The sequence below is a fragment of the Equus asinus genome, chromosome 8, assembly GCF_041296235.1.
Source record: "Equus asinus isolate D_3611 breed Donkey chromosome 8, EquAss-T2T_v2, whole genome shotgun sequence".
Lineage (NCBI taxonomy): Eukaryota > Metazoa > Chordata > Mammalia > Perissodactyla > Equidae > Equus > Equus asinus.
In genome coordinates, this window is record NC_091797.1 from 47,483,154 (window position 1) to 47,627,332 (window position 144,179).

At 36.5% G+C, this 144,179-nt stretch overlaps 1 long non-coding RNA gene and 1 pseudogene across 1 annotated transcript; one reads left to right on the forward strand and one right to left on the reverse strand.

Annotated features, from left to right (window-relative positions):
* Positions 1–1,588: 1,588 nt before the first annotated feature.
* On the reverse strand, positions 1,589–65,839 carry LOC139046086 (uncharacterized). Its single transcript, XR_011505638.1, has 4 exons — positions 65,670–65,839; positions 43,486–43,568; positions 4,083–4,152; positions 1,589–1,684 (listed from the first exon to the last, which is right to left on the reverse strand). It is a non-coding gene; the product is annotated as an uncharacterized lncRNA (long non-coding RNA).
* Positions 65,840–105,614: 39,775 nt separating this feature from the next.
* LOC106846669 (ATP synthase-coupling factor 6, mitochondrial pseudogene) lies at positions 105,615–105,941 on the forward strand (annotated as a pseudogene).
* The last annotated feature ends 38,238 nt before the right edge of the window (positions 105,942–144,179 follow it).

Consider the following 144,179-nt stretch of genomic DNA (forward strand, 5'->3'; position numbering starts at 1 on the left):
TTACAAAAATGAGACTCTGTACATATTATATGGTAACTTCCATTCCTTCCTCCCTCCAGCTTCTGGCAACCACCATTCAATTTTCTGTTTGCGTGAGTCTGACTACTCTGCATACTTCATATAAATGGATTCATACAGTATCTCTTCTTTTGTGACTGGCATATTTCACTTAGCATAATGTCCTTAAGGTTCATCCATGTTTTAGTATATGTCAGAATTTCCTTCCTTTTTAAAACTGAATAATATTCTATTGTATTTATATACCACATTTTCTTTATCCATTCATCTATCCATGGATATTTGTGTTGCCTCTATTTTTTGGCAATTGTGAATAACGCTGCCATGAACATAGGTGCACAAATATCTCTTCAATGCACTGCTTTCTATTCTTTTGGGAATATACCCAGAAGTACAACCACTGGATCATATGGCGGTTTTATTTTTAATTTTTGTGGAATTTGCATACTGTTTTCCATAGCAGCTGCACCATTTTACAAATCCAGCAGTGCACAAGGATTTCAATTTTTCTACAATCTTGCCAACACTTGTTATTTTCTGGTTTTTGTTTTTATTTTTGCTGTTTAAAAAGTAGTAGCCATCCAAAGGCGTGTGTGGTAGTTAATAGCCTATTTCTTTTTTCTGGACTTTATTTTCTTCCTATTTGTCACTGTAATATGTTTCATAATATGCTTCTTATTTGTCAGTTATGGAATTTGTGCTGTTGAATCAATTTGTGGCGTATTACAGGCTTCAAGATTTAGAAATGCGGTGCTATGTAATATCACCAACTGGTAGTAAGTTTAGTCAAAAGCAATGCAAGACCTGGTTTATAGAATATTTAAGAATATATGTACTTTCATTTCATTCAAGAACATCAAGTCTACCATAAAATCCTCAACAGAAAGAGAGACAATTAATTTTAAGAACTATTATTAATTTTGCAAACATATAGTTATCCTTTATTTATAATTAATATATTGGTCAATTGAATGCAAATGTTATTGGATTCAAAATTTTCTCTTTAAATATAATTTTGCCTAGAAAGATTACATGAATTTATAAAAGAAAATTCAGAAAGTTCCAAACAGAAATGCAAATGAAGTAATTCCACCACTAAGATATAACCATTTTCATTTTTGTCTGTTTTGGACACTTTTCTTCTTGCATAAGCATACTCATATTTATGACATATATATATTTTTATATGCTAGTTTGTTCACATAATCTTCTATCAAGAATTTTCTCCTGTCTTATGCAATGTACTAAATATTCATTGAAAATATATTTTTCAGAATAGCTGTGTGCTCTTCAATCAATGCAGAAATACATAACCATCCCCTTATGGTTTCACAATTATTTTTTAAATCTTTTATTGTTATTAATAATAGTGTGATGATTTTTCCAATATTTATGTCTCTGTCTCCACAAATAATTACATACTAGCAGTCAAATTAGTTGGGTAATGGGTACAAATATTCCAAAACTATTAATTTATATTGCTTTGTACTGACCTATCATAGAAACCCAATTTCTTTTATTGGTCTCACTGACTGTAAGATTTAGGTTAAACATTTTTCAAGAACGTTCCATTCTCATATATCTCTTACCTCTCATCAAGAGGCTTCATAAATTTATTTATTATGTGACCCTAACTACTGGGTCAAAGATGTCTCAGGTTGCTCATCTGTAAGAAAAAAGACAAGGAGAGGGGAGGTTGTTATATTTTACATGTTTGCAAAGATCTCAACTACATTGATATCTTTTACTTAACAAATTATGGAATTAATAGATAAATATGGTATTATTTGCTGACTTTGATTTGCTTTTACCAAAATCTAGGGACTTTTTTTTTCTTTTTTTACCAATTTTGCAGCCTGAAAGTCTTTGCATAGCTGTATCTTTGAGCATTTAATTTTCTTACTCTCAAGAAGTCTGTTAAAGTTAAAAACAATTTTAATTGGTCACTTTTTTTTTAGTGAAATGGATGTATTTTAAAATAGCATTTTAGTTACCATAATAAGACCACTTTACTCCAGAATCAATATAGTGATAGATAAGGAAAAATCTTTAAATAAAAATTAGAAATATTTTTTCTCCATTTGGATTTATAATATAAATGCTGAACTCTGATTCTCTTATTTTGAATACTTCCTGGAATTAAGAATCTAGTAAATTTGATTTACCACCATGTTTTCTGTGTAATATTAAGAAATCCTTAATATTAAAGCTATTCAACTTTATTTTATCATATGTCAATTTACATGTCTTGATTTTGTCTTATATATACATCTTTAAAAGCACATTGTTCCCGCAATTTCTTTAGGCATATCCAGCATGAGAGGATAACAAATTACCTAATGAGAGAAGAAGAGAGGCAGCATTTGGAATACTTGGCAAAGGAATTTATTACTGGCAAGAATATTTGAATTGTTTACTAAGTAATATAGCTCAAGATGAAAAATAGTTACACTCCAAAGAAGTACATACCTTTTAACTGATGCCTATAGTTTAAAATACATTATTGAAAGTATTTAATAAATAAATAAACACATTATTGTGGAATTTGCTTCAAACCAGATTGCTTTTTATATGGAGGATTTTTCCTCAGTTTTTTATAAAAGGGATTCTTAAATCATAGAAATTATGTTCTGAGAGAATTTTAGAGTTGATTATAACACCCTGTTCCCCAATTCTTATTTGTCTTATCTACATACACTGTTTTCTCAGCATTTTTCTCACTGTCCATGCATCCTCTAAGAGGGAGATCTTTGGGCACTGTTGGTTTAGTGTAAAATGTCCTACACATTAATAAGCAGAGCTTTGTTTGCTCTGCAGAAGTTATACGTTGACCCACAGCTGCCTAATAGAACCACAATGAGATGTCACCTCACCCTTGGCAGATGGGCTATTATAAAAAAGACTAAAGATAACAAGTGTTGGCAAAGATGTGGAGAAGAAGGAATTCTAGCACATTGTTGGTGGGAATGTAAATTGGTGTGGCCACTATGGAAAACAGTATGGGGGTTTTTCAAAAAATTAAAAATAGAACTAGCATGCAATCCAACAATTCCATGTCTGAGTATTTATCCAAAGAAAACAAAAACACTAATTTGAAGAGATATAAGCACCCTCATGTTCTTTGGAGCATTATTTACAATAGCACAGATATGGAAGCAACCTAAGTGTCCATCCATAGATGAATGGAGAAGATGTGATATATATATATTCATTGGAATATTACTCAGCCACAGAAAAGAATGAAATCTTGTCATTTGCGACAACATGGATGGACTTAGAGAGTATTAGGTAAAGTTAAACAAGTCAGACAGAGAAAGACAAATATTGTATGATTTCATTTATATGTGGAATCTAGAAAACAAAACAAATGAGCAAACAAAACAGAATAGAAACAGACTCAAAGATACAGGAAGTAAACTGGTCGTTATCAGATGGGGAAGGGGTTGAGGGCAGGAGAAACACGTGAAGGGAATTAAGAGGTACAAATTTCCAGTTGTAAAATAAATGTCACGGGAAGGTAATGTACAACATAGGGAATATAGTCAATAATATTGTTTAACTTTGTATGGGACTGATGTTTTCTAGACTTATCGTAGTGATCATTTCATAATGTATATAAATATCGAAACACTATGATGTTCACCTGAAATTAGTAGGATATTGTGCACCAATTAAACTTCAATTAAAAAAAAAAAGAAACACTGAGGGCATATCAGTCAAGTTCACCTTCCTAACTCCTATGAGAAATCAAGTGTTGGTAAGTTGGGCTTTTCATCACTTTCCCTCTAAACTCCAATTAAAATAACTATAGTAGCCGGCCCAGTGGCTGAGTATTTGAGTTCACACGCTCTGCTTTGGCAGTGGAGGGTTTCGCTGGTTTGGATCCTGTGTGTGGACGTAGCACCACTTATCAAGCCATGCTGATGTGGAGTCCCACATCGCATAACCAGAAGGACCTACAACTAGAATATACAACTATGTACTGGGGTGCTTTGAGGAGAAGAAGGAAAAAAAGATTGGCAACAGATGTTAAAAAAATAAAATAGATAACTACAAACACATACCAAGATAAAGATGTCTATTTCTTGTAACTTGCCCATGAATAATAGTCTTGTACACACTGCGATCACTCTTCTGGAAAATACAAATGATGACATATAAATATTCTGTGCTATTCACCAAAAGTTACATATTTAAACTTACTGAGGCCAAAGGTATATATTATGATCATAATAAATCTCACGGTTTGTATAGCTTATTTATTTCACATCTCTTCACACATTGCTTAAAATAAGATATAGACTTCGATGTAATAAAATAAAAATTTTAAAATAAAAAAAGGAAAAGAAAGAAAAAACCATATGAGGTTGAAAAATATTTGAACTTGACTGCTAGCTGTAGACTTACCAGGAAAAATTGCTTCTCTATTGGGAATAAAATTGCTCTATAACTTTTATTTTTACAAGGCACAATCAGAGGAGTATTCTGAAATTTTTCAAATTCAATTCAGTTTAGTTCAGGAAAGAGACCATGGATAGGAGTCGGTAAGCTATAGATGTGCAAAATAGTCCTGCCCTTAAGAAGATTCAGGTAGGGGGTTGGGGGCGGAAAGCAGTGAGCATGTTTACCATTTATTAGGAGAAGTGCAATGAAAGCCACAAAGCAATGAAATAGTACAGAGGAAACGAGTGGGTTAAGGAAGTTTCTCAGAGGAAACTGACGCCTTAGTCAGTTTTGAAGGACATTTAAATAAAAGAACTTGCTAACCTGATGGGCAGGAGTAGGGGACATTTTAAACAAGGGGGGCAGAATGCATAGCAGTAGAGAGGTGTAAAATAACGTAGTCTTTTTTTGAAGGAACCACAAATATTTTACTACTGAGCATAAAGTGCAAAAGGAAAGGTGGTTGAAAGTAAGACTGGAAAAAATAATTACATATGTTACCACGTAAAGCTATAGGTGTTATGCTAAGCAGCTTGGAATTGTCCTGGAGACAATGAGGTGCCACTAAAAATAGTAAGGACATAGTGAATTTCATATCATGTGGAACCAGGAGGAGAGAGACCTTTGACAAGGTTAGGCAATAATAGTTAGACTGATAAATTGGAGGATCATGAATTGGAAGCAATGTACAGAATCAAAAATATTTAAGATATAAAGACAAAAGAGGCTGATGATTGCTCATCCGTGTGAGGAAGATTGAAAGGGCAAAGCTGTCTTTCATATTTATGATTTGGGTGATTGGATGCATAATGATGGCAACAACCAAAGTAGGAAATAGAGGACAAAGCTCAGGTTTGCAAGGCGTGGATAGGAACTTCAATTTTGAATTCTTGGCATCAAAGTATTCATTTACATTCATAAGGAAATATCTAATAGGCAGATATATAGATCTATATATACTCATATATATAGATATTTGAAGCTTGCAGAATCTAATGAGGTCTAGATTTAAGAGAAGCATATAAGTGCAGCCAAAAAATCAAAAACTTGAAGTAGACAGGCTAGCAGTGTTCCATCTGTATTTTCTTAGATTCCGTATTTGTCTATTTGGCCTCCATTACTTAATTACAAGGCCAAACTAAAGGCCAAAGTTGTTTGCATCTCCTGCAATTAAGAGTCCATTCTCTGAGCCTCATCCTTGTCTAACCCACACACCAAGCCACTATTTTCCCTGCCCTACATCAACCCCAGGCCCGGTACTGGACAACTAGGGCCAGCCCCTTTGCTCAAAGCCCACTAGAATTATTCAAACATGCCAATCCTAAACTGTTCAGCCCACGGACAACCCCAATAAAAAGTCTAATCTTGGCTTTTCCCTCACTCCTCCCTCATGACAAAGTCTGGTGCTTCCCCATGGGACCCTGTGTGGCACAGCATGCCCATTTCTCTTGGGAAATGTAAGTAGTAAATTCTTATTTCAAAGGCAGTTTTCTCCATGTTTGTCACCTTACTGATTAAAACAAATCCAATCTTGAAACCAGCAGTCAATGAGAAAATGAGAAGAAAGAGTGGGTCAAGGATGGGCAACCGGAAGGCATCAGAGCATGAGGGACTGGAATTAGCAATAAGAGAAGGACCAGGAGAGCCAAGTCTTATTAGCATTATTATTTTCAAATAAAGATTCTTGTTAACCACGTTAGTAAAATAAAGACTGAAAAAGTGTCCACTGATTTACAAAATAAAGTTATTATTAGTGACTTTAACAAGTGTTTCATGGGTATGCTACAATCTAAAGCTAGATTAGAAATTATTTATGGATATTAGTCTTCCTTACTAATCTTTTCTTTCCTCAGATAAAACTCATCAAAAGCTATGATTCCTGATCTTTAAGAATATAACTCTAAACATATAATCTGTACTTCAGAATAGTTAGGTAAGTACACTACATATAGTATGTGCCCTCTCCATATATATATTGAGAAACAGAATTCCTCTGCTACAGTGTGATGATTAGAGAAAGAGAAAGAAATTTGTGAACTGAATCAGGCATAAAAAAGGCTTTTTTGAAAGACTCCAGTACATGAGTAAATTATCACTAAACTTGACGTCAAATTCAACAGACTTATTGAAATAGAACAAATTTATAGATCTGGACAAGATTTAGCAATATAAATATACTTCCTAATTTTAGAGGGGGAAAATGAAATTCGAAAAAGTTAACTTATCTGAGGACCCACTACCCTAAGTGTTCTGGTTATTTGCACAATGCTTTCCCTCTACTGCATGGCACATGGCCTTCGAATCATTTTCCATTAGTCCTTTATCTAGTTTGCTCCCTCCATGAAAAATGCCTGACATTACCCTGTAATTATATGATATGATAGATTAGTTCTTACTTAATATTCCATTTGGCAATAGATTGTTCTTTTCTTCAGGACCAAAAACAGTCCCCTGTTGTTTTTTTTAATGACCGTGGCATCGTCCTGTTTATCTAATTGTAGTTAGAACTGTGTAGGCAATGAGGTAATGACACGTGTAGAATTTTTTCGGATGGTGGTGGTGATGGTAAAATGGTTGGAAATTTTTACAAAGAGTATGAATAGACAGATAATTGAACTCAGTGTTTCCCACAGAACACAAATGCACCCACACACGAAAAGGAATAATGGATTTGTCCTAAATTTTATAAGTTAAATAAGGCAAAATTTGTCAGTGATATTTATTTCAGAGATTGCACATTTTTAAGACCCCTCTCAGAAAAACCCCAATCTATCATAAATATTGCAAATTGCCCATTTTGTGATACGCCAACATTGGAACAAAAACACTTTCTGAAGAGAAATTTTATTGGCTTTGTCTCTTTCCTTCCTTTCTTAAAAACCTGTCACCATTCCAACATTCTCTCCATTTTTATGTTCTTTCCTGTTTTCCTCTGCTTAGTGGAAGTAAATAGCTCTTGATTATGGTTGCCCCAAGCAGTATGAGCAGTGGAACTAAATCTGGCTTAGAGAAAAGTGATTGTTTGTCAAATGGAAACAAATTATTTCCAGGTTTGATTTTAAGCAGAGAATCGTCTCTTGAATCCTTCTAATGAGGCCTTTGAAAGTGTTCTGAAACCACAAGTCTGAACAAACATCCTGCCAAGGGATGTGTTTCCTCATCAAGCATAAAAGGAGAAATGGAAGACAGGAGGGAAGGGAGGGAGGGAGAGAGAGAGAGAGAGAGAGGAAGAGAGAGGGAGAGAGAGAAAGAGAGAAGGAAAGAGAGAGAGAAGGAAAGAAAGAAAAAAAGAAAGGAGGTAGACAGAGAAAGAGAGGGACAAAGGAAGAGTTTACCGAGAAGACCTTCACCCTCTAGCATTATTGATTTAATTTTGTGAATGTTTTTAAGTCAATTGTTCAGTAAATTGTGTCATTTTCATCTATTGTCTGTTTTGCCATTTTTTAAACTTTTAATTTTGCACTAAATTGAGACAGAGAAAATTTGAAAAAATGGTACAATTTCCCTCAGCTTCCATTAAGGCTAACATCTTACATAACCATAGTACACTTATCAGAACCAGGAAATGAACATTGGTACAATACTAGTAACTAAACTAACTACTCTGTTTGAATCTCACCAATTTTTCTTCTGAAGTTCTTTCCTCTGTTCCAGGATCCTATCTAGGATTTTATCTTTGATTGTTATTTCTCCTCAGTCTCCTGCAGTCTGTAAGAGTTCCTCAGTTTTCCCTTCTCTTTCATCACCTTCACACTTGTAGATTATTGAGCAGTTATTTTTCCAATGTTCCTTAATTGAGATTAAACTAATTTAAACAAGTTTTCTAATACATGACTGAATATGTATAAAAATACAATATCATTTTTTCTTTTTTCCTAATTTAGATTTGTTCACTGTTTTCTAATCACTGTGCTGAGGTGATGTATCTTTGGCAAGAGTAACGCAGAAACGATCTTGTGTCCTTCCCAGTGCATCTTATCACAGGGCACTCGATGTTCGAATGTCTTACTACTGGTGATGTTGACTTTGATTTCTTGGTTAAGGGGTTTCTTCTGACTTTCCCATTGGAAAGTTACTGTCCTACCCTTTGTAGTTAATTAATAACTTGGGGAAGATACTCTGTGACTATCTGGACTCCATTTCTCCTCAAACTTTTGCCCACCGAATTTAGCACTCATTAGTCGATCATGTCTGCAACAATTACTATTGCAGTGCTCATCTAATGGTTTTATGTTTCCTTTTTGTTTCTATATTTATTAATTGGAATTTTGCTCTGAAGATGAACTGTCCTTCTCTCCTACTTATTTTTTATATACTTTAAATTTAGTCTATGGATTAAAATCTAACACTGCTATTGCTTATTGTTTTCCTCAAATTATTCCAGCTTTGTCTATTGGGCGCTCCTTCAGGTCGGCTCCTCTTTCTTTGACAAGCCCTCATCTTGTTTGAGTGCATCTCTTACTTCCTGATACTATCAGATGCCCCAGACTCATCTTGTGTTTTCCCTACCTTAGCCCTGGAGTCAATCATTTCTCCAAGGAATGCTAGTTCTTCTTTTGAAGAATGGTACTTAGAAATCTAGAACTCAGTGCCACGGCAGTGTCAATATTTCTAGGCACTCACAGCAGGCAGAGCTGGGACATATATGTCTGTATACTAACTGTATTAGTTTCTGGGGGCTGCTACAGCAAATTACCCCAGATATGGTGGCTTAAAATAGAAATTTATTCTTTCATAGTTCTGGAAACTAGAAGTCTGAAATACTGAACCAACTTTGTATTCTTGGCATAAATGACATTTAGTCATGGTTTACCATTATTATTAATGTGGTATTGATTGTATTTGCTAATATTTTCTTCGGAATTCCTGAATTAATATTTGATTCTGTTTGCTAACATTTCCTTTAGAATTTCTGAATTAATATTAAGGAGTAATATTGGTCTCCAATTTTGTCCTATCTTTATCTGGTTTAGGTATCAGTGTTCTTCTTGCTTCAGAGAAAGGAATTAGGTAGTTTTCCTTTCTTTTCAACACTCTGGAATAATTTATAGAGCATTGGGAATATGTGTTCTTTGAAGAATTTGGTGGAATTCTCCTGTGAAACCATTTGGTATTTTTTTATAGGGTGGCTCTTTAACAGGTCTTTATCTTTTTACCTATTTTCTGTCACTTGCAGTGGTGTGTTCTAATCTCCTAGTAGGACTGAGACAAAGGTCAGGTGACTGAGGTACTTACCCTAGGCACTAAGTTTAATGAGACACCAAAACACTTAGTAATCAAGATAAATGTTTAATGCAATACTTTAAAAGATCAAACCAGCAAACTAAAGCCTATAGAGCATCTTCCTGTTGTTATAAATAAAGTTTTATTGGAATCTGGGCCATAATTACGGTGATGTGAGTGAGGCAGGGCTGTGTAAGTGAAGGATCAGATCTTGTCTTTACTTAACAGTTTATATTAGGTCATCATGGGTTTTTAAAATTCATTTTGATTGCATTAGTGTAGATCTTATCAACATTTATTGAGCTGTGCTACACTCTCACTTGCCTCACCCTAGCCTAGGTAGGAGTCTTAATTTCTTTCTATCTCTTGTAATTTTCGCTTCATAAAGGTAGTAGCTGTGTCATTTGATTTTTCGTACATTCCCCTTTGAACACTTCTGCTTGGAAATCTTCTCTGTGCAGCTCTAGCTCTGCGTTCCTGCTGGTGTCCTGCTCTGATCTCCTTGTTGTTCTTTTTTTTTCTCCATCTGCTGGCTTTTTCCTCAATCAGTGTGCTGCTGGCCATACAGAGGGCACAGATGGGGCAGGAGCATAAGACTGTGTCCCTTGTCTTCCTTTCATTCTCTTTCATATGCAATTATTTTGCTGTTTCTACTTTCTATGTCTTTAAGTAATTTTGAGAGTGTGGTTTTGCTTTGAATGTTCATAGATATGAAATTATTTCCCATTGTTGGGGGGGAGATATTGGGAAGTTGTTTATTAATACCTACTGTTGCCTGCAGCTACCTGGAAGTCTTCTGGTCATCATTAGTAACATTATAATTGTAATCTTTTATATTTTTAATCCTTTATAATGATGTTATATGTTCCCAAACTATATACAAACTGATAAACAACTTCAGAAAATATCAAGAGCTGTTAACCTGAAACAGCTAAAGCTAACTGAAAAGTGTAGCTGAGATCCTGGTGTCTGAAAGTGGGCAGAGCAGGGACAGTTGTCCCTACAACAGAATAATGACAAGACATGCAGACCTATGTTTGATTTCCTGCTTAGGGCATATATTTTGAAGTTGAACATATCTCTGTTTCAATTGACAGAGGCAAAATCATGAGCACTTTTCCTAACTTTCCAAAGTTTCATTTTCTTCCTCTCTAAAAATCTCCATGTCCTTGGGAGAATTACTAATCTGATCATGTGTTGAAAGTACCTAGTAAGAGTGCCTGGCATAGCGTGTGCTCAAAAGTGTTTTTAACTTACCATTTTCTTTTTCCTTATCCAAAATTTTTGTTGCTATCATACCTAGTCTAGGGTATTCCTTTGGTTCTCACATTCCTGTGTTGGAAATAGGGTCTTTTCCTCATTTTGACACAAATTTCTCATCACCCTCTCACTCTGCCAAATATCAAAGCACCAATCTTACCACATTGTGAGATGCATAATTCTCAATGCAGAGAATCAGTTTTAGTTCTCACTGTGAGGTTTTCATTGCATAAAAATTACAGACAAATATCCAATCATCACCTCAAACTATTAATTCTGAATCCTGTTAGGCATAAGATGGGATTTGTGATATTTAAAATTTCTTTTCTATGGCTGAACCAGTGGGGTAGTATTTAAGTTTGTGCATTCCATTTTGGTGGCCCGGGGTTTGTGGGTTCAGATCCCAGGCACAGACCTACACACCACTCATCAAGCCATGCTGTGGTGGTGCCCCACACACAAAAAAGTAGAGGAAGACTGGCACGATGTTAGCTCAGGGACAATCTTCCTCAGGCAAAAAGAGAAAGATTGGCAACAGACATTAGCTTGGGGCCAATCTTCCTCACCAAACAAACAAACAAACAAACAAAACTTTCCATTTTCTCTTGTCATCTAAGTATTTCATTATTGGACTGTTCAAGAAAGCCAGAAGCTTACCTCACTGCATTTCAGAACTAGTTTTGCTCTATCTGAGTTTACATCCTTTCTTAGGCAAATCGTTGTTTTTTCTAGTTCTTCTTTAGATTCTGTTCCATTCAGGCAACTCAGTTCTACTCAGTGCAACTCAAGTCAATTCAAATCAGTTCAGTTAAGTTTGAGATATTTCAGTTTCCACTTACAGAGCAAATGCTATAGACTGGGCACTGTGCTTATCTGTCACTGAGGAAATAAAGCTGCTAAAGGAGCTTAAAGTCACTTAGACAACCTAGGAACACAAAGTAATATTGTCACACTAGTGAGTCAGACCTGGTGCAATGGGATCACCGAGAAAGAGTGGTGAATTCCATCTTGGTTTTGGAGCAGGAACAGAGAAAGAGTGATTTTAGAGATGATCTTTTAAAATGAGTAGGATTTTACCAAAAATAAAATGACTGGTGATGGTAGTAGGCATTCTGATAATGGCATTATTTACAGAAACAACCTCAGGTTATGTATCAGTCCGTGATTTTTAAGCAGAGTCCTTGAAGGCCTAGATTTTCCCTGAAGACTTCAGAGGTTAGCAAAAGGACATTGCCTAAAGGGAGAGGTAAAATGAGAGTTTGAAGAGTGAACATAGCTGATATAGGAGCACTACTCTAAATTAAAAAGAAATTTACTGAAATTTAAGTTTCAAAGATCTAGCTGATCTTTACCCTAATGAAAGAGTCCTTTTTCTATAAAATCTTAATACTTAATATATTCATACTTAATATATTCATGCTTTATTTTCTTCTTTATCACTTTTATTATTTGTCTTCATATCTGAGACCTGGTCCAATTTGTCTTTCCTTTATTGCTTAGCTTGTGTTATGCCCTTCATTCTAATAACTCTGGCTTGCCCACTGTCCATCAGCTATCTGCTTACCTCATATAGATGAGCACTTTCAATTATGTAGACAAATTGGATCGAGAAAGCATTGTTGGTATTAAAGAAGGATACGAATGAGTTGGGTTATTATGGAAATTTTGGCCTAGAGCAGCTTATAAGGCTCGACATCCTCCATTGTTTATAATCAACCTTCCTCATGCCTTTTTTTTTTTCTTTTCCTTAGTCTCTTCAAAAGCAATCATGACTCTGTGGAGACTTTAGAGGAAGAAAAACTTGGGTTTCCTCCTGTTATTTTCCAGGTGGATGTGAAGGCAAAGTGTGATCTTAGAAGCTTCTGGCAGTAGATGAAGGTCCTGTCAGCCTGCTTTCCTGAATGATTGGGTAGATCTTCCCTATTTCAACTAACTGAACTTTAAGTGACTGAGTAATAAACTTGTATTGTGTTAAGGCAAGAAGATTTAAGGGTTTATTTATTACAGCAGCCAGTATTATAAACGACCAGCTACAAGTGACATACACTTCTGTGCCTTTTTACCTATTGTCTTTTTTTTTAAGATCCATAAAAAAAGTCTTGAAACATTTCTTGGAAAACTATATTGTTTAAGAGGCTTAACCAAATAAACATATAATCTATAGCTCTGAATAGAGATGCTAATTGTTGTTTTTTTTATTAACAGTTACCCCCCAGCGAACATCAAAATGACTGGGGTCTAGGAATGGAATTTTTACAAAAAAAGATGAAAACAGATATTTAAAGTGCAAACAGACAAGTATAAGGGCCATCCTGGAAAATACTTTATTCACAATATGAGTAAACCATGACAAGTACACATTTTTAAAGTTAAGAGGAAAACAATAACACCTTATATTTATCCATATATTTATCAATTCCAGCACATTTCATTCTTTCCTGCAGATCTGTTATTATTTTTCTTCAGCCTGAATAACTTCCTTGGTCACATCTTGCAGTGCAGATTTATTGGCAACAAATTCTCTTAATTTTAATATCTGCAAATGGCTTGATTTTATCTCAACGTTTGAAGGATTTTTTTCTGGGTGTGGAATTCTGGATTGTCAGAGTTGGTTTTTTTCTGTCTTTCAGCTCTTCAAAGATAGATGTCCCATCTCCAGGGTTTCAGTTAAGAAGTCTGTGATTATTTATGTCATTGGTCACCTGTTTATTACGTGTTTCTGCAACTTTAATATCTTTTTATTTTGGTTGCAACTGTTTGAAGGTAATATACAGGTGTGGTTTTCATTTTATTTATTCTATTTTGAATTTGGTGGATGCCTTAAATCTATGTCTTTCCCCAAATTTGGAAGTTTTTGGCCATTATTACTGTAAATATTTTCCTGTCCCAATGTTTCTCATCTCTCTTCTTGGGATTCTATTCACTCAAACTTTACATGATTTACTATTGTTCTACAGGACCCTAAGATTACATTCATTTTTTTTCAATTTTTTCCAACTTCCTTTTCAATATAGATGCCTTTTGTTTCTTTTTATGACTTTATTGAACTGGCAAGAACCTTTGGTACAAGTTGAATAGAAATGATGAGAATGGATATTCTTGTCTTTTTCCTAATGACAGGTGGGAAATTAGGTCTTTAGTCATTAAAAATGATGTTATGTATACATCTTTCATAGATGTCCTTTATCAGATTGAGGATACTCCTTTCTATTCCTACTTTGCAGGAAGTTTCTTTTTTTTTAAGCAGAATTGATGTTGGATTTTGTCAAATGATTTTTTACATCTATTTCAGTGATGACATTTTTTCTTCTTTAGTTTGTTAATATGTGAATTACAGAAATTGACTTCCTAATAGAAAATGATTCACATATCTCATATAAACCCCACTTAATAATGGCATATTAATACTTTTATATATTTTTAATTTGATTTGCTAAAATTTGTTTAGAATTTTCACATCTATAATTTATGAGGGATATTAGTCTGTAGTTTACTTTTCTTATAAGATTTTTGTCTTTTTTTATCTCACGGTATTGCAAGCATCATAGAATGAATTGAGAAGAACAATTTCTTTGGTTTTTTTGACTTTGTGGATAATGGTCATATTTCTTCCTTCAATGTTTGGTTACTTTGAAAATCATCTTGGCTTGAGGGTTTCTTTGTGGAAAGAATTTGAAATACAAATTAAATTTCTTTAAAAGATATAAGGCTATTCATGTATCTAGTTCTTGAGTGAGCTCTGGTGGTTTATTTCTTTTAAGGAATTTGTCCCTTTCCCTTAAGATGTTAAATTTACAGCCATAAAGTTGCTATTTATATTCCTTTATTATCCTTTTAAATCCATAGAATCTGTCATGATGGCCCCTCTCTCTTTCCTGATATTTGTAATTTGTCTATTCTCTCTTTTTTCTTCATCTATCTTGCTGGAGGTTTATTGATTTTCTCAAAAGAACAGCATTTTGACTTTCATTTAATTTCTTTATTGTTTTTCTCTTTTCTATTACATTGATTTCTGCTCTGATGTTTATTATGTCATTTCTTCTACTTATTTTGGGTTGAATTTGCTCTAATTTTTCTAGTTTCTTAAGGTGAAAGCTAAAGTTGCTGATTTGAGACCTTTAACTTTTTTCATGGTACTTCATCCTTGATGAGGGAAACAGACAATTAACAATAAACATAATACATGATAAACTATGTAATATGTCAGAAGGTTAGAAGTACTATGAATAGAAAACAATGTGGAGGACGATTACAACTGACTGGGAGTGGGATCCTTGAGATGGGGTTGCAATTTTCCATTGCGTGCTCAGTTTGGGCATCATTGAAAGATGATCTTCAGGGAGACTTGAAGTTGGTGACAGAGTTAGAGAGTTAGGCCTACACATTTCTGGGGAAAGAAATTTCCAGAAGAGGAAAGAAGTAATGCAAAGGCTCTAACATGACACACAATGGGAGTATCTGAATCACAGCAAGGAGGCCAATATGTCTGGAGAGCCAGGGAGGAACTAGACTAGTAGGAGATGAAGTTGTTGAGTTGAGAGGAGAGTCCTCTTACAGTGTAGAACACGTATTTTCTCCATGAATTGTATTCTAACAGGTTCTATTATGGTCATTTTTAGGATACATCCTTCGAGGATATAACCATCTTTTTTAGGGCTGTCCTTACAATCCAAACTTAAAAGGGGAGAAAAATGGATTTACATTGTGCAAAATTGGAAAATTGAAAGAAAAATGCCAAATATCTCTGTTGACATTAACTACAATATGTTTATAATTTTACTACTCACTCTAACTCCTTTCATTTTTCCTTTCCGTTCTGACTGAACCATAACCCTCATGTGGTATTTTTAAGTCTTGGCTTTCCAGGATAAATAATCAATTTCCTCATTTGAAAGAAAAAAGAAATCGAATTTGCCCAGATTCTACTGAAATATACATGGATTGTTTTCGTGAATGAAATGGCAAAGTTGGTAGTCCTTGGATGAATGCATTAATAATTTCTTTTCAAGGATCATATGAACATTTTTGAAACAATAAATCGTGTTGTCTGAAGGAATGTAAATATTTTTGTCACTGACCTTATAAAAGTGGATGACACATTTAAGAATAATTTCATGGTACACCTGAGCATTGTCTTTCTAGTATTCTCTCTTTGCATATAGACCATTTTCAAAGTTTTGATCATTGCCAAATAAGTTGCTAAATAGAATAGGTTTTGTGATGCTTTAATTATGACCAGATGAAAAAGAATTTTGTTTAACTTCTTGCTTCTGAAAACTGCATGTCCTTTTTAGTTTATATTCATCAATTTACCTCTTGTTCTTGAAGTGTCTTATATGCCATTTGTAATGGCAGAGTAGAAACAACCATGACAACAAAAGCAAAGACAAACAAATGAAAAAGCAAGCCAACTTGTTTTGATCTTTTAAAGATTCCATGCTTAAGGCAGGGTCTTCCACAGGTGGTCTTCCAAACCAACAGCTGAAGCAGATGCATAAAAACAAGATGCTTCTGGGACACATCAAGGAGAACATTTGGATTGCATGCTGTGTGTCTTATTTTGCTTGCTTCTCCAATAGCATTAGCTTGCTCACTTTGTGCTATGTACAAGAAAATACTGCCTTTGGACTGAGTTTAACAAAATTGATTGGATTAACATAAGAAATGCTATATCCACAGTCATTAGTGTTTGTCGTCACTCCCTCATAGCCTGACCTTCTTTCCCCAAAACACTAGAAATCATAACAGGTAGAGATGTGAAGGAAACTGAGTAGGTGAAAATAGCGCTCATTCACCTGAATTCAGAACTATAAGGATAGTGATGGTGGTAATCATAATTTAAAAAGCTCAGTTATCTTCAGTGTGGTTGAATTTTGTGAGAAATTGACATATCATTATAACAATGTTAATAATTAATTACTACTAATTAAGTCTTCCAGAAAATTTTGGAAATTGTACAAATCTCTTGAAGTTAAAAATTCAGTAAGCATCAAGATATTCTAAATCCTTGGATCAAGTGAAGTTTAAACTGTGTTTTATACGATTGCCATGTCAGGTCGGCATATTCATAGGCAACCCAAAATAGAAACCACCTTTGTCAGTATTATACTTTGTGAGATATGAAGGATGTGAGGTCCTTGAGAGTGTGTATATTGCATATAATGCTATATCCTTGTTATACTATCTCACTTATGCTTGAAACAATGCTAAGAAGTCAGTGCCACTCTTGTTTTGGTCTTGTAGACAAGGACTCTGAAATTCAGAGTGAATAAATGACTTGTAAATAATCCTTCAGCCATCATGCGTTGACATCAGGACTTGAACCAAGATGTTTTGACTAAATCCTGTGCCCTTTCTATTGCATCCTGAAAACTTAAAAAATTGAAAACCTTTTACACCCACCTCAAGACGGGAAACGACTATTGTCTCCTCTTTTTTTGTCTGACTTTCATGACCCAAATGTTCACAATTGAGTTCCAGTCATGTGTTCATTGTAGATTTCAAATGTCCAAAGAGGGAAGTTGGCTATAAACACTGGGCATATCTGATTATCTACAGTGGTACACTGCTCTTTGAAGAACTTGTTTTAGAATTTCAACATCTTTTAACATCAGAACAAAATACTTTGGGGCGCATCTGGTATCTTGTCACTGTGCCTTCTTCCATAGGCTATGCTGTAGCAAAGAATAGGTGGCACCAATGTTAGGTGCTAATTTCCATCAGGAAATGGACAGGTGGAGGCGAGTTGCTAGGGTGAAACTTGGAGCTGTTTTTCAAATATGTTCCTGCTGGTCTCCAGATCTTCAAAGCAATTCCTCACCTCACCAAACCCCACCCTCCAGATGCTCCATTCCACCATAATCCAATGAATTTCTTATCATCCATTCTATGTGGCAATCTTCCAGTAAGATTTATTTTTAATAAGGTCTCTAGCCAGAGACACAAGTTTGTAAACCATGAAAGGGGACTGGGGAGGGGACCAAGCGATCATTAAAAAATTCCTAATGTCTTCCTGACTGGGCTTTGATTTTTCCACTTGATTGATCCACGCTCTAACACTAGATTCCTTCTCACCTCCTCACTTCTACCTCTAATTTCTAGGGAGATGAGAAAATATGGAAATAATTTGCCAAAATGAGGGCTTTTAATCAAAGGCATATAAATACTTTTCAAAGGGTGGTCATCAAGCATTGAAAACAATTTTATACTGAGGATTTTATAAGTATCTGGCTTAGATAATGAGACTTCCCTTTTCAAGAACACTATCACTTTGAAAAAATTATAAACAACTTTAAAAGCATGATTTTCCAGCATTCAAGTATATGACGAAGAGAAACATAATTTGTCAATGCTCTACAGGGCTATCACTGCCCAACATGGTAATGGAGCTAATGACTGCACTGTTGTTGTGTGAGACCTCTAGTCTATTAACATCCAACGTTAGTCACCATGAGTAAAGACAGAATCTGGCCATTTGTATTCTTTTTTTTTTTTTTTTTCCAAATAACGCTAAGGGTCAGAGGGTAAGGTGTAAAATTTTTATGGTAGCTCTGGGGCTTTGTGAGTGTGGGAGGGCATGGTTTCTACTCTTCATTACCCAGCATACCAGCTTTATGAGCATCATCTTCAAGTTTATTTTATTGAAGTGATGTAAGCCATTCTGCTTTAACCTTACTGGAATAGTCTTCTCCGCCCCCTTCCCCCTTCATCCCCAATTCTTTTTATTTCCTGGTTGTAAGCTTGACATGCTTCATTTGATATTGATGATACCAATTTGTTGTGTTTTTCTACCCTCTTCTCAAAGCTAGCTCAATGGCAAATGTAGGTTAGGAAGAAATATGAATCCTTGTTAATAGTTAATTCTTGTTTTTTTTTAATTTAATGGCAGTACTTTCATAGATGCACACTGGCAAGAATATTTAGAATTTTATGCTTTCCTTTTTATAAAACTACATACTGCCTTTCTTAACTCATTTTCCCTGTGAATATATACATGGTGCCAGAAATTATATTTAAACTACTTGCTTATTGAAGCAGTTACTGCAATTTTCCTGCTTTCAATGTGAAGACATCTTAGATGTGGTGTATGTAAGGGTTTAAATGCAGCAGCAACACGCTCTCCACATCTCCACTCCCAGTTGCTGTCTCAAAATTTGAAAAACACCTTCATTCTTATGTAGAAGGACAAAGGGCAGGGTCACCTGCCGGTGCCTTGTGCTTAAATTGAGGTGGGATAATTCATGTCTTTTCCTTTTTTTTTTTTTCTTGAAGATAACTGCTATTTTCACCACAGAGAGGAAAAAAGGTTTTACTGTACATTTTTATAATGGAGCTAAAAGAGTTCAGTAGACTGTCTGAACTGAAAGGTCTAATTAGATTCTACTTTAATGTAAGATCTTGGCTTCAAGGTACTTAACCACTAAAAGAGAGAGGCCTTTAAAAGAGGAAGCTATAAAATGTTTAAATATAAGCATCTTAAGCATATAACTAGGAAAGGAAAATACAATGCACCAGGTAAACTGGGAATTTTCTAATCCATTCTAAAAAACTGCGCTTTGTGCAGGTTTCCATTCAGTAGATTTCTTGTCCTCATAAAGGGAATGGTGATAAAACGAGGTGAGCTGTGAGAGAAAAGATCTCAGCGAGGTCTCCAAGTTTAAAATAGAAGCAAGCTGTTTTAATACCATTAGTGATACAGAGATTCACAACTTCTTACTGCCGCCCCTTCCACAGGGCTATATTTCCACATTGTACTGTGGATGAAAGATATGGAAGGTCATTTTCTTTTTTATTTCTAATATTTTCCAGACTGGCAAAATTGAAACTCAATGAATTTACTATTGTTAAGCAATACTTAGCAGTGTATTATTACACTGCAGTCCGTATGAGATTTTGGGGCAAATGTTCCTGAAATGTATCTGCATATTGAGTTTCACCACTTGAATTATTCAGATTCTGGGATTGCACGCCCTGAAATCCTAATTCTTTTGGACCCCTTGTGATTTGGGACTTTGTTGAGATGGCTGAAACCTATACCTTCCTCTATTTACCTCAGCCACTTGAACCCACAGCTGCCTGTTGATGACATAATTAAGCTCCAGAGGAAAAGAAGTTGCTCAGACATAAGATTCAGAATCTGGAATTCTCTTCTGCTCCAGGATTAATTTTGTAATTGAAAGCCCTTCATGAATCCTTCAACTCAATAATTTTGTAAACTTACTCGCATTGTTCTTTTGCTTCCTCCCATTTTAAAAATCTCATGCCTTTTGTTGTGAAACTGATAGGACCAAAAAGAAGTTTTGTGAACGAACCTGGTTTCTGGCCTCTACGCTATTGTCCTTTAATAGAGATTAATTTTGTTCTTTCTCTGCTTTCAAATAAGCAGAATCTTAAAGGACGGCTTTAAATGAACACAGTGATGAAGAGGGTCCATTTTGTTGAGACTGGTAGTTGTTTTCGCTTAAAATAATATTTTTGGCTAGGAACTGAAGGGAGGATACCCTGCTAGCATTCAGGAAATATTTGAAGGACTAGGATGTACCCAGCACTAAGGAAAGAATAAAATGAAATACCAAACCAATATGGATTGCTACATTGACACATTAAAAAGAAAATACCTGGATGAGTTGAGGCAGGCTAATATAGAATCTTCCAAAAAGCAAGTTAACTGAATTAGGAGATGGGCCATACATTTTTGTTTAGTAAAATTGCAAAAATGTTAACAGAATTTCTGTACACCCAGCTGCCAGTTCTCTCTGTTGTTAATATTACCATGGTACATTTGCTGTAACTAATGGATCCATGTTGATATATTATTATAACTGAAGTCCATACTCTATTGGAAATCACTGTTTTTTCTCAAATATCCTTTTTCTCTTCCAGCATCCCATGCAGGATATTACATACATTTAGTCTTCGTGTTTCTTCCGCTCCCCTAGACTGTGAAAATTTATTGGGCTTGCCTTGTTTTTGAAGACCTTGACAGTTTCAGGGATGACTCAAAGGGTCAGGTATTTTGTGGAATGTCCCTCAATTTGTTACTTTTTCTGATGTGTTTCTCATGGTTAAAGAGGAATTGTGGGTTTTGGGGAGGAAGATCACAGAGGAAAGCTCTCCTTTAAGCATACCACTGGTACTTGGTATCAACATGACTTATCACAATTGATATTAATCTCGATCACTTGTCTAACATAGTGTTTGTCAGATTCATCCACTGTAAAGTCCCTTCTCTCCCCCTTCGTGTAATGTATTTTTTGGAAGGAAGTCATTAAGTGCAGTACACGTTAAAGGGTGGAGTATTACACACCAACACTTTGAGGGGTGAACATTCCAAAATTAATTGAGATTTTTCTTTATGGGAAATTTGTTTATACTCCTCCATTTATTTTATTCTACCATTGATTTATATCATTATGGACTCATGGCTATTTACCGTATATTGTGGATCACAGTCCAATACTATATTAATTTGTTGCTCAAATTGTTCCAACTTTAGTCATTGAGAGATCTTTCAGTTGGCTCCTATGTTCCTTGGTCATACACCCATCTTTGTGTTTTTCTAGCACTTCTTTAATTTCTGGCACTACACGAAGCTTCAGGCTCATCTTGTGTTTTCTCTGCCCCGGCCCTAGAATCATCCATTACTCCAAGGAGCCCTCATTCCTTTTATTGATTCACTCTTTGTACTGAAATGTTCTACAAGTTTCAACAAACACATAATGTTGTATGTTCACCATGACGGTATCATACAGAATGGCTTCACTGCCCTAAAAATGCTTTGTGCCTTACCTATTCAACCACACCCCTCTCAAAACCTTGGCAACCACTGATCTGCTTCCATCTCTGTAGTTCTGCCTTGAAATCCTACAGTGCATAGCATTTTCAGATTGGCTTCATTCACTTAACAATACTTATTTAAGAGTCACTCATGTCTTTACATGGTTTGATAGCTCATACCTCTTTATTGTTGAGTAGTATTCCACCATTTGGACATACCACACTTTGTTTATCCATTCACCTCTTGAAAGGCATCTTGATTACTTCCAGCATTTGCCAATTACAAATAAAGCTACAAGAAACATTCATATCCAGGTTTTCTCCATGGACATAAATTTTCAAATCATTTGAATAAATATTTAGAAAAGAGATTGCTGGATTGTATCGTAAGGCTATGTTTAGCTTTGTAAGAAAGTGAAATTGTTTTCCAAAGTAGGCGTACCATTTTGAATTTCCAAGAGCAATGAATGAGAATCTCTGGTGTTCCTTTTTCATCAGCGATTGGGATTGTCAGGGTTACTTGTCTGCTTTTAGCCATTCTACTAGGTGTGGAGTAATACCTCATTGCTGTTTTAGTTTGCATTTCCCTAATTACAAATAGTGTTACGCGTCTTTTCATATGTTTACTTGCCATCTGTACATATTCTGTTGCGAGCTGTCTGTTCCCATCATTCGCCTATCTTTCAGTTGGATTGTTTGTTTCCTTATTGTTGAATTTTAAGTCCTGTGTATATTCCAGATACAAGTGCTTTATCCAATCAGTGATTTACAAATATATTCTCTCAATCTGTGACTTGTCTTATTCTTTTGGCAATAACTTTCAGACAACAAAAGTTTTAATTTTAACCAAGTCCATCTTATCAATCTTTTTCATGCATCATGCTTTGGTGTTGTATCTAAAAACTCATCACCAAACCCAAGGTTACACAGTTTTTCTCCTGTTTCCTTCTAGAGTTTTTGTATTTTGCATTTTATATTTATATCTTTGATGTGTTTTCAGTTGATTTTTGTGTACTTGTGAGTGAGGCCTGTGTTTATGTTCATTTTTTTCCATAGGGACAGGCAAATATTCTAGTCCCATGTGTCAAAAAGCCTCCTTTCTTCATTGTGTTGCCTTTGTGCCTTTGTCCAAAATCAGTTGACCATATTTCATGGGTCTGTTTCTGGGCTCTATATCCTGTTCCATTTATCAATGTCTTTTCTTTTGCCAGTGCCACACTATCTTGATTCTGATAGCTTTATAATAAGTCATGAACTTGGGTAATGTGAGTCCTCCAACTTTGTTCTCTTTTGAAAGACAAAGAACCTAGGAAAAACTATTGTAGGCACCTGAAGCTTTTTGTTAAAGGTTAAAAGACAAAGATAGTAAAAATAACTTTAACTGCAATAATTTGTTAGCACAAGGTAAAATGATGTAAATTATGACATCAAAAACATAAAATGTGGAGGTGGGGAGTAAAAATATAGAGCTTTGTATGCATTTGAATTTATCGGGAATTTCTGAAAAATAGAGTCTTTGGGGTTAGTATGTAGACAATCATGTCATCTGAAGAGCAGACGATTTTATTTCTTTTTTTTTTTTTTTTTTTTTGCCTTTTGCTGTAGCTATGACTTCTAGTACAAAGTTGAAAAGCAGTGCTAAGAGAGAGCATTCTTTCCTTCTTCCTGATCTTGGTAGGAAAGTGTTCAGTTTCATAATTAAGTATTCTTTTTGCTGTAGGTTTTTTTATATATAACCTTTGGTAGGTTATGGATATTCCCTTCTATTCCTAGTTTTTTTTAAAGAGTTTTATCACAAATTGGTGTTTGATTTTGTCAAATAATCTTTCTGAATATATTGATATGATCATATTGTTTTTTTATTTAGTCTCTTGGTATGATGAATGATGTTGATTAATTTTTGAATGTTGAACCAGCCTTGCACTCTTGGAATGAACTCAATTTGGTCACAGTGCCTTATATCGTTATGCTGGATTAGATTAGTGCATTTTTCTTTTTTTTTTAAGACTTTTGTCTCTATCTTCATTAGAAAATTGTCTCTGGTTTGCAAATGTCATCTCCCGATTGTTAGGTTGTCTTTCCAATTGTTGATGGTTTCCTTTGCTGTGCAGAAGCTTTTTAGTTTGGTGTAGTCGCATTTGTTTATTTTTTTTCTATTGTTTCCCTTGCCCAGTCAGCTGTGGTACTTACCTTGAGTGTATTACGCTAAGCGTAATAAGTCAGAGGGAGAAAGTCAAATACCATATGATCTCACCCAGAAATAGAAGATAAAAACAACAGCAAACAAACACATAAAGAAAGAGATTGGATTGCTGGTTATTAGAGAGGAAATAGAGAGGGAAGGAGGTGAAAGGGGTGATTAGGCACTTGTGTGGTGATGGATTGTAATCAGTCTTTGGGTGGTGAACATGATGTAATCTACACAGAAAGCAATATATAATGATATACACCAAAATTTATATAATGTTATAAACCAATGTTACTGCAATTAAAAAAAATTAAAGAGTTTTTTTAAAAAACAAAGAAAAGAAATTGGTCTGTGATTTTATTTTCATGTAATAGCTTTATTTGATTTTGGTGTTAGGGCAACACTGTCCTCATAAAATGAGTTGGGAGGTGCTCCCTCTTCTATTTCTTGGGAAAGGTTGTATAGAATTAGTTTATTTCTTATGTAAATCATTGCTAAAATTCACCAATGAAACCATCTGGGCCAACTGTTTTCTCTTTTGGTAGATTTTTAACTGCTACTTTGATTTCTTCAATCAGGTTCTCTATTTCTGCTGGAATAATTTTTTGGTAGTTTGTGTCATCACATAATCAGTCCATTTCATCTAAGTTTTCAAATTTGTGTTTATAACATTGTTTTCAGTGTTCTTTTATCCCTTTACTGGCCATAGAATCAATAGATTGTCCCCTTGTCCGTTCCTGATACGATAAAGTCTTCTTTTCTCTCTTTTTCTTGGTTAGCTTGGCTAGAGGCTTATCATTTTTATTCATCTTTTCAAAGAACTGGCATTTGGATTCATTGATTTTCCCTATTTCTTTTCCAATTTCAATTTCATTATTTTCTGCTCTAAATTCTTTTTCTTTCTTCTGCTTTCTTCAGGTTTGATTTACTCTTCATTCTCTAGTTTCCTAAAGTAGAAGCTGAGATTATTGATTGTAGATGCATCTTCTGTTTTAATATATATTATTATTAAATATTATTGGCTGCATTCCAAAAATTTTGAGTATAGTTTCATTTGCATTTGGTTCAAAATACTTTTTACATTACTTTGAGACTTTTCCCTGTGCCCTATGTGTTATTTAGAAGTGTGTTTCTTAATTTCTAAATATAGGGGAATATTCCAGCTATTTTTCTGCCCTTGATTTCTAATTTAATTCTGTTGTGGTCTGAGAACACATCCTGTATGATTCCTACTGTTTGAAATTTATTAAGGTGCATTTTATGGACCAGAACATGGTCTATCTTGGTGAATGTTCCAGGTGAGCTTGAGAAGAATATATATTCTGCTGTTACTGAATAGAGTATTTTATAAATGTCAATTAGATCGAGTTGATTGATAGTGTTATTCAGGTTATCCATAATCTTACTGATTTTCTGCCTGCTTGATCTTTCAATTACTGACAGAGGGACATTGAAGCCTCCAACTATAACTATGTGTCATTCAGCTGTAATCCACTGTTATTATAGTGGAGGCTTGTTGATATTGTAGGATGTGAAGGGGGGATGGACATTCTATAATCTGCTCATTAAGCCTCAATCTTTTAAACGGCCTATGTCTCAGAGGTGAAGGCTTCATAAGTGTTTCTGTTCCTCCCCCAGGAGTGTAGTTTTCTATCCTCCATTCTCCTACTCCCTTCTCTGACTATGGCGTTCCTAATCTATTTACTTGAAGTCTAGTATCTTTTCGAGCATTTTTTTGTTCCCTAAGTGAGACAGGAAGGTGGCATTTGGGGGAGGATTTTCTTTCCTAAACTGGGGTAGGGTTTCAAGTTTGCCCTCTGGTGACTCCTTTTCCTCTGGAGACTAGGCTTTTGTGAGGGTGTAGAATCTATGTGGATTTTAAGATTACTGCTCTTCCCTTCCCCCAGCATGGGCCATGAGGGGATCACTCTCAGATCCTCCATCATGAGATCTTGGTGGGGTTTCTGGAATGAAAGCTCACGTTAAATGTAGGACTTTCTTAAGCATGCTACCTCCAAGAATTTCTCACTCTCACACTAGTCTGAACTCACTCTATATTAATTTATACAAATAGGCATTCAAGTGTTCCTACCAGCTATGGATTCCAGTGGCTTCTTCTTCAGATAGGCAAACCTCAGAAGCTGTATCTCTCTAGGTGCTTCTGTCTCTTTAGGTTTGAGCATAGTGGTTTATCTGGGGATGACAGTTCTCAACTTTGTTCAAGAAAAGTCATTGACTTTCATTTAATTCAGTTTTTTTCTTGTTGTAAGGTTGGGAGTGACAATTTATAAACTCTTTATATGCTGAAACTTAAATTGAAAGCTTTGGTTCATGTTTTTAATTAGCCATACTGTCCTGGACTTATTATTCAGCCTCTGAGCATCAATCTCATCATCTCTTTGAAAATAATAAGAGTGGATTATGCACTCTAAATTCCCTTCAGACAAACATAGTAGGACTCCAAGGGATTAATTGACATGGAAACCTAGAGACGGGCCTCAGAAACACCAGTATTTTAGAGCCCCTGACAGGATATAGAAATTTAAGTTAACTTGAGTAAGCTATTGTCAGTATTAAAATGCTACTAATTCCTGAGCATTCTCTTTTTCATACATTACCTGCTGAAGGTCTGAAATCTACAGATCAAACCATTAGAATTCAAAACAGAGGTTAAAAGCTCACTCCAATAACTAAAATTTACCAATCACCCATGAATTCCCTCTTTTTTCCTTACCTTCTCAATTTCAACCAATATGGTACATTCAATGAATTAGATAAGATGTTACGCTACCCTCGTAATAAAAGTAACCAATGTTACTGAAGAAAAAACAAAAAAAGCAAATGAGTTTTTCCTTACTTATTTGTATAACAGAAGGGTTCATTTACTTGGCATGATTACTTAATATCATCCCTCATCCTTGCACGTGTCTAAGACTGGAGATTAATGTCTCTAGGAGAACGAAAAAGAAACCAAACCAAACAACATCGTAAACAAAATAAAATGTGCTAGCTTACGTGATTGTTTATTTAATAGTATATCATCAAGTCTTTAGGCATGGGGGCTTAGAAAGGTTTGAGTTAGTTACGGACAAGTAACAATTATATTTTTTCATTGGCCATGACCACCTAATAATGACTCCCCCCCTTCATCAGATGGAAATAGAATTTGGGATGTCCTGTGTTTAGTCTTTGGCACCAAATCATTTAATACTTCTTAGTGGTCTCTTTAAACTAAACAGGGCTCAGAGGAAATTTATTTTTTGTCCTACTCTGGTCCTTTCTCGCCTCTCAATTCTGAAGACAATTCCTTTATTGTGCGCACCTGTAAACCTTAGAATTATCTTTGACTTTGTGTTCTTCTCCGCCTCTTATATTATTCTATCGGAAAGTCTTGTCATAACTTCTGTCCAAATGTCTCTGATTCCCCCTTGCTTCTCTGCTCAGACCTGTTCCCACCTTAGACGCCAAGTACAATGAAAACTTACATTAGTCTTCTTCTTTCCGAAATGAAATAAATAACATTAAACTATTAAGCACAAAATTTCCGGAGCAACATAAAAGTAGCTTTATTTTAGAATGCAAATACCTTGATAAGTTAATCAAGGCTAAAATTTACCTCCTGTATTTTGAAAATTGTTTTGTTAACCCCTGCATTGCTGATGCTCCAAACATATGTTTTGCTTCCATGAGTACATAATAAAAGTTTATTAGGAGCTCAGAGTTAACAGATGGCAAGATAGCAAGATAGTTGGGGACATGGCAGGAAGATGGCGATCCTTGCTGTGTAATCACCTCAACACAGAGGAGATGTGACACTTTTCATTCTCCCTTCTTCAAAGTCCGAGGCTCTGAGCAGCTTCTTTTGTTATTGAAAGAACTATTTTATAAGAATATGCAAAGAGGTTTTCCGAGGCCAAATGAATTCACAAGTTAGTGTTGTTTCTATGTTTTAGATGTTATTTCCCTATCTTTCTTCCCTGACTACTTTCAGCACAATGGCACAGCAGAGCCAAAATGACCTACTTTTTTAGGAGGACTCATTAGCATGTTACAAAGTCTCATTTTTAAACTTTCTATGGCATTTTCTACATTAACCTTATTTGCCATAATAGATTTGCATTTTATTAAATTGTGAAAATAGCGCTTTCTATAATAAGAGATTGGTTAATTTGCCTTTTTACTGAAATGGCTAATTGGGAAGATTTTCATATTGAATTACCATTAGCACCCCATAGATTTTAAAACACATAACTGACTCTCCATAATGCTGCTGTGATTGGGTGTTTTTCCTCTAACTGTTTCTACGGCAAAGTAGACCATCTGTCTCAAGGTCTGACGATTCTGTAGAGATGTTGATGTTCTGTCTTTATCACTTTGCCCTTTGGTTTCAAGAACAAATTTAGATATTTCTATTCTTGCCAATTGCTTCTGATGTTTGGGACATTTAAGTCCTTCTTGTTTGTTGAATTCTGTGAAACATTTGTTATTCTTCCAATTTAAGGAGATATTTAAAACCAGCTGCTTAAATTGTTACTTTAAGTGAGCTTTTTTGAAGATTGAAAATAAAATCATCCAGAAACTAGTAAAAGGAAACATTAATACTGCTTTATACTTAAAAATACATATATACACTGCAATATATATGTATATATGTATGATATATACTAATCTAAATGATACATCCTTAATATATGGCATAATTTTGCTCTTTCAAGAAAAAGAGTAAATTGAGGCTGGCCTGGTGCTGCAGCAGTTAAGTTTACATACTCTGCTTCAGCGGCCCGGGGTCTGCCAGGTTGGAACCCAGGCACGGACCTACTTACCACTTATCAAGCCATGTTGTGGCAGGCATCCCACATATAAAGCAGAGGAAGATGGACACGAATGTTAGGTCAGGGCCAGTCTTCCTCAGCAAAACGAGGAGGATTGGTGGTGGATGTTAGCTCAGGGCTAATCTTCCTCAAAAGAAAGGAAAACAAATAAGTATATAAAGTAATAGACACTAAATAAGGAAAACTGGCAACATTGAAAAGAAGAAAGAAGAAAATTGAAATTATACAGTATAGCCAACTCAGCGCAACAGCTGAGACAGTTCTCGTGTATTTTTGAGTACTTTCCATGCCTAGAATGTTAGTATATATAGTTCTAAGAATAATTCATGCAAATTGTACCCACCCTTCTTTCCCTTAATAGCAAATCAAAGGCATCTTCCCACATTATTGTTTTCCCTTAAGTCTCTCTAGATTCTCTGCATTCAAGGTCACTCCAGCTTAATAACAAGGGAACTTAAGAAGTGATTACATACCAACAAATGTGGTCAACGCTTGAGAAGTAACAGTTGAGCATGTTCTAATTAAATGCTTGAAAGTGTTCTCTTGTACATTTAAAATAACACATTTATGTAAGTAAGAGGGGAGAGTAAATGAAAGATTAATAGCCCGAGGTCAGAATCAAGTAACGGCCAAAGCAAATAATTGCTGCTATTGTAGTATTTTCTGGATATAGAAAATGTCTTTGGATTATTGACCTGTACCTTTAATAGCAAATGATTATAATTATGTTTTTGGTCTTAACTAAATTATAAATTTCATACACATGGTTATTACTGCTTTCTATAATATGTTAGTAAGGATAATACGTTTTCTTAATGATGATGATGCTAGGGTGAGTTAAATAGAATATATCAGTATAATCTCAGGTTTCACAGAACTGTATTTTATGAATTCAAATGAACTTCAACCGAAACCCCATCATATATACTTATTGTAGTGGATGCTGTGAGATCAAACATTTGTCAGTTTCAAACAGTTATAATGAATTGTTGTTGCTTCTACTTAAACTTCTGTATTGTATATGAAGAACAATTTATTTTTTATTTATTTATTTTGCTGAGGAAGATTTGTCCTGAGCAAACGTCTGTGCCAATTCTCCTGTATTTTTTCGTATGTTGGACACCTTCACAGCGTGGCTGGTGAGCAGAGTATGTCTGCGCCTTGGATCCGAACCGGTGAACCTGGGCCACTGAAGCAGAGTGCATGGAACTTTAACCACTTGGCCATGGGCTGGGCCCCACAATGATTTATTTTTACTATGAATAAATAAGTTTATACTCAAATTCATATGTTGCTAGAAAGAAGTATTGACTCAATTACAATACTGCTTTGTCTCTCAATTGTTTGCTCTGCTCTTTTTCAGATTTCACTAATCAGAATCACTTCAAGAAAAGTACAGTAGAAATTTAGGGAATCGTCAAGAGATATGAAACTAAAGAAGCAGGTAGAAGAAGAATAACATTATTTTCAATAATATGTCATTACTCATAAATCAAAAATAAGTATTTGATACTCCTAACCTAACATCTGTTCTGAGTTCCTGGAGCATCATCATTTCTTCAGTGTAGGTGGCATCTTTCTCATTTGGATAGAAAGTTTTTATTAATGACTTGTAAAACTTTGTCTCTGGAAACAGAAGGCCACTGAGCTATTCAGATGGCCTGAAGTGAAATGCACTTTTTTTCTGATTAATTTTTAAGTATTATTGCTGAGCTAGATTTATGTAATGTTAGCATATATTGTTTGGACATTTAAACTTTTTTTTTTAAGTATGCCTTTTGGTGAGGAAGATTGGCCCTGAGCTAACATCTGTTGCCAATGTTCTTCTGTTTTTTTTTTTCTCCCCAAAGCCCCAGTGCATAGTTGCGTATCCTAGCTGTAAGTCCTTCTAGTTCTTCTATGTGGGATGCTGCCACAGCATGGCTTGATGAACGCTGTGGAGGTCCACTTCCGGGATCTGAACTGGTGAACCCTGGGCTGTGGCAGTGGAGCACGAGAACTTAACCACTACGCTACCAGGCCAGCCCCCAGGAGAGTTAAATACTGACTCACTAGACACATACCTGAGGTATCACGATAATTCTGAGGCATTTTGTTGGAATTTTGTTTTTAAGGCTTAGTTTAGGTGTTCTGGGTACTGTGTTTGGGTATTTAATAAGTGCTCAATAACTATAAGTTGAGTTTGATCAACTTTGTGATATTTCTCTAGCAAATATCTTATATAGGTCTGGTACAGTGCCTTGAATCTTACAGCTGCATCTTTGGAGACAGAGCTCTCATAGACTGTCTTCACAAACGTTTTGAAGGCAGAGTCGTGTATATTATGTGATGGATTACATCTTGTCTGGATCACAGGGAGTAAAATGTTATTACAATAAGATAGCACTTCTTGTTTAATTCTCAAGATCAGTCTCCTTTTGTTCAGAAACCCGCAGAACGATGCCTGACTTGGGGAGCACCATGAATCTTTTCCACAGTAATTTTGTATGTATATATCTATAACTATCTCTCTCTGTATATATACAAAATATATATTACATATATAATCTATCATATATTTACAAAATTAAAATGATATCCATTTTATATATATTTATAAAATATTATATATTTTTTCCAAGATCTTTCCTCCCCCTTACACAAGGTCAGTATGATTTGTTTTTGCTGGCAAAACTTATCTCTGGAAAGAGTTCAAAGATGGAAAGCTCCGGAAGGAGCTCAGTTGCCTGTTGTCTAGCATTGATGACAACTCACCAGTGTATGGCTCTAGAATATGTAATAATTGCAAATGTACTGCATCAAATGTTGGCTTATATTGATCTTAGTAACCAACTGTCTGGGTCCACTGGCTGCTCAGAACAGAAATATCAAATACCACACACATATTTCCTTTGAGGTTTGTGAATATCACATTGAAAAATATTGACCTCAATGTCAAAGAAAAAAATTTTTATATGAAAAACTTATCTGTGGCTAATATTTATATTATTACAAAATGTTCTGTAATATCTATTTCTTTAAGCTTATAGTGTAAGCTTCAGAATACCTTGCAATTACACTTTTTGCACCTTAGAACAAACACACTTGTGATTTTTCCATGAAGAAAGTATTATAGGAAATCAAGTTACATTTTTTTTTAAATTAGCTTCCTACAAGGCCAATATTTGGGAGGAGAATGGATGCATATTATTTGTTAGACTATGTTATTTTCAATCTAGGTAAATTTGATAAAATTGTGGCCATATTCTTTTTATAAGAAAAGAAAGAAAAAGATCTGGAAGCTCCAATCCCATTTGAAGATCTAGCTGCTAGCTGATTTGTCTGTCTTGTAAAAAAGGAAAGATTGGCTTTTTGTTTAAGTTCAATATCCCCGTGGTGCCTAACAGTCTCGATACCAGTATTCAGCCTGTCATTATCCATTTCTGTATCAACCAATCTCATTTTGCTCTAAGAGATTCATTAAATTGCCTATGTCATAATTTCATTTGAGTTTAATAGTTTAAGCTATCTTGTCACAAGTGTCATTGTCATCCAAATAATTTCCCAACTATCAAACTGTATATGGTTTCATTTTGGGGGGTCTAAAATTAAGTAAAGTGGTATGTTCTCTGCCCTTTAGCAGTTTATCATCTCAGAAAAAATTGGTTAAGGCAAACTTGCAGAACTCCATCTGTGATTTATTTCTGTGACTTTGCCTGTGATTCTTTCTTGAGCCCTTTTCCAAGTCTCTGTCTCCAGATATTTGCCTTTAGTTGGAAGAGCAGAAGGTTGGTAGCAGTGTGTGTGTGTGTGTGTGTGTGTGCGCGTGTGCGCGCGCTCGCGAGAGTGCACATCAAGTCATGGGTCTGTATCTTAATCAGGTGGAAACATTTTATTAGGCCATAGACCTGGCATGATTGGTTGACTTAAGAAAAAAGAAAGTAGAAACAGTTTCACAATTCTCCAACTCAAGCTTAACTCTAAACTCAATGCTTTGCCCAACACACCACTCCTGAGCAGAGAGAAGCTGAGAACACAGAAAGATGCCTTTTCCTAACATCACCCTTTTGCTTCTGGACCAGCCTGATGTAAACTTAATCCAGTCGCTTCTATGGAGGAAGCGGCCATTCTTTTCCTTCCACAGCAGAAGTGTAGATCACAAGACACTAGGGATTTCTGTAATGCTGGCTCAAACAGAGAAAACCTGAGAGTGGTCTAAGAGGACACAGGAGGATTTCTGCTCCTTATCTCTGTGTCTTCCCAAACACAGCCACCTCCAGACTGTGCACATTATTAATGGCTGTCATTTTTCTTTTTGAACAAATCACCTCCATGCAGTTTGCACTCGAGGGTACTGGAGAGTGTCCTGCCTATCTCTGTACATTAAATAACCTTATTGTGGTGCTGAGCCTGGCCATGTCTCTCCCTTTCTCTGTGGCAGGTGTATTTATCATTTTCCCCACTCTGACATTCCTAGCTCCAGCTGCCAGACCAGGCCTGGCGCCTTTCTCTCCGTAGATTAGTTTGCATTCTACAGGATTAAAAAGGTTTAGAGAGCAACTGGGAGTTGGCAGGAAGAGTCTGAGTTGTTTAGAAATGTCAGAAAAGCGTCAAGACTGCCAGTTTTCTGGGGGCGAGAATGGGGGGAGGAACAGAAGCACTTTTCAGTCAGATTCTAGCAGACAAAACACCGCAAGACAGAGGCAGCGAGGATCCCTAAGATAATAAGAAATTGTTGTATTATGAGTAGAGTTGGACGAGAAAAGAGAAGGAGGATGGTGAAAGGGGCAAACAACTCTGCTTTTCCATCAGGCAACTGAAAGTTGGAAATCAGACAGCCCAGTACATCACGCTCCAGTGTCACTCATCAAGGTTAGTCAACCTTGTGGAAAGCAGCCACGGGAGAAAAGACAAAACAAGAGGTGGGGTGCTCTGAAAACACACATATGACTAATGCATTGAGCAGCATCTCACTTTCTCATTTCATTTTCTGCTTGTATTCAGATTTCTTTGACTATTTGTGGAAGAGGGAGCCTTTATCTTTGATGTGTTTCTTTGGAGAGAGGGAGTACTTCCCCGGGCTCAGAAAGAAACCTTGATCTCCCAAATATTCTGTGCAGGTGACAAAGAAAATGTGTGACTTATCATTTTTAATGCTGTATCTATCATATGCACAGCCACCACTGCTAAGAACAAAGAGGAATTGTGTGTGAAAACCTAAAGCTGGATTAAGCAAGAAAAATGAATCAGAGAGTGTTATTACCACACTGTATATATGGATAGATTGGCTACACCATCCTGCCAATGTTTTGTGCCTTCACTGGGGCATATATTCTGAGCAGCCTTGGAAAGTGTATGACTCAGTGCACCAAGAAAAAGGACTGAGACCTGAGAAACTTGGCAAAGAATTTCCTTGGATTTGGCTGAATTTGAAGTGAAGCACTGAAGTCATTTGGCAGACCTCACAGAAGTGATTTCCACCATGCCATGTGCCAGTTTACGTCACACTTTGGGACTTTCTTAGGTAGGGAAGGAAGAAGAGTAGATAAGAGCAATTTTTTTGACTTTTTCCTCATGGCATGAAGTGTGGGAACACTCTTAAATTGGGACTCAGAAAGAAGAGGTTTAGTCAACATCTTGGGCTTTTTTCTTTACTTTTAACATCGATAGTGTCTAGCCCAGATGACTTTTAAGGTTTCTTCTAAAATAAAATCATGTAATTCACTTATTAAACTCATACTCCTGGCCCTAACAGCTGGACTAGGCTAGTGAATTCTGCCCTGGCCCAGCTGTTCTGTGTGCATGTGTCCTGTTTAAAGGTGTTATTAAGGAAAAGGTCAAATCTTCTTCCTTGTGATGATAAGTTCTTAACCAGACATTGAGTTCAGGGGCCAATGTCAGGGGCATCTAAACAAATAGGGCCAATCAATAGGAAACTTCCTTTTGGCCAAAGTGGTGTTTTCAAAATTAGTTAATCACTTCTCCTCATGGAGGCCAGGCTCCCAAGGGGATGCAGGCATGTCTTCCATCTCAGAGAAAGAAGTGGATCTTGTCCTCTCAGGATAAATATCTACTCTTATTAAGTTCTTTACCACCTTACATATATGAAGCCTCATTCCACCAATGTGTCTCCATTCTCTTCTTCTCCGCAGGATTCCTCTCCTAGGTCTGTGTGTCTACCTGAGTCTCCCTTGGCTACACCTTCAACCAGATAGCTCTACTCAGATCTCTCCATCTTATGTTGTTCTTTTCCTTTATGCATAAACATGTTTGGAGCAAGACATAGGACAGGACAGCAAAGGTCCTTGTTCTCATGCAATTTAATTTCTAGTGCGCTGTGGGAGTGGGGAGGAGATTTCAGGGAGAGAATGATAATGATAAACATATACATAAACAAAATACTTTAACATAGTGATGAGTACTTTAAAGACAGTAAAGTTAGGTGACAGAAAAGAGAGTGAATGGGAGGTGGGCCAGGGGGCTACTTGAGATTCTGAAGTGAAGAAGACCTTTCTGAGAAGATGGCATTTTAAATGAAACTAGAAGTTACAGGAAATATCCAGTCTCGTAAAGATCCATGACAAAGCATTCAAGGCAAGGGGAGTAGTCAGTGCCAGACCCACAAGGCCAGCAGGAGCTAGGCACCGAGAAGAGAATAAAGGCCAGTGTGGTTCTGCCACACGGAGCAACAGGGAGTGTGGTAGGAAACAGAAACAAGATAGACAGGACTGTATCATGAAGGCCTGAGGGCCTGAAGCTGTGCTTAAGATTTGGAGGCTGCCTTTGGAGGATTTTCAGCAGGAGGTAACATAATATAATTTGTATTTTAAAAATCATCCTCGCTGTTGTGTAATGAACTGACTGTGGAGAAGCAAGAGTTGAGGTGAGAAGGCCAATAGGGAGGCTACTACAGTAGTCCAGGTGAGACATCATGGTGACCTGAACCTGGACCACAATGGTGGCATGGAGATGGACAGGAGACATATTCAAGACCTAATTCTGAGATTAAAGCAACCATTTTGTGGGGTAGATTGAATCTGTCAAGTAAAGGAGGAAACAGGGCTGAGAATGACTTCCAAATCTCTAGTTTGAGTAGTTGAGTCCGTAGGGGTGACAATGATTGGGATGGGGAAAGCTGAGAGAGGAACAGATTTGAATGTTAATGAAGGATTTGTCTTTGGCCATCTTTTTTACACTGTATCCATTTCAAATAGATTTCTATTGGGGGCAGGAGGAAACACCTCACTTTTCATGTTTCCATGTGGTGGGACTTCTGATTAAATGGATACTATTCACTTCTCCCTGCCCCTCGCTCATACATCCCCTGGCAGGAGAACTCAATTATTTGATGAGTACATTTATGGGCAAAAATGAGGAATGCTTGGTTCTGCCCTTTCCACTTTCTTTTCTCCTTGAGATTTGCCTTCACTTGGGTTCATACTCTGGAATTTCTGTGACCATTAACTTCCATAGTCACATTCATTCAATCGATGAGCCACGTTGATTCTGTTACAGCTCTCTTGTGTCTCTTTTTTCTGTCATTCTCTAGGTACCAATCCTCATTACTTATCATTTGAAACCTTGACTGCCAACCTACAGCCTCTCCCCATCTACATAATGTTAAATGAACATTTTGTATCAATAACTTTCAGGGGTTTGGGCTGAAAAAATGATGTAAAACTCCCTTAGACCATTTACAATTTGGCTCCAGTTAATTCTTTCCCAATTCATGATCTAATAAAAAAAAAAAAATCTCCATTTCTCACTACTGCTTTACACTATCTGAGTCTCCATGGATCATCTGTGCTATTCTGTTAGCCTAAAACCTTCTGACATTTCTGCAAGGCCTAATTCTTTCCATCCTGTAAGATCCAGCCTCAATGACACGAGTGAAATGAAATATTTTCCTATCGATATCTCCAGATGGAGATAATTTCTGTCTTTAAGTATCATATTAGAATATGACCCATATCCCAACAAGGACACTGAGAATTTTTCATAGAAAGTTTTGTGTGTATGTGCATCCTCCACTGACCTCCAACTCTACATTTTAAATTGTTCTTAAGAGTAGATTCTCAAATAGCAATTGCCAGATTAAAAAGAGTAGTCAAGGGAATTTATGATGTTCTGAATCCTGATGAACATCATGAAGGCACCACTCACCTAAAGGAGAATGTTAGTGAATTAGCAAGACAGAAGTGGAGAATGAGACAGGGGCCAAGATAAACATTACTCTGTAGTCTGTTTCTTTCCTTCCCTTGAGCTTCTAGCAAAGTCTCAAGGGATCCCCACAAGCACATTTTAAGTTACCTTTTGTGGATTAAAGTCATAGATTCTAGACTTCTCCAAACTTCAATTGCTAATTACCTGGCCCTTAACTGAGTGATATCAGGGGCCTGGTATTCTTAAATATGTAAAATCCTGGTGGGGTTTGCTGTTATTTGTATAAATATGGAGCTTTCTGGTTCTTACCCAAAGCTACTGATCCACTGCTGAATAGCACTGAGCATCTATGTATCAAGATAACGCTTTTGATTTTACATTGTGACATTTCTGGAGGAACACAGAGCTCAGCACAAACAATGGTTCTGATACCATCAACAAAAAAGATACTGGAACGCACTGCTCCTTGAAAACTGAAACCGGCAGCATTTTTTTAATATGCTTCTAAAGGATAGAGAACCAGTGACCTGCTATCAATATCCTTTTATTGCCATTATGAAATACTTTCAATTACACAATATCACCTGGATCTCACACTACCTTTTTAAGATAAGCAGGACGAGTATTTTAAGTCCACACTCGTACAGACGAAGTAACTGAAGTGCAGAAGAAGGAACTGGCCCCAAATCACAATGTTAGTGAATGGTATAGCGAGAACTTGAATCTCTGCGTGTGGGGCTGACACAAGTGCTCTCTCACGGCATTATGCAGCAGATTGACAAACTAGCATTTGGGGTTATCAAAGACTAAATTAATTGGACGAGGGGTAATTAGTGCAGGTTTACACACATACACACACACACAAAGACACAAGCACATGCACAGACACGAACAATTTGTGGGACCAAAAGAGTGCAATATTTTTCTTCTGGTCTTTCAATTTTGCTGCATTTAATAATTACATTAATTATTTTTCTCTATGAAATGCAAAGACTGAGGCAGCAGAGAAATGAAATCAGATATTGCCTATCTTACAGAATTTTCCGTTTTTTATCAAGAAGCTTGGCTTTAACTGGATCTAACAAAATGCCATACGCCATGGGGAGAAAAACTTTTCGGAAATACCTTATCTCACTCATTTCTCTTTTCATCTTTGTTTTCATCTGTGTCCAAAACTCTTTTAAATGCCACGTTTGTGTGTGTATGGGGATTTCCAGTCGAAAACCATTTGGGATTGAAGGTTTTCTGTCGTGTGTAGAATCCGGATTGAAGCCCCAGGAATGGCACGTTTGGGGACACAGGAATGACATAGGCAGCACCTCTGGCCATCTTGAGTCAGTACTCAGCATCCACCATGATGTCTCCCCCAACCTACTGCCCTTGCTCATCATGCCCCAGCCTCCTGGAATGTCTTTCCCCTGGACACTGCTAATAATCCTAGCCTGTATTTTATGTATTGCATACAGATCCAGCCAATCATACAAATGCAAAATCTGTATTAGTTCTCTAGGGCTGCCATAACAAAGTTCTACAAATGCAGGGTTTAAGCAACATGAGTTTATTCTCTCACAGTTCTGGAGGCTAGAAGTCCAAGATCAAGATATTGGCAGTGTTGGTTCCTTCTGAGAATGGTGAGCGAAGAAACCGTTCTGGCTTGTATTCCGTGTATTCTTTATCGCTGCAACTACTATGAGAGCTGGGACATAGTTTATTTTCTTCACTCCTCCGTGACCCAATCTAGAAGAGTGCCATCCGTGGAGAAGGGTTCAAAGAATGGATTAATGTATATCCTCAACAAAACCCTTAGGCAGGAGTTTTTGAAAGCAGAAATGGAATCCCTTTGGTGACATTGCATTTCCTAAATTTTGAATTGGGCATCCTAATTTGAAAGCCGTTTGAAAAAGCCTCTTATCAGTTAAGAGCTCATCAGTATCATTTGCTTAAATATATATACACAGACTCAAGGGTAAACCTCTCAAGAAAATATGCGATTGTAGCAAGGTTTGGGACTCTAGTCTGGTCTCTTTTAATTCATACCCTTGTCTTTAATTCTGATTTACTTTCAGTCAGAGCATTGATTTACCTTTTTTCAGTCTTTTCTCACTTTGTTTTTCATAAGCCCTTTGTTGGTTTGCTAAAAATTATTGCCTCTGAATTAGAGTTTAATGGAGTTAATATATCAGTATGTTATTTAGGGTTTTAGTCTGTGATTAATCCAAGAAAATCTGGTTGAGTGCCTTACCGGAGGGCTGTGTTTCCTCCAGGTTGTAGCATTAGTCACGTCAGATGGGAGTGGACAAATACAGAGTGGCAGAAAAAATGAGGTAGAAACCAGGGGAATCTGGGCTTTGGCACTAGAAAAGAAGGGTACATTTTTTGCAGCGAGCTCAGTTTTCAATTTGAGGGTCTCTGCTGAAGCAGGTTGACTGTAATGCTAGTGGTAACCGGGATTAAGGTGTTATTTAATTTAGACCTATGTTTATGATGAACTAACCAATTTGCCTTTGTATTCAACTATGTCATATTTTGAATCTAAGCAAAGGGCAGACTGTTAGGTTATGTGGATCTAAGACATGCAGTTCTATTTGTGACTCTCTCTCCTTGTCAGACGAAAAGGAGCTTAATCTTTATACCAGTCCTGTAAATAACACTCAGAACCAGTTAAATCCGATTCTCAATTTTTGTGCATGTCATCAAATATGCATTAACCTCACGCCCCAATATCTCTGTGTCTCCTTTCACTAGGGACCTCCCCCACCCTCTATTGCTTTCCTGATTGGCAGGCCAAGAGAATACCAGCAGAAAATTTACCTGAATTCCTCTCTCAAACACAATGGCTACAAAAAGCTGAGAAGGGTTATGGAGACAAGCCCGTACATTTTTCCATCTGAAAGAGGGCCTGGGAAATTAGATTCTGCCAGTCCGGCTGAGATGTCAGCACATCCTTCTAGATACATTTTCTCTACCAAGAGCATGGCTGGCAAATATTTCCTCCTGCACTGTGTGTGGGCCCAGTGTGAAATAGCCGTGCTTGTTTCATTCAAGATACCTGGAGCTACAGGTTACTTTTGAAACCAGCGAAAATCCCCTGCAGTTCCAGGTTACTTTGACATAGGTAATGACTGAAAATTCCTCTGAGCTTAGATTTTACACTTGTGATTCTCCAAATTAGCTTTTGCTATCCCTGCAGGTTTCTGCCTTTCGAGCTTTTAGCGTTGTAAGTTTCTAATATAACCAGGCACCAAAGTCCTTAGCTTATCAAGTCACAAACTACCGCAGGATGGTTGGGGGGATGTGAGTGCTTGTTCGCGGGGGCAGCAGAGTTACAGTTAGCGGAATGAAGAATTGAAGAAGTGTCCTATGATGAGGAGAAGAAATGGTGCTGGATATCAACTACAGAGGCACCAGCTAATACCCAGTTAAATCTGTACCAGAAACGGACAAAACTTTGAAAAGGGAGGAGAATTATGGAAGGTCATGGAAGGACGATGTTTCTCTCATCTTCCTGACATTTTATGTATACTCTTGTGCCATGTGAAGCAAGAATAAATAAAAATATTTGGCCAGGATTTCACGTATCATGTCCCACATTTTGTGGTTAGGTTTAACTTTTAGAACCCTAATTCATTGAGTCTTCACAAATGTCAAATATCTGTCAGCAACAAATATATTATGATCTGCTTATGAGCATGAATAACAAATATTATTTTTATTTCGTATAATCAGAGGGCTTGAAAGGAAACTAAGATGCCATCAAAGCTGTCTGTCTAGCCATGTGCAAACGTGACCATTCTTACAGAAAACTGTGGACATATGAGTATCTGGACTATTTTCAAAGGATCTGGACATTTCTCCCTTGAATAAATCATTCTTGCTGTTTAACAATCTTTACAGTTGGGACGTGCCTTCCCATAAAGAACTTGCTTTTAGAATTGACTCGAAGTTTTCCATTTTGCTGGAAGAAACAGACTACTTTGTATTGTTTGACCACATACTAATGCTTTTGTAGCCAAGGAATTCATTACATGGTGAATGCATAGTGTGGGGGATATTTCTTCCAAGCAACCCTCTCTTCCCTCCCTCTAACCTCTGCAATTTCAAGTAGGATTGTCTCACAGATACTCTTTTTCTTCCCCTCTGGGTTACAGTACATCACACTAGATGGCAGTAATACCCCAGTTTGCGAGTCCATTTTACATCGCCCCTACCCCCACACGCAACCTTTGCTTGTCCAAAATAATATGGAATAAAACATGCAAATAAAATCCGTTCATTTTGTGCAAGGTTCATTCAGAAAAGCTGATATACAATTAAAGCTGGTAAGGAAAAAAATATGTTAAACGATATTGAAAACTCAGGCATTGTGGGGTTTTGGGGGGAGGGTGTCCTCAGGTTTGTTTCTTTGTTTGTTACTGTCTTTCACATATAGTTTAATTACAAAAAAGAAATTTGTGGGGCCAAACATCTAAGCTTAAATGTGAAGGTAAAAGTGTACATCTGAGAAAAGAAGGGAAGACGGTCATGCTAGTTGCATATATTTTTTCAAATGCTATGCTTCTTCCAGCAGATTGACGATGCTTTTATGCAACATTAACCTGCATTTTCTAGACAGAGATGGCCAGTTGCAAGCTCAGAGCCCTATGGGTATTGCCCATTAACAGAGAGTAGGATGATTGGAAGGAAAACAAAACCAACCCGAAAGCTCTTGATACAATGAGAACCCCTTTTCATTGTGTTTGTATAAATCTGGAGATCTGCTGAGGATTTGGAGGGAGACAAGTTCAGTTTCTGTAAAATATTCTAGGTCAGCTAATCCAAAGCTCCAGAATGCCCTAGTCAGTGGGAACAGTTACAGAAAAATACGCAAAAAAATGGCTCTACTCTGATTGGCACTAATTTACTTTGTATATAAAGTAGTAAAAAGGTAGAATGTTTTCATCCAAACAAACTTGTCCAACGTTTACCTTGATGGTTACAGCAATGTTATTTTTTTCCTCTCACCATTCACAGCCCTGAGCTTTATGTTGGAATTCACAGGCTCTATGCTCTCATTTTAAAGGAAAGCATATAATCACCTTTTAAAGGTTTTTACACAGAGGTACACACTTTAAAGGTTACTACACAGAAAACTGAAGCAGCCTCATAAGGAGTAGGATGAATTCATGAGCAAATATGAAGAATGTTCCTTAGCATGCATGTGCAAATGCTTAATGCATTATTTATAGATACTGTTTTACCGCAAAGATCAAGGTCATGCATTGGACTCCTGGGCAATGGGTCAAGTCTTGAGAGGCCATCCTGATAATCCCAGCTGACAGTTTCTTGGATAGAGTTGGTATACTTTATGTGGATGTATTTTCCAACTTGGAGGGAACAGTGAAAACTTTTTGTTTTTAATTAGCTAGCTACTCATTTATCCAACTTGATCACAACTCATTAATTTTGATCAGAAACAGTGCGTGGGGTTCAGAGGTGTTGCTATGCTCACATTCTCTCTCTCTAGATTCTATGAATCATTCTACTAAGAGAAGTATGCAATTAACCTTTCCTTCTAGTAACCGCTTCTTGTCTTCTACCCTTTGCCAATGATGTTTCCACAGTGTCCAGAGAAAAGCAGACATGATAATAGTTTGACTTATAAGAAAATACTGGAATCCTAAGACATTTACTTTAGAATTTCCAAAGGAAAATTATTTCTAAACGCTTTTCAAAATCAATATATATTCAATGTTACAGCATTCCATATCTTTAAGTTGTTACCCACACTGGGACCCTTTGTTGTATGTGTCCCCCTTGGGGTCTCCTGTATTATACAGAAGATGTAGACCCACTTGTTCAAGTAATCTTGGGACATGATATTGAGGTCCCGACCTCTTCTAGCATTAAACAAGCAGTGGCATATGGTGGGGGGCTCAGGAGGGAGTGGGCCACCCTTGTGCATGCTGTAAGGGGGGTCATTGTCTTTGGAGAATTTAAAAACAATGCTAAACCTTACTAAAAATAAGTCTGGTTTTTATTGTCTTCATGCACCAGCAATTCTAAACAATGTCAGTAAGAAAACAGTCCTCCATGCCAAGCAGATCCCTCTTACTCCCTGAAGGGTTGTGGAAAAAGGGAAGGTTCTGGATGCCATCATACTAGCTCAAAGGGGCTCTGTTTTCCACTTAGGCTTCAATGTAAAAAAAAATAATAATAATAAAACAAACAAAAGCACAAAGTTCTCTCATCCTGCCTTTGAAAGTCTTTCCCAGTTCTAGTCTCCTATATTTCCTTCAATTTTGACTTGAAGTTTTCACATATTATTCCTGTGAGCAAGGAGGATTTTGTGGAAATTAGCACTTTGCATGAATGCTAAGCATTTCTAGGTTGATCTGGGCTTTCCTTGAGATCTTGAAGCCACCTTTATGCCTTTCTGTCTTTCCCTACATCCAGGATCAGTAGATCAGAAATCAATCAAAATAGCAGTGATATTTCATACTAACAAAATACTATAAAATAAAAACATTCAGAAAAAAAGCATCCCTGTTTAATAGGCAATGGAATTCAGGGTAAGAAAAGGTGGCAAAAGGACCTCCTGGGAGAGGATAACTGGCAAGAACTTACCACCAAAGCGAATCAAGGTAGCTCCTAAGCAGTCATCTCAGGACATCTTTGTTTTGATTAAACACCTCTGCATCAAGATGTTTCTAGGTCAATCAAAAAGATCAATGAGTGAATTTATAGTCAAACCAGGGTACGAATGGAAAGCAGTGTTGGTATCATTTGTACATCCTGGAGAGATGTATAAATAAGACCCATGATTAGAAGCCTAGATTTTAAAGTCAGGAAACTCAGAGTTTTAGTCCTATCCCCAACACTTACTAAATGGATGACATTGCTTAAGTTTCCCTTAAAGATTTGGTTTTCTCATCGGTTAAATTGGTATAAAATTAGCATAATAATAGCATATTATGGGATTGCCATTAGGTTTAAATGATATGACGTAGATAGAATGCTTACCTCAGTTCTTGGCACATAGAAGACTTTCAATGTTTCCTAGCTATTTTTTCCATATAGAGTTCTGTATGCATAGTGGGTGATATAATAATTCATAATAATTCTCTTTGGCCTAGACTAGCTACCAATTAAGACAGTGGTGGGTTCATCAGGCCTTAAGCAAATGATCACTCTAGTTCCTCGTTTTATCTCTCTGTATTGACTCACTTACGCACACATCAGTCCCAATTATTTAGTCCAGCTCTGGTTATTTAGAAACTATCCCATGCCCTCTCACCAGTGTGTAAATAATGACAATATTATACTCCTAAGATGGATGGTGAATTTATAACAGAGAAAGAAGAAAAGGCAAAATCAGTATGGACTGAAGTAAGAGAAGTTTTTATGGAAGAGGAGCAACTTGAGGTCAGTCTCCCAAGACAGTGTGAGTTTGAAGAGCGGGGAGCACGAGGATGGTTCCACTCAGAGTTGGGGGAAGAGCCTGAGCAAAGGAGTGAAGACAGGGAGACAAAATGTGCGCAAAATAAGGGGGGAAGCAGCATCACTGGTGTGGGAAGACATGTCATGAGTAAATCAGGTTGGATAGGTAGGCAAGGCTTACCATATGGACCTTTCAACACTGCGCCGAACTCTGAAGCAGGAAGCCACTTGGGATCGGAGATTTAGGGTTGGGGCTGAGATGCAGGGTGAGAGCTGGGTTTAAGATTGGAGTTGGGAGTTGTTGTTAGGGTTTGAAACTGCAGCTGTGGCTGGGGTTAGGTTTGGGGGTCACTTATGTATAAAAGCGAAAATGTATACATGTATGGATGCATAAATTTCAGAAGGTTCAAGCTCCTTGAAGCTAATCAATGCATTTCTGTTTAAGAGCCTCTGTCTCTCGCTGTGTATATATCTCTCTCTCTATATATATGTAGATATATAGATACATATATAAATCTACATATATGTATCTATATAGATATATAGATATATAGATGCATATACAAATCTACATATATATACACACACACACATATGAGTACAATATATGTTCACATACACATATATAGTCAAAGCAGTGACTGCTTCTACTATGGGAAATGTTATCTGATACATTTGCTAAACCAAATAATAAAAATAAGAACTAACATTTATTCAGCCCAGGCACTGTGCTTAACACTTCATCTGTGTTCTCTAATACAATTTAAATCTAATGGAAATGGAAGAGAGAGATTATAGTTGGGGTGGAAAGGGGACTGAGATCAAGGAAAGCAGCTAGCAATCTGTTGCCAAAATCCAAATTTGAACTGATGAGGCTCTGGAGTATGGTACACAGAACTGGGAATGGAAGGGAAGGAGGAAAGTGTGAAAAATCTTAGAAAGGGAGAAAGGATTTTCCTTTGGAAGAGATCAGGTAGAGAGTTTTTAGAGAGGAAACTTTGAAAGATGTTTGTAAATTTAATAACTTGGGAGGCTACAGGAATGAGAGAGGCACTGACATGTTTGTAAACTGCAGTGTGCTTATAAATGCACAATATCATTATATTATTTTACTTATCTATGCAATCCTTCAAAAGAATACTTGGCTTCCTGTTGTATATTATCCTCTGCTCTGTGGTCTACTTTAAATAATATCCTTCCAGCCCTTCTCTGACTTTGTCTTCTTCTTGTTTCCAAGCAAAGAGGAGAGAAAACACAGCTACAGACCGGCTTGCTTCAGTGATATCAAACCCCATGACCATCACTTTTCCAATCAGGACATGGTTACCCTAGCAACCAGCTTCTCTGTTTTCTCATTTTCTCTCCCAAGAAGTCCAAGTTACTTTACGTAGACTAACTGAAGAAAACCTATTCACTATATTCTGCATTTTACAATTTGGCTCTCCTAAAGATATCTCACTGTTTCTTTTTCTTAAATGGGTTGGGATCTTATATGTTTTTCTGAGTATTTTAAGACCCAATTTAAACAAAATAGACTAGGTGATGTCCTCAGGAAAGCAAAACATTTCACTCTATCATTTTTTGAGGCTGACATTGTAATAGGTGGTTTGGGGAAATCAGGAAATATTAACAATGCCCTCCTGAACTTTAAGTCCAGACTGAGACAATGAAATTATGATTTATTTTTCTCGAATCTTCTATTCTCCCTTCCTGTCATTCCTCAACTGGCTTTCTCAGATAGAAATATCATGGTCATTTCTGCACTTCACAGAATAAGACTGACATTTAGTTAAAGGAGATAGTACATGTTCAGAATTCAGAGATGAGGTAGGGGTTGGAGTGATGCTTTTCCTAATGTGATGATTTTTGTGGAGGAAATCTAATTGTTACGGCAAGCCAACTATGTGTCAGGCATCGCATGAAAGAGTAGTCCTTTGGTACAAAAAAGATTTTCCTGACTCATTTTGCCTTTTTTGTCCTAAGTTTTTCTTTCAGCAGTAGTCCAATTCATCTTTTATAGCTAGATTAGAAGAGTTTTAGAAGAGAGGACTAGAAAAAATTCAAGACCACTACTTGATAGTTTTCTCAGTAGTATCAACTCATATTTGAGCAATTTCATACCACTTGAAGAATTTAGGTTTCCAGCAAAAGGGAATTTTAAACAATTTGAAATAGCTAGATTTACACTGGCAGATGATAAAATATAGGCATCCATGTACAAAGCATTTTTATTATAATTTGCTGAAGGGTTTATGAAAGCTTAAATTTCTATGGATTTGGGGGTTCTCAAAGTTTTAGACTTTAGAGTTTCTTAAATCTAATGAAGATACATGATCAAGGTGGACCACACGAAGAAATGAAGAAGGTGATTTGAGAAAAGAATTGAAGGAAATGAGGGACAAGTCATGAGAATATTTGAGGGAAGAAAATTCCAGCCAGAGGAAATCTCCAGAGAAACATCTCAAGAAAGAAATGTGTCTGAATGTTTGAAGAAGAGCAAGGAGGTTGACATGGAGTGAATGATGTGAGAGTAATAAGTAATGAGATCAGAGAGATGTTAGGGCAAAGCTGGGAGTGAGATAGTGGGTTGGTGTAGGTCATTATGAGAAATTATGAGGATGTTCGCTTTTATTCGGAGAAAAAATTTCTGCTAAAAGCCACTGCATATAAGTTACCAACATTATTCACCTCCTTAGACTTCTACAGCAGCTCTTTCTCATAAACATCTGGATAATAAATATTTTAGGCTCAGAGACCATACAGTATCTGTTGCAACTACTCAACTCTGCTATTATAGTTCAGAAGTAGCCATAGGGAATGTATATAAAATGAGGGTACTTGTGTCTCAATAAAACTTTATTTACAAACACATGCAGGCAGCCCACAGGCTATAGTTTGCTCACTTGTCATCTAGAGAGTTAGTCTGATTGATTTATATTTCTTCCAGGAAAATGGAGGAGAAAATAACACTGATTGACTATTATTTGCCAGCATGTGTTCTGGGCATTATATACACACACAGTTATCTATTTCCATCCCGATTATCAGCTACTTGTCCAAGATAGATAGGTTTATCTCTCTCAGGAAAATAAATTCAATAGCCTCTTCCCTGATTCTGTTTTGCTTTTATACCTCCTCAACTCACTCTGCCAAAGTGATCTTTTAAAACATAATCATTCTAAATATTTAAAGAAAGAATAGTACCAATATATCTCTATATAATCTCTTCCAGAACACAGAAGAAATGGGATCAGTTCCCAATTATAAGGTCAGCATTATCCTGTTAGCAAAACCAGACAAAGGCAATAAACATACTATGAAACAATAGCCCTTGTGAGCATAATGTAGTCAGGAATTGGAATACTCAACATAATAAAGATAGTAGTGCTCCCCAAATAGGTTTAATGCAATTGCTATCACAATCACAACAGGATGTTTTGAAGATAGAGACAAGCTCATTCTAAAATGAAAATGGAAAGACAAACAAAAAAATAGGATAGTTCAAACAAGAGGTCAGTAAGATTGGAGAAATCACAATACCCCATGTGAAGACATTTTATGGCTACAATAATCAAAACAGTGTGGTATTGACAGAGGGATAGACATGGAAATCAATGGAACAGAACAAATGAGTACAGATACACAGAATTGATTTTCTTTTTTTATTTTGCTGTGGTCACATTGGTTATAACATTATGTAAATTTCAAGTTTACATTCTTTTATTTTGCTTTCTTTATAGACTGCATTGTGTTCACCACCAAAAATCTAGTTTCCATCTGTCACCATACATATGTTCCCCTTTGCTTCTTTCGCCCTCCTCCCACCCCCCGTCCACTCAGGGAAGCACAAATCTGTTTTCTTTATCTATATGTTTGTTTATCTTCCACATATGAGTGACATCATACAGGATTTGTCTTTGTCATCTCACTTAGCTTAATACCCTCAAGGTCCATCCATGTCGTGTGTCACAAATGGTACAATTTCATCTTTTTTATGGCTAATAGTATTCCATTGTGTATGTGTGTGTGTGTGTGTGTGTGTGTGTGTGTAACACATCTTCTTTATTCATCTGTTGATGGGCACTAAGGTTGCTTCGAAGTCTTGGCTGTTGTGACTAATGCTGCAATGAACATAAGGGTGCATATATCTTTTTGAATTATTGTTTGCATGTTCTTTGGATAAATACCCAGAAGTAGAATAGCTGGATCATATGGTATTTCTATTTTTATTTTTGAGAAATCTCCACATTTTTTCCCATTGTGGTTGCATCAGTTTGCATTTCCACCAGCCATGTATGAGGATTCCCTTTTCTCTGCATCCTCTCCAACCTTTGTTATTTCTTGTCTTTTTGATAATAGCCATTCTGACAGCTGTCAGGTGATAGCTCATTATAGTTTTGATTTGCAATTCCCTAATAATTAGTGATGTTGAACATCTTTTCATGTGCCTGTTGGTCATCTGTATATCTTTTTCGGAAAAATGTCTGTTCATATCTTTTGCCCATTTTTTGATTGAGTTGTTCATTTTTGTTGTTGTTGACTTGTATGGATTTTTTTATATATTTTGGAAATTAACCCCTTATCAGATATATGTTTTGCAAATTTTTTCACCTAGTTGGGAAGTTGTCTTTGTGTTTTCTTGATGGTTTCTTCTGCTGTGCAGAGGCTTTTTACTTTGATGTAGTCCCATTTGCTTATTTTTTGTTTCCCAACTGATTTTCAACAAAAGAAGGAATGATCTTCACGTTGTCTTCCCTGTAGCAATTAATTGCATCTTCCTCCTTTTTGTTAGGTATAGTCTAATGCCTGATATTAAGCTTTTGATTGTAGTGTGAGTGCCTGACATTAAGCTTTTGATTCCTGAGGCTTCCATTTCAAAAGACATCCATCTTGAATAAACATCCTGCCAGCTGTATGACACAGACTAATAAAACAACCAAATATGCTGCCCCACCCATGAAGTTCCTCTTTTAGAAAACCCTGGGTGACCTAAATAACTGACTGCTTGAATGACCCTGACTCCACTCTCCCATGCTTAATTCTAGCTCTGATGCTTCAAATTAGCCAATAATGAGTGACCCTGGAAACCCCAGACTTCCCACCCTTGCACCCTAATAAATGCAGAGCCCCAGGTCCTCCCTCTCTCTCTCCCAATGAGATTGCTGTGTGGCCTTCAGGAATGCAGTGTACCCTCCAGAACTTGTGAGTAATAAATCTTGTTCCTCAATGGTCGTTGATGGTTTCTTGCTGAAGTGCATCATGTGATCATAATAAGAATCACAAGGTCTAGCCCTGATGGGTGAAATGTCTACAGGGGCTCAAGAGTAATATAAGCTGGGAAAGTCCATCAGGCATTCCTAGATGAGAGTATTACCATCAATAGGCTGGGACTGATGCAACACTGGTCAAGCTCAAAACTAGAGTCATCCTTGATTCTGCTCTTTCTCTCACACCTTTGTTTAGTCTATTAGAAAATCCTGTCAGATCTTCCTTCAGAGCATATCCAGAACCTGACTACTTCTTAGCTCCTCTGCTGTTATCGCCACAGTCTGGACCACCACCACTTCTTATCTAAACTGTGGCAACAGACATTTAACTGGTCTCAATATTTCTACACTTTCCTGCTCTATAGTCTACTATTCATACAGTTGCCAAAGGAGTTGTTTCAAAAGTTAGGTCAGGTCACATCAGTCCTTGACTCAATGTCTTCAAATGGCTTCTCATCTCACTGAGAGTATAAACCAAAGTCATGACCATGAGGTTAAAAGATCCTGCTTGGTCTGATCTGCCCTCCACCATCACTCTGCTCTCAAATCCTTTCTGTCTCCCTCTTTCTCTCTCTCATTCACTCTTCTGCAGTCACACTGGCTTCCTTGATGTTTCTGGAACATACCAAATATACCCTACTCTTAACGGTGTTTGCACTTGGTGTTTCTTGTGTTAGGAATTTTCTTTTCCTAGAGCTCAAAAAGACTCACTCTCTTGCTTCCTTCAGGTCTCTGCTGATATGGCATCCTGTTAGAGAGACCCTTCCTGAGCACCCTATATAAACACAACCTGCTCTCCCTGACATTCCCAACTCCTCCTACCTGCTTTATATTTTTCTTTCTTTTTGGTACATACAACCTACTAATGGATTATATATTTTTTCTTTATTAAGTTATTCCATAAGTATTTAATTTTCATGAGGGCAGAGATTTTGTCTGTTTTGTTTTTTGCCATATCTCCAAAATCTAGAACAGTTCCTGCCATATCATAGGTACTCAATATATGAATATTTAGTGAATAAATTTAATAAAAGTATAGTTGTGATGCCCAATTCAGAATCTATGAATATACTTGATAAATTAACAATGCTCTGTCTTTTATGAGTATAAATGTTGAAAGTACTTTTAATAAACAACTTAGGTTATATGAACTATTCCTATTATTATTATTTTCATATCTTTAACATAAACCAATATTTTTTTCCATTCCTCCACAATTCTTTCTAGGGCAAATTCTTTATGAAACTCCATAATGCATTATTCATCATTTTATTTTCTACAACTTATCATTATTACATTAAGAGTTTAGACTTAATGCTCAATAGGCTGCCTATTTCATCTTTAGTCCTTTGCCAAAAATTAATAAATGCTACTTTTAGGTGTGTGATGGTTTTGCCATATGTTCCAAATAGCCAGTTTTAGTACAAGTGTACTTAATTCAAAGAAAAATCAATTTTGGGTTTTTTTTCCCCACTCAAATGTCTTTGTTATAGCTTACATTGATAAGATCATTCATTTCCATTTTGAAAAGAAGTTTGCAAATATTTACTAATAAATACCTGTTTCCTTTTTAATAAATTCAAAGACAAATACAAAACTTAAAGTCATAATTGACAATTGTTACATTATATGGAACTTGTGTCAAGAGGCTTCTAAACAGAATGGAAGGTTTTGACATTTATATGATAGACCAAAATAAAAAAGAGATTGGAGCACCTGAATAAGATTATATGACATAAAAGCCACAAGATCATTCTTCTCTACTCAACGATAATGAGACTGCAACTGTAAATAAAATAAGACAAAACAAAAAACAAATGGGAAAGCATCCATGATATACCTAATTCTATTGGAAATTACTATCAGCTAAAATGCTTCTTAAGCAAAGAAACACAATGTTTACCCTTAAATTGAGTACAATCTAGGTCATAGGAGAAGCCAAACCCACATCTCCTACCACATGACAACAGATGAAAGAGAGACAAATTATTACTGAGTTTTGGGTTCCAAAGCCTTTCAGGGACATTGGGAACTTGCAGGCAATCCAGAGAAGAGCCACAGAAATGATTAAAGAGTGTAAAATGGGACCTTTGAGGATAGGTTAAAAGAATTGGGATTATTTAGCTTGGAAGCAAAGTGATTAAAAAGTGGTTTCATAACAGCTTTAAGAAAACACACAGTGTTAGCTAATTGATGGTGGTGACTAGCTATTCTCCAGAATGAGAAGAAATGGACAAAATATACTACCTGAGAGATTTGGGTTAAATATGCAGTAATGGGGAGCTTTCAGAGATTGAAGATAGAATGGGTGGTCATAGCATGATATTATATTCTCTTTTTTGGTTTATTTAATCTTTAAAAACAGAGAAGAGATTTATAGGGCTGGCACGCAAAGGCAGAGAGTAAAAGTTAGTCATTTTTAAAAGCTAGATGACTTCTCAAAATATCTTCTAGGTATGTGACCCTTGGACCTAACGCAACATTTGGCAAGTTTTACAATAGGCTTAGTGTCAATTTAGAATAGGAAATCCTGCACCTTTTCTTCTCATCCTCTCATCTTTAATTTTTATATAACACTAATTATCTCTGCAGATTGAAATTTAAATGCTTGGCATTTTGTATCCACTTATAATCAGGCACACCAAAATATCACAAAGGAATGCATTGTTTGTTTTCTTTAGGAAGTATTTCATAGTTCATTGGTAGGTGATGTGTAGTCTTCTGGCTTATGAAGCTAGGTTGGCAATACAAATTAATTCCTCAGAGATTACTATTTATCCTACACTTAGCATCTCCAAATAGTTTTTATAGAAAAAAAATCTGGAATAATCAGGCTGAGTTTCATTTGTTCACTTATTAAAGACCAGCTAAAATAAAAGGAATGGTTAATGTGATGATTATGAAAATAAATTTTTCCAGTCCAAAGGCAATAATTCAGTTGAAAAGCTCATAAAAATGGGTACTCTGACACAATTCATCTCTCTCAAAGCTTGAATGTTTGATTTCTTTCAAACCAAATTTTAAACAGCCTAAGCAAATCCAAATTTATTTGAAAACCCAACTCTCATTGTTTACTTTTCAGCGGTTTTCTTCTTGGCAACAAAGAGCCTGAAGTCTTAATAAAGATGAGAACTTACTTAAATGTGGTGATGAAGAAATTGGGCCAATGCTTAAGGAAACTGCTTGCCAAGAAATTTTAGAACAATTGCATTTTAAGTATTGTTCTATTTAAGAGGAGGAATTAAACTTCTAGGGAGAAAAACTGCCATATATGACTTATCATTGGAGTATGCTTTGCACAATCTTAAATGGACTTAGGTTTCTCAATAATGAAGCAAATAAATCTGAATTTATTTCCTGAAAAGACAAGATACGGATTCCAGTAATAGTGTTTTAAAATACACTCTTGTGTACTTACCTATATTACAGTATTTCAAAGTAATAGAAATCTTGGCCATCGAAAGTATCTTCATTAATTTCACACTGTGCACATATAAATAAATAGCTAAGCTCAGCGCAGATTTTCTAAGTCGTTCAACTCCACCCATTTATCTATTCTTTTAGTTTCATTTACTGTGATGGTAGACCCAGTTATTGGACCCCTTTTCGGTGCGTGAATCAATGCATGCTGGAGATAAAATTGTTTCTTATTGCACCAAGTTGCTCATATTTAAGCTAGAAAAGAATTTTTAAAAAGAAGGAAGGAGAGAAAAGGAAGCACCATTGCTCTACCTTTGCCTATCTCATATTCAGATATCTTGCTTTTGGCTTTAAAGAATAAGAAAAAGGCCACCCAGTATGAGGGGAAAGAGATGGTCACAGTGGTGATGGAATAGATGGCACTCTGAAGAGGAAAGTTTAACTGACCTCTTTACTTCGGATTACAGCCTCTTTTTCTTATTATCCTGTTGCCAAATTGCAAAAAGAATATTTCTAAGAAAATTGGGAATTTTGCTCAACAATACGGAACAATCCCGGAGAAGCGTTATGCTTCCTGAATGGAACACCTGCAATGAGAATAACCCATTTAAAGACATTTTACTCTACATTAGTTGGGATACAAAAAAAAAAAAAAAAAGTCCATCTGGGTAAAATTATGATCACCAGCTTTTTACCTCTGAAGTTTTCAGAGATACGCTTTCCCACTAAGGCTCCATTTAGGCAGAAATTAAATTTCCACCCTTATCAGCTGTGCAGGCTTCTGTGGAGTCATGCCGCAGAGCTTAATCCAGACAGCGCTGTTTTGTCATCCACAAATCTCTTCTATTCTAATCTTTGGGTGTGTTTAGAAAAATGAATGTGGTATTTTCAGAGGCCAGGCTGAAAATTGGAGGCATACCATGAGGCAGAAAATATGAGTTCATAGCGGGGGAAAAGAGCTTAGGTATTTTACTCTAAATTGACAAATAGAATGTTTCTGATCTCAAAGGAATTCCTTGGTCTGCTACTCAATTGCTATTAAAAAAATGTATTACTGAGAAAACAGACCCAAAATGAGATCCTTTAGAGAACAGAATTTCAGTATATTTTCTATTATTCACAGTAAGAATTAGCATTGCTGAATTAAATGCAATGCAAAATGAATTCAATTAAAAAGCCACTATCCTTGGGAAACTTATGATGAAGGACATTGATGCAGAAAGAAACACGAAGGATAGAATGTCATTTGTTATGTAGGCAACTAAGAGAGAGAGAAAGTTGTAATAATGTGTTTAGATTGAAGAGTTCCTGAGAAATTGTCAAATATCCTCTTGATAAGGTTTGATTTGGAAATAATTCAGGTGATCCCTAGATGTACAAGATAGGAATTTAATACACACAGGAGAATGGGGCATTGAAGGATTATGGTGGAAACAGAAGGGGAGCTCGGAAGATGTAGTATTGCAATGACAGGAAAATGAGTGAAAGGGGAGAGAATGGATGTGTGCATAAAAGACGCAGGTATCCAGTCTTCTCTACTGTCTCTCTTAAAATAACGCTCTAAGGAGAAGTGCAAGGTAGTCATAGATAGCTGCTAAAAAGTGTTGGAGCAGGTCCTGATGGGAAGGTTAAAGCTAAAACTTTCATGCTGTCATTAAAGTCTCTTGGGGGAGAAGTAGCATTTAACCATCATTATCTCCGGCTGCCTTTAATTTCTCAATATACTTGACATTATTAGCAAATTACAATATCATGAATCTTTTCAGAAAAGCAGCGTTTGTAAGCATCCAAGGAAGTATGTGTGAGATACACACACACACATACACACACACAATCTATAATCTAAGAGTCCCTTTTAAGTTTATGCCACTTTCAAGCTCTATTTTTTATTTTCTTTGAAGTAGCTGTACTTATTTTACTGTTATATATAAATTTAGTTATGAAGATGCAATATTATATTTATAAAGATGGTGTGAGTAGAGTACAGATGTATATAAAAATCTTGGAAATAATTTCTTTGGGCACATGGCAGTTATAACAAACCCTTTCAAATGCATTTACTTTATTCTTAAAGATTGTTCATTATATTATGTTAAATTCATTAGGTAAGTTTATAAAACTATTTATAGTGAAATGACTAACCCTTAAAATAAAATAAATGCATTTTAGCATTGTTGACGGGTTGCAATGATTTAATAAGCTATGTCTATTTAATATTTTCTGTATCTATTTAATATCCTTTATAAATATTCATTCTAGGAATTTAGAAAAAGAAATGAACCATTAGGGCAACTTGTCCTTTCTGCTTTCTCTATACTCAATAAATGTGCCTTGTCCATCCTTGGTTTCAGTAACTCTGGTGTTGGTTCATCTCTCATATCCTTTGGGAACATAATCCAGACACTGATAGTTCTCAATGTTTAGATATTTTCTTTTCTAAAACAGTAGAAATTAGTCCTTAATGTATATAACAAAATATGTTGCTTGGAATTGGTACAGGATATTTTCTAGGGGAATAAGCGCATAGCACATTTTCAGATTTATAAGATTCTTCTAAACGCCTGCAAAATCCATAGCAATATGCTTTAAATCGTTTCATTAACATGTCATCTCATTGAGAATTAGATCCTTAAAACTCAATTTTATTGTTATATGTATTTTTTTACTCGGAGTATCATATCTCCTATGAGTCACCTGGTGGGGTATAAATAGAAAAGTCCTTCAGGGACCCTCCATCATTCTGCCTTCTTGTATCTCTGATTACACATGGAGCACTTTTAGATAGAGATATTGGTTTATTATTTCTTTCACATGAGGTTGTATGTGTTTATTTGTATTTGTCTTGTCTCTGAGATCAAACATTAATCACAACAAGGGTCACCCTCTCAAGTCCAATAGCGTAATTAGAGAAAATTTTCTTTTTCATACAAATATAACTCACCTTAATAAAATCTAAGTGGAAACAGGTACACTGAACCAAAAATGAATTCGGGACATTCAAGATGATTTATTGCCTTCCATGCTGTTTTGCATTCTTTTTTGGAAAGCAGCTGTACTGTAGGGTTAAAAGTTTGGTCTCTGCAGCTAGAGTCTCTGGGTTCAAATTCATGGGTCCTTTGAAAGTCTGTGTTATATGTCTAAGTTTTTTTATCTGTAAAATGGAGCTAAAAAATTTGGTAGATCCTAGAGTTTTTACGAGTATTAAATGAGATAATGCATTTAGAACACTTATTAGAGTGTCTAGCTCATAGTTGGCATTCAATAAATATTAGTTATTATTTTTATTTGAAAAATCAAGAAGGAATAATAAAATAATAAATTACTAGTAATGGATGTGAAGATGTGCCATGCAGATGCCCTTCAAGTAAGGACTCGTGGTCCCCACTGCTGTAACTGTGGTCAGAAAACTGCAGTTGGCTGATAGGGCCTCATGGAAGTCTTCAGGTGCAGAGACTTACCTCCCTCAAGAGTACGTCCTTGGGGGGAAGCCATGTGCATTGATGATCAAAGCATGGATAACAAGATTCCTTTTTAGGAATGAAAGTTTAAAGAGATGAGTTTCTTAAATAGTTTCATACCATGAAGTTGTGTTCTTCATCAAAAGACCTGATATCCCAAATTCTATAGAAATTACTATAAACAATGCATGCATTGTGTTATAATTGTTATAATTGTTTAATGGAATATGACATTTTCCAAAGTGTTCATTAACGACTTGTTTTGTAGCAAAAAATTTATTTAATTAAATTTATAGAAAAGATCATTCAAGGAGGTGCTTGGCAATTATGTGCCTCCAGGAATCCAAAGAATCCTGGGAGAAAGTAGGGTGAGATCTCCTGAATATGTAAGGGCTTGAATGGAGGAGCAGGCTAATTTACAATATCATTCATTTATTTATTTATTTGTCAAATAAATATTTATCGAGCATGTATTAGATAACAGACACTGTGCTAATACCAGTGGTGAGAAAAAACAGATGTGTTCCCTCTCTTTATTCAGCTGCTTTATGGTGTGAGACATATAATCGCATAAATACCTACAAAATCCCAGCTGTGATAAATGCTAGAGGGAAAAAAGGGTATTTGGTTCTTTGAGAGATTTCTATAATAGGGATTTACCTAGACAGGATGGGTCACAGACGTGACTGTTGAGCAAAGGCCTGAGAGATGAGTAGAAGTGACAGGATGAAGAACTTTTAATGTAAATGCAGTAACATTTGCAAAGGCCCTGAGGAGGAGACAGTTTATGAAGTTTATATATATGTATAAATATATATATGAATATATGTATTACAAAAGCATATAAAATTTGATATATGAAAGAATGAAAGAAGGTCAGTTTGCGAACCTCAGAAGACAAAGGAGAACAGGTGAGGCTGAGGAAAGATTTTTTTTTTTGAAAAACATTATCCTGAGTTGGTCAAACTGGAACACTGAATATTGCAAAGGAGGTGATAAAAAGAAATATGTATATATATATGTGTATAGATTTTTTGGGAATATGATTGGCTAATGAAAAACTAGTCTTATTATGTTGGTGGACATATAAAATAGTTCTAGTCAGAGTGGCTGCAAAGATGGCGGCGTAGGAGGCTCCTGAGCTCCCCTCCTTCTATGGACTCAACGAATGTACAGCTACACATGAGCAATTCCTTCTGAAAGAAATCTAGAAACCAGCTGTGGTTTGTACACGTCAGGGGAACAAGAAAATACCCACACTGAAATGGGGAGGAAAGATGGAGAGAGAGTCTGGCCGTGATTCCCACCCGGCCACACCACCGTGCAATCCGGAGGGAATACCCAACTCCCAACTTCTCCCTGAGGAGGAAAGGCCTTGGATCCCACATCTAGTGCCCCCAATTTTAAGACTCTTACTTGAGGGACATGCCCCCAAAATACCTAACTCTGCAAGCCAACAGAGTTTGCATCCACTAAACCAACAAGACTGTAGCAAACAAAGCAGCAATTCTATACAGGCATAGAAGCACTCACCTCCTCACCTCGACTGTCCTCCCAGGCCTCGGCACAGAGGGAGCAGGCAAAAACCGCCAAGGTCTCAGCTTTTCCCTGAAGGGGGTACTTCTGCATGTTTTAACAGCTGCTGCCTAAGGGCCAGGCTTCTAATTTAGCGTGCACCTGGAGGTTGACTGTGATCTTCCTCAAGGACTAGGAAGCCAGCAGATGCCTCCCCTGCCCTCACCCTCCTACCTACCCCAGGTTGCCAGTATCTCCTTGAAAGGAGCTTGTCCACACATCTACCCCCTGTCTTTTCTGGGAGCTGCTCAAGGGATGGGTCCGCAGATCACCTGGCTCTGATAGGCAACACGGCTTCCATTCAGGAGTTCCTCAAGACTGAAGCAAGCAAAGCAGCAGTTATTAACCAGCCATCAGAAAGAGAAATTAAGAAAACAATCCCATTTACAATACTATCAAAAACAATGAAATATTCAGGAATAAATTTAACAAAGGAGGTAAAAGATCTGTACACTGAAAATTATAAGATGTTGCAGAAAGAAATGGAAGAGAACACAAATAAATGGAAAGATATCCCATGCTTACGGACTGAAAAATTACTATTGTTAAAATGTCTATACAATCCAAAGTGATCTATAGATTCAGTGCGATCCCTATCAAAACTCTAATGGCATGTTTCACAGAAATAGATCAAACAATCCTAAATTTGTTTGGAACCAGAAAAGACCCCTAATAGATAAGACAATCTTGAAAAAGAAGAAGAATACAGAAAGCATCATACTTTCTCATTTCAAACTGTTTTATAGACTTCAACATCACTGATGGGGGAAATGCAAATCGAAACCACGATGAAATATCACCTCCCACCTGGGAGAACGGCTATCATGAAAAAGACAAGAAATAACCTGTATTGGCCAAAAGGGAACTCTGGTGCCCTGTTGGTGGCAATGTAAATTGGCGGAGCTGTGACAGAAAGTAGTATGGAGGTTTCTCAAAAAATTAACACTAGAACTACCATATGATCCAGCCATCCCACCTCTGAGTATTTATGCTAAGAAAACAAAATCACTATCTTGCAAAGATGTGTGCGCCTCCATGTTCACTGCTGTGTTATTTACAGTAGTCAAGACATGGAAACAACCTAAGTGTCCAGTGACAGATAAATGGATAAAGAAAATGTGCTAAGAATATTATTCAACCATTGGAAAGAAGGAAATCCTGCCATTTGCAACAACATGGATGGACCTTGAGGGAATTATGTTAAGTGAAATAAATCAGACAGAGAAACACTAATGCTGTATGATGCCACTTTTATGTGCAATCTGAAAAAGCTGAACTCATAGAAACAGAGACTAGTATGTTGGTTACCAGGGACTGAGGGGTGGGAAAATTGTTGCGATGATGGTTGAAGGGCATAAACTTCCAGTTATAAGACAAATAAGTTTTGGGGATCTAATGTACAGCTGGAGATTATAGTTAATGATACAGTATTACATACTTGAAGGTTGCTAAGAGAGATCTTAAATGTTCTTACCACAAAAAGAAATGGTATTTATGTGGCAAGATGGCGGTATGAGGTAATGTATGGTGATAATCATTTTGCAATATATAAGTGTATCAAATCAAAATGTTGTACAGCAGGCTTATACAATGTTGTATTTCAATTTCATCTCAATAAAGCTGAAAAAAAAAGAAAAAATTTCTCATCAAAGCTATTTTCAGGAAGAAAATTATTCCTAAAAACTTTTAGAATTTGTGTATATTTAAAAGATAATTTTAAAATAAAAACATTTAGTATTATTAGTGAAACAAAGTGACATACGCATAATAATTATTGATGGTGCACGTTCAAATTCTTTAATCCATTTCTTAGACTATCAGTCTCCAGTATTGTGTCAAGAGTATGTTTTAATGTTTTTTAAAATATGGTGTTATTTTAATATTTTTCAAAAAACCCTCTGCAAACTCTTTGAAAGTTGTATTTTATAGTTAATAATATTGAAATCGTTGATATTTTATTTGACTGTTTTTTGTAGACCATAATATTTTACTTGTGTTCCACAAGTTTTATTTCATATCTTCATTATCATTCAATTCAGTATGTTTTAAATTTCCCTTGTGATTTCTTTTTGATTTGGCTCACAGTTATTTAGAAGTATATTGCTTACTTCTCAATCACTCCCAACATTGAGACATTGGTGTCCAAAAGTTGGGAGGTAGGGGCAGGGCTTAGAGGTGACAGGTGGAAGGGGTGACCAGAGTGGTTAGGTTATTGGTTATAGGGAGCAAATATGCTAATAATTGAGCAAGTAAATAAGTATATTAAGAATAATAGGGGGGCTTGCCCAGTGGCCTGGTGGTTAAGTTCGTGCACTCTACTTCAGAGGCATGGCATTTCAGGGTTTGGATTCCTGGCATGGACCTACACATTGGTCATCAAAGCCATGCTGTGGTGGCATCCTACATACAAAATGGAGGAAGATTGGCACAGTGCTTAGCTCAGGAACAATCTTCCTCAAACAAAAAGGGAGGATTGGCAACAGATGTTAGCTCACAGCCAATCTTTCTCACCAAAAAAAAAAAAAAGGAAGTCATTATTCTGTCTGAGAAAGTACTTATAAACATAGTAATTGGGAAGGCTACAAATAATCCATATATAATGGATAGGAATTGACAATATTTTGAACTCAATTTTAAAAAATATAAATATACAGATAGACATAGAAATGTTTGTGTGCGCGCGCGTGTGTGTGTGCATATTCTCAGTTTTTCATTTCTATTCACTGAGAGGCCTAGAAGCAATGATACTCAAGTAGCCATAAACACACCAAGCGCTCAGAATTCTAATTCTAAATACCATTCTCCACTAAAAGGGAACAAGGACCCCTTCAAGAAATAGTTAATTTCAGTACTGGGAAAGGGAAAGGAGATGAGCTGGGAGTCTCTTTTTTTTCTCAAAAGAATGCAATTATTCAAATAGCAATGGAAATATATAAAAAGAACACAGGAATCAACTTGAAGGGCCAAATCTATGAAATCTGAGACTCAAAATAAATAATGAGTTTATCTGATCCATTTTATTGAATGAAACATGAATTATATTAATATTATACTTATTTTACAAACATTTGTAATTTCCTATTTTTTTGTTGACTATGCCAACTGGAATCCTGGAAGTTTCACATATACTATAGGCCTTCATGAACTGTCTCTAGCTGCTTGAGTCTCAGTGAATATTTTCAAATAGGAAGAGCCCCATATGTTATCGTTGAAAGAGAGGTGTTATATTGAGTCAGAGGAAGAGAGATGGGTTTTTGCTGGTTGCATTACATATTTAATTAGACTTTAAAGTGAGAACTTTATCTACTTCCTATATATTCACACATGACTAGATGGACATTGGCAGAAATTGAAAGTACAAAACATAGGTTTACCAAACACATCCTCATTTTTTTCCCTAGCTTTTTAAAAATGCAGCTGTTAATAATGCTACTTTATTAAGGATGCAGAAATCATGAAAAATTCTAAAACAGATGCCATGCTGGGACAACAAGCATATACCACTACTATACTAGGCAAGCAAGACATGATCATCTACAAGAGCAAAATAAACAGTCTATCATTTTAACTGCATTGCATCTTGAAAGGATTGCCCTCTTGCATTGTGGGGAAGGAACTGGATGGCATGAAAGAAGATAGTGAGAAGCCACACAAGAAATTATGATAATATGCCAGGTGACAGATGAACTACGTTGGTGGTAACAAGGATGGTGAAAAGTGGATGAGTTTCTGCAGATACTTAGGAAATAAAATCAAAAGGATTTCATTCTATTTGGTTCATGGAATATGAGAGAAAGTTTCAATAATGATATCCATGCATATGGTTTTCATGATTGGGTGGGTGGTTGTTTTATTCTCTGTCAGAGAGGGACCACTAGAAAAGGTCCAGGATTGTAAGAGGACTAACTTGGAGATGAGGTGACTTTTACTCATTCAAGAGAAGATGTCAATAGCTGACTATATGAGTCTGGAATGAAGGAGGATAGAATACTCTTAGACTGGATTTGCTAAGAACTTAAAGTTCCATCTGATGAGCTGAATTTTCTCAGCCAAGCAGGAGACAGAAATTTTAGTGATAATAAGTGGAGGCGGGAGTAGAGAGAGAGAAAGAAACAGATAGAGACAGAAAGACATAGACAGAGAGAGGTTAGGAGACTGAAATTAATCATCGTTATTGCCTTGAGCAGATGCATGAGTTGACCAAGGACATGGACAGGGTTACACAGTGCCATTAAGGCACAGGAATTTTCTACACTGTGGTATAGTCAGACTGAGCCAAGTACTATGCACATGGTTTGCTGTATAATTCAATCCCTGTACGTTTAATTATGAAAAGGGGCGGGGGACTGTATTATTCATTGTCTTTGTTGAGCATATCTTAAATTTATCATGTGTTTTGTGAATCAAAGTCACTTTTTGTTGATTAATGTTTGAAAACTATTTTATATACTTTGATGAACTGAGATGAAAACAATTTCTAATTTCCTGCCACTGATCTGCATTGGCATTTTCTGGTTGTTTTTCGGAGCAGACTTTTTAAATTGCTATCAGATTGAATGAAAGGATTCAAGAATAGGCTAAGAATCAGGGAACAAAATATTTGTGGTTCACACTCAGTCATATAACCAGTTTGTGTCTCCTTTTTCCTAGCCCTAGCATTCTAGAAGAGAGTGGGTAACGAGATCGTTTTTAAATCCCTAGACCCATTTGTAACATGAGTGAAGAAAAATTATTGTTAGCTACGAGCCTTTATTCATGCATTTAAATATACTGTGCACTTTATTATAAGTGAATTTGGGGTCCATATCTATCAAAGTGATGTTCATAGAAAATTGAGTTCTATTAAATGTAGAGTTTATGAATATGATTTCAACAGAACTAACACCTATAGATTGTGTTCATTTTTCAGAGGTCATCCTCACTTTTTAACACGTCTGACATTTAAAGTGAGAGCTAAGGATCAGAGTTCATCAGTTCCCATGGATGAAATTCATAAGTCTGAAAAAGAATGAGCTTATTGGTAATTTAAGAGACAAAACTGACCCAACTTTTAATCTCTTAAGTCATTTCTTAGACGCTAAGCCATATTTGAGAAACGCTTGGTCTAAACATCTTCCAGGTTCAAATGGAAGCTGTATGGGCAGAGAGGCTTCCTGTCCATGAAATGTCATTTAATTCACAGTTCTTAACAACTTTGCCCCTACCTTTGTTAAAACTGTCTACTAGTCTGACGGGGAACCGCAGGATGCATTTGTGTGTGTGTTGTGCCCCCACCATCTGCTTCATCCCAAACCAGTGTGGTCAAGTAAACAGCAGGGGGCTGGGGGAATGCTATTCTGTCACTAAGCTCTGCCCAGACCACTAGCAATGGAGAAACAAAAATTTTTTTGGAGAAGGTTGGGGTATTAATTTCGTGAGTTATCACTGTCATATTCATTGGATTATTCAATGTACATTTCTTTCCCACTCTTTCTTTTTCATTCTTTCTTTCTCTTACTCTTTCTTTCTGTGTTTCCTTCTTTCCTTTTCTCTGATTATTGAAATAGTTAGTTTTTTTATTTCTAAATTTTAAGTATCACTCCTCTGGATGGTAACTGAAACTTTGGCATGTTAGAAATACAGTACATTCATATGCCAAACCCACTGGTATCACTTTAAAATTCTAGAACTAGGAAATAATTGGTAGGACTTCTATTTCATGTGAAATCATTCTTTGAGATAGATCCCTTTCTTGGTGACAGACTGGTACCGTAAATTAAGAATATTCACAAATGATCAAGGATTTGTAAAAGTTTACCTCAAAAAATTTTTAAAGTTACAAACTACAAATAGATTAAAAAACTGCTAATTTTCAAGCTATTTACATTTTTTGTGTGTGCATGTGTTGGGGGTGGGGTGGCACTGGCTGTGCTGGTGCATCTGATGGTTTGGGAGGGTGGGAAAAGAAAGATGAGTCAGTTACTCAAGCTGAACAACAAATAAACATGCCCCTCCCTTTTGTGTGGAGGGTTGTTTGGGAACAATGAAAATCTGTCACAACCAGGAAAACTAAGTAATTGCTTTAACCTGCTACAGAGCCCTTCTTACTCCTTAATCTATTTAGAACGTGAAGTTTCATTTCCACCCACTGCAGCATACTCACAGATGCAAATGACAACAAACACCACTTTGCTTGAAGGTCCTGGCAGTGTTCATTAGGAAGTCGGAAAAACATGATGCTGAAATGCATTTGCAAATCCAGATATATCCTTCAATATCTGTTATAATTTATTTTTCTAAGGAAAGCGATAACTCATATAATTCATTCGTGAAATACAGCATTGATTTTGGCCCTGACAAAATAAAGATACTCCATATGTAACCCACATGCTTTGTGAACTTATTTCAGTAGATACTAAGACCTTTATCATATTGCATGATGATAATTTCCCCCTTTCGTTTTTTTATTGTTAGTTTTCTTGGAAAATAACAGAATTCCGGCTCTTTTTCTATATTTAAGTGGACACAGCCTTCACAAATAGATCTCGAGCATAGGGGAGGGAATAGAATGCCAACTGATGAAGTTTCTGTGAAACTTGGATATTGAATATAATCTTTATTAATACTTTCATAAATGTATGTATGATTGTAGTCACAATTGCATAGCAAGAGTCATAAACTTTAGTTAGCATTACAATTACCCAGAAAACATGTAAATTTTTTAGACATATTCTCTTCACTATTTTCTAAGGATCTTAGATATCCCCAATTAAAAAAAAAGAAGCTTTGTGTTTCAAAGTAGAAGCCCTGTGGACAATTACTGTATTTCACAAGTATGGGGACTTTCCAGAGGAAATACCATCTCTGGTGTCTGTAGGCTCACCTAAATACACTCATTTATCATTTGAAAAACATTCATTGACTGCACGGTGTGCTGCACAGGACACAAAATTGTTTTTAAAAAATCAGTCCTTTCTTTAACAAGTAAACAAACTAGAAGGAGAGAAAAATAATTCGAAGAAAACATTATAGACCTATGCAACAAAGATTGTTATCAGAGTGCTGCTGAAAAGAATATAGATTAGACAGGGACCCATTCATCTCTCCCCTGAACCCTAGACTTTTATATCCAACTGCTAATGTGACGTCTCCATTTGGTGTCTAACAGACATCTCACACTTAACATGTAGAAAACTGAGCCCCTAATAGTCTCCAAACCTGCTCCTCTTCTAGTCTTCCTCAATTCAGTAAATATCAACTTCACCCAGGACAAAATATATGAAGTCACCTGAAGCCTCTATCTTTCTCTCATATGTTGCATCAATTCTTCAGCAAGTCCTGTGGGCTTGACCTTATCCATTGCTGTGACTTTTTTCCAGCTTTGAACATCTTTCACTTGAATAATTCCAATAATCTCCTAACTAGTGTCCACTTCCACCATTGATCCATCCTATTTATGTATTTTCAGTACAGTAACCAGAGTGAAATGGTTATAACTAGAGCCTTTTCGTGTCACTGCGAAACTCAAAACTCTCCAGTGGCTTCCCATTTTTCTCTGAGTAAAAACCAAACAAAGATTCAAGAGAACCTACAAAAGCTAGTTGCTTCTTTCTTATATGACCTCAATTCCTAAAATTCTCCCTCTTGATTGTTCTGATACAGACATACTTACCTCCTATCTGTTCCTCAAACACTGGAGATGTGCTCCTCACTCAGGGCCTCTGCCTGGAATGTTCTTCTCCCAAATATCTGCCCGGCTTTCACTCCTTCAGATCTGTTTGTCACCTTTTGAGAAGCCCTGTCTAGCTGTCTTTCCTGCATTAGTTAGGGTTAGCTAGCTGCTATAATACACAGACCTAAACATCTATCCTGGCTCAGATACAGTAGATATTTATGTCTTAGTCTCATAATAGTCCAAGGCAGGTGATCCTGGTGGAAAGAATTCTTGGTTGGTGGAGTACTTTTCTCCATGTGGTAATTCAATTTCCATTCTATCTTATGGGTCAACCATCCACTAGGGCAGGCACCTGTCTGCTAACCAAATCTGACCTACAAATGTGTTTTTATTATTGCATGGCCCCATAGTGAATTTTTTTTTTACATTTTTAAGGAGTTGTGGAGAAAATCCAGAAGAATATGCAAATGTGTATGGCTCATAAAACCTAAAATATTTAATATTTAGCCCCCTACAGAAAAAAAATAAATTACTAATCCCTGGTCAAGACTGTAGGCAATAAATTGGAGCCAGATTAAATATAGTCATCTAAAAATCTTAAGCTTGCATATATATATATATGTATATATATATATATATGCATGTGTTGCATATATATAAACTTGCATATATATATATGTTTTTCTACTAAACCCTTTAAAAACTAACAGATAAAGAAATCTTAGTTTGTGAGACATACAAAAGGAGGTGGAGAGCTGGATTTGACTGGAAGCCATCGTTGGCTGACCCCTGCTTCTGGCCATTCACTCGCTTTGGAAACAAATCCTTTTCTAGGGTTCAACCCCGACAGACATAATAGAATATTTTTTGGGAGCAAGTCTGAAAATTGCTAGCTTAATACCCTCTCCTTGTGTTAAAAGAGTGGGGTTTTTCAGTTAAAGGGAAGAGGAGAAAAGGCATTTCTTTGCTCTTCAATATCTTTCTGTTGCTCTGACTGCTATGCTCTGCAGCCATAGACCAGTGGCCAGTGGGAACGAAAGATTGCAGGCCTTGGTGATCATTTTTACTTGAACTGAAGTTTTACTTCAGTGGCCTCCGGGGGTAGCTATAGGGAAAATAATTACTGCACAAGACAGGACAATGAACTTGGTAAAAAGGGGAATTTCCCCTGTATATCCTGATGAAGCTTAAGCCATAAAACACCTGCTACTTTAAATACATATCTGCTGTGGTCTCTGTTTTCACGCCAGCAACATTCACTGTGAACTGTAACATTTCCTTACATGTATGATTAAGATGGTAAAAATAACAACCTCATGCTAACAGCATTTATTTACTTTGTGTTGAATTTCAAGCAAGCTAGCACACAGTGAAAATATAAAATCATAACAAGCCAAGTCAGTGACTGCCATTGTTTTGAAAACAGGAGAAATAAAATTTTCCTGAGTGTTGGGGAAATAAATGTTTGGGTGGAATAAAAAGGACATGGAAATTGCACTTGCCAAAGTCAAAGTCATGAGGTGAAAGTTCCCTTTGTTCTCATGTGAATTGAGTTAATAGGAGGTGTTGTTTAACTTAACCATGAGGACATTGGAAAAGAACTGGCCGTGTAGTATAATGTCACTTCACTCAGCCCTCATTTCCATTTCACTGTATTATACAAGATGGAGACTGTTGGAATATCTGCCAATATAATGTAGTTAAATCAGTGCAGGTAGCATATTTTTAGTTCAAGTCAACACGTATTTGTTGAGAGTCTGCTATGTACCAGGCACATTGCTAGTGGATATGGATATAATAATGTGTTACGATCCCTGAAATTAAGAACCTATAGTCTATTGGAGATGACAGCACCCAGGAAGCCTGTAGTGATACAATGTGGTCATCACTGCAGATAAAGCCATCATCACAGAAGATGATGAAATCTTAGGTGATTTTAGCCTGGGAATCAGCTGATGTGGGTCGAGCTCCCAGCCTGCTATGATGGCCTTGGGCAAAGTACGATGGACTCTCTATTACGCCTTCATCTGTAACATTGGGGCAATAGTACCTATCTCACAGATATGAGGCGATAGATTGACAATAGATACATATACAGATGAATGAATAGATCACCAGATAGATGATGATGGATAGATATTGATAGATAGATAGACAGACAGATAAATAGGTCTTCTATGTGAAAGCATTTGGCATAAAGTACACACTAAGGAAGTGTTTTTTCTTTACTTCATCTAATCCTAGAGTTGGATTAACCTGAAATATCTCAACATATTAAAAAAAAAGATGGAAAGTGCTCAATAATATTTTTCCATAGATAATATAAATGTTTGTTTTTATCATCACTCCATATTTTTATAGCTACTTCAGAAATTTCATAACTACCTCCCTTTTGGCACTGAATTTATTTATCAACCTTCCTTTCTTGACAGCATTTCAATAACCACAAAGGTCGCCACATTTGTGAATTAAGGGCAGTTGGCTACACTAAATTCCAATAATATCAGTCATAGTCTCATTAAATGCAATAAAAAACACATTTTATTCTAGTGTTTCATTGGAAATATATTTCCTTCTTTAATTTATTCGAGTAATTGGAATGCGATTTTTTTCCTATCTTTGCCTTTGTCTCCTGGGTTTTAGAATTCTTTGAATAATTGTGTATTTGCACAGACTTAATATCTGCAAAACATCTTTTAATCAATTATTGGCTATTCATACTGTAGTAATTAGCATATGTGTGAAAATATATGATTTGAACATCCACTTGTTAAAATTGTGACAAACATGTATCTTTTGTTTATTTGAAATGTCAAGGGGTCTTTGCAATGTATATCTTATTATAAATGTTTTTAATTTATATTAAGTGTGTATTTGTTACACAATATTAGAATACTTGCAAATGAGTTCTTTATACAATCCTACATGGCTTTGAATTAGCAGAATCCTTCTAAAAGGGTGTATAAATATTTTCTCCCAGCTGTGTGGCAGGATTGGATCTAAGAACATTTCTCAAAATTATCAGCGAATTCAAAAGGGAAATATGTGTCACGTTAGGGTACCAAAATAAATATAAAAGAAATTTAAAAAAAAACTTGCTTGATCCCATGCTCTAGACAGGTATACGCTAAACCATCCAAAGAGATGATTTTCTTTTCTCTATTGTGATTTTATTTTCATGTGCACAGGCTTCAGTAAGTCTTCAGCAGAGTTTTCTGGTTTGTCAAATACCTGACCATCAGAGAGGTTTTGTTACACAAAGAGGTTTCGTGTGTATCTGTGTGTGTGTGTGTGTGTGTTTCTGTCTAATTACCTTCGTGGGTAGAGTGAGACTACTGGAAGTTTTGCAGGATTTGAGTTTTAAAGGATGAGAAGAAACAAAAGAATGCGACCATCTGGAAGTGGAGGAAGGTTCCCTCTTGCTTGTGTATCCAGAAAAGAAGGCAGTTTAATGTAGCAGGAGACGTGGGTAGCATGGCCTTAAGTGATGCAGCCCCAGAACGCCATGCATACGTTTAATCGTAAGGATAATTAGTTGACATAGGAGCTTCTCCACAAAGGTTGAAAGGGCAGAGGGCTCTGCAGCATCTTCACTATCTTCTATGCCTATGGGCCTAACAGTGAAAAGAGAATTGAGTAAGGGAAATTGAAGAAAAATGTGAAGATTCTGTTTTGGTATAAAAAGGTTTGGATAATAGCAAGACTAAGCATTTGTGAGTACGCTGTGGAGAATGGGAAATGGTGTGCCCAATAGAGGAGAAAATTGGGGAAAACAGGTGGACCAGGCTGAAGGCTTTCTACTGAAATGTTATCAGTGTTGTCAGTGGTCATATTACGTAGATTCTAGAAACCATTTTTGTATGGGAATATAGTTCCCCAATTTTTACAAATGAAGCCATCATATTAGTTGTGAGTCTGATTAGCGCTGCTGGAAAAGGTAAGCTCTGGATGTGTTAACACACAGAAAGGCATCATAGCAGGCTAGAGCTGTCAAAGAAGGTTCCCAGGAAGAGGCAAAGCCAGAACTGAGTAAGGAACAAGAAACAGGAGGGAGCCAGGGGAAGTGGGCGAGGGCCAAGAGGGGTATGAGCATGCAGGGGACACTAGGATGTGTCAAAGAGAGGGCATTGCAGCACGTCTATTTCACTTAGATTTGTCCCAAATCCTTTCACAATAGAGGAACAGAGGCAGAAAGTGTGAAGAGGATTGGGGTGGGGGAGGCGGGGAGAAAAAAGTTACATCAAAGTAACAAGCAAATGCTTAGCAGAATATATTAGTTCTTTTCCACAGAATGAATGGTGTATTGAATATTTTAAAACTCAAAAAATTATCATGCCTTTCAGGACAGCTTTGCTTTAAAATTGTTCTTAGAATATCAGAATATTCGGCATTTCTCAATCATCAATCTAACATATATTGACCGCCTGTGATGATCTTTGAGTGCCTGACACTGGATTTACCAACCAGGAGATACCAATAACAGAAATATTCTCACGGCTTCAGGGAGCCTACAGTCTAGTTTTATGAGGAATCACCACTTTAACTGGCTATTTTAAAAAATGCACCTCCTCTTTTTAAAATCCTGGCTAACATAATCCTCATTTCCAGTGCCCTACCTCACTAGCAACTTCTTAAGGGATGATGCAGCAGAATTCAGAAGCAATGAACTAGAATATTTTCAAAACACCTGTGAGTGTTCTAGACTTTCGTCGGCCGCAGCAGATGGCAACCTAAAGAGTTTGAGAAACCTAAGATTTTGAAAATGTGCTTTTTAGATCACGGTGCTTAAAATGGCTATGGATAGTTTACAGCAATCCCCTTAGAATTTCTGTGGCAATCAGAGTCTCTAGTCTAATTTGTTTGGGTCAGCAAAAACATCAAAATGACCCTATGATGAAGCTCTGCAGATGGAACTTGTCTATGCATCTTCCTCACACAGCAGACAGAGGTGGCTTTTCTCCAACACACCAGAGTATAAATACTTTCAGCTTCAAAGATAGGGTTTTTGAATTGTAATGGTGACAGAAGACCAAACATTTTCTTTTTAACTGAAAGGGACATTATAGATTATCTAATACAAACTCCTAACTTTGTAAGAAAAAAATAGAGATCAAAAGTTTAAATGATACACTTAATATCACACAGTTAATGGCAGAGTTTAGATTGCAGTCTACATCTTGTGACTCTTGAAACAGTGTTCTTTTTCACCATGCTACACTATCTCAAGTTATTTAGTGAAGATCTGAAAAAAAAAAAGAACCCTAATAGGTTTCAGAATTTATTTCTTTATATTAGAGACAAGTTTGAGAAAAATAGTAATTGTGAATAAAATTCGATTCAACTATTTTTAAACAGGTGCTTCCATTTGTAACAAGAAAAAAACAACCTTTCTCTAGTCAATTGAACAAGAATATTATGTGAATAGAAATGCAAATTGGAGCATCATTCAGTTCCCTCTCTTTCCCTATTCTCTGAAAAACCTTTTGTTTCTAAGTAGAAATTAGCTAGAGAAAAGAGCCCCTTTGCCTGAAAGGCAGGGCACCCACATTATCAGACCTGCTGGGCTGTCTCCCTCTTTCTTCCTGCTCTTCCTTTCAGTAGCTGGGAGGTACAATTGCATTTTCTTATTGGTCTTACATCCTTAACTATGCAGTTTTCCCTTTATTCTGAATAACTGAAGGATAGTCCCAGAAAGAGGGGAAGAGCAACAAAAAATGAAAGAGGGAGAAAGCAATAGAAAAAACAAGAGAAATTCACTAACTTTTACAAACTCCTAATCATGGTAAAAAGCCACAAAGGGCACAGGAGAATGTAGAAAATTATCATTAAGTACAAAGAAATAAAAATACTTTAGACTATACTGGGGATGGGGTAGAGAAGAAAAAAGCTACCTGGTAGTAAAGCAAGTAGACTGGAGAGAGTAATGGGCATGAAACTCAGTGAGGCGTCTTAGCATGTCCCATTTTTAGCTGAATGTATTGGATGAGCCAATATCAACTATAAAATGCTTGTGGCCATTTTTAGCAACTCCCTCTGAATTTCTTCTACAATTCAGGAGCAGTCTGTACTGTCACAACCGTTCCTTCCCTTTCTCCTTTCCCCACAACCTTCTGCCATAGTTTCATTGCAACTCAAGTCCCTGAAGATCTTGTCTTCCAAATGAATTCTTCAGTGATCACCCTGATTAGTAGAAAGACCTGCAGTACCAGCCCATAAACTTGTAGGCTGAGACATTATGGTGACGTTTATTCCCTACTTTAATCTCAAGTTCAAGCATAAAGCCTATAGCTACAATCTCAAGAATAGATCAATGTCAAGGGTAGCAAAAGAAGGTCACACTGAATGCAGTGAGAGCTTGAGGCAACCGAAAATCATATCAAGGTAACAGGTCATCGTGATTCCACCTCATGAATACTTTACAAAGCAGGGACTGGTGGTCCCCAAACCATTTAAGGCTTTTATTGCTTTGCTAGGCAGCCTGTATAGAATCTCAACTATCAGACATTAGCACCTTGAGGGCTCTCCCAGCTCAGCGGAGTTTTCAGTTCATTTGTTGTTCTATCTATGTAAGGGAAGTTGAGTTTATAACAGAGACTTTGATGCACTGGTATGTTCATTCCTGATATCAGAGTTATGTCTGTAACTTTGCTGAAATCAGCCAAGCCTCCATGTTGCAACAGAAGACACAAGTTGTGCCTGTATAGTTGTCATTCAACACGCTTAAATAAATTCAACACGTTCAAGTAAGTTTGCTGCATAAAAGTGTAAAAAATGGAAAGAGAAAAGAAATAAAGAAAGACTGCTGGAAAGAAGAAAGGCAGGCAGGTATGAACAAAGGTAGGAGGAATAAGGATGGCAGAAAAAAGGGAAGGGGTAAACTAGAGAAGAGCTAAATAAGAGGATGGAATAACTAATTCTCTGGAAGCGGTTGAATCTATAGCGGATTCAACTATAATGACACTGAGTTGTGGAATTCAATTTTTGAACAGTAAAATTATTTTCATAGTCATTGAAATAGGTGTAATTATTGGAAAAGATCTGGCTACAAAATTAATATTAATGGTTCATTTTGGTTTTTAGGACAAGCAATTTGAGCTCTAGCTTGTGAAGAAAATCCAGACCTTATTTTCTATAGTTAAAAATTTGAGATGGGAGAATATAGAATGCAGGGGAGGAAGATATTTCCTCTTCCCAAATGTGGGTTCGTCTGGCCGGAGAATGAATTAAATTCACATGAGACAGAATAGCAAGAGAAAATTAAACAAGCTTTATGAGGAACCATGGCCCGGGGCCTCTCTTCCTGAAGGAAGAAAGGGCACCAAAGAAGTGGGGTGCACACAGTGGTTATATACCCCCAAACAGGGTGTTTCACATATGATTGAAATGTCCCTTTTACAATAGTCATGAGGCTGCACAGCGCTTGATGGAAACGACAGATAGGTCTGCTGTCCCAGTGAACGCCCCGGGGTGGCAGGTGTGTTGCCTCGGGCTCCGGGGTGGTCACAGATGAGCCCCGCAATCGGTTCCCAGCCTAAAGAAAGATGCTTAATCTTTAAGGAGATACCAATGTTGGGAGGGGGAGGGAAGTCAGTTACAGATTACCAGAGAAGCACAATAAAATGCAGATTTAAGTCCTTGCCTTTGGCATTGATTAAGAGTTTCTAGAAAGAAGGTCATCTCCTTTCTTCTTCCTGGTACAGAGAGGGAGGCACCTTTTACAGATAGAGATTTACCTTACAAATGTAAAGGTGTCCTAACAAAGGGTAAGTTCCATTCCTCAGAGCCTCTTTCCCTGTCCCAGTTTATCAAAAGCAATCAGCCTCAAATAATCCTGATGCCAAAGAGACATATCTTGGGGTGGCCAATTTCAGGTCCCCACAAGAACAAGGACATGAGGATGACTGAGTGAGAAAACAGACACAGACCCATTTGCAAAAAGGACGTTATAGATGTAGCATTACCTAAAAAGATTTGGTGTACTATTTTGAATTTAGATGTGGTATTTTATAATTGTGAAATGAATTATGATGAGACATCTGTTTACAAAAGTATTATTCTGTACTCCAGATGACGGACCTCTACCATCCTAAATCTATTTTTGAGTTAATTTGACATTCCGCCAAAAATGAAATACAAGATCCACACAATGAGTGCCTTAAATGTGACATTCTCCCTAAATATCACACAGACACAGACACACACACAAGCAAAATTCATTACTTAGTGAAGCAATGCCCTTAATCACCTCTCTCTTTCTTTCTCTCGATTTCTCTCATCTATCTATCTGTCTGTCTATCAACCTATCTATCTGTCTTTATTTTTGAGGTTCAACATTAGATTACCTAATTTTCAATGCCTAGGAGATGCTTCCATAATTTTAGTGAAAGAGCAGAATATAGTCCTCCATAGTTTTTAGAATTCTGTGGAAACTAAGCAAAGAAAAACACCAGAAGCAGATATAGAATGCATAATGTTAAGATTGGTTCCCTTGTACATGAGAATTAGAGGTGATTTTGATTTTTTCTTAATGCTTCTATGCATTTTCCCAAATTTTCTACAATTTGAATATTACCTTTACATTATAATATTATTTGACGAGAATATACTGCTGATGTTGCTATTTTAGCAAAGTGGAAAGGAAAGAGAAATCTACATTTCAGGTCATGGTAACTACTCAGGGCTCTTTGAAATCTTAGACCTCAGTGTGGGTTGTCAATTTTTACTTTATTTTCTTTTTGACCAGCCCAAGATTTTATCTTAGAGATAACTCAACAATGCCTCCAGGACTGATCGGTACTCTTGATCAGCCTTCAAGAGATCAAGGTTCAGTACCAATTTCACTTACAAAATGTGTACAGATTCAGATGCACATGCTATTCTCTTACAACTACTATTCTAATATACTTTTAAAAATAAACCAACCCCATTTGAAGTATACCAGCATGCTGGACCAAACTGAAAATCCATAGTCACAATAATTTGATTATATGAATTGCTTCTTAAAAAACAAAAATGAGTTTCATACTTTGATTGATCCAAAAATTGAAATTGAAAAACTCTGGTTCAGTTATTTAGCTAAATTTTAAAAAGATAAAAATATGCTAGATATCAAACCCATATGAACATTACTTCATTCAGGAAGCTGGCCTTGATCTTTTAAAGTATTTATAATATTCATTAAGGTGAAAGGGAAAAGAAGAGAGAGAAAATCTTTGAGCATCTGAGTTCAAACAATTTTTTATATTGCAATATTATTTATTAATGAATTTAGGATTAATTAATAAGCCTGTAAATTGATAAAACCAAGAAATATATATCTATTTCTTTCTTTCTTTGTTCTAAGTTTGTTAAGGGAGAATGTTGCAAGAAATCCTTCATCATGGTGGAAGATTCACCCAGTCCATCCCCACCCATACAGAACGTATCCTTTTGTTAAGATTTTCCCTTTACAGAAGCTCTCAAATTTCATTTCAAGTGGATTTAATATGTATAGTATCTGAAAGAGTAAGAAGATGGTGTGTCTAGTGTAATTTTTCTTTCAAATGTCCTTGGCTGAAAACCATGTGTTAAGTTATAGAGTCAGAATACAATCCCTGTATCTAAGACACCGTAGCATCCTGAAGAAAATGTCTACTTCCATGGTGAGCCATACCTTCATCTGTTACAAGCAAAGGGTGGAGAAGGAGATGATTACAAAATCATGATAGGAATTGAGATATATAGCTAATGAGGTGAACATGCTACTCCCCAGAATTCATACTACAGTTCATAGCATCTCTTGTTCACTTAAGGCAAATGGTCCACGACCTAGTCACCAACAGCCTTTGTGTGTCAGGTTCTGATAGGAATGTTCCATCCCAGATAATCACAGAAGAGTGGCTATCCTATGATTTTTTCTTTTTAACCTAATGTTGCATAAAATGACGTGATGTTGACAAACTGACAAATTCTTCATATAGAACATCCTATTCTCCTATAAACTTTTCTATAACTACAGCTACAGTTAAATCAATAACTAGTAAAGGAAGATAAAGGGGTGGATTTTTTTTTCTACCAGAGATTCATGAGATAAGTGTTTTTTCTAAAGTGTCTAAAAGCATGAGTTAAAAGCAATGACGGTGACGTGGCAATAGGTGATACCCTGTTGCTACCGTAAAGCCCTTCTCGTCCCTGAACTGACTTGTTGCTTTACTACGGTGTGGAAGAAAAATCACCAGGCATGCTTAGAAATGAATTGCTCTGCCAGGCTGCTGTGTCAGGAAGATCTAGACATTATGCATGGCTTTCCTTTTTAAAAGGAAAAAACAACATTAAAAGATCATTCTCTAGCAGAAAGAAGAAATTTGGGTCAGTAAACTTCCTGAACATTCAAGCCCTAGTTTTCACACACCTTTTTTCAGAAACCAAGGGGATGGCATGCTTCAATAGTGATGGAGCATATTCAGGAGGTGGGTCTTGCATCATTTTATCTGCTCTGAGAGCAGTCCTCACTCCAAATCTGCCTTAGGAAGTTTTCCTCCAGAATAGATGCAACAGTTATTTCACGTAGATGGGAATTCACAGGCCCTCGGACTCTCTTCACTGGAATTTCTGCATCTTAATAAGACAGATGAGGAGTCACACTTCTTCATTCTGCCAGCAAACCACTGCTAAATGACACACTCCATCACACATGAATGTATGTGTGTCTATGTGGCTGTGTGTGTGTGTGTGTGCCCACAGGTGCACATGCACACATATCCCCATCTACTCTGGAGTGGTTCCCAATAGAAAAAATATAAACTTCGCCACCTTTGTTTTCACGCATTTCTTCTAATAAATATGAAGTCCAACACACTGAAAGAAGAATAGAAATAGCTTGTCGTTATGTTGAGAGAAGAGGGGACAGAAGAATGTGGCTCTCCAGATGATTTTTGTAATTAGAAGAAAAATAAATAGAAAGAAATAACTCTTCTTCATGATATCGAGTGGACAGGAATTGGAAGAGTGTGTGTCTCCAAATGAACTCTTGTAATTATTTGTCCTCCACAAATCATTATCTGAGCACGTTTGTCTTTTAAATTGACAAGAAATCCTTCGCCAAGCCAAATAGTGTCAGGAAGAGATTGGTACCTTACCAGTGTATGCAGTTTTTTGTGTTTTTTTGTGTTTTTTTTTTAAGTTCATGATTTAGTACCTGCGAAAGTAGGAGGCTGCTCTCCCAGCAAGTTCCAAGATTGATTTCTTCAAGTTCATCCTTGCCAGCCTCATTTGACACGTGCAAACATAATCAATATAGTTATACCACAGGTAATCACTCATTAGAAGGACTCCATCCATTCCAAGCACTACGTGTATCAATTTATCATCTCATTTGCAAGCATGTCAGAATGGTGTGTTGCCTTTCAGTGATGGCGTTTGAATAGACAAGGTTAATACCAACTTAATTTTGCTGTAATGGTGATTTAAATGCAATACTTTGATGAACATGAAGAGCTGGACAGTCTGCAGAGGAAATTCAATCACAAATGATCTCATAACAGAAGTATGTTTTTGATGAATTGTTGTTCATACCGTTTTATTTGGTCCCCTCCCTTTGATGTAGTATAGTAGAAGACTAACACCACGGGGCCTGAGGCATGTTGACGAAACTGACATTCATCACTGAACTGCATTTGTTTTGGTTAAAGCCTGTTGCAAGGAATGTCAGTTTTATTACCCAGGACTTTTTTTTTTTTAAAGATTTTATTTTTTCCCTTTTTCTCCCCAAAGCCCTCCGGTACATAGTTGTATATTCTTCGTTGTGGGTCCTTCTAGTTGTGGCATGTGGGATGCTGCCTCAGCGTGGTTCGATGAGCAGTGCCATGTCCGCGCCCAGGATTCGAACCAACGAAACACTGGGCCGCCTGCAGCGGAGTGCGCGAACTTAACCACTCCGCCACGGGGCCAGCCCCTATTACCCAGGACTTTTAATGTCCGGTCTTTGCATAAGATGATCGCGGAAATAGAGCATGGGAATTGTTATTCCTATTGTCTCTATTTACTTCTTCTTTGTGAAACTCATTCCATTATTCAAGCATCGGCCTTAGTGTTGCTAGCTATATGGCCATCCTGTGCCAGAGAGATCTAGTCATTCCCCTGTGGCCTTATAGCATTTTCTCTGGCTTCCCCAATCACACTCACCATGTTGTGTTAGAATTATCTGGTCAAGTGTCCATATTCCTGACTAGAATCTGGTCTGCTTATTCCACAATAGCTGAGCTACAGTCTTATCTCTGTTCAGCACATACAAAGTTTAGTGGGCACATGGAAAGCACTCTTTTGATAGTAATACTCATTCGTAATTTATGTTTAAAACATTTTTATCCTGTAGTGAAAATGCATTTTTTTCTCTTCTATTATTTTTCCTGTGTCCCTTGCTTCCACTCATCAACTAGGGCGTTTGCTTTTAAGAACTGGGTCATGGGTTATCACTTGTGAAAGCGTTTATAGTTAAAAAGTGCTTTCAAAATAAAATAGCAAACTTAAGGCTAATATAAACCTGTGAAGAGAGAAACTGTAATGCATGTTAGGAAAAAGTCGGGGAACGATGACTGAGAATAATAGCATGTAGTTTACTTACACATTGTATTTGTCATTTACTTCTCCGACTCCATTTGAGTGAAGATTTGTTTTTGCACATTGATAATTCCTCAACACACAGACAATCCCTGGGCATAGTAGATGCTCAATAAAGAGTTGTTAAATAAATTAATAGATAGAAGAATGAATAAAGGTCACTATACTTTTATTAAATCAAGTCTCAGTCAGGCCTCCAGTGCTTCCTTCATTAATTTTCCCTGCCTTTTCTCTCAGTGGCTGTTCTAAACCTTAACCATTCTGATCAAACCTTCCTCTCCCTTCCCCTCCATTTGGCTGATAACATGAAAAGCATCTTCACAGAGAACAGAGAGGGCTTTAGGCAAGAAGCTTCTCACCTTCTTGCCTCCACACATCAAGAGAGCACTGAAATTTCATCTTCAGCTTCTATCCCACACCCTTCAAGCCTGATTCTACCAAATACACTCTTTGTTCTCCTCCTCTCCAGCTTCTCCTGGACCCTTACTTATTAAGTATTCCATCTCCCCCGTATTTCAGTCTACTACCTTCCTTCTGGCTTTTTTCTTAAAGGCTGACCAAGATGAAGTCACTCTTACTATTTAAATTATATTTCTCTTTTTGGTACCAGCCTCCCTTTCTTCCTTCACGGACAAGATTCTTCTGCATTTATTCTTGCCTTCTCCATATGGTAAAATCTTACATACTTCTCCCATCAGCTTATCTGGTTTCTATCCTTACCAATGACACTAAATCGATGATATATGATCTCTTAATTGCTAAAACCAATGGGCGCTTTTCAATTATGATCTTATTTAAATTTTTTTTGGTCTTGTTTCTCTTGACCTTTTCCGAGATTTTAGAACACCGTTTCTGTTATGACTCACCTCTCTCTGGTTCTACCTCTGTCTTCCTCATCACTATTCTTCTGCTTTTACTTGTATTTGAAATGATGATGTTTCCTGATGCTTAGCCTTGGTTCTTTATTGCTTTTTTTATATGGTCCCTTAACAATCTTATTTAATCCAGTGATTTGGTTCCCACACAAAATGTTAATGACTCCTAACTCTAACCCTGATGACTTGCTTGACTTCTAAATTAAGAATCTCCAGTTATGAATTTTCCAAAATTGAATTCATTATTTTCTCTGGCATCAGTTTATATTCTAAAATTTCATGCCAAATCATTTGAAGACTCCTAATCATGTCATATCTTCATGCTTTTGAAAGTATCTTTAGTTAATTTGGAAATCTCTCCACTTGCCAATCCCTCTTTCATCTGGTAAGTTGTTCCTCATTTTGTAAGACTGAATTGTCAGCAACTCTGTTATCCTTCCCTGACTCCAACCCAAATATAATTGATGACTTAGTCCTTTGAATATCTCCTGTGATTCGTGTATCAACTTAAACTTCTGGAACCAATGACTATAATTTTTCATCTTTATATTTCCAGTATCTTACAAAGAACTTAACACAGAATAACTAAGTAAATATGATTTGAATAAATTTAAAATGACCCATAATACAATATCAATCGTTCCTTATTATTTATTTCCATGTGTGGTTACTAATTAGCAATTAGTATTAATTAGCAGATTAGTCTGACCTCCAGACTAATATTGCCATATTTCCAGATTGCCATATTTTCTTCTTTTTTTGAAATAGGCGTTTCAGAGAAATGTTAGCATTTGCATGTTCATCCCAGCGCGATTTGCGATAGCCAAAATGTGGAAACAACATAATGTGCATCAGTGGATGAATGGATGAAAAAATATGGTATACGCATACAATGGAATATTATTCAGCCTTAAGAAAAAGAAGGAAATTCTGCAATATAAAAATCTGGTAAAAGAAAACACCATGAAAATTATGGGTTTGAATGTACAAAATTATGTTTTAGGCATAAGATAACTTGCTATTTCTCTAGACAAAATGAGCTCTTAGACATTGTAAATAAACCAATGTAACTGAGATGAATAAAGTTAAAAAGAGCTGGCAACACACAGATTCATTTTTCAATAAAGTTCAGAAGGACATAAAAGTAAGAGCAAAAAGGATAATTGGTAAACATCTTTCCATTTGGGTTAAACTCATAGTGTTTGAAAAATGGCTGTGGGAATTTTGGCTAACACCCTACAGCCCACTTTACCCATCTCTGGTTTGATTTACTGTCATGCGCCCCAGAAAGCTGGGACCTAGCAGGTCTGTGCTCATTCATATGACTGTTCCATAAAATTAAACTGGTGTAAAGCTCCAAAAGAAGAGTTCTTAATACCCTAGCATTACCTGCATATCGCAAAACAATAATTCTGCAAATAATCACCTAAGACTTCCACAACAGTGAAAGCATATTTAAATAAATGACAGGGCACAGTCAAAATTCCCCAGGCTTATGTTCTATTTACTACTTAAGTGGTGAGAGAAACTTTGATACTAAAGACATTATTTTTTCTGACATAATGATAATATTATTCTCATATTTTTACCTAAAGCTTCAACTTCAGCACTGAAAGAAAATAGCAAAGCAATACCTCCCCCCTGTATATTGCTGAAATAGTGCTACCCACAAATCCAGTGTACTTTTCTTGATAGGAAAGCAATAGAGACATATCATGTCCTCTTCAAAAGGTCAGAAAACTGGGGTCATATACCCACTTCTACTCATTCTTTATGTTCTTTTCTGTCACCTCATACACATTGGGATGAAGTAGAACCCGCTTCTAATACTGCAAGTTTTCAAGTTGCAGGTGGGGTAGAGAGCAACGGCATTTGTTGGAAATATGATAGGGCTATCAAAAATATATGCAACCAGCTATATACACTGTGAAACATAAGTCAAGTTCATTCTGCTACAGGGTAAAAAAAATATAATTTTTTCATGAAGATGAAAAAAGAAAAACTATGAGCAATTTGGCATTGAATTCAACTAATCCTAACACCTCAAGTTTGAACCGCTCTCTCTCTCATCCTCTTGAAATTATTTATTATTAATAAAAAATGTATAGCTTAACATTGATTAGCACACACAAATTTTAGTAGCATTAAAATTTAACGGTTCAGAACATATGACTTACAATGAAAGAATCGGAGTTTTGAGTTCTAGTCCACACTATTTTTGTGTGATTGTGGACAATTTACAATATGACCTTAAAGTCTCATGTAATAAATTCATGTAATTCATGTAATAAAAACACTGACTTCATAAGTATTTTATGCGGGAGTGAATGTAAAGTGTTTAATACATTGCAAAACCTGTGGTAAATATAACATGATCTTTAGATGATTATTATCACAGAGATGCAGTTGTTAAGATAATTAATACCACCATTCCTTAAAGGCCAGTGCCAGAGCAGAGATAATTCTGAATATAACACCATGTTGTATACGCAGATGTTCCATTGGTCCATGGTGATGGACCAATGGTGAGGATTCCATGGTCCGTTGGTGAAGGAACAGCAATATAAGTGTACAGAATCTTAAAAGAGCTCTTCCATAGAATTTCTAATGGACTTGAATTTGAAAGTCAACACGAGTGGGACAACTTTATTGGATTTGCTACAATAAGGAGATAAAATTGAGAGTCTCTGGATTTCCTTCTGAGCCAGTAGAGATAGAGCTTGAGATGGACAATTTAGTAACAGTTATTGCTTGGACATTGGTTATGGACAAAGGGACTCAAACTACAGACAATCTGCTAGTAGAAAGTGGGAGAAAGTGAGTCGAAGAGAGCCAGAAAGTTCACTTACTTAAAGATTCACCTCTGTATTCAGCTTAGGGAGCTACTTAGATAAATTTAGTTATTGAAGCACTGGAGGCAAAATAACTCCCAGGGCACGGGCAGGGACTGGTAGATTCTAGAAAGAGCACAGTTTCCCTGCAGCCATTCTCCTTCGCCCAAAGGCAGAAGCCAGCCGATCCAGGACTCCTCTGAAGACGCACCAGCCTTCCTGCTTCCACATATGCACATTAGTTATATTATCGTCTAATAACATCTGCTTGCTTCCTGTCTCACAGGGACAGAGGAAGAATTAATGGTATGAATTTTGTCAAGCACTTCAAGACCCCTAGAGATATGCAGTATAAATATCTTATGATTATTCCTTCCACATGTTTTGTACCTGGTAAATGGGAGAGGAAGATATATGCATTTATCTAGCAAATATATTCACATTTCTTTTACAATAAAATCAGGCTGTATTCTTTGGATTTTGAGAAAAGATAATTTTTCTCTTTTGAGGAAGATTAGCCCTGAGCTAATATCCGCTGCCAATCCTACTCTTTTTGCCGAGGAAGAGTGGCCCTGAGCTAACATCCGTGCCCCTCTTCCTCTCTTTTATATGTGGGACACCTGCCACAGCATGGTTTGATAAACGGTGTGTAGGTCCACACCTGGGATCCAAACCGGTGAACCTTGGGCCACCAAAGTGGAGTGCGAACCTAACCACTGTGCTGGCCCCCAGAGAAAACATAATTTTTTAAAAAATGGCTTTTACTTTGTTCATATCCTCATCAGTGATTTATGTGATACCTATATTCTTACTACCTATCCCCATAACTAAGCTATTTTAACCTTTGCAATAGCCATCACAAGCATTCTGTCTCAACACTAGTCTTTTGCTCAGGCAAGTGTGTTGTCTCCCTACCATCCCATAGTCTCCCACCTCTTTTAAGAATATGTGAGAAAATGACCTCAAATAAAAGTATTGGAAATGCATAAAATAAGCCAGATAAATTACTATTGGTTCTTACTTAAACTATTGTATTTTTCTTTAGTAAAAGAATATATTTTATGCCTAGCTAATTAAGCTGATATAACGCCCTTAACTTCAGTTAAGGAACAATGGGTGCAAAATATTTTAATAAGATGAACAGAGGGCTGACTGGTGGGTCCAGCTCCTTCCTGATGTATGTGATCCATCCGGATTCCTTTTGAAGGGGCTTACACATAGACAGGATGTGCTTCTGCATGTATGTTACCCTGTTCTGTTTCCCAGGGACGGAGACTTTCTGTGGCAGTATGATGTGGATATTTTTTCCCCTCAGAGCACCAATGAATTATTTAGTACTTGATTTGCCAAAGAAAAGCTTGGCTACCCTACGGTGACAGAGTTAAGCCTTAGAAATAGAATGTTGTTTAAGAAATTATTGGTGCAAAAAGACAACTAAAGCAGAAGACACAGTTGGTTTTTCAAATATACGTACACAGCCCTCATATTTATCACAATTCAAGGACCTTATGGGAAAAAATTCTAGCATGTTTTCCTTGATAAAACTGTCTTTATGTTCTATGTGCATCTGTTGCCTGGCATTTCCTCCCTCCCCTTCTCCATAGCCCTCTCTATTGTTTCGTTAAGAGTCTCCTTTTTCACTTACATTTAAGATAAGATGAATATTTCTTTTACATCACCTCTTGTTTCCTAACACCTCTCAATATCATATTGCATGGAATTATCTATATAAGATGTGTTCAAAAACATTTAAAATTTTTACTTTCTAGAAAGTGTTTTTTAAAGTTTTTTGCTTTATTTGCCTTTGGTAAGGAAGATTGGCCCTGAGCTAACAAGCCACAGCATGGCTTGATGAGTGGTGTGTAGGTCTGTGCCCAGGATCTGAACCCGTGAACCCCAGGCCACCAAAGTGGAGCACACAAACTTAACCACTAAACCACCAAGCTGGCCCGAAAGTATTTTATTATTTCTTTTGTTTGTTTGTTTGTTTTTAAATATCATGCCTCCTCTCCCTCATGACTTTTTAAAACTGGCAATGAAATAACATTTTCATTATTCAACCTTCTTGTGTACTCAGATTGGAATACAGACAGTTCTTGCTTTGCCTGGTTGTGATATCTATGGGTTTCAGTGATCCCAGTTTAGTTAAATAACAACAGTGCCCAAACGGCATAGTCAAGTTCAACTACCATGGTATGTTAACTGTGAGTAAAGGCATAAAGTACAAACTTTGCTGCTAGCTCTTCAGCCCATGAATCTCTACATAAACAACAGATGAGCATCATTTCTAATGACCAGTCACATCACTTTCTTTCAAAGTCTATTGATGACTGGTCCCTCCACAGCTGTTGTTTGGTTCGCACACAGACAGCAAAGCGTGTAGTGGTGTTTCCTTCTTATCTCTTAGTACTAAAATCAGGTGACATTGTACAAAACCACTGATGTACAAAAATTGATAGTTGAAGTTGGAAATTTGCCAACAAAAATGAAAGTGCAGCAAAGAAAAGAAACATGATAACACTAGGAGTAAAATTCGAATGGAGCATAAACGGAAACCACTGAACCTAGGAATGTTCATGCTGCTGCCCTAGACTCTAGACTCTACATAAGCTGCCTAGACTAGATATGCAACCAGAGAAACTTCATGAAAGCAAACATTGACATAAATAAGAAAGGTGGTTGTGATAAAAGGGATGAAGACGTCTCAGAGCAAAGGACACTAACATAGAACTTCTCAAAAAAGGAACTCAAAGCTATTGTATGTCACTGTAAGACCAAAAGATAAAATGTTGAAAGCTGATGGAAACTTAGAAAGGGGTAGGAAATTTGCTAAGGCATAGAAAAGATGCTCATTCCTTACTCCTTACTGTGATTTATACAATATGAAGGAAGCAAGCCTCGTTCAAAGGACCCTTGGTAAGTGTTTACAAAGAACTAAAGTACTAATTTTCAATGATTCTAATGTTTGAGATTATGATGTATTAAATACATATTAATTTTACTATTTTATTTATTTCCCTTTACATTTATAACTGATGTTAAGGGAGTTTTTAAGGTTTTGACACAATTTTTAAAGGTCGTAGAACAATAGTATTTTTTTCCATTGCTTATTATGATCATATTGCATGGTTTTAGTTGTACGGTCATTTTTACAGCACCACACTACTGAGCAAAGCAAGGGCTGCCTGTGCTTAAAAGTTTAAAATATAGGAAAATAGCAATTCTGTCAATTCAGTCTCTTGGATCAAGATATTTAAATTACTTAATGTATCTTAATGTCACGTACTTAATGACACGTTAACTGATACAAAGAGGGGTAGGCTTTGTTTTGAAGTCATTTGGGAAATGTATTGTATGTAATTCTGTTACAGGGAATTCAAATCTTGAATGTCACTGTCCAGATGCCAAAATCGTAATCCTAAAAGAGAGCACTTCTATTATTTTTTGGTTATTTTTATTTTAACAAATGAATGGCATTTTACTATGTAGGGTCGTTTTCTTAAGAGTTAAGGATATGTTAACTAGTTGGTCCCAAAGATTCTCCAGGTGTTATCTACAAGTCACGTCCCTCTTCCTGCTGTGCTTTTCTTTTCTAAGAATCTATTGTTAAAATAAAAACAATAAAAACTTTAAAATTAATAAAAATAAATAACAGCCATATGAAGGATACCTCTGCAATTTTTTTTTGCAATGTTGAAATTGGGATCACTGCCCTGTTATATAACTTTCAGGCATAAAGTTTTCTTTTGTACTTCAGGACCAGGGAAACCAAAAATTTTAATTTTCCATGAACAGGGTGCATCTTTGCATCTGTATTAGTTTCCCATTGTTGCTGTAATTAATTACCACACACTGGGGCTTAAAACAAGATAAATTTTGTATCTTATGGTTCTGGAAGTCAGAAGTCCTAAAATCAAGGTGCCAGCAGGGCTCCATTCCTTCTGAAGAGTTTAGGAAGAATCCATTTGCTTGCTTTTCTAATTTCTAGAAGCCTCTTTCTAGTCCTTGCACATAGCCCCCCGCGTGTCAGAATCAGCAACAGGGAGTTGAATTCTTATGTTGCTATCGCTCTGGTTTTCTGCAGCTGGAAAAGGTTCCCACCTTTTAAGGACTTGTGGTTAGATTGGGCCCATCCAGAAAATCATCCTCTCAAGATCCTTAATCTTAATGATAACCACAATGTCCCTTTTGCCAGGTAAGGTAACATAAGCACAGGTTCCAAGAATAGAGCATGGCCGTCTTTGGGAGCCATTATTCTGCCTACTAGGGTGTGACAATGAGAATAAGGAAACAATTATACTTCTTCCGACTCAAATAGTACAAAGCTCAGAGCTATGACATATACTCAGTTGTCATAATTTCAAATTACACTTTCCCTTCTTGACTTTTTCTCTGCCATTACCCCCGTCCCACCTATTTTCTGATTTTACTGTGCTAAGGTCCTTATTGTACCTGCCCTTTTACTAGAAATTAGCAGTTCTTTTATTTATTTATTTATTTAAGGAAGATTAGCCCTGAGCTAACATCTGTTGCCAATCCTCATCTTTCTGCTGAGGAAGACTGACCCTGAGCTAACATCCGTATCCATCTTCCTCCACTTTATATGTGGGATACCTGCCACAGCATGGCTTGACAAGCAGTGCATAGGTCCACACCTGGGATCTGAACCTGGGAACCAGAGGCCACTGACGTGGAACATGTGAACTTAGCTACTGTGCCACTGGGCTGGCCCAGTAGTTGTTTTATTCTTGCTTTCACTAACAAGTAAATTAAACAAAAATAGTATTTGCAGTGCCTACTTCATACTTCTTTTAATTTGCCTAGGAGTGATGTTAAAAGACGGAACAAACAGCATATCCATTTTAACTAAAAAAATGGAGGATGGATATGATCCCAGAATGAGTCCTTTCTTTCAAAGAAAGTAGAATGCCAAATATACTGTTCAGCTATCTATATTCTTGTGTCTCTACTATTATTAGAATTAAAATGCAGATAAATATAGTTGCATTTTGATTTAACATTTGTGTAGCTTTTTCTTTACGTGAGTATATTGACTTGATCCATATTGAATAACAACACCGGAAATGCTGAATCATCAAAGCATCTCGGTACGTTGTATTTCTCCTGTTTCACGTAGATAAACCAATGAAAATGGGAGCAGCACACTTCCACTTCACTGAATTTGGAACATTTGTCCTTCAAATAAATATTTAATTGCTTTTTTCCCCTAAATTTTGTGGAGAGTTTGATATTGTGTAGATACCACTTGATGAACGTTCAAAAATGGAAATGACACATGAGAATATAATTATATTTCCTGGCAAAAGGGTATCACATTTATGACTTAGTAAAGAGCCCAGACCTGTACTGTTCTGTTCAGGTGACTACAACGGTATTAAAAATGATCGTTTTTTTCTCTACCAGTTGTGAGCTCCACACCCCACACTTTTTTTCTTTGGAGCAGCTGCCTGCCCTCACCTTTCAGAGCCTGTTTTTCATGGCCTCTGCTAAGCGGCAGTAAACAGGCAGTGCAGAGGTAGATTCTGACCCAAGCTACATCAACTGAATTTTTGCTCCTAGGAATTTAGATTGGGAACATGGAGAGATTGTCACGTAGTTTGCGGCGCTAAACCTGGGAGCTCACGTAAGGATTGGGCTAGAATTACTGTTTTCTGTCATGTGTATGAAGTAGCAGAAAAAGGTAGACTACAAAGAAAGAGACCAATGAAGAGATGCTGAGAGAGAACCAGCAGTGACAGAACATGTGACCAAAGAGAGAGAGAGAATCAACTGGGCTTCCTGGGGCCACACCAGGCTGTTTCCAATGCTTGGGATGACCAGTTACATATTTTTGACCCCACATTCCATGTGTCCTTTCTAATAAATTCTAATTTTAGATAGATAGAGCAAGGGCTTTTTTTTTGTATTTGCACCCCAAAGTCTTTCTAACTAAGACTTTAATTATTCCATGTGAAATCCCCTCTTATCCAGATTATGAAATAAAATATTTTGATGAATATGTTGGAGTCAATTAGGCATGTCTGATGTAACAAATATTTAAAGAATGCCTGGTATGTATCATACTCAGAAATGGGTCCTGGAGCTTTAAAGATGAATAAGACATGGATCCTATTCTGTGAAGCACTTTTTCTGCAAGATGAATAAACACAGGTCCTGCTTTTGGTCAGACAAAAAAAACCCCTCCCTTTTATTGGTCATTTCTTATGGCATATGAACCTTCAGTATTCAATAAGTGTGTTTCCATGTTAATAAAGCTTGGATGTACTGTGGCAGTTTTTATGATCATTCAGATATGTTCAATTTTAATTTGACTTTTGATTTAAATAAAGTGGAATGAGTATAGTAAAGGAGGCATAGAAATGTGGTGAATTTAATCAGGAAGATTTCTCCTTCAGGAGATTTACAAGAATTCCATGGAATCCAGTTATACTTAGCTTTGAGAAATAAAGAAAATATATGTGAAGGGAAAGGTCATTGAGATAATTATTCTCTTTTTTCTGCCTTTGGCGCCAAATCCTTTCTTTTTGAACTACAGCACCCTGGTTAGGAGCTGAAGCTCCTAAGACGAACTTACTGGTTTTGAATTCTGGTCCTGTCATTTTCTCACTGAATGGTTTCAGCTAGCTTATTACTTGCTCCAGATTCCTCATTTTTAAAGTTATTTTTATTTTATTTATTCATTTATTTTCCATGGGAAGATTCACCTTAAGTTATCATGTGTTGCCAATCGTCCCCTATTTTTTTCTTCCTTCCTCCCCCACCCCAAAGCCCCAGTACATAGTTTGTAGAGTTGTAAGTTCTTCTGGTTCTTCTATGTGAGCCACTGCCACAGCACGGTTACTGACAGGGGAGGGATGTGGTTTGCACCTGGGAACTGAACCCAGGCCACCCAAGTGGAGCATGCTGAACTTTAACTGCCAGGCCATCAGGGCTCTGATGTCTCATTTTTAAAAAGGAGCTACAATAGTATCTACTTATACAGTCATTTTATAAACAAAATAAGATAAAAAATATAAAATCCTTAAAATAGTACCTGGTATGTATTAGGTGTTGAATACATAATAGCTATTATTATTACTCTCTTTAAATACATACACAGAAAAACACAGTGCACCTGTGCACACATGCAAACACACTCAGTCCAAGTAGAGAGAATCACAGGATTCTGAATGCATTATATTCTTTAGGGCCTGAGGGATGAGAAGTGCTACAAAAAATAAATGTATGTATAGTGACCAAATTATATTCATACCTTGGAGTTAATTTAGTACTGTGAGCTATCCTTCAAAAAACAAAAACAATTTTTATTCTTCCTTTATCTAGCTTTGCTATTCAGTAAAAATCAGTTTTATTGTTATTTACTGAACATTCATTTTTTTTTGGTGCAATAATTAATGGCAAAGGGATGTTTGTGGCTTACCTTTTGTTATTAGAAAAAAATTATGACTGGGATACAGAGAGTAAATACAGATTTATTTATGGCAATAGCAGTTTAGCTAGAAAAGTTAGATGCTAAGTTATTCCTTTCCTCTGAAAGTTATACAAATATAACTGAATTTATTTGATGGATTGAGGTTAAGTGAATGTGATATAAATATTTATAAATGTACATATATCTATTCCATACATATATATATATAATGGAAAATGTACTGAAGAATAAATTCTGCATACAAATACTGCTGTGAGGTTTAAGCTGCTCCTTTACAAAAATTAGAAAATAAGAATACTAGGAAATATACCTCAAAGATCAGAGGTTTACAAACCTAAGATGCGCCTTTAGGAAGATTCAAATTATTTACTCTATGAGAAGGATTGGAACATTTCAACTGCTCATTATGTATAAAAATGATCAACCTTATAATGACTGATAAAAACTCTAACCAGATCCAATATTACGTTGTTACTATGTTGTATTGTCCAAGGAAATATATGCCTAATGTTATCTTAACTTTCCCTCCTTGTATTAATCAAGTGTTGATGACCATGACTTAAGGCCTGAAAATATTATGATAGGAAACCTTGGCAGAGGGAAGGCCAGATCGTACATGCAAAGGGTTATTTGTCATGCTGTCACCAGACCCTAGGGAAGCGCAGTTCCAGCTAATTTATTACAACATTGTTTTCATTTTTACCGGGCACAGGAAGGACTTACTCTGAGGCCATCCCACTGTGATCTGCACTAGAGCAGCAACAGTGACGACATCACTTTGCTTGCACAGTTTTTGTGGCCCCTATTTCTCCCTGACTCTGCTCTCTTTCCCAGAACATTTAAGAGCATTCATTAAATTCGATAGAAGCCAAGAGCGGTATACATCTGGTGAGGACAGAGAGTGGAAAGTGAGGAGATTGAAACAAATGAATGCGGCCCCAGAACTTACGTACATGCTACTTGCAAATGTGGCTTGTTTAAGCCCCTAATACCTTATGTAGGGTAACTCAATAAACAAGATGTCCAAAGGTTGTGGCTCTCCACAAAGATGAGAGAAGGTTGAAGGTGATATTGAACTCCTGGAATGCTAAGTCTTTTTTTCTAATACAAATGCACATAAAAAATGGAATTGGGGTAGCGAAGAATGAGTCACGATGCCTGAGGAAGTGAAGAGTCTGTTTTAATCTTATGCAAACATTATATATGAGATTTCCTATTTCTTTTCCTCTCATACAGTCAGAAAGGGGCTCATTTCAAACCTTCTTTTAGGATTTAGCCTCCTCAAAGAAGTTGTAAACCAGGAATAAGTTCTTATAAGTTGTGGATATTTCCTGAGAATGTGTAATATACATATAAGTAAAGGCAACATCAAAGAGAAATGCATAGTGAATATTTAGATCAATTGCACAAAGAATGCAAAACACAAAAATGTCTCATATACCCAAATGTGGGGTATAGGGGCCAGCCCGGTGGCTGAGTGGTTAAGTTCGTGTGCTCTACTTCAGTGGCGCAGACCTAGCACCACTCCTCAAGCCATGCTGAGGCAGCCTCCCACAAAACAGAACTAGAAGGGCCTACAACTAGAATATACAGCTATGTGCTGGGGGGCTTTGGGGAGAAGAAGAAAACAGAAAATTATTGGCAAAAACAGATATTAGCTGAGGGTCAATCTTTAAAAAAAAAAAATCTAGTATGCATCTTGTCAGTACTCTCCCACTTTACTACCTACGCCCTGTTACAGACTTGATCCCATTGAATGAGCATTTGCGTGGGAGAGTAATGCTTTGTGCATCAAATACCCGCATTCTAAGGACTTGAAATAATATTAATACCTGTGTCAATATAAGATATATTTGTACCTTTGGATGTTGTTATCACATCTGCTATTCTGTTTGATATGTCAAATAATGCTTTGAAACACGATAAGGTGGTTCATCATTTAGCAGCTAGAGTAACTGAGAACAAAGTTATATGACCACTTTAAGTTACTACTTAGTCGTAGTCACCACTAGAACCCAGGACTAAGGTTACTAAATCTTGTGTTGTACAGATATTGTAATAGGGAATTTGGACCTATGCAGACATTAGTGCAAATATATGTCTTTTGAGAATTCACACCTTTCAGTAAGCCGTTTGCCTCCAGAATAAAGTCCAAACTCCTAGACAAGAGAATGAAACCCCTCTTGGATCTTCGGCTCAATTAACCCTTACTTCTGCTTCACGCTTTAGAATCCAGCAGAACTAAACCACTTGTAGTTTATCCCACAAAATGACCATTCACAGATCTTTGCTGAAGTCTACCTCTTCTTAGAAAGGTTTCTCTTCCCTCCCATTTTCCTATCACTTAGTAGTTTCTTACCATATGCAGCCCACTCTCCAAAGTGGTCCTTGATGTCTCAATCAGACTAGACTGTTTACCCTCCACTAATCTCCCAGAATTGCTGTGCATGCACACGTCTTTTTACTTCTCACTGCTGTTCTAAAATGAGCTGTGAATGAGTGTGTCACCTGCACTAGACAGTAACCTCTAAGAGAGCAGGAAAAATGTTGATTATTCTCTTCTAGTTTGAGCACATAGCCAGAGCCCTGGAATGTATTAAAAATAGTTCATGAATGTATCTATAAATTAATAAACAGTAGATTTCAATGCAATTACTTAGCTGGTTGGAGGGCACTCACTAATGGTTGTAGGTGATTATGGATTCAGAATACTTAGGGGCCAGTTAGTTACATCATTGAGACAATAACCTATTTCTAGCTGTGTTTCTTCTCTATGGAAATGTATGGGTCAAGTCAAGAACATTTATGGAGCCCCTCCTAAGCAGCAAAAGTGGTTCCAGTTTCTGGAGAGTCAGTTCACTGTATAGATAATGAAAAGCAAATACTGAAACTAGAAAAATTCCTTACATCTCACATTCTACTGATAATTGATTAGTATCGTTAGCTTAGTAAAACAAGAGATAACATTTAACATTAGAAAAATAATTAATATTCCCCTGAAATTATCAAAGTCTAATCTCTTTTATACCATATTAAAGAGTTGCTGTAATCCTGTCACTACATAACGAATTCTTATTAACCTTAGTATTCAAGGTTGGGAAAGCTATAAAATAAAGCTCTTGGGAAATTATTTGGCACTTTTCCCCATTATAAACATAGCCTTTCTGAAATGTACTCATTTATTAAAGACATACATGGAAAAGAATGAGTGAATAGATGCAAACTTATTTCCCCGAGGATTACTACCCTATTTAACCTTAAAATAAAAACAAAAAATATAGAGAAAAATTATCAAAATTTTACATATGCCAACAAAAAAAATACCATGATCCCCTTAGGTTGTTAGTAATCTAATTTACAGAATATTGAATATTATATCTTCTTCACTCAGAACTTTCCTATCATAGACATGCTAACCAAATTTATTTATTTCTATACCAGGGAACTAGAAATTTAAAAAATGCATTTGAAATTTTAAGTGAATTTAAAAATAATCTCATGTGTTTTTTTGCTGCTTTTTAAAAATCCTCCAGATTAAGCATATCAATTTCCTTAAGTGAGATTGTCATCACCTTTCTTTGTGACGAATTTCTGTTCAGTTGAAAGCCTTAATAGACTATGTTGTAAAAATATTTAGAATATGCTTGTAAAACCAAATTCAGGCTTAACAATAAAACAGAGAGAACCTTGCTTGCACAAACGCTATTGTTCTGGACTCCTGTTCCTCATTCAAAATCCTCTCTGCTCCACTTCTTAACTCTAGCCTTTGTTGCCTCAATGGTCTCATGCAGGCTCTACCCACCTTCACACAGGTGCAACTAGACAAGGCCTCCTCGCAGACCAGCACTGTGTCTCTTTTGTTTCCTTCCCTGAGACTCTCTAAGACATGATAGGAAATCACCAGCAAGCATTCTGCATTCATGTATGAGCAATCTACAAGGTCAGGGATGCTAATGCCTATGGGACAAACCTTGACCAATGGGATAGAAGATAAATGGATCAATGTTTCCTTTTTCTAGCCTTTAATGTATACACTTCTGAGGTTTATCTAATAATGCTTTTCAGAAATTCCTTGTTAGCATCACAATTACAAATTTTCTCATCTTTGGAGGATTGGGAGAAGGAATGGGTGGGAGATGAAGCGTTGTAACAATGGTTGTCAAACTATCTCCTGAGATCTTGTTACAAATGCAAATTACTGTGCCCCGCACAAGACATATAGAGTCAGAAACTCTGCGGGGTACAGCAGGGCAATTTGTGTTTTAATATCTTTCAGGTAATTCAGTTGCACAATAAAGTTTTCGAAGCACTGAGTTACATTATAGCTGTGGTACTTCAACAGTCTGGGGACACTTGTAAATAGAAGAATTGTGAAGCTAGTTGGCTTTATTATTGTTGTGGAAACCCTGAAAAAAGAAAATGATAAGCCAAGTTCAGTTAAATATGATCATGTTTCAAAACCAGAGTACTTCTATAGTGGCATTTATAGATGCCCCATGTCATACAGCTAAGGGGCTCACTGCTGAAAATCAGGCCCATAATCTAGTTGTAAGAGTGAGAGATCTTGCAAACTGAAAACATAGTCTCCATAGAGAGAAACTATGTTACAAATCAGGGCTTTAATAAGAAAAGAATGTGACCTCGGGACCTGCAATGGCCATATTTAGGATAATAAGTCTGAGAATCTTTCATGCAGGCATGAATACACTCACACACTCACGCACACACGGATATGCTGGTATATATACATGCCGGCATGTGTATATGAATGCATGCATTGACAGGTAGAGAGATAGATTTCAACAACAAAAATTGGTCTCATAAATTATCTTAAAATTGAGAGAGGCCAATAAAAACTGTGGAGAAATGTGAGGAAGCAAATGATAAAGAAACCAAGAAAATACAAAGAAAATAACCAAGGTGTTATTCAAAACAAATTTATTGCTATCTATAATTCCAATTCGCTCTTGTTAGAGGATTGATGATGTCAAACAGAAGATTTCCCCCACTGCCCAATTAAGGATAATTTGAGAGTGCAGCCTGGGACAGAGACTTGGGAAAGCTAATTGCTCTGCATAATAAAATTGATAGAGAACTATCTCCATTTTTTTTTTTAAAGATTGGCACCTGGGCTAACTGTTGCCAATCTTTTGTTTGTTTGTTTTTTCTGCTTTGTCTCCCCAAACCCTCCCTGTACACGGTTGTATATCTTAGTTGCATGTCCTTCTAGTTGTGGGATGTGGGACGCCGTCTCAACGTGGCCTGACAAGCGGTGCCATGTCTGCGCCCAGGATCCGAACCCTGGGCTGCCGCAGCGGAGCGCACGAACTTAACCACTCGGCCACAGAGCCGGCCCCCATCTCCATTTTTTTCCTGAGGATTCTTAGTGTGTCATGGATGAGCCCAAGCTCAACTTCCGGAGGCACTGATTTCATCTCCTACTTCCTGTGTAAGTTAGAGATGCTACTTTTGTCACTCTATTATCTACAGAGGCACTTATTTTACCTGTTTGGAAAAATAGACTACTCGGATAAGAGAACCCTAGTCCTAGTCTCCAGCAGAGATAGATTGTTATTATTCTGTTCTTCCAACATTTCTAAATCAAGCATGTTAGCCTAGACAGACGCCCAAGATGGGGACTCTCAGGAAAAAGCAGAATATCTTCCTGCTAGGGCTATGCTGTCTAGCATGCTAACCCATAGCCCCATGAGCCTATCGAACACTTGAAACGTGGCTATTCCAAATCTAGACATGTTGTAAAGGTAAAATACATATCAAATTTCAAACACTTCATACAAAAATAATGTAAAATATCTTGTTAATCATTTTATATTGATTACATGTTAAAACGATTATGTTGGACATATTGAGTTTAATAAAATATATTACCAAATTTATATCTTGACTACTGTAGACCATGCTGCAGTGAGCATAGAGGTACATATATGTTTTCAAATTAATGTCTTTGTTTTATTTGGATATATATCCAGAAGTGGAATAGCTGGGTCATATAGTAGTTCAATTTTTAATTTTTTAAGGAACTTCAATACTGTTTTCCATAGTGGCTACACCAATTTGCATTCCCACAAACAGTGCATAACGGGTCCATCTTCTCCACATCCTCACCAACATTTATTATTACTTGTCTTTTCGACAATAGCTATTCTCCAATGAGGAGATATCTCATTGTGTTTTTGATTTGCATTTCCTTGATGATTAGTGATGTTAAACTAAGTGTCCATTGATAGATGAATGGATAAAGAAAATGTGGTATATATACAATGGATATTGCTCAGCCACAAAGAAGAACGAAATCTTGCCATTTGTGCCAACATGGATGGACGTAAGAGTATTACACTAAGAGAAGTAAGTCAGACTGAGAAAGACAAATACCATACAATTTCACTTATATGTCTAATCTAAAAACAAAACAAACAAATAAAATAAACAACAGACTCATAGATACAGAGAACAAACTGGTGGTTGCTAGAGAAGAAGAGGTGGGGGATGGGTGAAATAGGTGAAGAGGATTAAGAGGTACAAATTTCTAGTCATAAACTAAATAGGTCACATAGCTGTAATGTATAGAACAGGGAAAATCGTCAGTAATATTGTAACAACTTTGTATGGCGACAGATGGTAACTAGATATATCATGGTGATCATTTCACAATGTATAAAAACACTGAATCACTATGTTATACACTTGAAACTAACACAATATTGTATATCAATTATACTTCAATAAAAAATAAAGATATATATTACTAAATTTAATTTATTTTGTTTGAACTTTTTTATTGAAAATTTAAAATTATATCTGTAACTCACAATATATTTCTATAGTATAATAGTGATACAGATGATTTCAAAATATTTGGAAATTAATCAAACTTACTTCTAAATAATTTAGGTCAAGAAAGAAATCACAAGAGATATTCAAAACTATTCCAAACTGAATGAATATGAGAATACAACATATTGAAAATTGTGGATTGATAAAACAATGATTTGAAGGAAATTTATGTCTATAAGTATATTTATTAGAAAAGAAGAAATATTTAAGAACAGTTGTCTCAGTTTCTACCTTAAGAAGTGAGAAATGACACTAATTTTAGGAGGAGATAGAAAAACTTCCCAACTCATTTTTATGAGGTTTGTGTAACTGAAAAAAAGCCTGACAATGACAATTCAGGCAAAGAAAAGAATTTTAGAGTTTCTGATCAGAAAGTCCCACGATATAAATGCAAAATTCTATAAGAAATATCAGCAAATCAAATCCACCAATACATAAAAAGGATAATAATCATAACCAGTACAGTTTACACCAGAAGTGTATGGTTAGTTTAACATTAGAAGATAAAGTGATGGAATTCCACATAAACAGAAGAAAAGAAAAAAATTCTATGATTATGTCAATTGGTGCTAAAAAAAAAATCCTTGACAAAATCCAACACTCATTTATAGTAAAACTTCTCAGCCAACTAGAAAGTTAGGGAAATTCCCTTGACATAATGAAGAGCATCTATGAAATACTACAGATAACTTCATAAAAGTGAAATATTGAAAGTGTTTTCCCAAATTGGTAATAAGAGAGGATTTTTCCTCTCAAACCTAAGTACTGGAGAGAAATACTATATGTATAGATCCGGAGACTCAGTATTTTCAATACATCTTTTCTCCTCACTCCTCCATAAAGAGATCCAATGCAATCGCAATCAAAGTTTCAGCATAATTTGGGAGAAATTGACAAGCTGATTTTAAAATTTACATCAAAATGTAAATAACATAAAAAACTAACACAAATTTTAAAAGAAGAATATGGAAGGCTTTACATATCTGATTCTAAAACTTACTCTAATGCTGCAAAAATCATGAGACCATGTAATGGAGCAAGCATCGACAAACAGATATATGTAACTGAGCTACAGACCACAAATAGACCTACAGAACTAAATTATGGCCACAGCACCAGTTCAATTTAGTGGGGAGATCTTAACAAATACTGCTGGAACAACTAGATATTTTTATTAAAGACAAGAAGTATTCCCACTACATCACTTCATATGCAAATTTAATTTAAGAAAGATCATAAACCTAACCATGAAGCCTGGAGCAATATAGCTTCTGGAAGGAAACGGAGGAGAAAATCTTCACAGTATTGGAGTAAGTAAATGCTTTTTCATAGGATGCAAAAAAAGTACAAAAAGGAAAAAGACAGAAAAAACAGCAAATTGGACTTAATCAAAAATGAAATTTTATACTCACCAAAAGAGATTAAAGACTAAGAAAAATTGTATGTGTCTGTCTGTGTATACAGAAAATATGAAGACCTCCTACAGGTCAACAATGAGAAAACAAGTGACCTGTAGTAGGCAGAATAAGGAGACCCCAAAAGATACCCACATCTTAGCCCCTGTAACCTGGGAATATGTTAGTTTTTATGGCAAAGAAAATTTGCAAGTGTGATTAAATTAAGGGTTTTGAGATGAGATTATTTTGGATAATGTGAGTGGGCCCAATCTTATCATGTGTTCTTAAAATCAGAAGATCTCTTCAGTGCTGAGTTCAGAGAGAAAGGGAGACGTGACTACAAAAATCGTTAGAGGACTGAAACATTTCTGGCTTTGAAGGTGGAGGAAGAGGTCATGAATCCAGGAATGTGAGCAACCTGTAGAAGCTGGAAACAGGATAGAAAGGGATTCTCCTCTAGAGCCTCCAGAAGGAATCGAAACCCTGTGACTCTTTGAGTTTAGCTCAGTGAGACCTGTGTCAGACTTCTACAGAACTGTAAGATGATAAATTTGTGTTGCTTCAAGCCACTAAGTTTGTGGTGATCTGTTAGGACAGCAATAGAAAACTAATACACAACCCAATTAAATATGACCAAAGCTTTGAAGACACACTTCACCAAAGATTAAAAAATGACCAATAAGCACCTAAAAAGGTGCCTAACCGCACTATTCTTTACAAAATGCAAAGCAAACCCAGAATGAGATACCATTCCGCACCCATTGGAATGAATATTATTACAAAATAACACAAAACAGAGAATATACAACCTTGATGCTATGGACTGAATCTTTGTCTTCCACCAAAATGCATTTGCTGAAGCCCTAATCCCCAATGCGATTGTATCTTGAGATGGAGCATTTGGGACGTAACTAGTCTTGAGGGTGGAGCCTCATGAATAGGATTAGTACCCTTATGAGAAGGGACTGGAGAGAGAGAGTCTCTGTCTCTGCCATGTGAAGCTAGGGCAAGAATTGTCTGCAAACCAGGAAGAGAGCTCTCATCAGAAATCAAATCAGCTTGCACCTTGATCTTGGACTTCCCAGCCTCCAGAACTACGAGAAATCAATATTTGTTGTTGAAGTCACCCAGTCTACGGCATTTTCTATAGCAGCCCCTGCTGACTAAGATAACTGGCAAGAATGCAGAGCAACTAGTGGGACTGTAAAATGGCACCATCATATGTAGGCCTGCTTAGCAACATTGTTATAAAGTTGAGTACATACTCTATGAGTAGGTAATTCCATTCCTAGGTACTTGCCCCAAAGAAATATTAACAGATGTCTACAAAAATGTGTGGACAAGGATCTTCATAGGAAGCTTATTCATAATTCTCCAAAACTGGAAAACACAATGCCATCAATGAGGGAATGGATAAACAAATAGTGGTACATTCCAACAAAAAAAATACCACCCAAGGATAGAACGAAATGAACAACTAGTGTACATAACAACATGAACGAACTTCAAAAACATTATGTTGAGTGAAAGAAGTCATACACAATGGAGTATATATTTGTATTACATTATATTGTTGTAGAACAGACTAATTTAATTTAAATTAAAATTCCGGTTTAAAGTTATAAAAATCAGAGAGTAATTGCCTTGAAGTTGGAGAGAATTGACGAGAAAGAGACTTTAGGAAACTTTCTAGGGTGATGGTGACAGTCATATCTTGCTTAGAGTGAAGGTTTCATGTGTTTATACACCAGTCAACTCTCCTTAAACTGAACATTTAAGATCTGTGCATTTTGGGGCCAGCTGGGTGGTGCAGCGGTTAAGTGCGCACATCCGCTTTGGCGGCCCGGGGTTCACAGGTTCAGATCCCAGGTGCGGACATGGCACCACTTGTCAAGCCATGCTGTGGTAGGCATCCCACATATAAAGTAGAGGAAGGTGGGCTCAGATGTTAGCGCAGGGCCAGTCTTCCTCAGCAAAAAGAGGAAGATTGGCAGCCGATGTTAGCTCAGGGCTAATCTTCCTCAAAAAAAAAAAAAAAAGATCTGTGCATTACATTTGATGTAAATTACACATCCATACTCCAGCCTTGCACAGGTATATTTGGACAACATATTGCCTCACTCCTATGCTGCATATGTCTCACTCTCTGCCCTGTGGCTCCTCTGAAATAATCAACTGGGACATTATGGGAACTTGCTCTGCTCTCAGCATGTGCATGCAGGATTAGAGGGGCGTGAATGCCCATTTGATCATCATTGTCCAATGAAGGATGGAATTTCATTCTCCAGCAGAGAAATCTGAGATCCATTCCATTAGTGTCCTCAGAAACTTCTGTTGGAATTGGGTGACTAATTCAAAAACTCACCCATGTGTTGTTGCTTTTCCTGCTAGCTCTTTTATCCCACTTTCTGCAGTCCTGCTTCCTTAGAATCATTCCCACACAAACTAACTCAATACAAGAATCTGTCTACTGCTCGCCTGGGGAGAAGCCAGGCTAAGATGTCATCATATTTAATGTAACTCCCCCTTCCTGGTAATATATTTTTTTCTTATCATTGACGCTTTTGTAGCTATAGTATTTTTAATAAAGAAGTTGCCCTTGTGGTATAATATTTATGTATAATAACATAATTAAATCTTATGTATGTCTTTCAGGTTTATATAAGGTAAACAATCATAATCAGAAATCACTAACAGTTTTTTAGAGGTCAAACTTAATTCAGCACGCTTTATATTTTAGCTACTTAGAGTAACAGCAGACATGTTTGTTTTGTCCAATGGCATTCCTTTGATACTGGCAAATATCTCATATCACATTATATTTTTTAGGTCCTATTTGTTATTGTACATACTTTAAGTATTCCTTTCATATTTACATATTAAAACCAATAGTAGAGTTTACATCTTCAGACACTTTACCCATAATATTTATCGATTTAAATCTCAAGAGTTTTAAAGTTGGAAATTTCTTCATGGCAGAACACTTTCCAATAACACACTCAAATGATATTTAATTCTTGCAGACCAGGCTGGGATGATGCCAATTTTGTGAAATGACTCAGTGTGTTTTCATTTTTCTCTCTTTATGAGCCTTTATTTCGCTGAAGATGTCACCTCCCTCTTGAGGGCAACTCCCATCCAGCTGGGGTTAATATTTCCTCACTGTTGTGTAATTTGAAAGAAGAAAGTTTTTGGAGTATGCAAGAGAGGGATTGGTTCTCTGCCCCACCACCTGCCAGATATGAATCTGTTGAGGAAATCTCTTAACTGCTCCATACTTTAGTTTCCTAGTTGAAGAAGATTATATTTCCCAAAAAGGTCATGGCAATATTTCTGGTCCCTCATGCTCTTCCAAAACCTTGCCACTCCCTATGAAGAGATGAAGCCTCCTCTCACCCTCTCCTGCTGCTTGAACCTTGAGCAGACTTCTTTACCCATAAATAGAATGTATCACAAAAAACACTGCATGGCTTCCATACCTCCTGGCTCTCTTTCTCTTGGGATGTTTGCCCTTGGAATCCAGCCACGATGCTGATAGGAAGCCCTCACTAGTTCACTTAGAGAGGTCAAAATGAGAGGCCCACAGGGAGAAGAACCCAGGCTCCTAGCCCATAGTCAGCATCAACAGCCAGACACTGAGTGAATAGCCCTCAGATGGTTCTAGTTCCAGCCCTCGAGTCTTTCACTGAGGCCCCAGAACTCATCAAGGAGCAGAGGAAGTTATCTCTGCTGTATCTTGTCTGAACTCCTGAACCACTACAGTCCATGAGCATAAGAAATAATTACTTGATGTCACTAAGTTTGGGGATGATTTGTTATGTAGCCACAGTAACTGGAGGAAATTTTGGTACATGAAAGTACCAAGAGGTCTGCCATTACAAAACCCAAAAATTGGCATTGATTTTGGAACCAAATGGCAGCCCAAGGTCAGAGGGGCCTTTGAGAGTCTGCCCTGTCTTCTCCTACTCACAGGCCGGAATAAGAACCAAGAACTCACAAGAGTCGGTGGTTAAGATCATATTGTGAAGTGCTTCCTGATTTGATGGGAAAGAGGAAGATGGAAGCTTGGCCATTATGTAATAGTTACCGGGAAAATAGCATTCTCATTGACAGCATTAGTGCTAGGTTCTCATTTTAATATTTCTCTTTCTGCTGTTCCCGGATTTGTCTACATTGGGTACAGAGGTACAGCAGTTAACAAAGATAGGAGAAATGATATCAATGCTCTAAACTTGTCCTTATTTTGGAAAAAATGAATACGATCTTTTGAATGTTTTCTCAAATGATAAGAGATCTCTCCCCACATGTGATTCTACCACTTTTCCGATAAATGTTTTCATCTCCTTAAAGTCCTTTTTGTTCTCTTATCCTTTAAACAAATCTACTTCAATCCCACAATTCAGAGTAAGAAAATAGCTGACAGGGATAAAATATAATTTATCAGCTTTACCATTTTCCGCAATTTTAAATCTTTCATTTTCTTTCTATCCAGGTAGTAATTCAGCTTGACGGCCCCATCTTTAAAAGTTGAAAAAACAATGTATACAAAATTCCCACAAGATTCCCAGTTCCTGGATCGTATCGTAGTGAAGGGCTGACTGAAATGGACATTCTGATGATGTTAGCAATAACTCAAGTTTGTGAGCTCTGTCTCTTCTTTTATTGTCCTCCTTTGTTTTGATTTTTCCTTTCCATCCTTTTCTCTCTCCCTGAAGGAAAAATGCCATTGCCAAACTGTAAAGATAAAATGGCTCAAGGTGTGCCCAAACGATGCCTCCTATCTTTCAAATAAATGTAACAATGATAGCCCAGAGAGATTTATCATTGCGCTTTGTAAAACACTTTTGGTTCATTTATTTATTTATTTATTTTTATTATGCCTGCCCCACCCCTTCACCCTCCTGTTTACACTCTGTGGCTGCTGAGTCCTGTTTAGCATTTATTTAGGGGGTATGTTTTCATCCATTCACGAGAAGGTGACACAACATCCATTTCAAGTGACAGCTACCAAATAGGCTGGTCTAGCCTGATTAAATGCATAGAGAGTTTCTTTTCTTTTTCCTTAAAAAATAGTTATTCACATAGTCTAGGGGGTAGGGGGGGCATAAGGACATATCGGTCTTTTACTTGTAACAGTTGAAATTTAGTTAACTTTCAAGGCCTTATTGATTGGGGAAATTCTATATTTCTGAAAACATTTGCTTAATTGTCTGAAAAGTAAGAATTGCATTTACCAAGGCAATCATTCAGTAAACAAATGTCACAATGAGCGATTTGAAGGGTTATAAAATTACCCTTAAATAAAACAAACAAATCATTGACCATGCTAAGACCAATCTTCTGCGAATCAGTCAAGTGAAGATTCAGAATTAGTGTACAGATTTTGGCAAATATATATTCTCATTCAAGCGGATTTGAAGAGTATAGTGGCAACAATGAAGAGTGCAACAGCAGTGATTGCTGATGCTCTTAAAAATTAGAATACTACGCCTTCCTCCTCATATAGACTTCTATTAGTTAACAATGCTATGAAAGTAAAATATTAAAAGACAACCTTAGTTTCCAAGCATTTAGTCGTTAAACTTTTCTTTTTTAAAAAAATCAAGTTTGAAAAAATTGTCTCAGTTGGCAAATGAGTGCATCTTTCATGACATCACATTCTTCTACCTGGTTAGTTTCCTTTGTACTGAGAGCAATAGTAACTTGGACAAAGGCAACTGTTTGGGGCCACTAACGTCCTTGGCTCTCCTTCATGCTTGGGGAGAATCACGTAATCTGCATCACTGGATGTATCACCTTGAAGTTCAAAGACATTGTTTTGTTTGTTTGACTTGTTTGCTTTGTTTTTCCACCTTTAATAATTTCTTGTTATCAACAAGAAGTCCAAGATCTCCCTCTCATGGCACTCACCTGAAGTGCCCAAAGACCCACGGAGTCCCACTCATTTTAAAGGAGTTAGGCTTATTTTCAAAAGCCTCAAGAGAAGGATAAAATGAAACTGGAATCAATGATCTTGATCTTGCTTACACTGGTAAGATCTGGTCTTGCTTACATTGCTCCCATCTTGATGCCGTGTGTGGGGCTGTGTATGCTACAATGCTCTTGGCAACCCAGATTTCTGTACAGGCCCCAGTGGTGCCCCAGAACTGGATGTGACAGAAGCAAGTCTTTTAGTTCACATTCACAGGCTTGGCTGTTATCTCCCAAACATGGTACTTTGGTAGGGTAGCTGAGCCCAGAGTAGGTACCAGCTTCAGCCACAAGTTATCAGGCCTTCTCCATGAAATGCCAGAGCCTGGTGGAAAACCCAGATGGCTCTGCTCTCCTCACAGTGAGTTCTTCTCTGGGGCCTTTGTTCTTTCCTGACCCAAGATTTCAGTCGTAACTATTACAACCCATCCACCAAATCTCAGGGTCACTTTTGAAACTTCTCACCCAGAAGGTTCCCTGAATCCGAGGAAAGATTACCTCATGCCTGTCAAGAACCATGCCAAATAAGGATAGTTAGGAATGGTAACAATGGCTAAATTACACGAAAGTTTCATGAAGACAAATCACACCTTCTAGATTTGCATTTTTGTAATTAAAAAGGATCATTCAGGAGGTTTGGGATGAGGGAAAGAAGTTTTGCACCCAGATGACCATCTATTTGTGATGCTAAATAGAGAAGTGCTAGCAGGATTTTGAAATCTTACCTTGCCAGGAGACCTATTTTATTAGCCTAGTGAGTTTTCGTTTCATTATTTTGTTTTATTTGTCAAGAGTCCCAATATGTGACATAGACAGATGCTCCTCTTCTCAGAGACTCAAATTCACAAGTTAAATAAGAAATCAATATATGAGATGGAGTGTCAACTACATATACAGTGTGAACCAAATATAAAAGGAAATAATTAGAAAAAAAGAGAAAAAAATACACTGAACATTAATAGCAATCACTTATCAGCTGTGAGATAATGCATTAATCCTCTTTATTATTCTCAGAAATGAATGTGTATTATTTTATATTAGAGAATAATACTAATAATTTGGAAACCAACACAAGAGCATAATTGTGGTTTTTCTTTATTGTTGTGTTTTTGAAAGCAGAAGTAATATATATTTCAAAAATAAGAAATTACATCATCTAAAATATGGAAATATACAGCTTTTTATATTGCTCACTTGTGTAACTTTTTTAGGCGGCTATCTCTGAAAACTAAGAGAAATTTAACAAAAGAAAAAATGATACTTGCTCTTCACACAATTCTTCTCAAATGTTCTTAACTGGTATTTACCCTCAGATTTGAATGTGTCACTCATTAATTTATGTCAAACTTCTCAAATTTATATGTTTAGCTTATAAGTCTTAAATGGCAACGTGTTCTAGGCTTTTTACTTGCAACCATGTAAAACTTTGACCCTGAAACTACCTCTTTTTCTGTGTTGCAAATGTTTTTAGTATTTTTGGATTTGCTCACCCATCAATCAACAGCCTCTATAATTTTTTGTGCTGCTGTTATATTTTCATTTAGTCTTTGACTTTCCAAAATGAAAGACCTCATTTTCACTTTTCAGTACAATTTCCTATTGTTCAAACCCCTTCATAATTTAATTTGTCTTCCTTAGTACAATTTAAACATCCCCAGGGGGAGTGCTGACCAGACTTTTCTAAGAGGTGTTTGTCCATTATGTTTTCTTACTTCAAATTCAGGTAAGATAGTGCATTTGGTATTATTTCTAATCCTTCTCTTCAAAAAGCCTCAAGAGAAAGTGGAACCTGACTGTTTCTGAAAAGCTTTGTATCTCATGGGCATCTACAGATGGAAATGGTGGCCCGTAACGCATTGCCATGGCAGGCGTGCAGATCAGGGCAGTGCCAGGGCTGGAAGTAGAAAGGAGGCAGTGGCCATGACTCCAGCAGGTCTGTTCTGAGCACAGGTAACAGAATCGCTATGATCGTTCAGAGGCTGTTCAAGTTCTTCTCTGTCGTTCAGTCTGCAACCTCAGTGCATTTGCAGAGGAACGTTGGTGTCACAGCAGTGGCATTTAATAAGGAACTTGATCTTTTACAGGAGTTCTTTGTGGACAAGATTAGAGAATACAAATCTAAGGGATGGGTTTCTGGAGGACCTGTTGAGATTGGCCCGGAGTATCAGCAAACGCTCGAGAGGGAGCTTTTTAAGTTTAAGCAAATATACGGTAAAGCAAAGATGACTGTGTTCCCTAACTTTATATTTGAAGATCCTGATTTTGAAATGATGGGAAAACCCCAGTCTTGAAGAAATAATGTAAAATTAATTTAGTAATTTGTCCTAGATTAGTTGTACAGCTAATCAGAAGTATCAGAATAAACATTTTGTAAGTGTCAAACCTTCTTTTGATTTTCATTCCAAATAAATTATTTGGTGATGTTGGGTGTAAAATAAAAAGAAAGAAAATAAAGGAATATCTTGATAGAGTGCCTTGACGTCATGGCTGTTTCCCAAATGCCCCTTTCTGCCTTCGTTTTCTACCCAAATAAATAAACAAATAAACAATTTGGACAGGGCTTGAGAAAGTGAAAAACAAAGAAAAACAATCCAGGTAATATTTGAGCAATTTGAAAATATTAACAGTATATTCCCATTGGTAGATTGTTATGTTGTAGATGCTTAATTTCTAACTAGAAATTAATAAACAATGTAGCTCTGGTCCCTAAGTTTTTAACCATTCCAATCTCTGTCTGTATGCTGACAAACACATTTAGTTGTGTTTGTTGGCCTCCATATTTTGATTTTTTGGAGTGACTAATTTTATAAAGAGATTAAGAACTTTATATTTAATAATTTTGAGATATGTATTTGTTGTTCAATTGTGGCAAATGAATTAACTTTGTAACCTGAACTTTCTTTTAATAAAGACAGATAATCAGTTATCAGTTGATGCTGAACCCATTGGGTCCATGATGTTGGGATACTGCGTATTCACCAGATTTGAAAATATCACTCACCCACAGACTATTCCTTATAAATTGAATAGATAGTGTTACAATAGATACATTTTAGATAGCACCACCTTAACCAAGTGGTCACATTGAGCATCACCAATAGACTAATAGTGGCATAGAATTGAAGTTAAGTGCCACTTGATGTGGAGCAATTTTAAAAAACCCACAACCCACCCTATTTTTGCCCCCCTCAAAAAATGTGGCTATAAATATAGTCAGTCATGAGGAAGTAGTCAAAGAGAGCCAGACTCTGGGACAATCTACATGAAAACTGTCCTGGATTCTTCAAAAAACTCACGTCTTGGCTCAACATTATGGACTAAGTATAATTAAATTAATCTTAACAGTCATGTGTTTTAATTGTATTGTGGTTATGAGGAAAATGTTCTTATTCTCATAAATGCATGATAAAAAAGAAGAGCATGATAAAGTATTTAAGGGTGAAATGTCATGACGTTTGCAAGTTACTTTCAAATGGTTGACCATCATCACCAACAAAATGTAGTAAAAAATATAGATAGAAGGAAACCAGTAATGGGAAAATATTAATAATTAGTGAAAATAGTGAAGGATAGATGAATGTGCATTGTGCTGTATTTCACATTTTCATTACTCATGCTGAATGATGTCTCCTACCCATAGCTGAAAGATTTGAAAAGAAGTGAACTAAAGCCAGCTCAGATAAACTTATTTCCTTCCAGGCTTTCTCAGGGAGCTCTGTGTGCAATTCATTCATAGCCAGGTGTCTATTAATGGCTTCAGATTGTTTAGAGGGTAAATGCAGAATAGATATGGCAGAGAGACATCTGGGAGTGAAATTTGTGGCATATGTGACTATAAAAGTATGAATATAAATGTGCATGGGCGGATAAAAGAGTATATATATATGTATATATCAGAATATGATGTTTATAGCAGCAGTAAATTTAGAAAGAGCTATTTATAATTAAGAGCATATTGAATAGCAGTAGATCATCCATAAGAGTGTGCACATTTTTACTCACACATGATTTCCAGAGGTACAAGAATGATAGGAAGATCAATACCACTCTAGTTGATTATAAGAGTCTGGAAAGATTAGGTTGAACATTTTCACGGACTAAATGACGATATAACAAATCAAAAACGTTGAGGTCAAATAAAAGGCAACCTAATTCCCACACCTTTGTAGATAGAGTTGAGATCATCCTCAGGCACAACACAGAACTAGCAAACGTGGATGCTTGCTTGCTATTTCATCTCTTTATGTCACTGGAAGCTATTGTCCTCATTATCTCAAACCCCCTAAGACTAGCAAAAGAAAAGATTCTTTTATTTTCCAGTTAACTTCCTGTTTCAATTTATTTTATAAGAAAAACCTTGATATTACAAAGTACCGGCATAGAAATTAAAATCAACTTGAAATTGCTTTGGATAAAGAAAGAATCATTTCCTTGGCAAACTGTTAAATATATTCAAACAGGTATGGCAGAATATTGCATCTGCTCTTGTCTTTCCTTATAGCTTTATCAGCTTTAAAGGTCAATTGTGATGGTGTTTATTAAAGAAAAGGACAAGAGAATTTGCTTCACCTTTAAATCTTTCACATACTTTGCATTAAGCTATCTTCTCAAGACATATAACCCATTAAAGCAAATCTGGCCACCTTCTTGCATTATAAAATATGTATAATTTTTCTTCCTTACAAAAGGATTTGTTATCTTTTTAATTACTACAAGTTTAGTTAAAGTATAATTGAAAATTGAGAAAAAACTTAAGGATATGTATCTTGAATTTGTTTAAATCATTTACCACCAATGATATCCTTCTTAAATTATGTTAGCCAAAATAAATACTCCAAAATATTGCAGATATTAAATAGCATTCAACCAAGTCCAATAACAAACATAGAAAGTGAAATTATCAGTTGATTTTTTGCTTACATATTTTTTATTTTTAAAAAAAGAATATTCATCCTAATTAATGTTGTCCTTCAAAGAAAAAAGTGAATCATTTCAATTTATTGAGTGCATTGTGTGTTCCAGGTCCACTACTTTTCTAAGTAAATTGGCTCTACACCTAAAGAAAACGTCAATCTTTAGCTACACATTTTGTGTGGTACAAAGCATTTCTGGAAATTTTTTTTTCTTTTGGAATTGAGGTGAATATGTTGTCAAAGCAGACTGAGAAGCCATGCCCAGAGACTTAGGCAAACATCCATGAGAAAGTGCCATAGTGACAGCAAAAACGGAGAAAGCCTTCCAAAAGTCAAGAATGCCAACTGGGTCAAATGCTGCTGAGAGAATTTGCTAAGATGATCCTGGTGTATAGCCATTGGATTTACTATCATAAAAGTCATAGGTGTCCAATTTGGAGGAACAATGAGAACAAGAGCCAGATTAGAGTGGCTTGAGGAATGAGGACCAAGAGACAGAGCTTGTTTCACTATTGAGACCTTCTTATCCTTCAGTATTGTCTGACAATGACATGGACTACTTAGGAGATAATGTGTTTCCTGACAACAGAGATGCTCAAGGCAATTTTCAGTTTTCAAGGATGTTACAGCATGGATTTAATCACGTGTTGGGAGGTGAGGAAGAAGACAGTGCTGTATTCAATATCTGAACTCTTTGGGGAAATGGCCAGTTTTTGTAAGCTAGCAAAGTCTTAGGAATTATGTTTATATTTCTATACATTTCCATACAACCTTCTTGTTCTTTAAGTACTAAATTAGCAGTTACAGATCAATATTGACATATACAAATTCTGAGAACCTTCTGTGAGATTAAGCAAGCTAAACTCTCAGGTAATTAGAAGGGAAAAAGGAATAAGAAATACCTGTGAAATCATAACAGAAACATCATGCTCTCAAAATTATTGGGAAAAATGAGATTTTGATTGACAAGAGATGTCCTTCCAAATATAATCTGTAATAATAATGCTTTCAATCTGAAGTAAGCCAAAGTCAGGGGAAGAAAAAAAAAAACAGAGCCAGACCTGATGGCCTACTGGTTAAAGTTTGGGGTGCTCTGCTTTGGCAGCCTGGGCTTGGTTCCTGGGCACAGAACCACACCACTCGTCTGTCAGTAGCCACACTGTGGTGTGGGCTCACATAGAAGAACCAGAAGGACTTACAACTATACACAACTATGTACTGGGGCTTTTCAGGTGGGGGTTGGGGGAGAAGGACAAAAAGGAGAGAGATTGGTATCAGATGTTAGCTTAGGGTGAATCTTCCCCTGGGGAAAAAAACAAACAGAGAAGGCAGGAAAGATCTTTGGCTTGAAGAAATTAAGACATATCAGGAAATAAATAAGGTATTTGGAGTTAGAAAATTAAACATATGTCTATGTAACCAAAAGCTGGCTTGTAACGGTTCAAAGTTGGATAGCAAAGGTTATTCTGAAAAATATCTCGCAATATGAGAGATATTATTTGAAACCAAAATATTTGGAATCCCTTGTCCAAGGCTACCTGTATCAAAATGGTGCCTGTTGCTAATAGGTATATAATTCAGGATTAACTCAACAAAAATTTACGAATATCTACGATGCCCTTGACACTGGTCTAGGTGCTAGAGAAATGGTGAACAGACAGACAAAAGTTCCTGTCTTCAAAGGGCCAACGTTCTAACGCAAGAGACCAAGAATGCCAGGAGTATTAAGTGAAATGTATAATATTCTAGAAAGTGACAAGCACCAAAGGGCAAAGGTAAAAATAAATGGCAGTATGAAATGTCTGGGGACAAGACCAACTGTTCTCTCTTGTAAATAATTTCAATGCCATGTGTAAGGGGAGGATGGACAGCGTTAGCCCAAAAGAGTTTTTATTAGTCCTTCTACAAACTTCTCCAATTAGAAATACAATAAATTTCTTAAAGATGTGCACATTATGTAAGCCCAGGCTTAAATCTCCTCTTCAATTCCACACTTCCAATTACATTGCTGCCCCTAATATCTTCCCATATTGAAATTTTAAAGCTGCTGATGAAGTAGATGTGTATGAGAAGTCAAAACATCATGAAAATTTTGCTTGGTGAGCATATATTTGGAACAAAGAGATCTGGGTGAATTAAGTGTTTAATATATAGCCTGAGTATATCAGGCTAAGATGGCCTGATATACTTATTTCACACCAGAAATAATCTTGTCAATGGTACCAAAAGAAGATTAATCTTGATTTAGGTTTTATATATCTGAGACAGTCCTCAGATGCATACTGTCATCAGCTCATTTCAAGAGATTTTTCCATGCTTGCATTGGGCTGACCATCCCTGTTTTGATTAACACTGCCCTTATTTATGCAAGGTAATAACTTTACTAAAGTTATTGTGATGTCTCATTGGTCCAGGATGCTTGCCTCAAACTGATTGTGCTTTGCTTTTACATTTCAATTGAGGGCAGATTGTTTTCTGTTTTCTAAGTTTTGGGGGAACAGGACAATCTTCATGTATAGACACATAGTTTAAGCTAGTCATCTTTGGCTTTTCCGAGGTCTTTAGGAAGTTCTTCCCATAATGCCCAAAGACTAATGATGCAAGTTTCTATCCCATAGATTTCAGAAGCCTATTCTCCTACCAAGTCCTCTTGAGAAGTAATTATTGTGAACCTCAAAATCCACACTGGTAGTCAATTGTCACTTTAGTTTCCTGATCTGTGAAAGCATTTTATTTTGAACCATTGTAGATGAACTCTTCTGTATTTCTGCCACTTGCTCTGCCAGAAATTGCTTTGCCCCAAGCATGAACATAACTAGCCCCTTAACTCCCCAAAGCACAGCTTCCACTGAGCTATCTATAAGACCACTTTTAAGGTGGCTGTGGAATAAAAAAAGTAAAATATAGAGAGCTATTACAACTACTGGAGCTGCCCTCTGGGTCTAGCTAGGGGAAAATGCCATCCTCCTAGGCACCACTTCAAGCCTACTTCCCTCCTTTCCTGCCTAAAATGATTGATATGAGACTAGCCAGTCCCCTCTGGGGGAATTACCCCGAAACAAAGAGTTTGTAGATGTCCTTCAAATAGAGCCACATGTATATTTCTAAATGTCTGCCCTATTCTACCTTAAATTATACCACACACCTGATGCCAACTCTTCAATACAATTTTTGCTATGCTAAGCTCTGTGTATTTTCTTTTTGCAATTCTCCTCCAAGGTGAGATTATAAAAGAAGTACAAGTCATCTGGATTTTTATATACTATACTTTCATTGCAATTCTAACACATAATTCTTCAAAACAAAGTGTATCTAAATATAGATTTCTTCTTTAGCTTCTCTTGTTGTCAGGCTGCCTAGTTGCTTGGACTCTTGTCACGTCGTCAATCTAAAAGCATTGCTTGGGGTCAGTCCTGTACTAACAAGGAGTCTATCCTCTATCTGTGACCATCCCCATGTCCAAAGATTTCAATTCATGGCTCTGGGAAAGTAGTTTTATATTTAAGGGGATTCAAACATTATTAGGAAAACCATAGACAGCTGAAATGCCCATGTGTTTCAAGCACTACTATCAAAAATGCATGTGTTGTATGCTTGCAAGATAGAATATAATTTAATCTTTCTTTAAAAGGCAAGGCAAGGGAAATATTTTAATATCATTATACTTTACTGGTGGGAAAAGTCATGATTCCCTGAAACGTTACATAATGTTTTGTGTAAAATGGAGAAATTTACCAGAAAGGTACTATAGTAATTTGGAGTCCATGTACTCAGAGATTCTTCTAATTCTAATTTTCCTTTCCTGGTAGTCAGCAAAATCCTAATGCTCTGCTTGACTACTCAAAGAGGTGATTTCTTTTCAGTAAATTAAATCAATTTCCATTTGTTCTTGGTCTAGGAAATTTTATTTTCTCTTGTCTTTATTCAATTTTCAATTCATTCTTCCCAGAGCATAAATCAATGTCTTCCTTTGATTTCATGGCAGATATTCCTATTTCTTTTGCATTATAGTAGAGCCAGGAAAAAGAAATCATTATATGAAACATCATTCCAAGCTTTGAAGCTGTAGTGGTGCAAAGTAATCGATAGAGTCATTTCTAACTCTATGGAAAAAACCAAAAGCTTAATATTCAAAGTAATCAATAGAGTCATTTCTAACTCTATGGAAAAAATCAAAAGCTTAATATTCAAAGTAATCAATAGAGTCATTTCTAACTCTATGGAAAAAACCAACAGCTTAATATTCAAGTAGATGAATACTTTAGCAGCAGAAATTAGAGCCCCTTGGTTAGGCTTACCATTTCAGCACAACATCGTGAAGCAGAGATACCATAAACCAAGAAGAAAAATGTTCATGTCTTAGTCTCAGAACTTAGGTCATAATAATGATTTTATCAAGATTCTACTCTTCTTATCCTGCACAAGTCCACCTGCCTTGGTTTAGATTTGGTATTAGTACTGTATTAATTTGCCGGGGCTGCCGTAACAAAGTACCGGACTGGGTGGCTTAAACAACAGAAATGTGTTTTCTCGCAATTCTGGAAGCTAGAAGTCCAAGATCAAAGTGTAGCCAGGATTGGTTTCTTCTGAGGCCTCTCTCCTTTTCTTGTAGGTGGCCATTTTCTTCTCCTGTATCTTCATGTGAGCTTCCCTCTGTGTATCTGTGTCATAATCTCCTCTTCTTATGAGGACACTAGTCCTGTTGGGTTAGGGCCCACTCTAGTGACCTCATTTTAACTTAATTACCACTGCAAGTACTCTATTTCCAAATGCACTCACCTTCTGAGGTAATGGAGGTTAGGGCTTCAATATATGAACTGGGGGGAAGGCGCTGGAATTCAGCCCATAGCAGGTATAATGATCCCTAGAGAGTACTCCGTGCAGCCTGGCAGAGATAATAGAGACATTTTGCCAGGAAACCAAACACTGAGATGAAATTCAGATTCATCTTTTGCACCTGCCCTGATAAAAGATTAACACATAGAAAATAGGAATGCATACTTGTAATCATGTGTATCAAAACACTGGTGAATAAATGAAAATTTGAGTTTTAAATTTTTCCCCTTACATTATATCAGGTGGTTTAATCCTCTCTCTATTTCTTTACCATGCCATGCCCCTACATTCACCTCTCAACATCTAGAAGTATTTGCATGAGCATTATGAACATAGAGCCTTGAGGTTTGCTCCATTATTGAAAAGAGTGATTTATTTTGACCAACTCAGTCAATATCTCATCAATTGCAAGTATTCTCTTATCATTATTTAATTTATTATTTAATCCTCATGATGCATAAATAAAGTTTCATCTTTCCTTAAATTATTTACCTGATACAAAAATACTGGATTAAAAAGTTTAAAATTTGTTTAAAATTATTATTTAGCATCAAACAACAGAGCTTAAGATTAAATGGATCTTTAAAATCAGAATTCATTTATATCAGTTGATATGTTCATGTATTATTAGGAAAAAATTAGGGTAACTTCATCAGAGCCTCATGTCTGTGGGTATTATGAATTTACAGGTTAATCCAGGTGGTAGGGAGTAGTTACAAGAGGGACCAAGAGCTAAAATGTTTGGACGTGTACTTCAGTAGTTTAAAAGTCACTTTTGAAGTCCTCAAAAAAATTATAATTACAGTTTTTAACTGAGGCCCTCAGAGCAATAACACTTAAACACTTTATATTCAATGCAAATTAGGGAAAGTGTGATGATACAATGAATAATGGCTAAACTCCAATCTATTCAGGCAGAAAGTATATTATATGTTTATGTAATGTCAAACATCCATACATTTAAGACAATCCATTGAGCATTAATTAATGCTCAATAATTTAAATTGGTTGTCACTCAGGTTTCTGACAGACTTGTTGATATTTAGCATTATGCAAAAATACAGATGATTGGAATATGATTCAGCCATAAAAAAGAATGAAATCTTGCCATTTGCAATCACATAGATGGACCCAGAGGGTATTACACTAAGTAAAATAAATCATACAGAGAAAGACAATTACTGCATCATTTCACTTATATGTGGAATCTGAAAATATGAAACAAATCAACAAACAAAACAAAACAGAAACAGACTCACAGATACAGGAAACAAACTTGCGGTTACCAGAGTGGGTGGAGGGATTAGGGGGAAGGAAAAATAGGTGAAGGAGATTGAGAGGTACTAACTTTCAGTTATAAAATAAATGGCATGTGCGTGTCACATACAGCATAGGAAATATGGTCAGTAGTAAAGCAATAACTTTGTATGGTGACATGGTAACTGGACTTATTGTGGTGATCATTTCGTAACGTGTATATGTCAAATCACTCTGATGTACACCTGAAACTAACAAGATTTTGTATGTCAATTATACTTCAATTAAACAAATCAATGATTGGTATTTTGAGTTTTATCAACGATTCCAGGTGCCCTTTAAACTCACTCTTTGTTATTTTTTAGTTTACTTCTGCAGTTGCCCTTAATTTTCTTTGTGCTTGTTTCTTTTAACTTCAGATACTTTAAAATGGAGACAAACACAAACTAAATTCTAAGAAAATCGCCAAAGTATTTGATTCTATGGCTGTACTGAAACATGAAAGCCAAGGACAATTATGGCTTCATTTCAATTACTGAGGGTATTCTTTATGTAGATGTTGATATTAAAAAAAATACAGCAATCAAAAATTTTCTTGTGAAACATGCTTCTAAGATGCCAGGATATTTTAAAAGAAAGATAATTTCAATAGAACTCTCATTCATGAGAGATGAAGGACGGTGTCAAACTTTAAAGAACAGAAAGTAAACAGAGTATACCAAATGGTTTCAAGCTTTCACAGCTCAATTATTAGACTTGCTTGAATAAAATAAACATGTCAGATCAAGACATTTGTTTTATCCCAATTTATGTAGATGAACACCTGGTAAACTAATAACACTTTTACAGCACAGATTCTCAAAAATATTTCATTTAAAGGCTTTTAAAAAGTGCTATTTTTCAGTATTATGTTAAAATCATATATATAGATATCTATCTTGGACATATATATTATATATACATATGTGTATTGTATATCTATATGCATGTATATACATGTCTGTATATGTATACATATGTATGTATTGTATATATATTAGATGTAGATATATATTAGGTATATGTATTATACATCTAGTATATATGTATTCTATATATTCTATATAGAATATTCTATATTTATATTATTATATGGATATATAAATAAATATTAGATATATAAATAAATATATCTGCATATATACATATATATGTATTCACATTCCTAAGTAATTTATAGTCTTGACATGTGTAATAAGCCACAAATGATAGATATTATGTAAAACATAAAGAATTATATAGCCTTTCTTTTTAAATTGCTTATTGTTTTCAAAACATAGATATTTATAGAGAGTACATATGTCTATCACCATAATAGCATACAGAATACTGTTGTATATATGTTAGATACTCAATATAAGCCTGTTTATTTAACTTAACTTGAACTAGATGGACACACATACTTTGCAACATGACAGAAGATATCTCATTGGGCATTTTTTTATTAAAATCTTTCTGGCTAAAAAAAATAAAAATCTTTGGTGAGGACCAAATACAAAACAAAGTAAACAAACAAGAAGTGGCTTTTGCCTTTATTTTATATAAATGGGTGAAACTGATTTACGTTATTTTCGTGGTGTTTAGTAGAAATAAAGACTCTCTGAGGTTTGTACTTGTCTTTCTTTTTATCTTCCTCATAAAAAAAGAGTTAAAAAAGGGGGAGTGTGTAATTATTGAATATAATGCACAAGGTGTTGTTCAAGGTCTTAAAAAAACAAAACATAAATATCTGCAAGAAAATCAACTAAGTAAATAATATACAATACAAAGCATTCTGCTAAAAAATAAGAGCTGTGCCACATACCAAATGAGCTATGAATTTGCTAGAAGAAGACATTATCAGGGTTTGCTTTTACAATTGTATGCTAGTAAATTATATTATATTATTTTAATCTCTGTAGCGCATTCAAGAAACACAATTCATCAGTTAAAAATGTAATTTGAAAATAAATAAAATTCTTGCATTTTTGAACAATATCAAAAGGAACATATAGATCATGATAATATCTAAAGTTTCCTTTTCCATCTCTTCTGCTTTCCTCACAAACCACAACTGCCAGGTGATTTTCACTATTAATCGTCTACTTATTGGCTAGAAATGCACACCATCTTTTACAACCTGCCCAAGAAAGTGAAATTCATAATCTTCTCTTCTGCCTTTCTCAAAAGCATCTGTCCATCCACATAGATGATCTTTTCTTTCTATCTCTACTATTCTCTTCTTCTCTACTCAAGAGAGGGTCAAGAAATGGAAATGAAGATGTATGGCCTGCAGGCAGGAAGGGAGACGAGGCCCGATAATGTAGCACATGAGTAGGAATTCGATGAAAATATCTGCCCTTGCTGGGGGGTCCTTCTTTTAAAAAACCAAAACAACAACCACAAAAACAGACTGGATCTCTTTTGAGAACCTGGTTGAAGAAATTCCTTAGTGGCAACACCACCTGTCTTCAGATTACCAAACTGATTAAGGAGGAAAAACAAATCAGCCTATAATTTCTTTACTATGACATATTTCTTGAGAGCCCAGGCAACATTTTGACTTATTGACCTGGTTGATTTATTTTGTCAGGAAACTTCTCAAAGCAAAGCCTAAGAGTCTGGTCACATTTCAAAGTGTGAATTTTTTTTTTTAATCTGGGGAATAGCCCTGAATATCTTTTTACTTTAACTGTATTTAGCCATCTTAGATAAGAAAGAACTATAATTTTATCCTTATGTCTTTGAAAATAAATGGATTATAATTTGGGCATAATGTCTTTGCCATAGGTGTTCTTGAATTTCTAACTCGTTTATATAAAATATTTACTATTGGTGATTATTTGAATGATTAGGAATCTTATATTACTGCATTATATTTTAAAATGTCAGGTTGTAGTTAAAAAACTCTCTCCCATTTTAGTTGATCATTTAAAATAGTTTTGGACATTTCAGCTGTCCAAATATACAATAACAGGATTGTGCGACAACCAAAGTTGAAACTACATTGTAGGCTGCATATGAACATAAGGAATCACTTATTGGTAACTTGATATCTAAATTCCAACTGATGGTTAAAATTAACTAACATGTTCTTAACAGCTTCAAATTTTCGTGCTATTTCTTAAGAAGAAGAATCAAGAAGGCTGTACTATGTGAAACATTACTTTTTAAAATAAAGAAAACAGCATCCTATGGTTCCATTAACCCTTGACTCTGAATGAATGAAAGATCCCTTTCAACCAGATATGTCCACATATGCCCAAGCTGTCTACAAGATAACAGAGAAGACACATAAATAGAGAAAGGGATTGGTGTAATTAAGAGTTTGGCTTCTAGTGCAAGTTTTGATAATCAAATGATATTCTTAGGTAGCAATCTTAGGTACTTAGAATAAATATTTCCACAGCTTAAAGAGACAAGGGCATTGCTCAGAATTTCACTCCTTCCCTTTTGCACTCCATTCCTTCTGTTACTTCCCTATCTCACCCACTTTCCCAAGTCAAAGCAGAATTTTTAGTAAGTCTTCAGATTTGTCCAATTAATCTAATATTAGAATGAATGGAGAATAACATTTACCTCAAAATGGATATGGTTAAAGGAAAAACAGAGAAGTTAACTGGATCTGGAGGTATAAAATATGTACTCTTTCTTCTTCATTAAAGACAAATGTTGGGTTGGAAATTAAGAATCAATGTATTGTGGGTGAATGTGATGCTTAGAATAATTATTCTGATTTAATTTTTTACTTCCCTTCCCCTTCTTTTCAATAAACAAATTTTTCAGATCAGCATTCAGGGAAACAAACAAAACAAAACAGATCTGCTTAGGTTTTGGATTCTATGTTAGTTTCTGGAGTAGTAAAGATGGTTTACATCAGAGTGAATAGTGGGGAAAGCTATTGAAAAAAGATATGGTCGAAGCACAATATACGAATAATGTTGGTAGATGTGACATTCAGGGCTACCTGTGATGAAAATGGGACTTCCTGGTCATGCCCTATTCTTGGCAAGAGAATCAGTTGATTATTAAGCACTGCCTTCCATTTCAATAAGAATTTCGGATTAACTTAGAACAAGTTCAAAGTTCAATTGGATCCCACCTTTTTTTTTTTTTTTAGGAAGATTAGCCCTGAGCTATCATCTGCTGCCAATCCTCCTCTTTTTGCTGAGAAAGACTTGCCCTGAGCTAACATCTATACCCATCTTCCTCTACTTTATATGTGGGACACCTGCCACAGCATGGCTCGACAAGTGGTGTGTAGGTCCACACCTGGGATCCGAACCAGTGAACCCGGGGCCGCCAAAGTGGATGGTGCGAACTTAACCACTGTGTCACTGGGCCAGCACTGGATCCTACTATTTTTAATAGTAGTGAAGCATTGAGTCTGTAGCAAGAAATTATTTTTGATACTCTTCTAAATATTAATGATTTCATATTAAGGAGAAAAATAATTAAAGTTTACTATCTGAAAAAAAGTTTTCTCTTGAATATTGGTCTGACTATGCTAGTAGCTATGAAAATATTATTTCTGTCTATGTAGTCTTCATTATTTAAAAAGTCAGTTGATGCTAGAGTTACTGGAATTTGGAAAGCACCTAAGAGTTGGGAAAGTGATGCCATTCCATAATGCCACTTTATAAATCATTGATCTCTATGTTAGGATTGTATTGTGAAAGTCTGCTTGAAATTGAATTATAAAGTAGGACTCCTCTGTCTTTGGCTTCCTCTAATCCATTCCTCTTTACTTCTAGTGTACGTTTCATTTTCATCTACTACACCCACAGACAACCAGTGAGTCTTGCATTGCTTCTTCATAATAAATAGCCAGCAGCAAAGGAGTCCTTTAAGGTCAAATCTTCCCTTCAATGTCACATTCCCAGAGAGAACATTCTCTCATTGAGATCTTGGAGGGCCAGCAATCTGAACAAATGAAAGATTTTCATATAGTATAAGGAAGATTTCATGAAACAATGTTGTGTTGGCAACCATAAGCTCTAAATAGGCTATGAAGAGGACAAATAAATAACACTAAATTATTCTCCCTAAGGGGCTAATTTATATAGATAAAATTCAGATCATACTCAATTCCTTCTTTTCAAACAGCTTAGACTTTCATCTCTGTTTCAACTTTACGTACCCCAAATGCAAATCAAGTCAAATCAAAACATTTGCTTTCAGGAAGTGAGAAACATATGTCAGTGCGTGACCTCTCTGTACACTAGTTGTAGATTCATACTACCCAAGGACCTCAACATGCATTTTAAATTCAGTGCACTTTTGGTCAATTGTATCCCCCAAAGTTTGTCATAATCAACGAAAAGGAAACAAAGTGATTGTTCCTCTAGGGAGACACCAATCAGGCTGGGAATATTGGTGATTTGGGGCATGTTTTAAAGTCCAGAGAGTGCTCTGGTTTCGGCATTAGGCACTAATTCAGTTTATTTGACTGTTAGAGTTGATCCTCCAGGCATAAAAGGATGTTTAGTCATCAAACAAACAGGATTACTGTATTTTGGACTTCAGCCACTGGAAACCATTAGCGGAGTGTGTAGTGGGAGGAGGGAGCAGAGGTACAGATGGGGAAAGTTGGGTTACTATCCTTCAGAGACCCATTTCAATGAAACAGACTTAAACTCCCTAATAGACTTTGAATGCTAGCCTTTCTCTTTGTCCTCTGTCCATTCTATACAACTTGGGATTGTATTGAATTGGAAGGGGCCCTAGAGATGTTCTAAGCAGCTTCCCACTCAGTAGAAACCTTCTCTGCAAAATGTTTATGACAAATGATTATCACAGACTCAAAGTAAAAAATTTTATATTGAGGGAAAATCTGCCTCTCAGTATTTTTACCTCTTGGCAATAGCTTGCCCACTGGAGCGATGAAGACCAATATCAATCAAATCCCAGTTTCTTTTTGACAGACCTGGCAGACAATGGAAGATGACAATTACATCTTCTAAGTTCACCTTTTTTAAGATTAACATGCACAGCTTTCTCATTTTCAGTTCTTTTGCATGAGACAAAGAGCTTAACCTCACATATCTGTGGGGCAGACTCTATTTGGACTTTCAGTGTCCTGGAGAAATGCTCTAAAGCCTTGTGACTTATGAGGTCATTGAGAGGATTGTGGGAGGGTTTGAACCATGCTTACTGGTTTCAAAGTCAAGTGCTTTTACACTATTGCACGTTATCTTTAGCACAAAGGACCACCTCGTTAAAGATGACTCCTTCCCCAAACTGTATTAGCCCAAAGAAGAGGTAAGACTTCTCTGTGAGTAGCAATGTCTATAAACAAAAAGAAAACTACCAAAATAGATAATCTCTGAATGATTCAAGAGTTGAAATCCCTGATGCAGTTCCATTGTCCAACACTTCACAATCCTCTCTTTGGTCCCTCAGTATGTTTTCACTTTTACTTTAATACATCCTTGAGAGCAGTTGCACACAGAAGCCCTCTTCACTTAAGTGATAATTATATGGTTTCCCAGACTTTAAATTGGAATCCACATAGAGAGCTTCCAAGCTTAGGAGGTGCGTGTTTGTTGCAAGATGTGCATTTGTAGGAATGGCAATGGCAAGACTGTGTTGTTATATCATCGAAGTAAATAATTAAAACTATTTCCCCCATACATACACCCCATTTTTGTGTGGTTAATCTTCATAACAATGCACTTAGATATAGACAAGGATATTATTAGATAATGCCTGAAATTTGAAGTGGCCTCATTAGCCACCAAGACAAGGCATAATTGCCCCATTTCTGCACATTATCAAATAGCAGACAATGTTACTGAATGTTATTACTTACGTATTTTAATTTGTCATTAGGTAAAGAAATTAGATTCCAGCTCTGTGAGTGAGCAATCTGTCTTGGGTGAATGCGTCTTGGCAGGGGTGGGTTGCTACGTGAAGGAGACCTGGGTGATCCTTACAAAGGGTGAGGCTTGCATGTAGAAGACACACATTTTTCCTTTCTCCAGACACACAGAGAAGTTTCTAAGTCTGTATCTTCTCAGCAAAGCAAAGCTCTGTCTTCAGTTCATTGAAGACACAGCTATAACAAAGAGTTGCTGACAGTCTGTAAAGCTGTTGTTTTAATTTTGATAGCAGAAAACTATCTTCCTTCACTGGAAAGCAGAAAACATGAAGCAGTTGACATCACCACAAGTCACTAAGACAGATAGATGCTCTGGTCCGTGATGCATTTTTACTGTTGTTGCAGATGTAAGTAGCCACACCAGATGTGTGATGTTAACTAGGATGGTAGAGTGTGTATCCGCTGTAAGAGACTCAAGACTGCAAGCGAACTGGCTGTGCCTCTTGCAATCCAGTCTCTGCTGGAGTAGGAAGCAACTGCTGTATTAAGGACTGGTAACAGGTCACATGGAACGACTATTAAATTCCCCTGTCCCTCTGGAGCTTCAGAAGCATTTCATTTTATTAAAGTTCATCACAATGGCATGGTTGGAGTCTGGTGTTGTTGTGGTGGGTTTTCTTGTTTATTTTTTGGTAAATCACTTTCATTAAGTTTCTCTTTGGCTACTCTCCTCATAATGAAGGCCAGATTCCTTAACATAGCTTACAAGGCCTTTCGTAATCTACCCACTTGCATCCGTAGTCTCATCTCTTATTTTTTCTCCACGCACTCATGCACTGTGCAGACTTTCAGTTCTCAGAATGGCCATGATTTCTCCCTTCAGGGCCTCCCATCCTAGGACTTAGTTGCCTATATTTCCATATTTCCACAAGGCTGTGAGCACCGTGAGGGTAGGGACAGTGTGTCTCATTCATCATTCTTCTCTTAACATTGAGCATTAATCATATATGTAACCAACAGTTGTTGAATACATGGATTATGGGACATTATATTACCTATAACCGGTAATCATGAAACATTAAAACAAAAAGTCATAGGAAACTTAGTATCACATTTATTACCAAGAAATTTTAAGGGACTTAATCCAATTCCCCTGCATGTATATCCATGGGAGAAATTTCTTCTAGTTGTCAGTTCCAGAAAACAATTTAGAACTGAGAAAATTGGGGGTTTTGCTTCCTTTTTTTCCTTCTTCCTTTTTTTCCCTTCCTTTCTCCTTTCATTTTGAATTAATTAATTAATTTATATGCACTAGCAAAATATGTTTCTTTTTATTTGCTGGCCGCTGCAAAGTAGAGACCCAAATCTGAGTCTGCATTTGCCACACTAACATAATTCCTGGGTACATCGTATTTTACTTTCATCCTAGTTTTCTTGTCTTTTTGGTTTTGATTGTTTCTTCAGAATGTTTCTATTTCTATTTGATTTTTTTGCAAACGAGGCAAAGAATAACTTATTAAATGAATTTATTTTCATTTCATAAAGTTCTTAGAACTTTCTGCTATCGGAAATTAGGCCTTATTTTTTTTCCAAATTATGCTACAAAAATTGTGCTACAAGATTTCCTTTTCATGTATAGGTAAACAAAGGCAGAGACAGAAAACAAATTTTCTTAGGTTGTGTAATAGGCCACTATCGTCACCTGAATTAACTAAGCCGCTTCTTGACTCAATGCTGGCATCCTATTTACATTTAAAAACATAGCTCATGGCTTAAACAGAGAACAATTGGAATGAAAATTCAGATTGAGCTAGTTAGTGTTACATAACTATTTTTTAAAAAGTTCTAACTGGTGATAGATTTGAGCTAATAGCTGCAGTTTTCCGAAATAGGTGTCAAATGGCCCTACACTCATTTCTCTAATCCTTCTAGAGCATAGAAGATTTTTGCTAATTGGTTTGAACCTAGGTTTTAGTGAGGTGTAAGCTTAGAAATGTTCCATCGCTAGCCATGTTTATTCAGTTTAAAGAACTCGGCGAAGATCAGCCTTGAAACATGCGCCCCTGTAGGGCCATCTCTTGCTACAGTTTGCAGCCTGTGATTTTCTACAGATATTATGAGGATCTGACTGAAAGTGAAGGAAAGCAAAAACTGTGCAGCAAATTACCTTCAGGCTACTTTGCACAATTTTATTAGTTCAAAGTCTGCATAAAAAAGGTACGAATTTTAATTGTGCTTCTTTCATCGTCTTATTTTGGACACGGGCACTTGAATGGGGAGATGCAGAGGATCATTTCACGGCTTGTCAAATGACCTCACTCTGTTCTTAGTTCGTTAAAATGTACACTTAGTTTTTACTCAAAAAAATACAAAACAGTTTGAGCAAGCCATAAATCCTAACTCAATGGATGTTAAATCTTGACTAATTATATTTAGTCCTTCCAAGGGTATGAACAAACAATACTGACATTTTCTATGAGAGCTGATTAAAAAAGCAATGTCGTGGCTGTTTACACGTTTGTTTGTTCTTTGTTTTTAGTCTCTTCAGGTAATTGAATTGTGATACATAAAAATTTCATTTACCACCTAGTACAGTGGTTTGATCGTGGAAGGACTTCAATGTAGCATTGAAGTCTGTGGGAGAGACTGCCAGTGAATTCCCACTGCTGGCCCCTGTCTCCTCACTGGGCGCAATTAATGACTCCGCCCTTTGAACTGGAGGATGAAGATACACGGTATTTGTGTTGGTTCCCTTGGAAAGAGGTCAGTCTATTAAGTGCATAGAAAGATAAGGCATGAATGCATGGTGCCCAGGAGGGATAACTTGGTAGACACTGGCTAGGGTAGGGTCTGCTAGGCCCATATGACTAGTTTTAGCCAAATACATAGAATCAAAAGTGACGACGCATATAATCTTGGTCCAAGGTGATTAAGAGCTGGTATGCCACCTACACAGTTGCTTACACTGCCATATCCACGCTGGAGGATGCATGTTGGATTGAAGGCTGGAATGGTGAAAAGTCCCTGCCAAAAACATCAGATTTGTGTGAATCAGAAATAAACTTTTGGTATGATAGGTTACTGAGATTTAGTTGTTTTCTAGATTAATATATCACCACTAAATTACATTGTGGTCCAGACTTCTCAGTCTTGTAAACATGATCTCTTCTGAAAACTCGAATGTGTTCTAGTTTATTTCTATACTTTCTCTTTGGAATGAATGAAATGAATTAACATGCTACCTATCTTTCTTGGGTACTAAATATTAATCAGTATAGAAGAATTTTATTATCAATTTTTTAAAAAGTAGATTAGGTTAACTCTAAGCTGCCTTTAAGTGGTAAGATTTTATAATGTTTTGAAGGTAATTTAATTAATTTTCACCAAGATTAGTTGCGGGGATTTAAAGACTATCTTAAAGATAACCAAATGGAAATCCGATAAATTGAAATGTGGTTCAGAGATTTCTTTGGGAAGACTATTAAATGATACAGAAACAAATGTTTTAAATTAAAAAAATGCATTTTATAGTGAAAGTGGTTCTAAACTTCGGGTATTAGTCTAAGGATGAATTTGTTTATCTTCACTTTTTTGTTGATGTTGTTATTTAGAAACAAAACAAACAACAATGAGATTGAGTAAAGGCAATAATGACAATAAATAAGACTTTATCTTTGAATATAAATAAAAATTAGCTAACTATTTATTTATCGTCAACAAATATTTATTGACTTAATTATGGCCACTCCCAATGCTTTGTGCCAGAAATAGAGTTGAATAAGATAGGATCAATGCCCTCAAGGAATTTGCAATTACTGGAAGGAACAGACTAGAAAGCCACATAATTACAACAGGGACTAAAAAGAAAGGCTTTAATATAAACATATTCAACAAGATAGGGGACCATGGAGTGGGAGTAGGGAGGTACAGTGAGCTAGGTAGGGAAAGGTTATCACAATAATAGAGTGCATTTTGAGTCTATAAGCGATATCTGAAAAGGTTCTTGTAGGGACCCACCTGGGTGACGCAGTGGTTGAGTGCGTACGTTCTGCTTCCGCAGCCTGGGGTTCGCCAGTTCGGATCCCGGGTGCGGACATGGCATCGCTCATCAAGCCATGCCTGTGGTAGGCATCCCACGTGTAAGTAGGGGAAGATAGGCACGGATGTTAGCTCGGAGCCAGTCTTCCTCAGCAAAAAGAGGAGGATTGGCAGCAGATGTTAGCTCAGGGCTAATGTTCCTCAAAAAAAAAAAAAAGATTATTGTATATTAGAATTTCTTTCCCTTTAAAGTAATTAAAATAACCCAAGTAAATAGTTGTATGTGAACTAGACAATTACTTCAAACAAAGGAAAAGTTAGGATTATAAAAGAGGGAGAAAATGCCAAATTGAGACGAACAATAAAATAATATAGGGCTATAAGAGCATTCTTATAAAATCATTCATCTGAAAATGTGTCAGGAAATGCAGGTCATCTTCAACAGGCAATACTGAGTATAGCATTCCTTCACAATCTCCAGAATTTTATAAATAATCTCAGGGATACCTTCACCATCATTAGTCAATGAAGGCAGAATGTCAAGGAAGAAAAAGGACCAGCTTTATAATGAAGAATGGATATAATTATAGCTATTATCACAGAGAAAATGAGGCAGAACAAGTTTAAAGGAATGAAAATGTGATCAAGGATCAATTTAAAATACACTCTTAACTTGCTGTAAATACCACAAAATATACCTCGGAAAAATTTTAATCCCACATTACGATAGACCCGTTTAATTTTTAATTTGAATTTTTAAAATTTCTTTTGTATTGAAGTATAATTGATCTACAATATCTTATTAGTTTCAGGTGTATATCATAGTGATTCAATATTTATATATATTATGAAATGATCTCCATGATAAGTCTGGTTACCATCTGTCATCATACAAAGTTATTACGATCTTATTGACTATATTCTCTATGTTGTACATTGCAGCCCCATGACTTGTTTATTTTATAACTGGAAGTTTGTGCCTCTTAGTCTCCTTCCACTACCCCCACCCAATACCTCCCATCTCTGGTAACCACTAGTTTATTTCATTTAATTTTTTAAAAGCCCTGATCCATTGCTGACCTCAAAATGCTCATAATAGAGACCCAAATTCATCTCACTTATAAACAGGTAGATGTTAATATTTCCTTCCTTGTGCACAGGTAGATGTTAATATTTATGTCTAATTTTTCTTATCTATGAAATTAGGATAATAAAGGACTTGTCCATTTCACACAGTTAATAGTAGACAAAATGAGGAATTCAATTCTGATGTTCTTCCATGTTATCGGGCTACTTTCCAGAAAATTTCTACTTGTTATAGAAGATTTGACACAATTCTTTCCCACTTTCCTAATTCCTTTTCAGCCCTTCAGAAGAAAATAAATTTCAATTTAGTAAAATTGTGTTGTCAAAACACATATTTACAAGGAAGGATTAGGGTGTTACAAAATCAAATATGATTCCAGCCTCCCACCTCCATTCTGCTTCTTCAATAGAAGTTGTTTTGAAATCTTCACCCAATAAATGTGTCCTTGTTTAAGGGGGCTAGAGGTGCATAAACAAGTCATCTAAGAGTTCTCTTTTCTCCAGAAGAGTTTGGAAAACATCCTGGTTGAGAGCTAGCGGTCTCTACTAGATAAATCCAGAAAGCAGTTATTCATAAAGCAGAATTAAAAAGGGGTCAAGTGGGAAGAGTAAAGAGATATCAGGACCAAAGTCGATCAGTGTGACTAAACTGGGCTGGATTAGTCCTTTTGGTTACCTGCTTCACCATGTCTCATTGGCACTGTCGCCATGCAATCTGACCCAATCAAACAACACTGGTCTTGTCACAAAAGAAGTGATAAGATGGATCTTGATATATTGGAAATGTCTTGCACATGAGTCAACCACAGAATGGATTTCTTGAAAATATGGTTACTTAGGCCTTAACAACGTTGAGGACATTATCAAAAATCTGCTAACTATCATATAAGCATTTAGGTCTCTCAGACTGTATCCTCATGTTATGGCATGCTTCATATAGTACTGTTTTGTATTTATACAGCGTTTTTGCTTGGATTTTTATTAGCCATTTTTCACAAGAGTCCTGTAAGATGTATCAGCCGTCATCTCTCCACTTTTTACAAGGTAAAGAGGCAACAGAGACTTGGATGCATAAAGTGATTTGCCCCTGGGCTCTGAGTTCTTGTAGGCTTGTTACAGCACTATGTCACTGCAGTGGGGTGAGAGTGGGGTGACGCTGAACCCTCCTCTGATGTGCTTGCAGCCATTTTTCTGGATTACATGTCTGAGTTCAGGGCAAATGAACACATGTAACATGAACAAGTGTTTGTTAGGCCATTCTTCTGCTTCAAGCCAGTTGGAAAATTCGATGACAAAATCTCTGTACTGAGGAGACTCAGAAATGGTCTTAAACTTCCCAAGGCTGTTTTTAAGTCTCCTAAGGTTAGTGGAGAAAAACTAGTGGAGATGATTCCTGTGGGTCTGGAAAGCATTAGTAGTAAATCCTGAGTGTAAAGCTCATCACATCACTTTCCCTTAATGAACATCTAATCCAGAAATACAATGCAGTCCCTAGTGTCAAGACTACACATCTGCTATTCACATCCCAGCAGGGCTTCCAGTTTTCTTGGAGGAGGACTGAAAAAAAGTCTCTGTAATATCCATTATGCCCTTGAAATCAAGCATGGGCATTTGGAGGAAATACAGCCAAATGATTTGGCTGAAGTGAAAACCAAGCAGGACTTTTAGCTCTCCCCGAAATGCTTAAAAGCAAATCTAAAACATATGTGTGACAAAATATATCGACTTGTCTTCTTTATTATCAATAAATCTTTATTGGGGCCTACTTATAGTGAAGGCACTGAGGTAAGTATTAAGAGCATAAAGAGTATGAGGTAAACAAGGCATCTTTATTATAAGAGGAAGCCTAGTAGGAAAAACAAATATAGGCACATACAATATAAAAATATTTAAATACACAGGTATACCTCTATATGCATACATATAGTTCCCTCTTACATCAGTTCTACAAAACTCTGGACTTTCATGGCAGTCAAGAGGACCCCCACAGGGCCGGCCTAGTGGCACAGCAGTTAAATGAGCATGTTCCACTTTGGCGGCCTGGGGTTCACCAGTTAGGATCCCAGGTGCAGACGTGGCACCACTTGGCACGCCATGCTGTGGTAGGCGTCCCACATATAAAGTAGAGGAAGATGGGCATGGACGTTAGCTCAGGGCCAGCCTTCCTCAGCAAAACAAGAGGAGGATTTGTGGTAGATGTTAGCTCAGGGCTAATCTTCCTCAAAAAAAAAAGAGGACCCCCAGCAATCCTCAGGTCCTGGTATTGATGCTTTTGTGGAGTCCCCTCCCACACTGAATAGGACCAACTTGGGTAAGTAATAAGATATTGCAGAAATGATGGGGTGTGACCTCAAGCTAAACAGAAAAGACATTGAGGCTTCTGCTTGCTCTCTTGTGCCACTCACTCCGGAAATTCCAGCAGTCTCATGGGGGAGGTCCACATTGTGAGAACTGAGGCCTCCTACCACCAACCAGCACTAACTTGCCAGGCATGTGAGTAAGCCACCTTAAAGCACAACTCTGGTCCTGTCGAGCCCTTAGATGACCACAGACCCAACTGACATGTTAACTGAGACCTCAGAAGAGACCTCGAGCCAGAACCACCCAACTATGCTCCTCCTGGATTCCTGATATATAGAAACTGTGCGAGATAATAAGAAAAGTGATTTAAATGCATATGCCTCGGGGTATTTATTATGCAATAATAGATAACTAACATAACTTCTGTAATGTAAATCAACATTACCTACATTGTACTTCTCTCAAGAAAGGCATAAGCTTTGAATTGCTATTCCAGGACTGGTGATGAATTTAGTGAGGGAACATCTTGTCAAAATCTACTCATTGCTAGAAATTCAAATTGATAAGATGGCTGGTCAGGATTTGGAGTACAGTCTAGAGCCAAATAAGTAAAGCATTCTATCCTTTAGAATACTGAAGTCTGCCTGAGGTGTCCTCTAACCTGTTCATTGAGCCTAACCTATTCCTGGCATGATTTTCTCAAAAAATATTTGTTACTAATAACTACGTTGGAGTTTGTGAAATTATTAGAGATGATTTAGTGTTATCTCCATTGCAGAATTCTCATTCACATTCATTATGAGTAGGAAAAAAAAAGAGAAGTTACAGCACGTGTTCAGGAAAGTTATCGACATTCCCAGTTATACCCTTGAGGAGTCTGTACACTAGTAAATGTCAAACGTCCTGTGTGTCTCCATGGAAAAACAATTTGAAGTTAATCCACTCGTAAAAACAGCAGATGAGTTATACCATTGAGTTAGTATTTTTGAGGACTCTGCATAAAGGAGGAAAGGTTTTCACATACATTTAGAAGAGACAGGGTGCAAGTTTGATGTTCGATTGCCTAGAAATCTCAGATAATCCAAATAATGCTCAGAAGTGGGATAGGGAGACCAGGCAGAGTACGGGCGAATCTGTTAAGATGATGGCTTCTCTTGTTAGAGATGAGGATGTTGCCCTGTAAGTGAGATAAAATGAATGATGCAAGGCAAATGGAGCCAAGTGGAACTGAAGAATTTAGCTGGAGGAGGGGGAAAGCGGAGACACGTATGTTTTCACATCATGTCTAATTGTACATAAGGAAAGAAGAACACCAAAGGTATGGGTTTAGAAGAAGAAAAGGAGATCAGGGCCCAGAAAACCACTAGCCCCTTAACAACTAGAAAAGAGAAAATGAATATATTTGGGAGTCAAGACATGACTACCTGAAAGAAGGCAAAACACACAGGTGAACTCCCCCTCCTGATCCTGATCCTGACCCTTGTGTAGTCACTTATTTCATCATTATGTCATTCAATAACATAGTCATTCAATTAATAAGGTTTTATGGAGTGTTTTCTCAGTAGCCAGCGCTTGCTGGGAACTCAGGATACAGCTGGCAACGAGACAGCCCTGGTCTTATACCCTCTGCAGATCTTCTTCCTCCTGTTACCACTCTGTCCTGTCTTCAGTCTCTACTTCACTACTAACTCCTTACTTAACCACAACGAAACAGCCCCTATTAAAAATATAAATACAGGGCCAGCCCAGCGGCACAGCGGTTAAGTTCGCACGTTCTGCTTCTAAGCGGCCTGGGGTTCACCGGTTCGGATCCTGGGTGCGGACATGGCACCGCTTGGCACGCCATGCTGTGGTAGGTGTCCCACATAGAAAGTAGAGGAAGATGGGCATGGATCTTAGCTCAGGGCCAGTCTTCCTCAGCAAAAAGAGGAGGACTGGCAACAGACGTTAGCTCAGGGCTAATCTTCCTCAAAATATATATATATATATATATATATATATATATATATATATATATACATATAAATGCAAAAGCATGGAATTCTTCCTTGGCCTAATATTTCTGAGCAGCTATTCTTTGCTCGCTTCTGTATCTCAAGGGTCTGTTTAGAGTAACGATACCCTCGCCTCATTTGGTTCCCCAGTTCTCAGCACTCTGGCTCTATTTCCAACCACGCACTAAAACCACACTGGACCTCTTTATAGGGTCATTAACAAATTCCTTCTTAGTGCTCAATGACATTTACAGCAGTTTTCCACAATCTCTTTTCTCTTCTATACCATAATTTCCCAATTCTCCTAACTCCTTTGGTGCTTCCTTTTCAGCATCAAATGACATCATTCACCCAACGTGTGACTTACAATTCCACTCTATGATCTCTTCCATTTCCATTCCGTATAAAAAGTGATCTTATCCAAACACATCTTCTTCACTTAGAATTCTGATTAATTAATCTTTTCAGAAAATATTCCCTGAGTACCCACTGTGAACCAGGTGCAGTTCTAGATGCAGAGAATCTGGAAATAAACAAAGTCCTTGCCCCCATGGGGTTTATTTCTTGCAAGGGAAGGCAGAAAATACAGAATGTGTCAAGAGGCCATATGTGCTATCACGAAGAGCTGCATGGTCTCACCGCTTTCTCAAGTTCTGATCTCTCTCAATCTCAAACTCTATTTTCCCAATTGTCCTAAACATTTTCCTGAGTACTTAAACTCAACATACTCCCAACTGAATTCAACATCAGTTCACCTCTACCTGACATCCCCTCAGAAGTATTCTCTTTTTAGTTCTCTTTCTCAAATAATTAAAATATCATCTACCTGGTTGCTTGAATTTTGATACATTTTCTGTATTGCCGATGTTATTATTTTTTGAAAAAGTAAGCCAAGTCTTTCCCTTACATAAATTCTCTTAGTAGCTCTCCATAGAAAGTCCAGACTCCTTAGGATAGGAGAGATAGCCTGCCATAATCTGCTACCAGCCTCTTGTCCTTTACGTGTACCTTCTAGCATATCCTTTCTTGCCCTAATCTCTTTGCTGAAGATCCTCCTTTTGCTAGTCATATCCTCTCCCATTCGATCCCTTTCCATCTAGCTAAGTCTAATTTAGGCATTACTCAATATTCTTCCGACCTGTAACATCCTCTTGGAAATATGTATCATACTTGGCTTTCCACTTGAGGTTGGCGCCCCCAGTGTCTCTTCATGTTTCCTTAACATTCAGAGACTTACTTTGTCATTGACCATAACCACGTTATATAGTAAACCATATGTCTTGTCTCTCTCCCACATTCAACAGTGACTTCTTTTAGGGCAAAGGCTGTTTTCTCCATCTTTCCCCCCAAGTTTAGCCCAGTGCCACCCATAAAGGAAACTTAATAAAGAGTTTGAAATGATGAATGGGTTCAATATATTACTGAGTCACAAGGTCGACATGCCAGTCACCGAGTTATATTTATATGATGCTTACTTATATCCCCCCTTACTTACAGGAATTATTCTATTGAAATAATTTCATATATTGTTATTCATACACGGTCGTATTCTCTTGCTGTGGTGTGAGTTTATCTCATCTTGTTTGCCCAAATGAAAACAAAGCAACTGTTGTTCACGTTGTCTCTCTGAGACCATCTGTCATCTCCCTGGGCCTAATTTATACTCTTTGCATTTATAGGAAAAAGAAGGAGAGAAGTAAATTGCAGAATTTTACTTAAGATTACGTAATCTTTAAATTCTTCACTATTTACTCCACTCTCCAACTTGATTTGCATGTCCAAATATGTCTGGGAGCATTTCGTGTGCCTGTGGTGTGACTCTTCTCTTCTCATTAGCAGCAGTTAAGTGGGACTTAGTCCATCAGAGGCTTTACTCACAGTCAATGGTCACGATGTCTGGTGGAGACCCAGGCACCGTCAACCATGACTGAAAAGCGGATCCTGAGCCGACTTTATATTGCAGTGCATGAAAAAAAGGGAAATTGTGACACTTGGCAAGATTGAGTTTTGTTCGTTTTTCTTTTCCCCACTGTGAGACAAATAAAGAAATGTTCTTTGGCCTCTTGAATGCTCACTCGAAGGCACACTGCTGTGCAGCTATTTTGTAAATGTGGAGAAATGGGAAATGATCATGTTCCAAAGTAGGTGGAGGCTGCCTGGACTCCTGACCAGGCTGCAGCTCCTGGGGAAGAATGATTAACCTGCCATATGCCACAACCTGGAAAAGAATGATAGAAGAGATGGCAGTGAACCGAGTCACAAGAAGGTAAATTAGGCCAAATAATGATACAAAAACTCACTACCACTTATTCACTATTTATTCACTCATCAAATACTTTTTGAGTACCTACTTCATGCCAAGCACTGTTCTAGGTGTGAGGGATGAATTAGAACAAAGCCAAGAAAATATCTACCTTCATGATTCAACATTCCAGTAGGGGAAAATACAACAAATTACAAACATAACAAATCAATTATATAGTATGTTAGAGAGTACAGGTATCACAGAAACAAATAGAACATGGTAAATGGAATCAAGGGGGCTAAAGGTGAATTTGTCTTTTTAAAGGGAGCCACATTGAGAACATAACAATGGAGCCAAGACTTGAAGTAAGGAGAGGAAGTGAACTGTGTGACTATTGGAGGAAGATTACTCCATGCAGGGGAACAAATAGGCCCTGAGAAGGGAGCCTATAAAATTTGTGAAGAATTGAGGAAAATAGGGTGTTTTCAGTCACCTGAGCCAGGAGAAGTTTGTAGGAAATGAAGATAAAGAGATAACAGACCAAGAAAGAGGACAGACTGTGTGGGGTGTTTTGGGTCCTTGTAAGGATTTTAGCTTTCACCCTAAAAGTAATGGGGAGCCCCTGAGGAAACTCGAGTGGCATGAGATGAGATGACTTGGATTTTTACAGAAGCTTTGTGCTTGCCATGTTGAAGATAGTCTGTAGGAAGCCTGTGTTGGATCCTAGTGACTAAGGCACTGAGAAACATGTTACCTCATTTAACCCTTTTATTAAAAGAAGTATTATTACCCATTTTTCAGATAAGGAAACCAAAGTACCGTGAGGTGTAGTAACTTGAACAAGGCTACATCATTAGCCAATGATGGATCCAAGATTTAAACTGTGAAGCAAGCAGTAATGTGTAATCCCCAAGCCCTATAGCAATGTTGATTCTAGTTTACTTACCCTGATGCTTGGGGTTACTAATGGGATCTTAAGTGTGGCAGGAAACAGTCCATAGACTTTTGGGCATTACTACTTGAACTAATTTCCAGATCATATATGACTCATGTGATTGAAGGCTTTGACCAAAATTTCTGGCACTTTTAATAGCTGATCTATGAATTTTCTACTTAAACGAGAAAGAGTTCCCTGTCTCTCTTCACAGATGCATCTGCGGTTTACTTTGCACACCTTCATGAGGATTCCTGCATCACTGAAGTGGTATGACACTTGTTAGGTTACTCACACTCGCTGAGTTGATACCTTACCAATTTCCTGATAATAACTCCATCCTGCTTCTAAAACATACAGTATTTTCCAGAAGCAAAGGTCAGAAAAAAATGATCAGATCAAATAAAAGCAAATACTATAGTGATGATCAATGGTTTTTAGTTGACTCCATATTGAAATAAATCTTCATGATTCTTTCCTGCATCAATTTTTACATTTAATATCTCTGCTTTTAGTTAAGAAATATGTAGAAAGGCTTGTAGCAATAAAATCAATAAAGGTAAAAAATTATAAAATAGTAGCTAGAATCATAAAAGTTTTGTACCTATCTTTGAACCAAAAAGGTAAGAGAATCATTAGAATATGAGGAGTTTCCACTTTCAATGTGGGTGACCTTGATTTGGGGATGGAAATCAGAGAGCAAATGTGGGAAAATCTCTTCTGAAAATTTAATTGATTATAAATATTATGTTCACTTTAGGAGGTAATTTAGAGGATATTGTTAATTTGCCAAATTTTCTGATTACTTGATTGCAGACGTTAGTTTTCAAACTGTTTAAATTACAGACTTCTTGAATATAATCATAGGTGATTGGATATGACTTTCCTGTCTTAGTGTTACCAAAGATATTGTCCTTGTCATTGAACCAGAAGCAAATAACTCAAAATATGGGCTCCTGCCATTCTCTTCAGGTAAAAGTCAAGTTTCAAAGGTCATCACAACATTCAAATCAAAGTTTCACTTGAATGAAGAAAACCCAAAGTTTTTTTAAACCATGTAAGGGTCCCAGTCTATATCTACACACTATCACATGAAATGGTTTGCTTATGTGATTTGAGGCATAAAAAAAAGAAATAGTTGCATCCAAATATTTGGCCTCACATGGAGAAGAACATCTGGATAATTGATTGATTAAGAAAATGAATCTGAATGTCTGGGTGTAGAGAATAGTTCCTGTACTTGGGTTAGAAAAGTGGCCTTGACGTCTTTAGGGAGAAGTTCTTCAGGAGAAGAAATCTCATTAAACTTTCAGTGTGACCTATTTTAAGCTTGACTGGAAAACACATAATCGTTCCATTTGAAACCAGGAAGCAGAGCAAGTCCACATCCTTTACAGCCAAGTCAATATAAAAAGTGCCTGTTTATATATAGGTGCCTTAACAGTGCATAGGAAAACTGACGGTTTTCAGTTTACAGCGTCTGAAGGGAAACACATTTGTACGTTACATTGGTTAAGTAGGTCTTATTACTTTATGGTCACACTCTACTTGTGTTTGTGCATATATGCATTCCACTAAATTATTTTTACCGAATCAATTTATAAAATTTAAAAATCTGTATTTTGCCCTGATTCTGTCATAATTATTAGGAAACTTTTCTGTTGTTTTATTTGTTTTGCCCTCTGGAGATGTCTCTCGGCACCCCAATTTATTGTTTATATTTTGTCTGTGTTTCTTATTGATTCAAAGCTACATGTAGCTGTTTTTAGGTGTGCTTCTGTATTAAACAACGTGATCGATCTTTCAAAACCATTTTACAGAGACCAGTGCGGTTGGACTCCTGAGTTCTGAGGGTATTTTGTCAACAGAGACACCAACTAGCTGTTGAAATTAATGGAAGTTTTGGCAAACGTTTCTGTGTTTAATTGATTTCCATCAAATTTCAATAAGATGCTGGAATGAGTGAATGGCTTGGCTTTCTATGACTGAGATGTCAAATTCATTTTGTTAGTCAGAAATACATTTTAACCCTAAAGAAATAAAATTCTTTTCTTTATTTCACTACACACACCCACGCAACACACACCTACCTACACCCATGCCCCCAACATAGGTATGCTCCATATGTAAAGGAATTAATCCTATCACACATGTGTGTGTGTTCTATCTATGTATCTATGTATCTATGTCTAGACATATATCTGGATCTAGATATGATTATACAGTATCTAGATATAGATAGAGAAATTAGAGATAGATAAATTAGACATAGATAGATCATTTCTTTTTCTCTGAGAAAAGATATGGACTTTTATAATATTGAACATACATTTCTGTCCTCCTAAGTGAGTGTGCTCATCTCATGTTACCTGTTGGATCCAGGCACCAGGTTAACTAACATAAATTTGTCCATCTCAAGACTATTGTATAAGGTTTCCTTCAGAGGAAAGACTTATTTAAACACACATCATCTTATTTCTATGGATTTTGTTTAAAATAGATTATTTGTCAACAACTTCTCTTCCTCCCTCCAATCCCACCTCATAGCAATGTCCTTAAGCTCACAATTTCCCCAAAAGGTGTGGGGGTGGAAAAGAAGACCAAATCATATTCTATCAATTTTACTACTTACCCTTAGAAGCTCTAGTAAAGAGCACAGTAGAAAATGGAACATAGATTCTACGTTAATTTTAACTATGATTGGTTTGAGTTTTTGCAAATAGTTCTCAAATTTTTGTTTCTTTTAATACACTGTGTGTCTGAAAAAGCTTACAAAACAAGGATCATTGGCAAGTGGTTAGCTTTTTAAACGTCGAGCCTCTAATTACCCATGGTGTTAAACTCTAGGAATTCAACTTATATTATGTCCTGTAATGTCTTTTCCATGCTCTGATTATTAAACCATCTGGTTTTCCCTCACAATTCCAACCTGAAAACAACTGTATTTATTCCTCGTAAAAGATTTTGATAATTCAGAAACTTGTCTATAAACATGTGTTATGGGATATGAGATGAGCATAACGAATAAAATTATAGACACCAAATAGCCCAGGACACATTAAAACAGCAATAATAGAAATTATACTATTCCATAACCAAATCAAGTTTTGATGGATATAAACATGTAACCAATTATTTTATCAGAGAACAACAGCAAATCAGTTGTCCTGTTGGGCTCTAATGGGGAAGCCAGATGGAGACTGGCAGGCAGAGTGGCATTCCTGGGATACACAGAGCCACAGGAAGCAGTGAGCCATCAGTTTGTATTTCTATTTGCATATAGCCAGAAGTGCACTTACGAGTAAGTACAGATTTGCTGATCTATGCATGTCCCAACAAACATACTTTCATCTGGTAGACAGCAAACAACAGCTTCTGTTATAATAGAGACTTTCTAGTTTTTATAAACACTTCTAATTATTTTAATGTGAGGAAAGGAGGTGAGCCCAAACATATAAATGATATGAAGAAACTATGAGGAGTGAATTATTTCCATCTGAGTTGCATAAACATACTCATTTAAAAGGATATTAATGTGTTTTCCATGAGTTACAACTCACTCCATCTTCAGAAGAAGAAATGAAAAATCACTTAGGAGACAATGTTCTTGCCCATATGGAGATAAATTACTGAATTGTGGACAGACCGTAAAGGCATGTAAAGAACAAAGAGTTGTAGAAGATTTTTGACCCGTCTTCCCACATTTAGAAAGCATTCTAAAGGAGAATAAGTACATTGTGAAGAGTTTCAAAATGGAGGGTGTGCTAGTCACCTTTCACCATGATTTTCTAGACATTTCTCTTTCATTCCTCTCCCCCCATTGCTAAATTATGCTTGGGAGGAGAGAACAATGTACGGATAGCCACAGAAACCAGGGAACTAAACAGAGTTTATCAGGACTGAGCCTCTTGTTGCCTAAGTGTCAACAGCTTTTCTTTATAACAAGCTTTACAGTAGCACAGCCTCATTTCCCTAACATGTCTGCCATAGAACTGCGCTCCTCGATCACAGTTCCTCCTCCTGTATTTACACATGAAGACTTATGTCAGAAGCACTTATGGCCAAAGGACCTAGGATTTATCTCAACATGTCGCATTTTGCATTCTTTGACATCACATTTATAATCCAAGGAAATTCGTTTGCCTAACCGTCTTTTGCAGTCCTACATGGAGGTACAGATTTGACAATGAACCAAATTTAGAAGCAGCATTTAAAAATGCTATATTTTATATTGTGAAAAAAAAAAGTCTGCGGCACTTGGAGTAATGGTCCCTCCAAAGTTGGTCACTTCCTAATCCGTGGAACCTGTGAATATGATGGCAAAGAGACTTTGCAGATGTGGTTTAGTTAAGAATTTTAAGATGGAGAGATTATCTTGGCTTATCTGAGCAGTCTCAATATAATTACACGATTCCCTAAAAGTAGAGAATCTTTCCTAGTTATGTCAGAAGGACATGAGACTATGGAAGAATGGTCAACAAGACGCAATGTTGTTGGCCTTAAAGATGGAGGAAGGGAAGTACAAACCAAGAAATGTGGGTGACCTCTTGCTGGGTGGCAAGGAAAAGTAATCTCCCCTAGAAACTCCAGGAAGGAACACAGCCCTCCTGACATCTTAATTTTCACCCAGTAAAATCCATATTAGATTACTTACTTACACAACCGTAAGATAATACATTGTGTTGTTTGAAGCCACCAAATGCGTGATGATTTGTTAAGGCACCAAAAGAAAACTAACACAGTATCTAATAAAACTACTTTTATATATTATCAGTGACAATTTCCAATGGACTTCCACCAAGCCTTGTTTTATATTTTCTCTCCCCCACTATATTTGGGGATGAAAAATTATCTCCATCTATTCTCTTAACTTTCAGTCAGGTGAAAAATCCCATTTAATGTATCCAGTGACTTTTTTTTTTTTTAACGATGTTCTAACCTCTCATTTTAAACTTATAAGATTCTTCTTTCCCCAGATAACCCATTTCACTACATTCCTTTTTAGTGTTGCAATCAGCACCCAGGAAGGGAAAAGTGATTGTCTCAAAAACTAAAACTCAAATACTAGCAATCACTTAAAAAGATGCATACATTTCAAGTGCACATGGAATATTCTCAAAAGTAGACCATATACTTGGCTATAAAACGAGTTCAAACATTTGAAAATATAGTAGCCACACAAACACAAAAAAATTCTTCTGATCATGATGGGATTAAATTAGAAAACAGTAACAGAAAAGATATCTAGAAAATCAACTAATATTTAGTAATCAAATAATTGACCTTAAATAAACCTTGAGTCAAACAAGGGCAATTAAGAAAGAATTTGGACCAAATGAAAATAAAAACAAAGCATATCAACATTTGTGGGATGAAGTCAATGCAGCATTTTGAGAAAAATCTATACCATCAAATGTTTTCTTGGAATGGAAAATAATGGTCTAAAACAAATTATCTAAGATTCTACCTGAAGAAGCCAGAAATAAATGAAAAAAATTTAACTCAAACCAAGCAGAATGGAGAGAATAATTAAAATAAAATTAGAAATTAATCAAATAGAAAACTTCTGTTTTCTATACTATACTAAGTAGGAAAAAAATCAATGAAAACAAAACTGATTCTTGAAAAGCTCAATGCAACTGATAAACTTCTGTCCAGAATGATCAAGAGGAAAAGGGAGAAGACAAAAATTAGGAATATCAGGAATGAAATGAAAGATATCACTATAGATTCTACAGACATTAAAAGGACAATAAGGGAATATTATAAACAACTTTTGACAATAAACTCAGTAACCTAGATAAAATGGACAAGTTCCTTAAAAGAAACAAATTGCAAAATTTAATCCAAGAAGAAACAGACAATCTGAATATTACTACAACTACTAAAGAAATATAATGCATAACCCAAACAAACAAATGTCTCCTACTAAAAACTATCCGGGGGTAGTTGGCTCCACAGGTAATTCTTACCAAAAAATTTATGGAGGAAACAATACTACTTCTAAACAATCTCATCCAAAAAAAAAAAAAAAATAGAAGGGAAGAAAGCACTTCTCAAATTATTTAATGAGCCAGCATTACTCTGATAAAACCAGACAAAAATATTATAATAAAAGTACAGATAGCTCTCAAGAATAAAGAAAAAAATCTTAAAAAAACATAATCAAATTGAGTGTAGAAAAATATAATAAAACGATAACATAAAATGATGGAATGAAGTTTATCCCAGGAATACAATGTTGTTCAATATTTGAAAAATCTACCAATGTAGTTTATCATATCAATAGTCCAAACATGACAGTTGTATGATTATTTCAATAAATATGCAAAAAACCTTTGATAAATTTCAGCATCCATACTAGGAACTTTCTAAACCTGATAAAGGACATCCATGAAAAATTTACAGCTAACATCATTCTCAACGATGATAAACTTTGTTTTCCCCTCAAGACTGGGAAGAAGACAGAGGTTTGCACTCTTACTACTTCTTTTTAACTTTGCACTAGGGGCCTAGCCAAGGAAGCAAGGGAAGAAGCTGAAATAAAAGGTATACTGGGGCCGGCCCAGTGGCATCCTGATTAAGTTCACAAGCTCCGCTTTGGCAGCAGCCCAGGGATCACAGGTTTGGATCCTGGGTGTGGACATACGCACTGTTTATCGAGCCATGCTATGGCAGACATCCCACATATAAAGTAGAGAAAGATGGGCACAGATGTCAGCTCAAGGCCAATCTTCCTTAGCAAAAAGAGGAGAATTGGTGGCAGATGTTGGCTCAGAGCTAATCTTTCTCAAAAAAAAAAAAAAAAACCCATGCAGATTTTACAGAAGAAGTAAAGCTCTATTTATTTGCAAAGAACGTGATCATCTACTAATGGAAAGCTACTAGAACTAATGAGTTTAGCTGTGTCACAGGATGTAAACTCTCAATATAAAAGTCAATAGAAGTTAAAAAGAACATTTATAATAGCATCATAATGTGAAAATTTAGGAATAGCTTTAAAAAACATATGCAATACCTGTCTCTTACAATTACAAAATATTGCTGAGAGAAACTAAAGACCTAAATCATTAAAGACATAGACTGTCTTTATGGATAGGAAGTTTCCACGTTGGTAAGATGTCAATTCTTCCCACAGTGTATATACATTAAAAAAAATCCCAATCAACATTGACACACAGCTTTTGCATCAATTAATTGACAATCAGGTTCTTAAATTTACCGATAATACAAAGGACATAAAGAGCCAAAGTGATTTTTAATGAGAAGAGCAAAATTGGATGAATTGCACTACTTGATTTCGAAACTTATGATAAAGCCACTGTACTAAAGACTATATGATATTGACAGAAAGACAGACACATAGATCAATGGAATAGAAGAGTTCATTCTAAAATAGACCCCCACATGGTTGTTTGATTTTTGACAATGTTACCTGAGTAAATCAATAGGGAAAGGGTAGCTTTTCAACAAATGGTGCTGGAACAACTGGATGTCATACTTACTTTATACTATATACAAAAATTAAGTCAAAGTGGATCATAGCCATAAACATTAAATTCAAACTTTAAAACTTCTAGAATACATAGAAAAAATATTTTTGGCATTTGGTCAAGCAAAAATTTCTTTTATAGAGCAAAGCATAGAAATGAAAAACTGATTTTGTATATAGTGTCGGGAGTTTCATTATTTCTATATTTCCAGCATTGAAGGAAAGATAAATATCAAAATTCATTAATATTTTGGAGAATATCCCATTTCAAAATAACAAACCTGAAGCACTCATTTGGGATTTAACCATCAATGTTGAGGCCTACTTGTCTATGTTTTTATCTCATGGTGTTTATTTTCACTTTTATATATACTATAATTTCAATCTCAACTAGATACCAACTCCTTGAGAGTAATCTTTGATACATCTTGCTGACATGCTTTATTACATAAAGGGATATATAAGTGGGCTAACTGGCATTTATCCATTTTTTATTACGTCATATCCCTCAGGAAAGGGTAGATTACTGAAAAGATAGGAAGATGAGTATGGAGGTCTCAGCAATAGATGGGAGATATGGGGAAAAATAACAGCATAGTGTCCCACCTCTTTTTCAAAATAGTGATGGCCTGGCACAATACTCAGGCTCTATTTGACCTCCCTTCACTTCAGCAACCCGAGGTTATAAAACATATGCAGAGGGATACTGAAACTTTTCAAGATGGCAATGACAATTTGTCTTTTTGTTATATGCATACCGATCTCTTGTTATTTTCCTTCTTCTGATATTCCTATCGTAGCCCTTTACAATTATCTTCAGAAGTTAGCTACTTATACAAAGAAATTTTGTCAGCTATCTTAGGAGTGACAAAATTTCTTTATATTAGCAATTGATTATTAACTGGAGAGAACTCCAGATTAGAAAAAAGAACTAATATTTACTGAATTCCAACTACATGCAAAGCCCTTTATAAGCTTTAACTTGCTCAGTTCTCAAAGGTCTCATAAAATACTAATGATTTAGGTATTATTTCAGTTTTAAAGATGAAGAAATTGAGGTTCAGAGATATTAGCAGAACTTGATCAAACTCAAAAGGAAAGGAGGCAGTCGAATTTTTGTTGAAACCAGCATCTGTCTGAGTTTAGAGCCTGTGTTCTTTTTGCTACTTCACCCTATATCCAGGAGGATCAGGAACCTGGACTCATTTCTCTTGCCCGGCCAATGAGTAGCACAAAGACGGTGTACTAGTCATCTATTGCTGAATAGCAAAGTATCCCAATACTTAGCAGCTTAAAATAGAAGTAAATATTATCTCACATACTTTTTGTGAGTCAGTCATAAAAGGAGAGGCTATGTTAAAAACTACTCAGGGGATTTTCATTTATGGAGATGACTGAGTGACAACATGGAGAGGCTAATGCTATTCAAGAAGAATTTATTACTTACATTTCCTAAGAGAAGGGGGTAAGCCACACCACGCAGGGCTGCATGGAGAAGCACCGGAGGCAGTCTGGAGTCAGAGCAGGAGCAAGGAGAAAGCAGAAACTTTATAGTGTTTTCTTCAGAAAAGGCAAAGTAAGGCAGGGGATACAGCTTAGGATTGGCTAGATGAATAATGTCAGTGGGCTCTTGGCTGTAGGAGTGGTCTCTAGTTGTGTGGTACCAGGCTCTGTGTTGATTTAGAGCAGGGGAAACATTGGCTTGGTGTGGGTGTTACATAAAGGAGGTACTTAGGGGTGTGGACTCAGGATGGGTCGGTTTGCATATGAAATGTGTTTGTTTTTACAGGTGAATTATTTATGATCTCTAGGAATTAGCTAGCCCTGGGAGGGGTAGACTCTCTCCAGCCAGTTAGGCATCTCAAGATTTCAAAACATCATAAAATATAAAAAAGATGATGAATATAGCAGCCTGGCTGAGTAACCCTCTAATTTAGGGTCTCCCATGAGGTTCCAGTTAAGATGTCAGCCAGGGTTGCTGTCTTCTGAGAGCAGGGTGTGGAGGATGTACTTCCAAGATGATTCATTCACATGATGCCAGTTATTGGTGGGAAAACTCATTTCCCTTCTTTATTAGTTTTCTATTGCTGTGTAACAAATTACTACAATTTAGTGGCTTAAATCAACACAAATTAATTATCTCACAGTTTCTGGGGGTCCAGAGTCAGGGCACAGGTTAGATGGGGTCCTTTGCTCAGGGTCTCTTCTGAGGTTGAAATCAAGATGTTGATTGGGCTGTACTCTTATCTCATGCTCAGTTTCCTTCTCCAAGCTCGTACAGGTTGTTGTCACTTATGGCTATAGAGATGAGGTCCCTGACTTCTTGCTGGATGTCATCCAGGCATCTCTCTGAGCTCCTAGAGGCTATCCTCAGGTCCCAGTCATGTGGCCCTCTGATACCATGGCAACTTTCTTCTTCAAAGGCAGCAGGGGAATCTCTATGCAGTCAGCTATGGCAGCCTTAAATAACATAATGTAATCATGGGAGTACCTATCCCTCCCGCTTTTCCCTATAACCTTGTTTGGTCATGAGAGGAATATTCGATCATATTCATATGTCCTGCCCAAGCTCAAGTGGAGAGGACCACCCAGGAT